This window comes from Ochotona princeps, chromosome 7, assembly GCF_030435755.1.
Source record: "Ochotona princeps isolate mOchPri1 chromosome 7, mOchPri1.hap1, whole genome shotgun sequence".
Lineage (NCBI taxonomy): Eukaryota > Metazoa > Chordata > Mammalia > Lagomorpha > Ochotonidae > Ochotona > Ochotona princeps.
Genome location: NC_080838.1, coordinates 71,855,404 through 71,981,593, shown reverse-complemented (window position 1 = coordinate 71,981,593; position 126,190 = coordinate 71,855,404). Strand labels below are relative to the sequence as shown.

General features: G+C 38.7%; 3 protein-coding genes across 7 annotated transcripts in view; 1 reads left to right on the top strand and 2 right to left on the bottom strand.

The window, feature by feature from the left end:
• Positions 1-4,685: 4,685 nt before the first annotated feature.
• LOC101528508 (UDP-glucuronosyltransferase 2B17) lies at positions 4,686-98,140 on the bottom strand. 5 transcript variants are annotated; one of them, XR_009245859.1, is made up of 7 exons: positions 97,401-98,140; positions 94,700-94,848; positions 81,994-82,125; positions 22,823-22,910; positions 21,636-21,855; positions 16,031-16,462; positions 4,686-4,763 (listed from the first exon to the last, which is right to left on the bottom strand). XR_009245859.1 is itself a non-coding variant. In XM_058667245.1 (6 exons), the coding sequence occupies exons 1-6, from the start codon at positions 98,128-98,130 to the stop codon at positions 16,186-16,188; spliced, it is 1,596 nt and encodes a 531-aa protein (XP_058523228.1). In that variant the 5' UTR covers positions 98,131-98,140; the 3' UTR covers positions 15,995-16,185. The 5 variants fall into 5 exon arrangements, 4 of the variants coding, with proteins under 4 accessions (XP_058523228.1, XP_004596272.2, XP_058523229.1 ...); XM_058667245.1 differs by lacking the exon at positions 4,686-4,763 and having other exon boundaries at positions 15,995-16,462; XM_004596215.4 differs by lacking the exons at positions 4,686-4,763; positions 81,994-82,125; positions 94,700-94,848; positions 97,401-98,140 and adding exons at positions 24,059-24,190; positions 32,729-32,877; positions 35,805-36,543 and having other exon boundaries at positions 15,995-16,462.
• Positions 49,570-60,891, top strand: LOC101528265 (UDP-glucuronosyltransferase 2B16-like). Its single transcript, XM_058667248.1, has 6 exons — positions 49,570-50,293; positions 52,210-52,358; positions 55,476-55,607; positions 56,611-56,698; positions 57,997-58,216; positions 60,546-60,891. Exons 1-6 carry the CDS (start codon positions 49,570-49,572, stop codon positions 60,823-60,825), a joined length of 1,593 nt encoding a protein of 530 aa, XP_058523231.1. The 3' UTR covers positions 60,826-60,891.
• Positions 98,141-111,195: 13,055 nt separating the features above from the next.
• The window catches only part of LOC118759009 (UDP-glucuronosyltransferase 2B31-like), a 17,223-nt gene continuing 2,228 nt past the window's right edge, over positions 111,196-126,190 (bottom strand). Inside the window, exons 2-6 of the mRNA XM_058667247.1 lie at positions 124,983-125,131; positions 119,610-119,741; positions 118,014-118,101; positions 116,756-116,975; positions 111,196-111,472 (exon numbers count right to left, since the gene is read on the bottom strand). Coding sequence (XP_058523230.1) covers positions 111,196-111,472; positions 116,756-116,975; positions 118,014-118,101; positions 119,610-119,741; positions 124,983-125,131 — 866 coding nt within the window. The remainder of the gene's footprint in view (positions 111,473-116,755; positions 116,976-118,013; positions 118,102-119,609; positions 119,742-124,982; positions 125,132-126,190) is intronic.

Genomic DNA, 126,190 nt, shown 5'->3' with positions numbered 1-126,190 from the left:
GATTTTGCCACACCATCACAAATAATGAAATTTCATTCTGCTTTTAAGGCTGAAATATACTTTCACCTGCATTTTATTCAAATCTCAATTCTTGCAAACTGTATGATCTCATTATAATTAATTGACCAAATTCCAAAGCTCATGTTCTCCTAGCTTGAATCTTCCAATAATTATAATCAGTGTATTTGGCCATTGCTAGTCTTATTTCTTTTCCAATCATTCTGAATTCTCATGACTTAGGATTTCGGATTTTCTAAAACCAAGCAAAAAAATCACCCTTTGTAACTCAAGCAAAAAAAAAAAAATTACCCTTTGTAACTCTTCTGCTTCACAAAGTCAGCAGAAAATCTTCACTGGAAAAAAAAAAAAGAAAGAGTACAATATGTGACCTAGAAAACCAGTGGAATATAAATTTAAAAAGATGATCTATCAGATTAATCATTAGAGATTTATAAAATAAACTAATCTATATAAATACTCTTCACCTTAGGTTAAAGTTAAATAAGTTGTACATTAAATACATTTAGCCAAAGACCATCAAAGCTTTGCAAAACCTTGTAGATTCTTGATTGTTTACCTTGCTGCCTGATTGGCTAACTTAAAACTGTGAACCACGGCTGTGCAGCATCAAAAGTATTGGTATGACATATCTTTAGTCCAAAAAAGATTATAATTCAAAGCACACTTTTTGGTCCATATGTATGTATATGTATATATATATATATACATGTATGTATGTACATATATATACACATATAAATATAGGTTTTATAATAAAAGAAAAAGGAAATCATGTCAAAATATTGTAAGTGGAGACCGGATTGAAATAAAATTACATTCACCAAATTAGGCACCAAGTAACTTGTCACTATTGTTAGTTTGACAGATGTGTATTTTTTTTTAAGATTTATTTATTTTTATTGCAAAATCAGATATACAGAGAGGAGAAGAGACAGAGAGGAAGATCGTCCGTCCAATGATTCACTCCCTAAGTGACCGCAATGACTGGCACTGCACCGATCTGAAGCCAGGAGCCAGGAACTTGTTTCAGATCTCCCAAGCCTGTGCAGGGTCCCAAGGCTTTGGGCCATCCTTGACTGCCATCACAGGATGGGATGGGAAGTGGAGCTGCTGGGATTAGAACTGGCACCCATATGGGATCCCGGCACATTCAAGGCGAGGACTTTAGCCACTAGGCCATCGTGCCAGGCCTAGATGTGTATTATTGGTTGAAGCCCATATAGGAGCCCAACAAAGAAGACTTACTCTAGGCAACACTGAACTAGCTAGTTTTGAAGTAAAAATAGAAAAATCCAAGCTTCATAAATGTCAATTCTGAATCTTAGGGTATCTGCCCCAGTTGGACAGCAAACACCATGGGCCTGTCTAAGCTTTCTTTTGTCAGGAACTATTTATACTCCCTCATTTACAGAAAAAAAGACAGACAGAGAGAGAAAGATCTCCTGTCTGCTGGTTCACATCCCAAATGGCCACAAATGGCCAGGGCTGAGCTGATCCCAAGCCAGGAGCCAGGAACATACTCTGGGTTTACCACGTGGGAGCAGGGTCTTAAGGTTGTGGGCCATCTTCTGCTGCTTCCCCAGGCCGTAGCAGGAAGCTTAATTGGAAATGGAGCAGCAGGACATGATTTTGTGCCCATATGGGATGCCAGCATGGCAGATGGAAGCTTTCCCAACTATGTCATGGTGACAGCCCTATCAGTTATGCTTTTATATAACAATTACCCTGCTGCAGCTCAAACAAGTGATTTTTCATTGGATTCCAGAGTGTAAGTTTGTCCCTTTGAAACCCCTTTCTTCATTCATGAGTCATTTGTCTGCAATTAACTAGTGTGTCAAATACCTGAACCATTGCTCTGTAAAAACCTCCACTGAAGTTTCTTAGGGCAGGTTCTGATTGAACCTGAGTATTCTCTGCAGATTCAATTAGAGCAAAGGTGGGGAAAATAGTTGTTTTCTGTTGCCAGGGATGGAAGTCCTAGGGAAACAGCAGCTAGTGAGATTTCAAATTCTGATTGAGAGTTACCTGACGGGCTGGGAATATTACTTACTGGCTCTCTCTGGTGTAGGGAGCATTTTTCCAATCCTGTGCAGGAAAATGTTCTTTTCGTGAGGCAAATCTGTAACCTACTTCTCCCACTGGAACCAGCAGCTAAGATAAAACTCCTTTCTCAAACCTGGACTGAAAATGAGCTCTGCTAAATCTGTTTCCGTCTTCTTTTGATGTGAGTTGGAACTTCCTGACCTCTTTGGGGAATCTAGGATTTCCTAACACTGGCTCCCATGAGTTCTTTTACTTCCGTCATCTTTGCTGCTTTCTTCTACATTTAACACCTTTATTCCCATCTTCAGCTGCTTTGCATACTTTGATGTGCCTCTCTACAAGTCTTATTAAATACCTGCATCTGTGTATTTCTGCTAGAATTACTCCTTAGCCTGCAGTCTTTAGATCAAGGAGAGGACTGTAGCCGCTAGGTTACTATGCCAGGCCCTGAGTCCCATGTTTAAATATCTGGGGTTAATTTCCGTGTATGCCTTTCCATCCAGATACCTGCTAACTCATCTGGGAAGAACAGAAGATGACTCAACTACATGGGTACTTGTCACCTACATAGGAGTCTCAGATGGAGTTCCAGATTGGTGGTTTGAAAACAGCCCAATGTCAATGGTTGAGAGCCTTTGGGGATTGAAACAGAGAATGGAGACTTTATCTCTCTGTCTCTGTCTCAGACTGTGTTTGTCTCTTTCTGTGTCACATTTTCAAAGAAATAAAAATAAATAGAAAAAAAATCTCACAAACAGTGCATTTTTTGAGAGATTTAATAATTTCAGTTGAAAGGCAGATATAAAGAGCCAGAGAGATCATCCATCTGCAGGTTCACACCTTAAAGGGCCAAAGTTGCCAGACCTGAACTGATCAGAAGCTGGGAGCCAGGAGCATCTTTCCACCTGGAACATGGGTGCAAGGTCCCAAGGTTTTGGGTCAACTCCATTGATTTCCCAGTCTACAAGTAAGGAGTTGCATGGGAAGCAGAGCAGCTGGAACACAAACTGGCAAGGATTTAGCCACTGAGCCATTGTGTTGGGTCAATGTGGTGAGAACATTTTTAAAGAACAATTTTATCTGTTATTGTAAAAGATTTTACTGTCAACATTAGTGTCTTAACAGACAATAATGGAATATACCTGGAAATCAAAGAGAAGAATGTTTATAAATTGTACGAATATTGAAAAATTTATAAGATGAATGTGTCAATGAAGAAATCAGTGGATTAGCTAAAAATTATTTCTTGCAAATTGAAAATGGGAGAACAACATACCATAACCCATGTGATGTGCTGCACGAGCACACAAATGTCCTGCTAGAAGCAAGGGTGAAATATAGGATCTGTTTTTCGGGTGGTCTAACTCTATAATTCTAACAGGATATATGTCAACAGTTTAGATGAGCATGTTTAGGAGGGGTGTGCAGAGAAATCTTCCATACCCCAGTGAGGAGTAACTAATCTTTGTGTCCCACCCAGTGAGGTATAAGTGCATCCCCACTGACCGTTTCCTGTCTGGTTCTAAGCTTTCCTTGTTGTTCTCTGTCTATCAATTCTAGTTTTGTTTGTTTGTTTTGAGGGGTTTCTGGAGCGATCCTGATGGTTATTACGAGAGGGGGTTGGGGACCCAAAGTTGGAAGCCGGCAAGGACCAGAGAAAGCTCCTCTCCCTAGTCCCTAAGGAAGTTTACTGTTCTTCTGTTTCTACGGACCACTCTGGGATCCTGGTTGTTGTTCCGATGACCTTGGATCCTGCAAGGCAGGACTTGGGCTTCTTCTATCCCATGTGGTAGATCCAAATGGGGGTGGTCGACCTCAGAGTTCTTGGCCTCCGAAGGCACTCCATTTCCCTGTGGTCTCCTTGGCAGTAGGGATGTAGTCCTCGGTGCTCCAGCGAAATCATGCTTCAATGCTGTAAACTGCTAAAGACTAAAATTAAAATAGGCATGAGACAGCTGAATAGCAATCTAAGCCATTTTAAGGTGTATAGAACACGGTTGAATGTAAACCAAGATTGAAATGTCTATGAAGAAGTCACAGGTTGTGGTTGAGAACCTGCATTTTCCCATTAACATATTGGTTAATCAATACCATGTCAATTAATGCCACAATGTTGTAAATGGTTGGAAACATTATGTTGGGGCTTTTAATTGATTGGGATGATACTCTGCTGGTTCTACCTTCAGACCAGAGATGGTCTCACCAAGAAACCATTGAACTTACCAGGACAATAAGATGCTGGACTTTATGCTTGGTAAATACCTCCAATGAAAGAATGTCAACTGAATTTGAACTATGGAAATGCAACAAGGTGGAGCAATCCACCGTGGTGGTGAGGGGGGAGGGTTTGGGGAGGGGCGGGGGGAATCCCAGTGCATAAAAAAATGTATCACATAATGCAATGTAATTAATTTAAAAAAAGGAAAAAATAAAAGTTAGATTGAAAAGAAAAAAAAAGAAAGATAGGATCTGAAAGATTTAGACATACAAGCTTTAAAACAGCAGAGGAAAGAATGAGAGATCACATAACATTTAAGATAGGATAACAGGGACCAGGGGACCAGAGGCACTCACCAGGGAAATAGGAGAGCACAATTAAGATACAACAGTTTTATTAGATTGAGTCCAATTCATCTCTATAAAGTTATTAGGGTCTTTTCTTTACTTGCAGATTACAACAAAGGTGTCAACAACCACCACTACTAGATATTATAAAGGTCCAATGTTCCTTGATTTAACAAAATGTTCCACAGGTAATTCAAATTTTAATTTTATTATGTATGAGAGGAATTTAATTATTTTATATGGATGACTGACCTCATGGCATAGAAGATTTACCCACTGCCTGAGACACTGGCATGGCATATGGATGCTGGTTCATGTCATGGCTGCTCTACTTCTATTCTAGCTTCCTAATAATGACATGGGCAAAGCAGTAGATGACTTATGTGGCCTCTGCCTTTCAAACAAATAAAAAAAATCATAAAAAATGTTTTTGACTAGGTGGAATGGATAGACAATGTGAATTTTCCATAAAAATTTTGAAATCTTGTGTCTTTATGTGTAGCTCACATTGATTACTTTCAATTTGCGTGTTCCTTAAGTTTTTGTGAGGGAGAAAGGATTGTTTATTTATGTATTTGAAAATAAAAGAGAAATAGAAAAAAAGAGAGAATGATCCTCATTTGTAGGCCCATTCCCTAGATAGCCTAAAAAGCTAAGGATCAGCAGGGTGAAATCAGGGGCCAGGAGCTTCATCAGGGTCTTCTGTGTGTGTATCAGGAGATCAAACACTTGGATCATCTTTCACCACTTTTCTGACGTCACCTGCCGGGAGCCTGATGGGAAGTAGGGTACCTGTTAGAGGACGCCTGCGTCATTGGTGGCCAACCTCAAAATATTTATCTATTCGTTTATGTGTTTATTTGTCTATTTATTTATTATTTTTAAAGGATTTAATTTTATTTAAAAGACATAGTTATAACAGAGAGCAGGAAAGACAGACAGAGATTTTTCATCCACTGCTTCACATGCTAAATGATCCAAACACCAAGGGATGGATTGGTCTGAAGCAAACAGCCAGATTTTCATCTCAATTTCCCACTTCAGTGCAGGTGCCATGCTCTTAGGAAAGCTCCTGCTGGTTTTCCAGGCACTGTCCCAGCTAATGGTGTGAGCTGGATCCTAGGTGCAGCTAATGGTGTGATCTGGATCCTAGGTGTAGCTAATGGTGTGAGCTGGATCCTAGGTGTCCCAGCTAATGGTGTGAGCTGGATCCTAGGTGTAGCTAATGGTGTGAGCTGGATCCTAGGTGTCCCAGCTAATGGTGTGAGCTGGATCCTAGGTGTAGCTAATGGTGTGAGCTGGATCCTAGGTGTCCCAGCTAATGGTGTGAGCTGGATCCTAGGTGTCCCAGCTAATGGTGTGAGCTGGATCCTGGGTGCAGCAGCGGGATTTGAACCAATGTCCATAGGTGGTGCCAGAGTCATAGGTGCTTGGCTTTCTACGTCACAGAGCAGGTCACAGTGCAGTCATTATTTTTAAAACGTTTCCTATTATATAGAGTATATAAAAGATTTATATTTTAACTTTACTTTCATCTATATATTTTATATGTCAACAATCTGTCATTTTGAGGTTTCATAGATAGGTGCATACAAACTGACATTAATATTATTGTAAGATTTTCAAATTAATACCATGAAATGTTGATTTTCAGCACTGATTGTTTTGTCTGCTTCCGATTTTAATATAGCTAAAAAAGCTTATAATGGTAACTAAACTTTTCTTCTCTTTCTACATGCACTCTCTTGCTTGTACTAAAATGTCTTGTAAAAACAGGTATATGGTTAGTAGCTGTCATCCAGTTTGACAACATTTATCTTTGAATGATTATTGTCCTTATATTTGGTGTAAGTTCTAATGTAATTATTGTACATTATACATTGAAGGTTTCTGCTTAAAGCAAATCTCCAGACAGATTATTTCATAAAAAGATACTAAAATATTGGATTACAGTGTTTGGCATTAAGGCTGGAATTAATTTTAATACATAACAGGTATCTTGGTCTGACAAAAAGTAAAAAGTGTTCCATCATAATGTTTTGATAAGAATTTGTTAAAACTATGAATATACTAATTTCATTTGAATTATATACTGTGTCTAATATTTATGCTTTATGGTACAAAATATGTGAAAATAAGTCTCCAAAATCTTTAAAACAACTGAAAATAAAAACCAATATTTGGGCAAAAAGCCATGTACTTTCAGAAAGTTTAGTTGTTTCACTTAATCATATTTCTTCACTGGCATCATTATTTTCTTCTTAAATTTTCATCATGTACAAATTTCATTCTTTCATTTAGTTAAACACATTAAAATATTTGTGTATAACATTGTGTTACCCATTACTAATCAACCTGCAAATCCATAGGTTGATTTGCAGCTTTCAAACAACTGGTTGAAAATAAAGCACATATTACAATAGTTATATTATCTTTATTTGTGAAATCAAATGAAAATAGCAAGTGAAACACACAGAAAGATGAAAATTCATCTATAATAATACCATATTTAAAAATCATTATACTCATGAAGGATTCTTGATGACTGTCTCTAAAACACTGAGCAAGTCTGTACTTGACATTGTGATGAATTCTGGTTTAAAAGCAGCTACTTTGGTCTTCACACAAGCAATACTATCAGACCGATCATCAAAAAAGGAATTCTAACCACAGGGGTGGCATGGGGTTTCGCCTCATAGATGCCATTGGTTCCATCATGAGTTATGAAAGTTTTAGTTTTAGCATGACACGAAGTGAGTGAATTTCAGAAAATGATTTACGTAAGTGTTGAAAATATAATGAGGAGTCACAGGTGTGTTCCCCTCCAAGAGCGTTCCCCAGAAGCCTGCTCCAGCACAATTAAATTCCCACGCACACCTCCTGTCTGCTATGGAAATGCTCACCAGCCCAAAGCTGCTTCCCAGCCGGCCTGCTCCCCAGGAACCTCACTAGCCACTCTGAACACTCGCTGCTCTCACCTAGAGTTTGTATCTTGGTGAGTCGTTGGAATCCACTTGCTTCAAATTCTGGATAATTGGTGTTAACAGCTTCTGTACATTGGAAAACTGAGTATATATTTTGCTGTTCAGAAGTTCTAGGCAAGCTTTTTGATGTTTTCTCCTCTTTGGCCACTGCCGATAATTCAGCACAAGGTAGCACCAAAATCCAAACTGATTTCCTTTCTTTCTTTTTTTTTTTTTTTTTCTCAATCTTAAAAAAAAATGACCTTACCTTTTTTTTAAAAATTTTTTTAATATTCATTTATTCATTAGTTACATTGCATTACATGACACAATTTCATAGGTACTGGGATTCCCCCCCTTCACCCCAAACCCTTCCCCCATCATGAATTCCTTCACCTTGATGCATAACCACAGCTCAAGTTCCGTTGAGGTTCCCTAATTAAAAGTTTACACCATACAGAGTCCATCATCCCACTTGTCCAGTTCAAGTTCAACGGCCTCTTAGGGAGGCCCTCTCAGGTTTGTAGGCAGAGCCAGCAGAGCGTCACCTCGATCAATTAGAAGCTCCAACATATCATCAGCAACAGTCCAGGTATGATGAGGCTGGTGCAGAGTCCACTGATTGACATAGTCCGTCTTAGGGTTTCCCCTTGTCCAATTTTCCGCTGCAAGCATAAAGCTGAGGTGGTTGATTCATCTTCTCCATTTTCCATCTTTTTTTGATTAATGCTTTGATTCCTCCATTTTGTTCAGGGGAATCCCCCTAAAAAAAACTTTGAGGCATTCCCAGTCCAGGCTCCTACATGTACTACTAGTAAGCACAGTGCTTGCCACCGTCCATCACTCCGATCAGCTGATGGTTTTAATCCCTGGGTTGGTTCTCTTCTGAGCCCCGACCTCTATTGGAACCAATGAGTATCGCATCTCTCCCCGGCTCTGCCCATCACACTCTCGTCCCTCACCTAAACCAGTGGGAGGAGTGCTGGTCGGGTGTTGCATTCCCTACTAGCACAGGCCATTTCACCTTGGCACACAGTTTCAGCACTTGGGCTTGCCAGTGGATGACATGAACCGACTCAGCCTGGTCTGCCCCAACCCGAGCCAAGTGTATTCCAGTGGGTCACATTCCAAAGCTTCTTCTGGGTTATTTACCTCCATGCTTCTTGTGTTTATTTGTAGAATCAGTGTCCTGTCAGAGGAACTGTTCAGGTTCCTCCCTCTGACTCCTTCATGGTGTCGGGCTTCACGCATTCCAGCAGGTCCTTCGGCCAGCTCCGCTCTTCAATCCATTCTGGTTCCTGCTGTTGAGAGTTTCAGCCCAGCCACGGCTCGTCCATACCCACGTATATCTCATATATGGCTCAGATGGGGTTGAGGCCTAACCGAGCCCGTCCAACGTCTATCCTGGTCCTCCGGAGCATCAAACTGTGCTGTGGTCTAATCCGGCATGGTGCGTCAAAGCCGAATTGATATTTGTGCCAAGGGATTACAACTGTGACCCGACCAGAACTCAGCCTCCCTCCAGTTCCTGTGCCCCTAAGTGGTAGGCTCCACGCAGCCAAGGCCTCCACCACGCTCTCCAACCAGGCCTGTTGCCAGCCAGTGTTAACTGTGCCAGAGGTTGCTCTGGTCAGCCCAGAGCGTCCTATAGACTGTCATGCCTCCTGCATAGACTCCACCGGCCCTTCTAAACCGTCCAATGGGGTCAGAGTGTCAGGGGATTGGTCCACGCATGCCTCACACATTCTAGCCCCGAGTATGGTCCTTGAATGCCAGTCAGTGTCATAGTCCTGCCTTCTGTGACCCCTCTGCTGATCCCTCATCCTATCAGGTAATGGGGCATCCTGCTGGACAAGCCCGGAATTTTGCCTTTTAAGTGAGCTGATGTTGGCGATCGGCACTATAAAGTGACTACAGGTTCTTCAGAGGAAGACTAAATGCCTTTGAAAAGCTTAAGGACTAATACATATTCTCAGAGTACTGTGGGTTCAGCACGGAGCGTCTCACGCAGCATATCAGAGAAACCAAATTCCAGAACTTCCTGGCCGGGCGGCCAGTAGGCGAAGCCTGGTGCCAAATGGCGCACTGGCCGCCCGAGAGCCTCGCACCCCATGTACCTGCGCAGGTGGTGGAAAGCTTGACTGTGTTAGGCTGGAATCATGGCAGGGACCTTCGCACCTGGGCCGCATGGCGGCCCGGGGCCAAGCTGCTTGGGCCCCCGCCTGGATCTTGCTAGCTCCTCCCCCACTCCAGTCCCTGGCATGGCGGCTCAGAGGCGTTCCCAATCCGCTTCTCAGGGTGGACTGATACTCCTAAAGAAGACCTAGCTTATCACCAATCTGTGTGTGTGTGTGTGTGTGTGTGGTATGTGTGTTTCTCAGGATGGTTTTAGGGAAATTAAAAGAGATTAGTCCATTTCCTCCTGGGCAGTCTACATCTGGGAACTAAACAGCCTCTTGTCTCTGTTCTGTAGTCATTGTCTGGGATTCTAGCTAGCAAGATCTCACTGTGAAGCCTTGGACTCGAGCAGTAACTTGCTCCTTCTTCACTCCTTTTCCTCTGAAAAGATGATGACTATGTGTTGTGCTACTTGGGCTTGAAGTCAGATGAATATGGCTGGGCTGGAATACAAGCCTCGTGCTATAAGTGGGTACAGGGGTTCCATTCACAGACACTGATATAGCTGTTTAAAGTTGAATGCTCCTACAGAGAGCCTCAACACATGCAACACATTTGTAGTATATTACTTGCTCATTCAACTGCTGAATTTAATACGTTTGTTTTTAAAAAGATTTATTTATTTATTTATTCATTTATTTATTTATTTTGGAAAGGAGGACTTAAAGAAAGAAAGATCTTCCAAGTGGCTGCAATAGCAAGAGCTCAGCAAATCTGAAGCCAGGATCCAGGAGCTTCTTCCGAGTCCCCCAAGGCTTTGAGAATCCTCTGCAAAATTTCCAGGCCAAAGCAAAGAGCTGCATGGGAAGTGGAGGAGCGGAGGCACGAACTGGTGCCCACATGGGATCTCAGCACGAGCAAGGCGAGGATTTAATCACTGAAGCACTTACATCACCTTTTAAAATGAAGAATTTTATAGCTTCTTCATAATACATTGCTTATGAGTACCATGTTGTTCAATCTTGGAAATACAATGTTAATCTATTGGAAAATCAGTTCCTGCACAAATATTAAAAGAGCAAATTCAAATAGGCAATAAACATGTGACAAAATACTCAGGCTTCCTAGTTATCAGGGAAATAAAAATGAAAAACATTTTGAGGTTCTGCCTAACTCCAGTTAAATTGGCCTGCATTCAGAGCTCTACTAACAACACCTGCTGGCATTGATGTGGGAAGAGAAGTACCCGCCTTCACTGGGGGTGGGAGTTTAGGCAAATACAACCATTATGGAGGTCAGTATGCAGAGTGCAAAGACAACTGAAAATTGGCCTGCCATATGACCTAGACTCCCACTTGGGAATTTGTTCAAAGGAAATGAAATCTGTATATAAGAAAGGGATCTGTAATCCTGCATTTACAGCAGCACAATCTACAGTAGCAAAGACATAGAAACAACCCAGATGCTTGTCAAAAAAGGAATGGATAAAGAAACTTTTGTACATCTACTCAACAGAATAATGCTTAGCCATTAAAAAGAATGAAATTCTACCATTTGCAACCAAATGGTCCCAAGTAGAGATTGTTATCCTCAGTGAAACAAATCAATCCCCAAACAATAAGAATCACATGTTCTCTCTGATATATAGCAGCTTTCATGTAAAATATGAGATCAACAGCCCTTACAATAATGCTTTTGCTAGATCTCAAGGATTTTATTACTTTATTTTCATTTTTATTGCCAAGTCAGATATATAGAGAGGAGGAAAGACAGAGAGGAAGATCTTCCATTCGATGATTCACTCCCCAGGTGACTGCAACAGTCGGTGCTGCGCTGATCTGAAGCCAGGAGTCAAGAAATTCCTCTAGGTCTCCCACTCAGATGCAGGGTCCCAAGGCTTTGGGCTGTCTTCGACTGCTTTCCCAGGCCACAAGCAGGGAGCTGGATGAGACGCTGAGCAGCTGAAATTAGAACTGACTCCCGCCATGCCAGGCCCCCAATTTTAATATTTTTAAAATTTTCATTTCTGGAAAAAAAACCCTTTTATTCCTTTCTAATTTCTTCACTGACTTATAGGTCATATAGTAGCATCATTTTCTTCAAGAAGCATTTTGATTTTCTTTTTTATTTCTTCAGCTACAACATTGGTAATTTCCTTGCATGTTATTGTACCTTATGTTATTGTAAATTTTCTATTTTCTTCCTGTTGATTTTGTTTCATGCCTTTCATTTGAACAGTTTTATAAGTAGCACTTAATAGAAACTATCATATCCAGATGTGAAGATACAATGAACTATGCATTTCTACTTTCAAGTCAAAGATTGGCGCCTAATGAAACTGTTAACCATAACTTGACAATGGGATGCTAGAATCTCTGCAATTGTCCATCTCTACAATTTCAGGATACACTTAAATAACAGAATGATGGGCTTATGATCATTTATGGAGGACTGCACTACTATAATGATACAGGGGAAATCAATGCAGGGGGCGGAGCTTTGGGGAGGCGAGTAGGGAAATTCCAGAGCCTATGGAACTGTATCATGAAATAATAAATAAACAAAACTTTTCTAGGAAATGTCAGCAAATTAACAGCTTCGGTAATAGTGTTAAAGTAGGAAAAAATAAAATGTCCTATTGGAACACTGGCATGTACCAGAGATATTTAGAATATTTTAAGTGTATTTGTCATAGAACAGATTACAGGATTGTCAGATATCATAACATTAGCCATTGCCATCTCTATAACAATGTTCATGTAGATTTCCATTGTCTGTCACTCTTTCAACCAAATCCTAAGCTCTCCTCCTTTTCAACTTCTCCAACTCTATTTGAAAGCAAAGCATTTTGAATTCTGTTATGAAACACATGTTGATCTTATCATGACTTTCTCCTTGATTCCAGGGATGTTTAGGTATTTCAGGCTCTTTAAGATGGCCTGGCTCCTCATGGCTGCTTCAAATTTGTCTACCTCCTTATTTAGTCTGTTGCTATAGAAACTTGCAGTCCTAGAAACTGCCTTGCTGTTTTGTTATCTTTTACTCATCCCTCATTTCTTCTTCTGTTCCCATACAGGTCTAGATTCCTCTTTGTTTATCTGTGTCCGTGGGACACTTGCTATGTTGCCTTATGAATCATCCTTGGCATGTGGTCTTTCCCTATAGTATTTTCCACACAATTCAACTTACTTGTCTCCAGTCTCTCAATTCAAGTGGGAATTGAAGTGTGTGGCAGATACTGTAGTTAATGTTTATCTGCACTGCCAGCACCTTGCTCTGGGGAATGCTATGGCATTTATAAACATTCTTTGGGAGATAAATGTGAAGACATTCTTTGCAGAAATGATGATTATTCTTAGTATGTTAAATCTCAAGGACCTTAATTTAACGCATTTGACCATATACTCATTATCTGATATGTGCTATTTCCTCCTGTGAGAGTATTATTTTATTCCTGTTTGTTTCAAAGGCTGAGTTACAGAAAGAACAGAAAAATGCATATGTATATGTGTATGTGTCTATGTAGAGAGAGAGAGAGAAAGAGAGAGGAGAGAACTTTGAAATCAATGTTTTTCTCTCCGTTTGGCCACTAGGGCCAGACATGAACTAATCTGAAGGCAGTTACATAGCGCTTCTTCCAGGTCCCCCATGTGGGTCTAGGGGCCCAAGGACTTGTGCCTTCCTCCACTGCTTTCCAAGGTTATCAGCAGGGAGGTGGATCTGGTGGAGCTCCCCAGACTAAAATGGGTACCACAATGGGTTACTCATATCATATAAGGAAACTTAGCTTGTTGACACAGCACCTGCCCTGAGACAACTTTGCACTCAACTCTGAAGGGTGTGGGCACTTTTATGTGATAAAATATTTTTAGCTCTGAATGAATGAGTTGCTCAGGAAGAACCAATTTCCTCAGTACAATCCAGATTGTACTTACACAAACACGAGCAACAATTCTAAGTTCATCAGGTCCTTTTCGTAAAGTTTTACAACTCAGCTTATTTAATGTTAAATTGTATTTTGTTTACAGATTTAGGGACTACTTAAAAAATTAAAAACTTCTCCCACTGATAAATGCTGCAGTAGGTGAAAGAAGCCTGTGGCCTCTCCTGGAACCCCGTTCTAGAGTTGACGATCCCCACAAGGGGAGGGTGATAAGAACTTGGCATTTCATCCGAATACCCAGGAAAGAAAGAAAAAAAAGATAACAACTGACAAGAGCACTTGTTGAGTGGCAGAGTGCAAAGGGGAGTGGCTGCAGTGTGTGTGTACTTTCCCTTCTCTCCAGAGCCTGACCACAGTTAGGAAAGCAGTGAGTCAGGAGTCTGGCAGCCCAATTCCAGAATCCCCAGGCAGCCTCCAGGCGCTCCTCAGGAGGAGTATCCTACCCACCTGGGGCTGAGAGCAGCAGACCCAGGGGAAGTCTTTGACACCAGGAAGTACACCCATGTCCAGAAGGGGAGTACCCTGGAAGCATGAGGTCACTGTAGGGTCACACACAATGGAATAAAGAAAGGTAAAAGGCCATTGGGTGTATCTTGCTTCTCGAAGCAGTAGCCCTCAGTGTGCAAACCCTCCAGGAGCAGCAGTCTGGATTATTTTTTTCTCTCCTAGGGGTGGACAGAAGCTTTGGTGAGGCAAACATTAAATAGCTAATGCTGCCATGGCAGAACATGGATGAAAAGTGGGGATACAGACAGATGAAAGCTCTTCAAAGAAGGGATTTAGAACCATTAGCAATTATTCTACATGGTAAGAATTATTTAATGGCAATGCCAAATATGGAAATTATTTTTTCATCACCATTTCTCAATTCCTGTTTAGTCAGAAAACTGACTCACGATCACACCATTCTCTACCACCATAGGTTTTCAAAATCTGGCCTCCTTTTGACCCAAATGTTGAAAGAAAATGAGGTTAATCTTTCTCTTTTAATTCTACTTGGCCACAATATAAAATCATTACTGAGTTTATAAGAAGAGGATTTGCTTAAGCATGGGACAAATCCATGTTTAATATTTTTAGAACTGTATTTCCCTAGTGAATTCACCATTTTTTCATTTTTATAATGTATTTGATAATTTCTTCATGTTTTTGCTAATTTTTTTGCCTTCTTTCAACTACGCTAGTAATTGTGCTCACCATTGTGATTTTGACTTGATTTGCTCTAATACTATTGAGAAACTTATGTTGAGCACATATTCATATGCTTATTGGACAATCATGCATTTTAATGTCTGTTAAGACTGGTCATTTTTGATTAAATTGTTATTATTTGGTCAGCTGATGTGTATACTTTAATATGAAGTTCAAAATTTGAAATATAATTTTTACTCTTCTCACTTTAAATATTTTACTGCTGCATTTTAATTGTTTATATGGTATAAGATGTGTTAATTATATACATGGGATTCTTGCATATTTATCAAATATGTATGGTTATCATATCCTTCACCTCCTGTAATTATCATTTCTTTGTAGTGAGAATATTTATTTGTCTTAAAGCTTTATTTATTTTTATTAGAATGATAGATTTACAGAGACAAACACAGAAAAAAAGTTCTTCAGTCCACTGATTCACTTCCGAAGTGGCCCCAACAGCCAAAGTTGAGCTGATTCAAAGCCAAAAGCCAGCAGTTTCCTCTGGGTTTTCCATGCTGATACAGGGTCCCAAGACTCTGTGCTACTTCCCACCCCCACATTTACTACTTTCCCAGGCCACAAGCATGGAACTGGATTGGGATGTGGAGCCACAGGGACACAAACAGGCACCCAAATGGGATCGTGGCTTGTGCGAGGCAAGGATTTAGCCACTGAGCCATTGTGCCAGGCCCCTGTGGTAAAAACATTAAAAAAATACTATTTTATGTGTGATTGTAAAACTTTATTGCCAATGTTAGTGCCTTAAGAGACAACAAAAAAATATACCTGATTATCAAACAGAAGAATAAATTTAGGAATTTACAAATACATTAAATTTAACACCATGCTTTTATATGATGAATGTGTCAGTGTAGAAATCAATGGATTAGCTAAAAATTTCCATTGGAAAATTGAAAATGGAAGAATAACATACACTCAAGGGCGAAAGGTCAGATCTGAAAGATTTAGACATACAAGCTTTAAAACAGCAGAGGAAAGAATGAGAGATTACACAGGATTTAAGATAGGATAACAGGGACCAGGGGGCCAGACGCACTCCAGGGAAATAGGAGAGCACAATTAACAGACAACAGTTTTATTAGATTGAATCCAATTCATTTCTATGAAGTTATTAGGGTCTTTACTTGCAGGTTACATTGAAGGTGTCAACAACCATCACTACTAGATAAGTGAGTCTTAGTCTTTGGTTTTCCTACTCCCACACTTGAGGCCTTCTGGCAACCAAACTGACCTACGTTATAGCCTCAGCTTGCTGAATTAAGCCGGGGACAGCTCATCTATCAGGTGTTCCTCCTTCAAGTTAGCATACTTGATCTACTCCCTTTTCCTCTTAACACTTTTAACAAACATCCGGTAACAAAAGAGACAACATTTGATGATGATGAGTGCAGCAGTGGCCACACAGGCCAGCAGGAACCCAATCACATCCAGAGAGTGGTACTGGTACCAGGTGAGGTCGTGAGCTGCAACCCGCAGGTGTTTGGCTCCCTTGTGGCGCATGACATGCTCAATCCAGAAGGCTGCTCGGTCCAGGGGCTTCATGGGGTGATCGTGGTGAATTCTTGATAATGTCATCGCATTCTCTTTATACCTAAAGGGAAAACATAAAGATATTAACATTGCAAGGAAATCTAGTTAAGAATATGATATTGTCTTAAAATAAGTAGTGTACATATAAATGAAGAAAAAGTGAAAATTTTTTTTTTAATACAGAGAGGAGGAGAGACAGAGAGAAAGATCTTCTGTTTGATGATTCACTCCCAAAGTAGCACCAACGGCCGGAACCGTGCTGATCCAAAGCTAGGAGCCCAGAGCTCTTCCAGGTCTTCCCGGTGGGTGCAGGGTCTCGAGGTTTGGGGTGTCTTCCATTGCCTTCCAGGCCCTAAGTAGGAAGCTTTATGGGAAGCAGGGCTGCCAGGACACAAATCATTGTTCATATGTGATCCTGGCACGTGCAAGGCAAGGACTTTACCCACTAGGCTACTGCGCCAGGCCCTGAAATGTAATTTATCAGATGATTTAATAAATTTTTGCTGGACTTTTATCTGGTGACCAGATTTAAACTGTGTCATTAAATAAATAAAAAATGAGAATTGAAATGATAGCTTAAATATTATGTGTTTGAGCAGTATATTGTCTTCTTAATATTTCATGCTGCTGGTTACTAGACTTAGAACAGAATCTTAAACTTTTTTTTTGACTATTGATTTCAAAGCATGACACACTACAAATGTCTTTTTTTATTGCTTGCCCAATACACACACATTTCTAGGCACCTTTGTGATTTTGCTTTGATACCATGAAGCATTCTCCGCATTTAGCTCCCTTAATGTTATTGCTCCATGTTGTCTGCAGGGTGATTTACCCTGCATCTCCCCTGAGCTTGATTTTACCTCTTGATGGATGACATTAATACTTTCTCAGAAGCTCTTCCTGTCAATATATGTTAGTATTTGTAGCCAACTCTCCTGCTGCTTTATGATTGTTTTTGCTTTAATGGGATACTTTTTCTTTTTAAAAAAAACATTTGTTTTGATTTATTTATTTTAATTAGAAAGTCAGTTATACAGAGAGGAGAGACAGCGAGGAAGACCCTCCCTCTGCCAATTCACTCCCGGAGTGGAGTGGCCAGAATGGTCAGAGCTGAGCCAAAATGAAGCCAGAAGCCAGTAGCCTCCTCTGGGTTTCCCACACAGGTGCAGGGTCCCAGTGCTTTGGGCCGTCCTCGACTGCTTTCCCAGGCCACAAGCAGGGAGCTGGATGGAAAGTGGGGCCACCAGGATCAGAATCAATGCCCACATGGGATCCCAGCATGAGCAAGGTGAGAATCGTTGCCACTAGGCTACTGCGCTGGGATTTAATATGATAATTTTACAATATAGTATAGAAATATTTTATACAAATAGATTTATGTTGGACAAATATGAAAATATGCAGATATCCTGAGTGAGTTGCTGGCAGCTTCATAATTGCCTGAAAAACTGTGGTGCAGGGAAGACATCCAGCACCTCCTGTCAGGTGACCACCCTTGCACAGCTGGGGAGAAGCACTGACCACTTTCCCAAAGTAAGTACTTCCTATTTTATGTGTCACACACTAATTCTGCTTGGTAATATACTGGATTCTTACAAAGTGCATTCATTTTTAGAATAAAAATAGTTGCTTAATTGCATTCCTGTATTATATCTCAATGTGTTGTGTTTAATTCCATGATTGTATTTTGATTCAATGACAGAGAGCTTTAGGTTGTTCACAGTTTCTCACTATTATTTCTAATGCAGTTACACACAATTTGTACACATTTTGTGGTTTATTTATCTGCATATTTTTGGCTTGGTAAACACTTACAGGTTGATTTCCTAAGATAAATATCTGTGTGCAATTATGATTTTTAAAAATATTATTTTCGAAGTGTATTATTTCCTTTCCAATAGTTATAGCTGTTTCAGTTTCTTTTTCCAAATTTTTTTACAATGCATTCTGTATATGAATTAGTAATTTTATTAATTTTGTTTGAATGCTGAGAGACAGAGAAAAAGAAACAGATATGAGTGAAGGGCCCTTCCTTCTCCTGGTTCAGTGTACAAGTGCTAGCAATAGCCCACATTGGGCCAGGCAGTGCAGGAGTCTGGATCCCAATCAGTTCTCCATTGTGTTGAAGGGCTAAGTACTTAGTTCATCACCTGTTGTCCCTAAGGGTGTACTTTAGTGAAAGCCTATATTCAAAAGCAAAGAGGGGAGCTGAACTCAGGCACATAGGATGAAGACCTCCTGTAACAAAGGCCTGACCCATATCATTTTGCTCGAAACTTTCCAATCTGTTTTTCCTATGGCTTAGCATATGGTACAGTCAATATTGTTGAAGGATGTGCAATTTCAAATATGATACGTGTGAATATAAATGGGTGCATATATATATATATACAAAAAGTTTGTATATTTATGTTTAACTCAGTATATATGAGGAGGTTACAAAATTATTATGAAAATGGAATTAAATGATATTTTGATGATGGCACATGTTAGCAATGCTTTCATAATTTTTGTATTACGCATTTTCATTATTGTGTATCTTGATTTTTAAAAAGGTCCTAGAAATAATATATTTTAAATTTGGTACGATTGAGAGGAATTAAAAATATTTTGTTTGGATGACTGACATTGTGTTACTTAAGAGTTACACCCTGTGACACTGCCATACCTATGAATTTTGGTTTAAGTCTCAGCTGCTCCATTTTCACTTCAGTTCCCTAATAATGCTGGGGAAAGCAGTAAAATAATGCTTAAGTGTCATATTTGCTATAGATAATAAAAATGTGTTTGGAAAAGTGAATTGAGAGACAATTTTGAAACCTTCTGGTGCCATGTGGATGGCAGTATGTGTTTCTCATATTAGTTACTTACAATAATTGTGGGTTTTTGAAAATGATATATATATATATTTGAAAATCAAAACTACAGAAACAAGAGAGAATTGGAGAGAGAGAGAAAGACAGACACAGAGAAACCCTGTAACTTTTGGTTCAGTCTCTAAGTAGTCTCAACTGTTAGGGATTTACCAGGCCAAAGTCAAGAGACAGGAACATAATCTGGGTCTCCCATGTCCATGTCAGGGGCACAAAGACCTGGCCTCTGTTTTACTACTATTCTGGGTCCATTAGCAGGGTTGTGGGTGTGAAGTGCAGTAGCTGGGAAAAGAATCCATACCCAGGTAAGAGAGCCTACAGCCTGGTGACTTGCCTTCCAATTGTAATTTATTCCCTATTTTTATCATTTAGTTTGTAGGATTTATTCTTATTTTTAAAAGTAGAGTTACAGAGAGAGAAGGACAAATAGCGAAAGCTTCCATCTAGTGATTCCCCCTGCAAGTGGCACAAATGGAACAGCTGGGGTAGTCTGAGGCAAAGAGTCAGTAGTTTTATCCAGGTCTTCTATCTGGGTGCAGGATCACAAGCACTTGATAATAGTTGCGATTTTTATATGTGCTTCCAAAATGAGCATGTCAATATTGGTATAATAATAGATGTTGAATGATATTGACTATTCTAGAGAATACATATTCCACAACCTCATATCTTATGAAGGCTGAAAATTTTGGTTATTTAAGATAATTCTTTAAAATTATGTAGTCCTGTGCTTCAAAAGACAAATTCAAGATAATGGCAAATCAATTGTTTAGTGTTAGGGATATTTAGAAATCATATTTCTGATAAGAGATTTGTATATATCACATAAAAACAATTCTGGGAACTCAAGAACAAACGAGAAGTAACTTACATACAAAGACAAGCGATTGTGATAGCTCTTTGCTCAAAAAAGATAAATTAATAGTCAAAAATGACAAAAAAAATTGTTTACGTCTTCAACCATAAGAGAAATGGAAACCAAGAGCTAAAACGAGACATCGTATTGCACTCAGTAGGCTAGTTACAACAAAACAAAGAAACATTAAAGCATTAGCAGTGATGGGTTTGATGGAAACCTCCCATATCACAGGTAGAAATGTCAACATCACAATTAATTTTGAAAATATTTGGAACATTTTCATTAAGATGCAAATCATAAGTTACTAAAAACTTACGTTTAAGCAAAATAGCATATATATTGCTATGTTAATCACCAAAGTTTCAGGCAAATTATCCCTAACAGATTAGTTAAATGGAAACATAGTGTTTTATATCCAATCTTAAAGAAAATTATATAGATACAAACACAAATTCACCAAACTGGATGAAACTGAGATACATTAGTGAAACTTTTGTAAGCAAAAGATACTAGACGCAAAGCACTGAATATTTTAGGATTGCATTGAAAGCAATCTCCAGATAGCTTGTGTTGAAACACGTAAAATAAAACATGTCTGTACAGGGTTTAGGATTAAAACAACAACAGTCATTTTTAGGGCATGTCATATCGTTTTGCTCTGGTGAAAAAAATCATGAACATTGTATTTTCATAAGATTTGTTAAGCATAAAAGTATATTTAAATCATTTGTTCACACTTTAATTATAGCCATATGTAAATATATTCTATTTTTAAAAAATAATTAGAAAGCAAAATCAATGATTGAGCTAATAGGTAGAGTTCTAGGAAGTTTACATGTTGAATTTAAATGTTCTATCATATTTCTTCAATGTCATTCTTTTCTTCTGAAAATATCATTCTGTGTGAAACTGTGTTCTCTTTAATTTTTTTTCTATTTATTTATTGGAAAGACAGATTTACAGGGAGAAGGAGAGGCAGAGAGAAAAACCTTTCATCCTCTAGCTCACTCCCCAAGTGACTGCAACGACCAGAGCCAGCCAATTCGTAGACAGCAACCAGGGGTTTCTTACAGGTCTCCCATGCAGAGGCTGGGTCACAAGGCTTGGGGCTGTCCTCTACTGCTTTCCTAGGCCATAAGAAGGAAACTACATGGGAAGTGGAGCATCTGAGAAACTCACCAAAGCCTGTATGTAATTCTGGCACATGCAAGGCATAGACACAGCAACTAGGCTACCATGCTGGGTCCAAATCTGTGTGCTTTGAGTTACATACTTTTAAATATTTGCATACAACATCATTCAAATACTTACTAACCAAACCATAAGTTGAAGATACTGATTTGCAGCTTTCAAACAACTTGTTGAAAAGTACATTTTATTTTACAATAACTATATCATTTTATTTTGTGAATATCAAATGAAAAAGAAATGATACACACATTGAATGATGACCATTCATCTTTATAAATGCTACCAAATTTAAAAAATGTTATACTCACGAAGGATCATTAATGACTGTCTTCACTGCACTGAGCAAATCTGCACTTGACATTGTGATAAAGTCCACTTTAACAGCAGCTCCCTTGGCCTTCACATGAGCAATGTTATCAAACTGATCCGCAAACAGAGGAATGCCTACTAAGGGCACACCATGGTGAATCGCCTCGTAGATGCCGTTGGTTCCACCATGAGTGATGAAAGCTCTGGTTTTGGGGTGACCTGCAATTAATAAAATTTCAGTGAAAGATAGAAGTTTTCTGGAAAAGATTTGTTATGGGTATCCAAGGGCATTGAAATCAGAGGAAGTGTCACCTCAGTGCATTTGAGAGGTAAATGAAACCACCTAAAGAAATAGTGTGTGACTTGAGATGTGATTAAAGAATACAGGATGAGCAAGTGGGAAAAAGTGGATCACACCTAACAGAAAATCTTTACAGAAAACAGAAGACACATATTTTCTCATTGAAAAGATGAGGTTGCAAGATCACACATGTGGCATGTTCACACTGAGAGTGCCACGGTGCTACCATTCAAGGAAGGAGAGACTGCGTTTTATGAAACACACTAATATTTCAAGGTAAAGGCTATCAATTGTAGGCTCCTGTGTGGGAAAAGAATAGGGAAAATTGCAGAAATGGGACATAAACAGGATGTTACTGACAAATGCTCAGAGGTAATTATACTAAAATGCATAATTTGATTATAAATAAAAAGGCCATTGTATCTAAGAAAATTTCAATGACCTGTATTTACCTTATTTTGTCACCAAAATCCAAAATGAAATGAAAATAAAATTGAAGAACTTAGGGTATTTCTTAAAATTTTTTTTAATAATATGAATGGTAGGGAGACAGAGTGATCTAAGACACAAGGAAATCACCCACCTGTTAATTCACTACTTCAATCCCTGCAAAACCTCCTTTCAGGGCAAGCCAATTCAGAACTCATGAACTCTATTTGGATCTCCAACAAAGATGGCAGGTGCTCAACAACTTGAATCATATGACTCAGTGCCTCCTTGAATATGCATTTAGCAGTGAGCTGTATTCCAGAGCTAAACTGGGACTCAAATCCAGGTACTCTGTTGTCAGATGAAGGCTTCTTAAACTACCGCATCAAACACTCACTCTGAAATACTTTTTTTGATTATTTCTCATATCTTAAACTTTCTTCTCCACAGGCTTACCGAGAAGGTCATTCTGAGGAACCCAAGTATGAAGCTGAGTGTTGGGTCCTAAGGTGCGTGGTTTCTTGCCACTGTATCTCCATAGAACCTGCTCAAGAAAAGGCAATGTCTTACCTGAATCATAGTCCAAATTGCAACAAGTTAGAGTTCTGAAGAGAATAACAGTTTACATGGTTAAGTGTTTCTCACAGGACAAAGTTAGGAAGTGACAAAATCAGATGGTAAGTAATGGAAAGTATGAAACCTTAAATAGAATATGCTTTGATTCTGTGCTTGTATTTACATTTAGATTAGTGAGGAATAAAGTTTTGATGTGCCAGACTAGTGAGTCAGTGACCAACTTAGGTTTTTAAGAAGTTGATAGCTATGTAAATTTTTGTGTATATTCCATAGCAAATTCCTGATGACCCACACATCCATGTATCTAATAAATGAATGCTTTGTTCTAGCCCTCATGCTAAAGTTTCAATATCAGCCTGGTATCTTTGTGATAACATTGAATTCTTGATTGTTTCAGTAGTTATTTTATAAGAGTGTGAATCATCATGACATGGAAGTTTTGCTGTGCAGACTCTTTATTTTAAAGATTAGATCCCATTTCTTTCATTTGCATGTTCCTCATTTAGATACTGGCAGAGCCGCATGCACTGATGAAGGCTACTGTTTCATATTCTCTCAAATTGGTTAGGTACAGGGCCTTTTGACTCAAGCTTGATTAGACCTGCCCACACTTTCTTGGCTGTCAATGTGAAGATCACAATGAATTTGCATCCCACAGAACATAGGGCTACTAAAATGCTTCGGTTTCTATGTGAAGACTAAATTATGTAATGCACTTCTGTCCTTTTTCATTCAACACTTGCTCATAGTTACTGTACTAGTACAGTTATTCATTGTGAATATATCTATTTTGTGTATATTGCTCTCAGCAATCCTGGATAGAAGAAATGAAACAGAAAAGGAGAATTGGCCAATTATGGTTTGTTATCCTGCTAGACCACTGTGATATTAACCAATGTTGCACCTATAAAGTTAAAATCTTGCTGGTGAAATGCCAGCTACCAATGCTTTTGATGTAATCAGCTCTAATATCTGTGCTCTTAATCATTATTTTTCTTATAAAAATAATTTTGGAAGTAAACTACAAAATACAGCACAAAACAAGGGCAATAAACCAAAATCCTATACAGATTTTAGGTGTTTGCAGTAGTTACAAAGTAAAACACTCTTTCTCACCTTTTGTGGAAGCTGGGCAAGGGCTGTAGCGATCACATTGGCGGTTTCTTCTTTCAGATTACTGACCATTGAGCCCAGAGAAAACAACACAATGCCCTCTTCTCCAGAGCTCTGAATGAAGTCTTCCAACTCCTGTAAAGAAAGTGTTTGTTCCATTACAAAATAAGTACAGCAAAACAGAGACAATGAAAATGAATAAAAGGAGCATTGCCATGGCCTGGGCTGTTGGCAAATGGGCACCGGTTCCGTTCCTGGCTGCCCCTCTTCCAATTGAGCTCCCTGCTAATGTGCCTGAGAAAGCTGCAGAGGACAAGCCAAGTGTTTACATCCCTGCAATAGTGTGGGAGACCTGGAAGAAGTTCCTTAATACTGGCATGGACTAACCCCACTCTGACCACTGCAGCTACTTCGGGAGGAAGTCAGCAGATGGAAGGTTGTCTTGTGTCTGCACTTCTCTCTATAATTTCACCTTTCAAATAAAATTTTTAAAATTAAATGAAGGAGATCCATTCTAATTATGAGAAACATTAAAAATTTTAACATCCTACCTAAAAATATTCAAAACATATTGTATGCATATAAAACTCTTACAATCATTTTATTAAAGGATATTTGCTTATGCCATAAAATTTAGATAGAAATTTGAGAGGCAAAATGATAAATATTCTAAGATACACATTTTCTTATATTAGGATAAAGAACCATATCTCATTTTTTTGAGGTACTTTCAACAGATTTTCTATTTTCTTTGAAGATTTAACAAGTCTATTCAGACAGTTTTTGCAAATTCATTCGCTGTCCCCATGTCTCCAGATTACACCTCATTAAGTGATGGAGAGCGACAGACATTTTTCATTACCATTGTGTGTTGTGGTATGAAATCTGTAATCCTGATCTTGCTTTGTGATTTGAAGAGGATGTGCAGATTACAACTGTACAAGCTAACAAACTCGGTGGGTAAATGTGTACACTTTATTGTTCCACTCATGGGCCTTCCCCTTGCACTGAACTGACCTTCGTCTCTCTCTCTCTCTCTCTCTCTCTCTCTCCTTGACAGAACACAGATTACAAAGAAACCACATCAATTTCAAACAGGAGTATTTTGTATTGAGGCTGATTTGAGCAAATTTTTAAAATCATACTAAGGAATGACAATGATGAGGACCATGTTTTAGGATACTGGAACACATTTAAAGGAAAATATTAGAGAGCTAAGAAAAATTTAGCAACAAATGCGCCTAATAATACTTAACTTTTAAAAACACACAAAGAGCAACGAGACAATAATGATTAAATGAATATTGCTTGAGAGGCAATATCCCTGGAATAATTACCAGTGATTTAACAAATCAGATAAGTTCATGCAGCATTCCTCCTTTTAAAAACACAAACATCTGCTTGCTTTCAATTTATACAAAGGTATACAGTTTTGTAGCTTATTTTCAGATTAACTCCAGCATAGTTTCCTGTGTCATTAAATGTTTCTTTTTAGATTAATATAAATAGTCCACCACACATAGTGCTCAACAAATAAAAAGTAGAAAGAACATTGTTCCACAAACAGCCTCCTTTTGAGAATGTATGTTAATAATTGATCATATGACAAGATTCTGAGCACAAAGTGCTGTGATTGTATCACTGTTTTTTTTTTTAGAGATTTATTTTATTTTTATTGGAAAGTCAGGTATACAGAGAGGAGGAGCGACAGAGAGGAAGATCTTCCATCCAATGATTCACTCCCCAAGTGACCGCAATGGCAGGAGGTATGCCGATCTGAAGTCAGGAGCCAGGAACTTCTTCCAGGTCTCCCATGCAGGTGTAGGGTCGCAAGGCTTTGCACCATCCTGGAATGCTTTTTCAAGCCACAAGCAGAAAGCTGAATAGGAAGTGAGGATTAGAACCTGTGCCCATATGGGATCCTGGTCCTTGCAAGACAACGACTTCAGCTGCTCAGCTACTGCGCTGGGTCCAGTTTCACTGTTTTATTGCTAGGAAAAATTATCTACACATGTTGTCACATGTTGTGTGACCTTGTGTTTGATCCAGCTTTCCTTGTTTAAGATTGCTTTAGCAACTCTTTTGCCCTCATATTGAGGAGTTATTCTCTGGAAGCTCTGGATTGTATTTCAGGCTAAGGAGATATATGTCCTGCAGTCTCTAAATGCTTCTGATGAGCATTTGAATTGATAAAATATAGTCAATCTTACTTATATGGTTTCCTTTTCAATATGGAATGTTTGCTCCTGTGGAATACAGGTCTCTTCAAAGTCCATGACTATTGCAGTAGTAAATGATTAAATGACTGTCGCAAGCTGAGTAGCTGAAGGGGAAGGGCATAAATGTTTCAAGGTGGACATATTTAGGGGGCGGGCTGGGAGTTGAAGGAAGACACAGGGAAAAGTGCACGGATGTCAAAAGGGAAGAATGAAGAGATACAGTGAGGAAGGAGGGGGTGGTGATGGAATAAAGCAGGTCTCAGAATAGTCAGTATGTGGGAGTCAACTGCTCTCCAAAGGAATACACATGATCTGGATTATCTGTACTAAAATCAGAAGCAGAAGCAACAATTTTATTTGCAGAACAGATCCTCAGCAAAATTTCCTAAAGTGAGTGCTGGACTGAGATGCCCCCATAGGAGAAATGAGTTCTCAATGAGCCTCACAAAGAGATAGTTAAAAGGAAACTCCATTACCCATGAGTCAGAGAACAATCCTCACACCTAGAAACACTGAGAGACAGCGAGTAAATACCCTGTCTACAAACAGCTATTGGTCAAAGCCTACAGTTTAACAGCTTCTACACTTACAAAATTAAGAGCCAGATCTCTGTCATCCATCTTATACAAACATCAGCTCTAAAAGAATCAAGAATCTAGACCAATGCCCTGACACTATGAAATTTCTAGTGGAAGATGTGAGGAACACCCTGTATGACACTGCCTAGGCAGATTTCTTAGAAAAGACAAGCTGAATCTTGACACTGTGTAAATAAAGATCATAAGCCCACTTATAGTAACTTTTCAAGGTATTGTGATAGGATTTTTAATTCCATTTTTTGTTATTGATGATGTTTACATATTTGACAATGGAGGGGAGGATCGATGACTAGGCGAGTGTGGGTGAGACCATTATTTCCAAATCTTCCCCCAGTTCCTCCTGCATCTGGCAGAAGTAGAGGAGGAGGAATTAGCAGAGAAGCCACAGCCAACTTCCCTACCACCCCACTACCTGAGAATGGAGAACACCCACCCTATGACATCCCAGCATACTCAATGTGGGACATTTTCCAACGGGTCCACTCCAGAAATTCTTCCAATATCTATCTGCTGGCACAGTCTATCTCAGTCTCCACTAGCCCAGATACTTGCTTTCAACTTGGCTGGAGTAGTTTTCCAATTTGTTCTGCCTTCCTTCCTCTGCATTGGTACCAGATGTCCTATACGGGCCTTAATGGGCTGCCATATCCTCCATGTGCATCTGGGCATGCCATACGTTGTTCCATCTTAGACACTAAAGAGGTACAGTTCTGACACATGCACTCCATGGTCATAGATCCTACAAGTCTCCCTATAGTTGGAGTTCTAACCAGCGTTTCAGTTGGAGGTTCTCCACAGAAACTGCATCTGAAGCAATCCCAGATCAGACTCTTGTGTGTGTCTGCCAGTATGGGATCTGGCTCATTCCATCACCCATATCAGCCTACACTGGATCAGCTCAATTGCAAACTCTGTCTCTTATGTATACCAATGCATGCTTTGGCACAGCCCAGTCCTGCACACCACACGCTTGACTGTCATGTTCACCAACAATAACTGCAGCCTAGTTGCTGTGACTCCTAATAGCCCCGAAAAGGCACACTCCCAGTCCTGGTTCTTATGCTTGCCAGTTTGTGCAGCAGACTGGCTCAGTCTGCCCTGTGTCCTAGTCAGTTCTTGTGCACATCAATGGGCATTGAAGCCTAGCTAAATCCAACTGACCCCACTATCCAGCCTGCTAAAATTTTGGTGGTTGGGCCCGGCGGCGTGGCCTAGCAGCTAAAGTCCTCGCCTTGAACGCCCCGGGATCCTATATGGGCGCCGGTTCTAATCCCAGCAGCTCCACTTCCCATCCAGCTCCTTGCTTGTGGCCTGGGAGAGCAGTTGAGGACAGCGCAAAGCCTTGGGACACTGCACCCGCGTGGGAGACCCGGAAGAAGTTCCAGGTTCCTGGCATCGGATTGGCGCGCGCTGGCCCATTGCGGCTCACTTGGGGAGTGAAGCATCGGATGGAAGATCTTCATCTCTGTCTCTCCTCCTCTCTGTATATCCGGCTTTCCAATAATAATAAATCTTACAAAAAAGTATAATTACAAAAAATAAATAAATAAAATACTGGTGGTTGTCAACAAATGTCTGGCCAGGCCCACCCCCAGCTCTGATTCTCTTGCTCACCAATGGGAATTGCAGGCCATCACAGAGGACGCAATCATTTCCCTACTGTGCCCATTCCCAGCCCTGGATCTTGTACTCTCCAGGGAATTCTGTAGTCTTGTTTGACAGGATATGCCCCCAGGCCCAACACTTGTCAGTTGATGATACAGCCATGCCCCTCCAGCCTGCATTTGCTCTGGCTCATGCCTACCCCAGTGGATACAGCCGATTAGCCCATACTGGTTCTCTCCTTAAGCCAGCACACATGCAGGTCAACAGATGTTACAGCACTGTCTGGTCTGACTCTTTTTCTAGTACTCATGCTCATCAGTAGAAAAGCAGCCCAGCAGTAGAGCCCTCCAAATCTCCCCTACCATTTTGTCACCACACTTTGGGGTCTCATTTGTGCCAGTTGGTGCTGTGACACAGTCTGGCATGGTCCTCCTTGACTTGCCATTAGCTAGCAGGTGTTGTAGCCTGGTAGAGCCCAGTATGCCCACAGTTCTAGCTCATGCTGGGGAGATGCCACTGCCACGTCTCACCCAGCCAACGCCCAATTGCAACCCTAATGTGAACTGTCTGGTTGAAGCCTAACCCAGCCTATCCTATACCCAAACTTGTATCTTGCATATGCCAGTGTTTATTATGAACTAACCCAGCCTGATCTGCACCTAAATCTGACCCACACATGTTCTGCCATTTAAGGCAACCTGGCATGATCTGGGTGGCTTGCAACCTTGATTCTTGCACTCATCTGCAGGGACTATAGGGACTATATCCTGACAAAGTTGTAGCCCAAGCTCCTTTGTCAGGCTTGCTCCTAGTGGTAGATTTCTTATACACTGGTAGGTCCTTGGAAAATGCTGACTTACTCTACCTCCTGTCCTGGCAGGCACAGTGGCCTTTTCCAACTGGCCCATATCCATTCCAGTTTTTACTGTTGGGTGTTATAGTAAGCCACACCTTGTCCACACCCAGATATAGTTCTAAGATGGTTCAGTGGACACCAAGATCTATCCATGTCCATCCTACACCCACCCTGGCTCTCATGAGCACCAGCTGGTGCTGCAGCCTAGCCCAGTCTGGAGCACCCCAGATCCAGCCCACAACCATGCTGAGGGATACTGCAATCCTGCGATCATGTCCAGTCCAGATGGCCATCCCCATTTCAGCTTGTGCTCAACAGTGGGAACCACAACTAACCCAAAATATCTCTTTAGCTATCTAATCATGGCTGTTTACTGCCACAGATATTACATGTGCCAATAGCTGCTCTGATCCAGCTCATTTGGCCTTTGCCACTGGATGTCGCAGCTTGACCTATGCTGGACCACCTTTAGTAGCAACTCTCACTGCTGCTTAGCCCTGCCCAGAATCTCCCAACCTTGGCTCATGCAAACTGGTAGGTGTGATAGCCTAGCCTGGCATGACCTACACTCCAGCATGGCTTCAGCACATGCCAGAGAGTTGAGGGTGGTCTGGCCCTGCCTAGTCTGCCTCTCTTCCCAGAACCAACTCACACACTTGCCAATGAGTGGTGCTACCTAGCCTGGCCCGACCAATACCCAAATCCAAATCACATGCTCACCAGCTAAAGCTATAGCCCATCAGGGAAGTTTCCCAAGTTTCCCTACCAGGGCCAATGCCTAACACGTGCCGGTGGGGGTACTAGGCCCTTTCCTGGCATAGTTCACTTCCTCTGTCATGGCCTTTATATGAGCTGGGGATGTTGTAGCCCAGCCTCCTTACAGCCTATTTTTGTGTACAACTGTGAGTACTGCAGCATGGATTCACCAAGTCTATTCAAATCCCCAGCATCCATGAGTATTGGAAAGTTCCATGGTCATACTTAGTTCAGCCTATCACTACCCCCAACTCTTAAACAAATCAGCTGTTATGGCAGTCCAATGGGGGTGGGCTCATGTATGTCCCAGAATCTTCCCTTTGATATGGTTCTGTTGCGTGTTGCCTAGTGTTTATAACCCAGCCTAACATTACTCGTCCCCTGTTATACTCTCACTGGTGGGTACCTGGATCTTGCCTGCTAGGCAGGCCCATCGCACCAGCTTTAAGTACACTAGCCGAGATCACCCACATGGACTGGCGGGTCTGTCTGACCCATAGAAGTCCCGCGGCTTCAATCCTCCAAAATGCTTGGTCTCAGCCACCTCACTATCCTTGTAAGTACAGTGGCATTGTCGATGGGAGTCCCTCAAATTAATTTCTTGCCTGCTACCTATGACCTCAGTCATCTTCCCTCCCACACATGTCCTTGCTCCCTTCTCTGACCAATCCAAGTGAAAATGTCTGTGGGGAAATTCCCAGACTCACTTTCCAGCCTTGATCAAAGTCCCAGTCTATTTATGGCCTTGCCAGAAGCATTCCCTGAAGCAACCAGAAGCCTGCATCTCCAGGCAGCCATAAGCATGGGGCTGAACCTGCAGCCCATGGGCAGCCAGTCATATGGTGGCTGCTCCATGGAGCAGCTTAGGATCTTGCATGGAGTGAGAGAAATTGAACTCAGCCCAGAATACAAAAATTACAAAGAGGGAAAGACATGCTGTATGTGGTTCTGAAAAGACAGTTAATAAGAGAGAACATCAAGGGTCAATGGGAATTAGGACCGCACTGACACAGCAGGATTATCACTGAAGGCAGCCTTGGAGAGTCACACATCACATAGGGAAGAAAGAGGAGCCATCTGAGAGCAGATTAAAGGTGAGAAGATATCCAGGGTGGTGTATTCTTATTATATTAATTTAACAGGATTCTGAATTAGTAAATTTGTTGTTTGATTGGATAACTGAGAAAAGAACATCTACATATCAGAAGAAATTAAAAGTCTTTGAGAGAAAATGTTCCAAGAACCTGGCCAGAGAAGGCCACTGGCATGTGATGGCTCTTATGTTCGCTACATAAGCACATGAACATTTTCAGACACACATGCAGAATGACATGTGTTCAATTCATGATGTTATTGATCTTCGTTTTTTGAAAAATTACCTGTTCATCTGAATGACCCAGTTATTCAGAGAGAGGGAGACAGAGAGTGGGATTGGCCTTATTCACTACACCGCAGCACTGATCCCCCAACATGCATTTTTTCTGTTGATAAGTAATGTATGTACACATGCATGAATACTATTTTAAATCATACATGAAAAGTGTCTAGGTTTAGATTGTGCCAGTTTTGTTTTGACAGATGTATGTAAAATGCCATGATCAAATCAATCCTAATTATGATGTAAAACAAATCATTTTTCAGACACTTGTTGTATCTTATAAAATAAGTTGCTTTTAAAAAATACATAGAAGTAAAATTATAGTTTGTATTAAGGAAGTAATTTGCGCAACACATAATATTTTAAAATAAATTAAACCAACTTCATATTTATGGAAGCAGATTCATCCTGTCGGCAATTTTAATGACAACAACAACTGCTAACACTACAATTCAACTGTGTCCATTCTTTTCTTCCTCCTCCAAAACCAGCCTTTTTCCTGCCTTGCTGACACTGCCAATTTCTTTTAACACAGAGGAGAAAATCTTTCAAGTAGAAGGTTACATTAATTGGACTTTCCTTAATCATTAAGTTTTTCTTTTCCTTCATGAAGTGAACCATCATAAGTGGCAACATAGTATTTTTGCCGTTCTAATAATGGCAGTCTGATGATGTATCCAGTAACACACTTGCTTTTGGTAGAGCTGCATGGTCTTTGTTGTACCTCAGTGGGTTGCCCCTGTGCTGGTCCTCACAGGCAATTGTGCTGTGGAGATGCATGGTACTCAGGGAATGTGTCCTAAAGCTTCTTGTAGTTTTGCTCTAAGCAGAACACATCTGATAAAACTTATCATCCAATCTATACAGCTTGTTCATGCTTTCATGTAACACTTAACAAGTGTGTTGGGAATCAGAACTTGTCTATATGTAGGCTATTCAGAGCTAGTACTTAAGTTGAGGCATCACAATCATTTAACAGAATTCCTTGATGAAACCCCTGATGCTTTCTTCTTTGTTGACAAGTAAAGACCCAAAATTAAATGACGTTATGTTCAAAAGCCATCAGTTTATTCTCATTGCTTGATAACAAAGTGCAATTATATAGCTACGCAAATAGAAAACTGGAGTTTTTATTGTTAGGATACTGTGTCCCACTGCCCGTAATACACAATTGAGATTCAGTGTGAGTGAAGAATGCAGAAATATTTTTACCTCAGTTGAAAGGTAAACAGAACAAAAACACAACTGGAATAGGTTTACCTTAGGCAGGGGTTTGGCAGGTCTGCAGTGGAGCCCTCCAACAAAATCAACATTTGGTAAGAGTGGGCGAGGAAATTCCAGGTCCCAGTAGGTTCTGATGAGCCACATTTCAGCTTTCCCCATTAACTCAGTCAGTTTAGTGGGTCTTCCTAATGAGAGAAAGAAAGTAACAGTGTCAGGTGAGTATGACTCATATGTGTATGTTAATATGCATACAGATACATATGTGCATACATAAGAGGAACATTGTGAAAACTCACTACAACCATCATCCCCTCAGTAAATTCACTTTCATAAACAGTTTTTAGAGTAAGAGTGTCTGTATTTCCACAGGTAACAATTTTCTCTCTAACACTTGCTAAAGTGACAAATGTATATTAGCCCACAAGTCCAATAGTGGGTACACACATGATATTCATGTACATAGAATATATTTGTGTATTTATATATTTTTCCATGGAAATGAAATCCATCCGTCAATGTTATATCTGCACTCCCATCTTTATTGCAGCACTAAGAATAACCAAGAACTTCAAACAGATTAAAAGTTTATCCAACAATAAATTGCTAAGAAAATTATAACATATTCATAGATTGCAGTGCTATTTACCAAAGAAAGTAGTGAATTCTTTTCTATTGTACTAGCTTGGGGATACTCAGGATTCTTAGATTTAGCACTGTTAACCAGACTGAAAAGACAAGTGTCACAGTATGTCATTCACGGAGAGATACAAAAATATGAGCTCATAGAAAATACAAACATAATGATGTGACCCAGATACTAGGAGAGAACAAGGGAGAATAAAAAATGCTGACTTGTATGTCTTGAATTATTGCTGAGCAAGAGTAGAAGTTTGTGTATTTATTACACATAACAGGTGTATAGGTAAAATTAATGCACATGGTTTCAGGGATTCATCATAAATAAGTGTTAAAGATTTGAAATGATAACTATATTCACCCTTCTTTGTAAGTAGGTAGTGTGTTCATCTACAGAAATATCTCATGGCACCCCATAAATATGTATAAATCTGTATGTCAGCTAAAATTTTAAAGGAATAAAAATTAACAAATCACAATAAAAATACTAATAGTAATTGGAACATATATCGAAATCTGCACCTTATTGATCCTACTATACCCAGGAAAAAACTTTTCCAAAGTGCTCTATTTCCCCGTTTTGTTTAGAAGCTTGATACTGTTTTGTTTAGAAGCTTGATACTGGGGCTGGCACTTGGTGTAGGAGGTCAAGCTATCAGCTGAAATACTGGCATACTATATGGGCACTGGTTTGAGTTCTGATTCCCACACATCCAAACTCTAACGATTTCCCCAAAATTTTGAAACTGAGATTATTTATTTATTTATCTATTTTGTTCTCAGTTTGTGACATGTTTTCCTCTTAAGGGGAATACATTTTTTAAAAGAAACTATATACTAATGCTTTACATGCCAATATTTAGAAATTGTAATTTTAAAGTAAATTTAATTTTATTTTTAAAAGGTAGAAATTATGTGTTTTGCAATACAGATTTAGGAGTAAAGTGATACGTTCTACCCACCTTCCCTCTCAACTCTGCACATGCACGCAGTCACTTTCCTCTTTCCTTGTTTTGTTTTAAAATTTTTAAAATAATATAATCTCAGTTAAACGTCAGTAGATAAACAATTCAACAAATAACAAGTAGTGAAATAAAAGAATCACTGTTTCATAACAGTAGAGGACTATAAATTGTAAATGAATCTCAAATTTTTAATTTTGCCGATACAGAATATAACATAAACTGCTTTCTACATAAAATATTCTGATTTTAGATATCATAATTCAAGAAAAAATATGTTGGTATTTTTGGAACTGAATCATTTTACTAAGCATGAAAGTCTCAAATTGCATCATTTTGTAGCAAAAGACAAGTTTTCATTCAATTTTATGGTTGAGTAGTATTCCAGGTTCTCATTATTAAGTTAGATTAATTGAATGATCTCAGTGAAAAAAAATTCATCATGATTCCCAAGGTCAGATTTTTGGATTTCCTGTGTCTTACTTAATTTGAGATTTAAAAACTACATGTCCCAACTGTGAATACATTCATACGGTAATGTAATAAAATAGTGTAAGTTCTAAATAAGGAAACTAGTTCACGTAGGGGAAGCCAGTTTCTCAGTGCTATTTAGATAGTTACTTTAGCCCTTGAAGCTGCCTATATGAAATGCATGGAATTTGTTCCATAGCACTTTGACTTTGTTAGACACACAACACACACACACACACACACACACACACACACACACACATTTTTATATAATGACAAAAAAAAATTTTAAAAAGAGAAAAAAAGAAATAATATTTCCCAAACTACCTATCTACATTCATCATTGCACTAAGTCTCTCTCTCTGTCTCTCTGTCTTTCTCTGTCTCTCTCTTTCTCTCCAAGATAAAATAAGAGGTATAGAACAGTGGATGCATTATTGCTCAGATAAGTCTTCATTTCTTTGCTGTTGTGTTTATGACTTCTCAGAAGGCTCTCTGTAAATGCGATCAGGTACTAACTGATTGATAATCTCAGTTTTTCTGTAGCATTTTGAGTTGGCCAGGTTGTCTTACATGGTTATCCTCTCACTAAATTTTTAGAAGACAAATTTCTGGGGCTGGCATGGTAGCACAACAGGTTAATCCTCCACCTTCAATCACTACCATCCCATTTGGGTGCCGGTTCATGATCTGGATGCTCCACTTCCATTGAGCTCCCTCCTTCTGGCCTAGAAAAGCAATGGAAGTTGCCCAAGTCTTGGGCAAATTCACCAATGTGAGCGATTTAGATCAAGAGCTCATGGCTCCTAGTTTCAGAATGACTGAGCATTGGGCTTCACCATTGGGGTCTGAAGCACAGTGGATAAAGGTTTTTTTCTGTCTCTCTATAAAACTGCTTTTTAAACAAAATAAAATATATCTGAAAAAAAAAACCCAAAAGAACAGAGAAACAAAGAGTTCACATTTCTATTATTTGATATCATACTAAGTTCCAACCAAAATACAAGAAGGATTTGGTGATATCCAATAAAAACAAGACTTACCAAGCACTTCACTGTAAAATTGATCCCATTTCTTCTCATTGAAAAATTGAAACCAAAAATCAAAATAAAGCACATACAGCATATTTTTCACTCTCTGCATGAATGTCATTTTATCAGTTAATTCTGACATGGTAATAGGCACATAGGAAGGGGGAAGCAAAAATCCTCCACTGTACTTTTCATACGTGTAGCCTGGAAAGAGGCGGTGTGTGTACAGAAAGGGGACTTTCAGTAGCTCAGCCAGCAGCTCACCACAGGGACACAGGGTATCTGCAAAAATAACATCAAACCTCGATTCTTTCAGCTTTGTCACAAGTTCCTTGTTCAAAACTGCATCTCTACATATAATTTGAAAAAAATCAGAAATTTCATATTGTATTTGTTGAAGTTTTGAAAGAAAATTCCAAAATGAATATTTATGTAATTCATAAACATGTTTCATTAGATCATTTGAGAAAGCCTTCTCATACACATCTTTGGGTGTTGATACAGGAAAAGTCTCATACTTAATAGCTGAAGATTCATTGTGATCAAGCAGAACAGAAGCTGAAGATTTGAGAACAGTCACCTCATGTCCCCTCTGCACGAGTTCATCCAGGATGGTCTTCATATTGATCCAGTGACTGAAATCCATCGGCCACACCAACACCTTTCCGCATCCCACAGCGCTGAAGTGGCAGCTGAGCTGTAGCAGCAGCAGAACTGAAATCCACCTGGCAGACATTTCAGCAGAAGGTGAAGCCTGTGTTCCAACTGTTACTGCCTTGGCTTTTGGCTATATAAAAGGGAACTATTCTTGTGGTTAAAATATAACTTCCACAGGTCAAAGTATGAGCAATCAGAGTACCCGGATAACAGAGAAAGGAAACTGAGTTTGATCCCTATTGTAAATGGGTGTGTGAAGTGTGGATATAACAGCTGATTACTTTGCATGTCCATTTCACTTATTTTACATAGAAGTTTCTGGAATAGTGTCAACAGCATTTATACTGCAACTGGATACTGCAAAGTCCTTATGTCTTTTTGTTCTGAAATAGAAATGAAGTGATAATGCCCGTGGACCAGTATATCTTCAATATGCTTTATACCCTCTGTTACTTGTGAAAATATTTTGTTGACATAGTAACCACACACCATAAAATCCACATATTTTAACTATATAATTAAATAACTTACAGTGTAGTTTCAAAAGTTTTAAAGTCAGCACACAGCAATTACTTTTGGAATGCTTTGTGGCTGGCAACATTTCTTAACATTCCAATCTTGCATCTTTTAGTGCCGGCATTCTATATGGGTGTGTTCATATCCAAGTCGTTTCACTTCCACTTTAGTTCTCAGCTTGTAGCCTGGCAAAGCAGCAGAGAATGGCTCAGATTCTTGGAACTCTGAACTCAGGTGAGAGTCCTGAAAGAACCTCTGGGTTCCTGGCCTCAAATCGGTTCTCCTTCGACCGTTATGGCTATTTGTGAGTGAGTCAGCAGATCGCGATTCCTTCCCTTTCTGCGTCTCCTTTCCCATGTGTATGCGTTTTCAATTAAAAATAAGTCTTAAAAATAAAACATTGCAACTCTATATAACCTAGAATATATAGAAATGTATATATAAAATTTTTGAGACTCGGAATCCTCTATTGCACAATGTTAAAATCACTACAATGAATACAACAGCAAGAATGAAAGGGATATTATTATATAATGACTCCAATTCTAAAATGAAAGCATTTCTTAATTTTTGTCTTTTTTGCTAATATTCAATGTAAGTTGTGTGGTAACAGTTAATCTTGTTCTTTATTTACATTTCCTTCTGGGTTAGAGCTACTGAAAATTTTTCATATATTTTTTGGACATTTGTATTGCTTCTTTTGAAAACATCAATTTGTATCATTGGGTCATTTCTTACTCAGATTGTATATTGTATCTCTATTGTATATTGATCAAATATCAGAATGGGCATAACTATGCCTTCATGCATTTGACATATCTATCTGGAGAGAATAAAAAAATGCATTTACCCATTTTCTAATCATGATGGCATACATGATATCTAACTGGTAACTCCAGTCACTCTATAGCTCAGGATTACAGAATTTATTTCTCTGTTGTGCAAACGAACAGAGTTTATTTTGTTTATGTGGTTGTCACTTTGTACACATTGCCCAGTCTGTCCCAGTCCACACACTGTTTTCTCTATCTAGTTCATTTACTGTAACGTTTATTTAATGTAACATCTGCCAGATTTATAAATGTTGCCCTAAAATAACAAATTTTTTCTTTTTTTTCTGTGCTCTATCTTCCCTTCCTTCATTTCTTCCTCTTTTCTCTAAGTCTTTCTCATCTTCCTCTTCCTCTTCATCCTTCCCTTCCGCTACTTCCTCCTTTTCCTCTTCCATCTCCTTTCCATCTCCTCTTCCTAATTAGTATGCCATTGTTTAGGGTCTCTTTTCACTCACTTCTAAACTTTGACTATCTGAACAACTTCACACCAACCATAGAAGTGCACCTATACTTTTGATGTACTGATTTTATTTTCATATGGCATGTATGTATTGGGTGGCCATTCCCAATCCCTGGGTAGTGGGCTGGTGTGACTTCTCCCCTTATCAAGTCCCATCCCTACCCCAGATACAGGAAAAAGAAAAAGAAAAGTCTGGAAACAATAGTCTCACTCACTTTCCCCTAACTCTTCATCCTTCCCACCTTGATTAGCTATGTAAACATCACCAAAAATAAAAATTTAATTAAAAAGAATAAAATAAAAATGACAGCATATAGATATACATAACAGGAACATTGGGGAACAGTGCTACAGCTATAACTCTCCTCAGGGTATCCACTTTCATAAGCATTTCTTAAAGTAAGAGAGTCTACTTTTATATAAGTGTTAATTTTCTCTCAAAAACTACCAAAGTAACTCATTTTTTATTTTATTTTAAATTTGTCACAATTACCAACTTTCAGTAAGTCTGTCTTTGGTAAATAATCTAATAAATAGCAAGTAGACAAAAAAATAAATACTTCTTCACAATAGTGTAACACTAAATTCTAAACAAATTTTAAATATAATTTCCATTCCTAAACAAATTTTAAATGCAATTTTCATTCCTATAGAAGAAAAAATAAATACTCTTCTTGTATAAAATTCTGATTTTAAGTTCAACAGATCAGGAAGTCATATGTTGGTTACTTTGGGATTAGATTATTTTGCTAAGTGTAAAAGTCTACCATTGAATCATTTTGTAAAACACAGTATTTCATTCCTCTTTTTGGCTGACTAGTGTTCCAGATTGTGGTTCTGAGAGCAGATGAATTGATAGATCTTGTTAGAAAAAAAAAAGAATAAATACTTCAAAGCTCAACTTATTGGCTTCTGTTTCTGAGATATAAATACCACATATCTCAATTGTGATAGGATTTTATTAAGTGATGTAATGAAATAAGGTAAGTTCTAAATATAACATAACAAAAAAAACAAACAAAAAGTATAAAAATACATAAGTTAGTTCCCAGACCACCTTCATCATGGTTCTTTGGCTAAAGAGCACTTTTCTTTAAGACGAACTAAGATTAGGCAAAAGGATACGTAATTGCTAAGAAAAATCTTCATTGATTTATTTTGGGGCTTTATAAATTCTTGAAATATTTTATATGAGGGAAAATTATCAGTTGTTAGTTGACCTACAATCTTAGGTTTCTGTAGCATATGGAGCTTGCTGCATTATTTTCTTTTTTTTTTAAAGATTTATTTATTTTTTATTACAAAGTCAGATATACAGAGAGGAGGAGAGACAGAGAGGAAGAGCTTCCATCTGATGATTCACTCTCCAAGTGATTGCAACAGCCAGAGCTGTACCAATCTGAAGCAGGAGCCAGGAGCTTCTTCCGGGTCTCCCACATGGGTGCAGGGTCCAAAGGCTTTGGGCTTTCCTTATCTGCTTTCCTAGGCGACAAGCAGGAGCTGGATGGGAAGCAGGGCTGCCAGGATGAGAACCGGAACTCATATGGGATCCCGGCACAGAGAAGGCGAGGACTTTAGCCACTAGTCCAGCGTGATTTTCTTTTTTAAGATCTATTTATTTTTTGTCTGAGAGGGATATTTGCACATAGAAGACTAGACAAAAACAAACAAACAAACAAAAACTTCAATTCTGCCGCTTCATTCTCAAAAATGGCTTCAACAACTAGGACTGAGCCAATCCAAAGCCAACAGCCAGGAACTTATTTTGAGTCTCCAATGTGGATTCAGGATTCCAAGGCTTGGAATCATCTTCTACTGCTTTTCAAGATCAAAATAAGGAGCTGGAGTGAAACAGGAATAGCTGAGATATGAACTTATGTACATATAGGATACCAACCCTTGAAAGGTGAAAACTTAACAACTAAGACATAGCGCTGGGCACTGCCACATTATTTTATGATTTCATTCACTCATTATTCTTTTAGAAGACAAGTTTCTGGGGTCAACACATTAGACCAACAGTGTAATTCTCCACCTGAAAATGCCATGATTTCATGTGGGCACAGGTGCATGCGCACGCTGCTGCACATCAGATCCAGCTCCCTGCTAATGGCGTGGGAAAGGGGCATAAGCTAGCCAGAGACAAAGGGACTCTGCACTGGCATGGTAAACATGGAAGATCCTGACTTCTAGCTTCAGGTCATCTCAGACCTGCACATTGCAGCCATTTGTGCAGTGAAACAGGTAATGGAAGATATTTCCATCTCTTGTCTTTCCTTCTCTCTGTAAAGCTGCCTTTCAAATAAAAATAAGCATTTTAAAAAAAGACATTTTTTTGCATGATTTGATATGCATACAAGGTCACCTCAAAAGTACAAATAGCCAGCATGTGGCATTATCTAATGAAAACATGACTTACCCAGTACTTCACTGGAAAAATGATCTCATTTCTTCTCATTAAGTTTGGAACCAAAAATCAAAATAAAACACATACAACATATTTTTCACTCTCTCAATGAATGTCATTTTACCAGTTAATTCTGACTTGATATTAGACAGGTAGAAATGAGGGAACAAAAGTCCTCCACTGTATGTTTCATACGTGTAGCCTGGAAAGAGGCGGTGTGTGTACAGAAAGCGGACTTTCAGTAGCTCAGCCAGCAGCTCACCACAGGGACACAGGGCATCTGCAAAAATAACATCAAACCTCGATTCTTTCAGCTTTATCACAATTTCTGGTTCAAAATTGCATCTCTACACATAGTTTGCAAAAATCAGATTCTTCATGTGCCATTTTTTGAAGTTCTGAAAAATATTTTCAAAATGAATAATAGCCATCTCATAAATATGTTTCCTGATTTATTCTTTGAAATACTTCTCATATTCATCTTTGGACATTGATGCAGGGAAATTCCCAAACTTAACAGCAGAACAGAAACTGAAGGTCTGAGAACAGTCACCTCATGTCCCCTCTGCACGAGTTCATCCAGGATGGTCTTCATATTGATCCAGTGACTGAAATCCATCGGCCACACCAACACCTTTCCACATCCCACAGCGCTGAAGTGGCAGCTGAACTGCAGCAGCAGCAGAACTGAAATCTACCTGGCAGACATTTCAGCAGAAGGTGAAGCCTGTGTTCCAACTGTTACTGCCTTGGCTTTTGGTTATATAAAAGGGAACTATTCTTGTGGCTAAAATGTAACTTTTACAAGTCAAAGTATGCACACGAATGAGCAATGAGACTACATGGCTTTAATGGAAAATAAATGCATGTTTCATTCTGTAATAATTTAAATGAAAGAATGATTTAAGGTAATGGGTAGTGTACCATATTCATGCAGCCCGTTTTCCAGAGACACTCATTCTACATTGTATAATCCACCAGGCCAGTCCCTGACTCTCATGTGCCCTGTATATTATATGGGACTAGAGACAAACTTCTAGCAGCTACAATGTGAATTTACTCATTAACCACATAAAATTTTAAATAGCAATTGGAAAACTTCCCGAAATGCTCAAGGTAAGACATATCCTCACCCGCAATTTGGTTCATGTGTTAATTATTGGAAAGATGCAATTTAAAAACAAAATTTGTATAATCTTTTTCAATAGTATTTTATAGCATATTCATATGATTGGTATATATATATATATATATATATATATATACTTATACATATATATATGCCATAGAAAATTCAAATTAAGTTTTCTATATCTGTGATAGAGACATATTTTCTTCTTTTAAAATTTATTTATTCTAATTGGAAGGGTGGATATACAGAGGAGGAGAGACAGAGAGAAAGATCTCCCATCCGATGGTTCACTCCCCAAGTGGCCGCAACGGCTGGAACTGAGCCAATCTGAAGCCAGGAGCCAGGAGCTCTTCTGGGTCTCCCATGTGGGTGCAGGACCCCAAAGCTTTGGGCCATCCTTGACTGCTTTCCCAGGCCACAAGCAGGGAGCTGGATGGGAAGCAGGGCCGCTGGGATTAGAACTGGCGAACATATGGGGTCCTGGCAAACAAGGCGAGGACCTTAACCATTACGCTTTCGCACCGGGCCTGAGACCTATTTTCAATCACTGTGAAGGCTTGTGATTGCAGTACTTAGAGAAAAACTTCTCAGCCCTCACAGAAGGAAATGAATTATAATGAGAAATAGTTTCCTTAGTACGTTTTTTCTTCTGACAGTCATACATTCATAGATAATTATTCCTACATTTCAAGGTCCATCAAGAGTTTTACTGAGGTTTTATATTACTGATGTAGTGTGGATTCAGATTTGCTAAAATAAACATATAACTGTTCTGAAAAGTGTCTTGTGGTTCAGTTGACAGAACTGTGGTATTCCTTGAGTACAGGAACAAGCATTTGATGAGTACACAGGGGCAACTGGCCTTATAAAGTAAACCTCTCAATGTGTTTGTGAGGTTGATAGACTATCTTTACAGTTTCCTGTTATCATTTCACTTATAAAAATGATTTCTCTGACTTTATATTCAATATAAGTTCAGCCCTAATGCCAAGGGTGATTAGGATGTCAAATCACCAATTGAAACTATGACTTGTCTGTAACTTCACTGCAAAGCTGATCCCCTTCTACTTGTTAAATATTGAAAACTAAAATTAATCATCTTCGCCCTGTCTATGAATGCTATTTTATTGAATAGTTATGATGGAAAATGAGACAGAGAGAAATCAGGAAACAGAAGTCCTGCACCCCAATTCTCGAATATATAGCAGGATGTGAAAGAGACACTGTAAAGCAAGAGCAGTAAAGTGACTCAGCCAGGAATTCGCTACAGGGTCCTGTGTCATCCACAAGAACAACATCAAGCTTTGATTCTTTCTTAATTGTGTGATAGGTTTTTACTTTAAAATTACATTTAATAGAATTTTTCATTGCAGTTAGATTAGTCCAAATAATTTTTTTTGTTATTAGTGAAAACTGCCCAAAATATGACCATGGATGACTCTGTTCTCATTGATGGGTCAATCATTTTTGGTTATAAACAATAAACTTCAGGTTTAATACTGAATGTTCATTGGCATTCACAAGGAAACAGCTGAAATGTTAGAGCAATTACTTCATGATCTCTTCGTATAAGCTTATCCAGAATATTTTTTCATGTTTATGTTGCTTCAGGATGATATATTGTGCTGTGTGCCACACCAGCAGAGTTCCACAATTCCCAGTTCTGAAAGAACATCTCGACTGTGCTAGCAAAAGCCCGGTCCACGCAACGGCCTTTCTGGGCCATTGGAGAATGAGCTGACTTAGTGAAGATTCTTTTTGTCTCTTCCCACTCTAACTCTGCATTCGAAATAAATACAAATAAATCTTTAAAAAGTCATGAGATTTTGAGGTTATAACACAGAAATGTTGAGATATTCTAAATATAATTGGAGGTCAGCAGATGAAAAAAAGGAAAAAGAGAGAGAATTTAGGTCAAACAGATCTTTGGGCTAAACCAACAAAGAGAAGACAGATGGAATATTTTCCTTATTACTTTACTGTTTGTAGAAAAACTATTAGGGAAGTTTCCATCATGCATAAAAAATGCCAGAGGAGATTCCCTAAATAAATAAATAAATAAATAAATAAATAAATAAATAAATAAATAAATACAGATAGATAATGCAGCTTTAAATGGAATGAGCAAGGTGTGAATGAACTGGGAGTCTTGGAACAGAAACTTTCTAGGGTATTGACACAAAACAAAATCTGGGGCCCGGTGGCGTGGCCCAGCAGCTAAAGTCCTCACCTTGAAAGCCCCGAGATCCCATATGGGCGCCGGTTCTAAACCCGGCAGCTCCACTTCCCATCCAGCTCCCTGCTTGTGGCCTGGGAAAGCAGTTGAGGACGGCCCAATGCTTTGGGACCATGCACCCGCGTGGGAGACCCGGAAGAGGTTCCAGGTTCCGGGCTTTGGATTGGCGCGCATCGGCCCGTTGCGGCTCACTTGGGGAGTGAATCATCGGATGGAAGATCTTCCTCTCTGTCTCTCCTCCTCTGTGTATATCTGGCTGTAATAAAATGAATAAATCTTTAAAAAAACAAAACAAAACAAAAAAAACCCCAAAAAACAAAATCTGTAGTTAGCAAAGCCAAGCCTAAGGACAAGTTTCAAAGCCAGGCCACAGAGCGGTGGAATATCGCCAGCTAGCAAGCTCAGGAGCTTCTGTATGCAGAAACTTAAACTATCTCCTCCCTTCTGTTCTGCAGTAATATCCCAAGGTGTGCATGATTTGATTTGGCAGATTGAGATAAAGTGTATGCAGTGGTTCAGAAGGTGTAAAAGGAAAGGGAGAGATTGCCTTCTGGAACATTCTCTGGGCTTGTGTTAAGCAGGTTTGGGAGACCTAGCACTGCAGGAGAGAGTCAGGTGAAGGGGGAAAATGGCTGCCTCTCCTGCCTGTGACTCTCATTATTGCAGCTGCTGCTTCAGTTCCTGTGTCTTGGTGTTGTGAGATCAGATTTCAGAGTGTTCTCAGGAAATCTAAGGAGATAATGTTAGAGTCAGGGGAGAGAGCAAAAGAGAGATTTTTCATTCATGCAGTTTCATTAGTGGGGAGAAAGTCTGGGACTGCTCCCTGGTGGGAAATGGTCAGTGCCACATCACGTGAGCAGGTGACCCTGTGAGGGAAATGGCCATCCAGGCATACAGCCCTGGGCTTTTTATAAACTTAGATATGGGGGGAGAGGTGGAAGAAGGCAGCAGCTCCTCACATTGCTCTTGCCAGTGACCTGTAGTAAGGGATCTATAGCTCAGGGAACTCATCTTGGAATGCTGAGACGATGCCTGAGTGGTTCCTAGAGGGCTTTCCAAACTTGCCTGAAGAGATGGGGCCTGGATGATCCCTCAGGGACAAACTCTCACTTAGCCTCAGGCCAGCACCCGGCTGTGCTAAACCTAACACATAGATGCAGAGGATAAATTAGCTCTCCAGTGACTGAGATCTGACCCACAAAATTCTAAGCAAAATCTTAGATGTCACATAGACTTTGATGGGAAATTGCTTAAAATTCTGTGGGAGTGTGTTGCACAGGATGGTGAAAATGCACCCTTCAGAATCCACCTTACAGAGAAAATCTCAGAGGCCTGCCTCATACATGATGCCTGGACAAAGCTGCCTTATGCATGCCTAGATAGAAAAGATTACATACTGTGGAAAAGTGAATGTTATGATCAAAATCACACATCAGACAGAAAAAAAATAGAAATAATCTAGTCAATTTGGCTTTGTAAATACTGGTATTACAAGGATCTCATCTTTCTATGAGAGTTGGGAGATTATTGCAATAGAATTGATCACTGAGAGAGCAGTAGCCACTTCTACTTCAGAACTGCCCTTCTGGGGCCCGGCGGCGTGGCCTAGCAGCTAAAGTCCTCACCTTGAAAGCCCCGGGATCCTATATGGGTGCCAGTTCTAATCCCGGCAGCTCCACTTCCCATCCAGCTCCCTGCTTGTGGCCTGGGAAAGCAGTTGAGGACGGCCCAATGCATTGGGACACTGCACCCACCTGGGAGACCTGGAAGAGGTTCCAGGTTCCGGGCTTCAGATTGGCACTCACTGGCCCGTTGCTGCTCACTTGGGGAGTGAATCATCGGATGGAAGATCTTCCTCTCTGTCTCTCCTCCTCTGTGTATATCTGGCTGTGATAAAATGAATAAATCTTAAAAAAAAAAAAAAAAAAAAAAGAACTGCCCTTCTGTCCCAGGACTTGGCCTGCTCCCTGTTTTATGTGCCTTTTTTAGATGTGTTGTCAGATTTCAAAGTAGCAACTTACATTTGCTTTAACCAAAATTCTCTTTATAGGGTCATGGATTTTTACTGTGTGTCGATGTTTTTTCAATGTTAACTATCCCAAAACAGATGGATTAGGGAACCTATCTCAAAACAAATGACAGGAATTCCTTGTGAACAACAGGAGCCCAAGCACTTGAGGTCTCCTGTGCTGCCACTTGGGAAGCATTAAACAGGTGTTGAAGATTTCCCTGCACACTTCTCTAAAAAAAAAAATGTTCTGCACCTTAGTTGTCGACAAATGTGTTGTTGGAGTTATAAGCCAGTCTAGATTATCCTAAAATCTGCCAAGTTCGGCAAATTAGACTTCAACACAACAAACGGCTAAATACTAAAATGAAAATAGACACGAGACAGCTGAATAGTACCCTATAGCCATTTTAAGGTGTATAGCAGCCGGTCCTGTATATAAACTAAAATTGAAATGTCAATGAGCTAATCATAGGATTGGTTAAGAATTTACATTTTTTTTCTTTTTTTTTTTTTTAACATACTAGTTACTCAAAGCCATGTCAATTCCATAATGTTGTAAATTGCCGTTGATGTTATGTTGGGGCTCTTAATTGATTGGGATGATATTCTGACGGCTCTACCTTCAGACCAGAAATGGTCTCCCCAAGAAACTGTCTAATTCATCTGGACAATAAGTTGCTGGACGCTATGCTTGGTATATGATTGCAATGAAAGAATCTAGACTTAATTTGAACTGTAATACTGCAACTAGGTGGAGGAATCCACCATAGGGGAAGGGCATGGGGAGGGGTGGGGGGATTCCCAGAACCTATGAAACTGTCACATAATGCAAAATAATTAATAATAATAAAAAAAGGATTCTAAACTGAAGTAGAATGGCAGGGTCCCCAACCAACACTCTGGGTTAGGATGTGCTTTCTCAAGTGGATTCTTGATCAAAGGTTCAGCCCTATTTCTCAATAGGAGCCTTATTGACTTTTGTATTTCACGCTAAATGATGTCATGTCTGAAATTAGTGACTCTCACTTCTAAACATTTTAATCATGCTCATTTTAAAATCTGATTCTGATGTTTTCTTGTCTGTGATCTTTGGTCACTGCCTCTTGGTTTTCTAAGAGTTAATCTTGAATATGTAATTCCTTAAGACTTTGGGTAATCCCTATATTGTGAGGACATTCCTTCAGAAGGTTTAATTTATGTCTCAATTCATCTATTTTAACATAGTGTTTGAACTCTGTAGAGACAGAGTCAATTTTTATTTTACTGTTAGAGTTTATTTTTTTGTTCGTGTTCTTACCAAAAGTTACTTTTTATAATCATTGGAAGTATCTATTTTTAAATTCCTCATATGCTGACTCTTGGATGTGTAGGTTGTTTTGTGCTGTTTTATCTTCCTGATGTGTAGGTGTCTGAGGAGAGTAGAAAATCATTGAATCATTTGTGATCAACTCAGCCCACAACAATGAAGGGAATTCTAAAATGCACATATGTGAAGAGTTCTGTGTTCCAATTGAACACATTTTTTTTAAATTTCAAGGAAGTGCTGTCCCAGATGTATTTTTAAACTTTTATTGCAAAGTTAGATTTACAGAGAGGAGAGACAGAAAGATCTTCCATCTGCTGGTTCAATCCCAAAGCAGCCACAAAGACTGGAGCTGAATCAATCCAAAACCAAGATCCAGGAGTTACTTCTGGGTCTCCCATACAAGTGCAGAGTTCTAAGGCTTTGGGCCTTCCTCGACTGCTTTCCCAGGCCAAAGACAGGGAGCTGGAATGGAAATGGAGCAACCAGTATACAAACTGGCACACATACGGGATCACGGCGCATGCAAGGCAAAGATTTATCCACTGAACTATAGTGCCCAGGTTCAGATTTTTCATATCAGTAGGTTTTGTTGATATATCTGTGACCTTACATGAGTTAATTTCTGTGAAATTATTCGTATGTATTTGTTTTAAAGAGTTTAATTATTTATTTTTAAGTCAAATATCAGATTTACAGAGAGAAGAGAGAGAGAGCATGAGAGTGAGACAGAGCTAGAGAGCAAGAGAGTAAGCATCTGCTCCTACTGGTTTGCTCCCCATATGGATGCAGAGCTTAGAGCTGGGCTGATCTGAAGCCTATAGCATAGAGTCATTCCGGTTCTTCCATGTGGTTTCAGGGACCCTAAGTGCTTGGGACATATTTTGCTGCTTTCCTCGGCATATTAGCAGGGAGCTGCTCTGGAAATAAAGCAATTGGGACTCAAGCTGGCACCATATGCAATGCTGGCACAATCCTAATGTTTATAGCTCTTGTCTTAATTCTTATTGAACTACGATCTTTTTACTTTTTACTTTATGGGTTTCTTAAAGTGCATAATTAAGTCTTTGACTATAATGGTGAATAAAATGTTATCTCAAAAACAAAAAAAGACAGAATTAAAGAAAGAAGGCAACAGGAGGGAGGGAAGGAAAGAATGAAGGAGGGAGGGAGGGAACTCAGCAGAAAGGTAAGCACCATTACTTGAGTTTTATCTATGAATTACCTTGAATCTGAATAGCTTTTTGTACTTGTTATATCTTTGTTGTGAAATTTAGATTCTAACAAATTTAACAAAATAAATTATAAATAAAAGGAAAATCAGTGAGTTACTGTGTTATTTAACACGTGATCTGCTCCCTCACAGCTAGTTAGCATAACAAAAATATTATGCACAAAATTAACAGATGCCTTCTACTCATAGTTTCTTGTTGAACATTATGATACCCACCAAACCCCATTATGCAGAGAGAGAACATCAGACATCTGGTCTTTGTTCAAATACAGCTACCTTATTGCTACAGAGGCTGCATAAGAAGATATGCTCAAAAATAGCAAAAAATACACTTATTCCAAGACAGAAAGATGTTTTGTATACAGTCCCTTCCTGAATCTACATATGATTCCATTTACAAGAAATACCCACAACAGGAAGATTTATGGGGACAGAAAGCAAACTAGGACTTAGCTATGATTGGAGGAATAAGAAATCAGAGCATGTTGGGAGAACAAATGGTAAAGGGTACTGGAAATCTCTTTGAGGATTGAAATACTAACAAATGATAGTGTTGTTGGTTGCACATTCATATGAATATATTGTGAAACACTGAATTGTAGTAGTCATTTGGGAATTCTATGCAACATGAATTGAACTTCATCTGAGTTTTCATACAAATAAAAATCTTTCCAACTGCATTATTCATGTAATTGACTGTAATTATCTTTAGGTCTGTGTCAGGGAAATTGCAGATCAAAATCACCTCTCACGTAGTAACTGCTTTTGGTACCTTTCTAGTATCTCTTATGTAACATAGCTAAGTTGCAAATTTTCTAGCTGTTTCTACCTGACTTTCAGGTTTACAAGCTTTGATTGTTTCTACAAGATATTTACTTTGAGTAATGCAGGTTATATTTTAACTTCTTCATAGCTAGCTCCTTAGATATGAGCATGAGCTGCCACTGAGAGGAAAGCAGCTGAAGAGGAAACATTCAGTTGGATCAGGATGTCTATGAAGTGTGCTTCAGTTCTGCTGCTGCTACAACTAAATTGCTGTATCCATTCTGTAAGTTGTGGAAAGGTGCTGGTCTGGCCTATGGAGTACAGTCATTGGCTCAATTTAAGGACAATCCTGGATGAACTTATTCAGCGAGGTCACGAAATAACTGTACTGACATCTTCACCATATATTTTTTTCGATCCCAGTAAAGAATTGGAAATGAAATTTGCAAATTTTCCTACATCTTTTACTAAAGAAGAAATAGATGATTTTTTCAAGTATTGGATCAATGTATTGTTAAATGATATGTCAAGATATAAATATTGGGATTATTTTCCACGATGGCAAAAATTCTTTTTAAAACATTCTGCTATTTTTGACAAACTCTGCAAAGAATTAGTTTTGAACAAGGAAGTCATGAAAAACCTGCTAGCATCGAGGTTCGATGTGATTGTTGCGGATGCTGTTGTCCCCTGTGGGGAGCTGCTGGCCGAGCTCCTGGAAATCCCCCTCGTGTACAGTCTGCGCTTCACTCCTGGCTACAAATATGAGAAGTATTGTGCAGGACTTCATTTTCCACCTTCCTACGTACCTGTTATAATGTCAACATTAAGTGGAAATATGACATTCATGGAGAGGGTAAAAAATATGCTATGGATGCTTTATTTTGATTTTTGGTTCCAAACATTTAATGACAGGGCCTTGGATAAATTTTACAGTGAAGTCCTGGGTAAGTTATGCTTTTTGTTTCTGGTGTGTATTCATAATATTTCTATAATTTTCTATAAGTGAAAAATTGGAGACATTTTTCATAGGCAAATTAATAACTTGAACTACAAAGACTTATGTCCATCTCACAAGTGTTTGGGAATGACTTAGATTCCAGGATGAGCTAGAAGGCAGTGGATCATTGCTACTATAGGGCATTCCTGGTGGTCATTTAATTACACAATTGCATGTCCATCATACTGTACTTTTTTCATATTATGAAATGTCAATTGATAGTTCCCTAATGATGGTGAATGAATACAGGTGAATTGATCTGTTACAGATATTTGTAGTATAGTCTATGTGACCTTGAGGATATAATTTTTCTTACATTTAAAAAAAAAACAAAATAAATTTCTGTATTACCTAAAAGATTTCTTCAGTGTTGGGGAAATAAAAGTTTCACGTAAGACCTTAAAAACTGTATGTTGAGGTTTGGAATTTTGCCATATTCCTTAATTAAATCTTCATAAATGACACTGCACTTGATATTAACCAAATGGTTGAGAAGTGATGATTTTTAACTATAACTGAAACAAACATTGTTTGATAAATAAAAAAAGAAATAGCAGTTAAGTGGAAATGTATCTAAATATATGTGAAATTAACAATAAAAATGAAAATAAAATGAAATGTAAATTCTATTTGACAAAAATATCTTCATAGTTTGTGTAAGATTTAAAATCTTGTTGAAATACATAGACATGTAATTAATACCAATTTTAAAATTATGTTCCTGTTCTTCTTCAAAAATGAAAAATAAGATGAACATAAATATTCTTGTAATTCAAAAAATTCCATTGGCATTTGCAAGCATTTTTATTTTTTATTTTATAATGTTACTTTATTTTGGGTATTTTAAGTTCATAAAAATGCAACTAATGTATTCATTTTCTAATTCTGATACCTACCTAAAACCAAAATAAATTATGTAAAGGAAGTTATTTGGTTTCATTTCTCTATTTTTGGGGGGGTTACTGTTACTTTTTAATAATCTTCCTTAGTTGATTAGGGTACAAAGGGTCAAGGGCTACAGGGTGAAAGTGGGTAATACCATTGTTTCCACACTAATATTATCATTTTTCCCTGTATCTGGGGTCAGGGGAGAAACAAAGGGAAAAGCCCCGCCTAGCCTCCCACCCATCCCAGATTCCCATCGGGAGGCATGCTCCAAGGGTCCTGCTCAAGCATTTCTCATAGTTCAACAGTTCTGGATTGCTGCCAATCTTGCCATTCCAATCACAATGAAACCTATTTGGAGTCCACTGGCTGACACAGTCTCTTCATGGTTGGGGTTCTGAGATCTACAATTCAGTTGGAAGGATCTCCAACGAAACTTCATATGCATTTGCAAGCATTTCTATACAAATATCATGTAAATAAGCATTCATAAGCACCATAACTAAAGCGGAAGCAGTATTAGATGAAATGAATTCAACAAACTAAGAACAAACAGTAAACAACTCACTGAAGAAAATCAAGAATCAGGAATCATGTTAGTTTTTGAAGACGAATAATTGTGGTTATGATCTTGGTAGTATTTCTTGATTCTAAGGTTAAATTGTCATTTTTGGGGATCTACTATTTTTACAAGTTTATAGAGAAAATTAATGTATTAAATAGAACTCTATTTTAACAACAAGCATTGTGACTATATTCTGATGACATTACATACATTTCCTTTATATATAGCATATATGTGAAAAGCTAATAAATTGTGCATGTAATTTTTATTATGTATAAATCTTCGTTACATAAAAACATAGACATTTTGTGCACCATTGGCCACTTATTTTCAACACCTCTCAGAAAATTAAGTGCTGCATTCCACGTAATTCTCTCATTTACCCTTTTTCTTGTTTTTTCTTCTTCGTTCAGGAAGACCTGTCACATTCGCTGAGTTGGTGGGCAAAGCTGATCTGTGGCTCATTCGAAGCTATTGGGATTTGGAGTTTCCCCGTCCACTTTTACCAAATGTTAAATTTGTTGGAGGGCTCCACTGTAAACCTGCCAAACCTCTTCCTAAGGTAAATGTGTCATTGTTTGTTTTCTTTTGTTTGCTTGATTAGGTAGAAATTACTCTGCATTAGTCATTTAGAACATCTGACTCACAATCGAAGATATTGGAAATGTGATACAACACCTGATCAGCCAGAAATTGAAATGAAACATATTTACTAAATGCATTTATTTCTTTAAATTATGTTAAATCATCAAATACAAACACATGTATCCTGATTTAATGATTGTAACATAGTACCCTCATACTTTGATATCAGAACAAGTTAAATTAAGGTCTTTGTTACTCAATACATTACAAAATATCAGCTGTATTTTCATAAAGGTAGGAATGTACAACACGCTACACATTTAGAGGAATAGAAAGAGTTTCTGATCTCTGTAACATCTTACATTCCCTTTGGAAATATAAATAAAAAACCTTTCAAAAATGTTTTAAAGAGGTGGACAATGATCTTTCATGTACCTAGCAGAGACCATAGAAATTGTCTCAATGACTGATAATGAAAGATATATGAATGATATGCATGAACAGACTAGGGATGAAGGAAGAAGACAGATGTAAACACAAGCTTATTTCAATAGTAGAAATTGAATAGAGTCTTTGGTAGAGAGGTTATTTATTATCACATAATGTGAATAAAGCTAAAAATGCACCATAAATGCATTGAGTAAACAACTGGAAAGAAGAGTTGAACTAGTGAAGATGTGATCAGATTCACTTTGACAACAACAATAGCCAAAATTCCCTTGAGATTCAGTTAGTGGATTAGACTGCACAGTGTGACTGTATGAAGAGCAAGAATTAAGGAGATTGTAAAGTACAATTAGCAGAAAATGGAGAGTAAGATCCTAATATTCACAGACATAATTAATCATTAATTTAAAATAATAAATATCACCCTTGTTGTGTGGAAGAGTGTTAACATAATAAAGCACTTAAAATATCCCTGATATCCAAAGCAATCCCAAATAGTTTGTCAAAAGGGTAATTGCATCCACATGTTCATTGCATCATTGTTCACAATAGCCAAGAAATGAAGACAGTGTCATTGACCATCTACTGACAAATGAATAAAGAAAATGCAGCAGTAAACAGAATGGATATTACTCAATTGTAAAAAGGGTAAAATCTTGTGAATCACAACATGGATGGAACCGAAAGTCATGGAGCTAAGTGAAATAAGACTGTACTGACAGACAAGTATTGCATGATGTCATAACATGGCTAGAATGACAAAATTCATCTCATTGATGTGGAGGGAATGGTAGATATCAGAGGCTGGGGAAAGTAGAGGTGTGGAACGATGGGAAACTAAATTATATTTGGATAGGGGTGAAAATTTCTGGTGTTCTATTACATCGCAGGGTAATTATAAACTATGATGTTTTACTATACTTTTTTGAAATTTAAGAAATGATTTTATGTTTTTTTAATAAGTAATACTTTTTGAGGACATCAATATGCTTTCCATAATTTTGACATTATGTAAATAATGTATATACATATAGATATCTGATACCTTGTAAATATGTATAATATTCATGTATAAGCTAAAAAATAAGTGAACACTGACACTTAACTCAATAATCCAGAATTAATGTTTACTGTTTTCTTTCTTTTCTTTTTTCCTTTCCTCCTCTCTCTCTCTCTCTCTTTCTCTATTTCTTTATCTCTCTCTCTCTCTTTGTTTTTTTTTTTTTTTGGTAATTACCAGTATAATTAAACCTAAGATATACCAGATAATTTGGATATAACTGAGTACCCTGACAGTGCCAAACCAAATTTCACTGGGCCAGATGTTCTCTGTCTTCTCAGACAAGTGGTTTCTACCTACACCAAGCCTATAGGACATCTCAGTAAAACTCTCTTAAGGAAGTGAATTTTGGCATCTTAGCTACCTGGAAAAAAATGGGACCAGTTCCAGGGTTCACTGTGCTTGAATGAAGACTTAACAATTTCTACTAGTAGTGCCTGAAAAGGAATTTTATTTAATAACTGAAATAGAATTATGCCAACATTTAGGACAGAGATCTTCAAAGGGAAGATGGAAATTAAATCTAATTTAGAATCATACCACACAATAAAAATATATGTAGAAAACAAGTAAATTGCAGTCCTGCATTATGTGATCTAAGAGATACCTTGTATTTACCATCTTATATATGACTTTATAACTAATATTAAGATGCTAAAATACAATAATTAATTGAGCTAGTAAATGTTAAATTTTAAAGGCAAAGGGTCTCAGGCAATAGTAATGAGCTTTATATGTATTTTTGTATCATTAATCATATCCTAATTTGTATAAACACAAACTATGCTTTTAGAAAAAAGGAAGAAGAGAAGGACAAGGAAAGTGTAAGTGTGAGTTGTACTATAATGATCATTATTAATAATATCTGTTTTATTAAAATTAATCCAGACTATGAAATCTGTTATTTCTCTGTAGAATATAATTTTGCTTCCCAAGCAACTTGACTTCCTTATTTATTAGATACTTGGGTTAACTTTTTTCCTTTTTAAAAAGAGAAATCAGAATTTTGAGATTGTATCAATAATTGAAAATTGTCATCACCTTGGTTTAAGAAGCTACTACTGTGACACAATATACAGAAAAGTAATTAAAATATGAAGAGTTTGTGTGTATAGCAGTAATTTATGAAAATACTCAAACTAAATATCAAAGAATGCTTAAATTGATTTTATATGGCTATATCACATTTCCACAATTCTCTTAATAAATAATACTTAATAACATTAAATGAGTCACAATAGGAAATACAATTATAAATATTTGAGCAAAGAAAATAAATATATGACTTTTTAAAGAAAGCAAAAGGAATATAAGATATAATTCAATACATATACATGGGCATAACATTTTAGTCTGGGAAGAAAACATTTGGGCAACTCAGAGCACAACAATGTAATAGAACATAACAAGATCACCTGTACACTTAGAAATGGGTAGGGTGGAAAATCCTGGCAGCAACACATTGTATCACAGCCACAATTCTAATTTCTGACAGCATGTGACTCTCACCTTGGTGGATTGCCCCAGTCCTTACTAGCGCTTGACGTGCTGCTGTCATTCTGGATGGAGTGAATTCTTTCTTTACAGGAAATGGAAGACTTTGTGCAGAGCTCTGGAGAACATGGAGTGGTGGTGTTTTCTCTGGGCTCAATGGTCACTGACATGACAGAAGAAAGGACCAATGTGATGGCTGCAGCCCTAGCCCAGCTTCCACAAAAGGTTAGAATAAGCATCCTAACAGTGCAGATACTGAATGGGCATGTAAGGTCTGCAAAGGGACAGATTAGAGAATTATTAAACAGTATATCATCATATCAATACTAGAGAAGCTTCTTGTATGGAATCCAAACTGCTATGAATGCTAGCCTTTATTTCTGATGTTAATTTAAGATAACTCTATTAGCAGGGGACCAATATCACAGATGGCGTTTGTAATGGTAAATAACTTTACCATAATCATATAATATTAATTAATTATTATAATCATAAAACATACACAAGGACTCTAGGCTTAGGTCCCTGCTGTTGCGTACATAGAAGCCTAACAAAATGTATTCATTTCAGGCTGGCCTGCAACCCATTCACCCTTTCAAGTAAACAGTAAAATACGTGAATGAATAAATTGCATAACTGTTATTATTTTTTTTCTAGAAACACTGTCAATGATTTATAATCCAAAACAGATTAAGAGTAGATCCTAAGCAGAATTAATGTTCCTTTAGTGTACCTTATTGCATGAATTTGCTTTTCTCTGAATTATGAAATGTTTAATTTAAACAAAATATGGAAAGCGAATAAGGGCATGTCTTCATTTCTGTTTTTAAAAATAAAAAGACATTAAATTTGGAAGGTGAGGTCTAAACATTAATTAATAGAGTTAAAATGTGAATTGCTGGTAATTAGTATAATTGAGCTAGAATTATGACAGCCTCAAAATTTCTTCAGTACTTCAATTTGTCACACTTCATCTCAGTTGACTAAGGCACTAAATATGAAGCATAATTATTATAACTCACACCTGAATATTAAAGCACTATAGGAAATGTTGATAATATGCTCACTTCCGTCATTTACTAGTCCTCAGTACTTAACCCCCTCTTTGGGCCTTTCCTTACCTTTCCCACTAAGGCACTTAAGTAGCTGATCTCTCCATCTGTTTAGAAAACCCGAAGTTTCATTTTGAAATTTAGCTCACAACACCAGTATTTTCTTCCCCTAACAGGTTCTTTGGCGATTTGAAGGCAAGAAACCAGCATCCTTAGGAACCAATACTCGCATCTATAAGTGGCTCCCCCAGAATGACCTTCTAGGTATGAATCTGGAGCACAAGTGCTGGAAACCATGAGTAATAGCCAATCAGGATGACAGTAGATCAACAGAAAAGTGCTTGGCTACTTATTATTGGAAGGCCCAAAAGTGAAATCAAATGCCTTTCTGCTTATTTTCCAGTCACTAGGGAATACTAGGAGGCATACAATGAATAGTTAACATTCAGTATTTATTCAACACAAATTCTGCATGCTCAGTCTCCTTATTTCAGGTGTAGATAACTCTCACAGAATTTCTTTATAAAGCGCTGTGAGAGTGCTTTTCACACAGAGCATTGGGTCATTACCTGGGACATGTTTCATGCCCTGTAGGAACATCTACATTGCAGTGCTGCTTCTACATCTGATCACAATAATATGTTGATACGTACTATGGGAGATGCTAGAGTTTTAGGTTCCTATACCTATACTGCAGACCTCAGTTGAGTTTCTGGCTTCTTGCTGCTCTGCCCCAGCAGTTGCATGTATGAATAATGAAGCAGCAGTTGGGATCACTCTCTCTCATCTGTGTGTGTGTGTGTGTGTGTGTGTGTGTTATAAATATATAGAATAATAATTTCCTGGTTTGTCTGTCTTCTATTGTATTCCTTACCTGTACTATTTCCCCCCAAACAGAGTTTTCAAATGTTACTAAAAATAATACTCATCTGCTATTATGAAGTACTCTGAGTTTTCTGTAGGAAAAACTCATAATCTCTTTTTTCAACATTGTAATCTATTATATTTATTTAAGGTGAACAGATTTCATGTCCTTCACCAGGTGTATCAAGAGCATAGTGATAATCCCCACTCTATCCTCAAGGTTCATGTAGTGATAGCACACTTGCAGAAAAAGTATGGACTCTCTTTTCTCTGATTCTAGCCCTGAGACTCTGCCACTCCCTAGTGTAGGGTGTATCCAACACCACAGTCTTAGTAAGTGCACTAGTTCTCAGAGAAAATGTTCCATCATTTATTTGACCCTGTATTTCTTGGGAAGAGTTGGGCACAATATGTAATGTCTTTTACTTAGAATGTTCACTTGCTTAAGTCTGTCAGCCTTCATCTGTATTCATCTGTTTTTTCAAGTCACTCACCACTCCTACAGACACTTTACTCACTGCACTGATGGGTTTAGATAATTCTTCATTTGAAACTGAAAGCAATTTAAAGACAGCTTCACGCGTGAAGCTTCATGTAGTCTAGAGTTCACCTTCACTTTTAGTGCTAGAGGTTGTACATTGCTCATTTAATTTTTAAAGCTTATCATTAATAATTTTACTTAAAATTCCTAATTTTAGGTCATCCAAAAACCAAGGCCTTTGTAACTCATGGTGGAGCCAATGGAATTTATGAGGCAATCTACCATGGCATCCCCATGGTGACTTTTCCCATGTTGTCTGAGCAATATGATAACTCTGTCTACATGAAGGCCAAGGGAGCGGCTGTTAGGTTGGATTGGAAAACAATATCAAGTTCAGAGTTACTCGATGCTGTGAAGACAGTCATTAATGATCCTTCGTGAGTATTAATCCAAAATAATTGCTGCTTCTGGTTTAACTGAGTCTGAAAATAATACAATTACACAGCTTTGATTATAGCTGAAAAATAATAATTAATAATTCAAAGTAGAAATGGCCAATATATTTGTGGTTTGTTGAAATATTTTCAGCAGCTTAAAGTTAATGCACAAAGTTTGAAAAAGCCACTGTATGGAATTAGGAGCATCACTGAAGCAGGTAACAAGATTACAGGGAAGTCTTAGGAACAGTGCTGAGGCAGGGCGCCATGACTGCTACAACAACATGAACAATGCTCATCGCAATTACGGCTTGCTCTTTCCTTGAGTATTCATCATACAATATTTTAAATAGATTTCATTATATTGGTTTTTAGATATAAAGAATGTATGATAAACACATAGTAAAATAGGGGGTAGATAGGGACAATTTATTCTTTTTTGTCTCACATTGTACTCAGATTTTTGTGCTTTTAAATATTATTCTCATTATATTTTTTAAAGATTATTTTTTATTGGAAAAGTTTCTAGAGAGTTGGAGAGATAAATAGAGATCTTTCATCTGCTGGGTCACACCCCAAAATGGCCACCATGGCTGGAGCTGAGCTGACCCATATCCAGCAGCCAAGAGCCTCTTCTGGGTCTCCTACGTGGCCTTGAGTCATTCCCCACTCCTTTTCCAGACTGTAAAAGAGATGGAAAGGGAGCAGTATGTGCAGGAACCAGCACCCAGATGGGATGTGAGGTCTTACAGAAGAATGAGCCTGTTAAGCCACGGCATTGGCCACATTCCTCATTAGACTTAACAATCATTCTTCTATTAGAACATTTTGTTTTTACATGGTAGATGGTAAACATCCAGCGCCTTCAAATTTTCTCAGTGAAAACTAATTTGAAAATACTGATTATTTGTTTTAAATATCAACATGTTGATATTTACAAATGAGATTTTTATGTTTTTGGATTAATTGTAAAAGGAAGATATAATTTGCATAAGAAAGATGTTGGAATAGGTTGGCTCCATAATAAACATCTTCATAGCCAGAAACATTTTGTCCGTAAGATATCCCATGATGCCAACAAATTTGGTTATGCTGTTATCATTATATTCTTGATATCAATAATGTCTTACAAATATTTTCTTTTTTTGTAATGATTTAAAATGGATATGCAGCATTTTGTTCGGTAGTTTCTTGGTGAGAATAATACAAGTCACTGTTAGGTTTAAAAGTAGTTGGACTTGAAATTTATGACATCAGTTGGTCAACCAACTAAGCATCCTGAAAGCAAGCTTACTTTTGTTTTTCTATCAGGAAGAGATTTAATTCATTAATTTTACAAGAAAACACATCTTCGTAGTGTAAATGTTTTTAAACATTCAAGAATTTGTAATAAAAGTGATACAGAAGAATGAGAGGATTTCTTAACTGTAATGAAGTAGTTACATGTGATGTGGTATGAGTTGTTTCTGGACATGTGGTTATGTATTCTGTGATTGTCTTCTCCGAATGTTTCTCCAGCGCACTAATGAAATAATCAGTGATAGTACACTTCTTTGAAAACTTTTCCCACTGCATTTTTTAAGTAATACCAAAGAAAGCTTTCTCCACTGCAATTGCTACAGTTCCCACCTATTACACTTTGTGATTTAGACTGGGCAAACACATCTGTGCATTCTATCCACCATTCTATCTGGTCCATTAATCCTTCATCCCCATAAGCAGGCTCAAGAGGCTACAATCACAAAGGTATTGGGAAGAATACTAACACTACTATACAACATTTACTGCCACACTCATAAAAATGATTCAAGTGGTTCTTAAAATCAATGTATTTTTATTTACAACAATCAAGTGAAAAAGCACTGTCACCATCTATTCCACTTCACCAGAAAAACCTGGGGTCATGAAATTTAAAAAAGGAAAAGGTAAGTCAGTGTAAGCCTGCAAAGAAAGGCAATTCACTTTCATGCCTTCATAAATTTATTAGCTAACACACTGCTTAAATATTAAACTTAATGGCAGTTTTCTGATGCCAATTCCCTGTCAACTCTGCCTGTTATATCTAAATGTTGATGCTAATCTGAACCTTGTATCCCAAGCCTATAAACCATTATTTAAGGACAAATTAAACACCACACCTCACATAATTTTTAAATTGTTGACAGTATTTTTGGCCTTTGAAACTTAACCTATTCCAATATATTGTAATGTATATTGAAATGTATACATATCTCTTCTAAGTGACTCTCTCATCTTTGCCATTTGTGCAAAAATATCGCATACCTACTTCTCTAGGTCATTTTATAAATGTATATCTATTTTGCTTCAGCTACAAAGAGAATGTGATGACATTATCTAGAATTCACCATGATCAGCCCGTGAAGCCCCTGGACCGAGCTGTCTTCTGGATCGAGCATGTCATGCGCCACAAAGGAGCCAAACACCTGCGGGTTGCAGCTCACGACCTCACCTGGTACCAGTACCACTCTCTGGATGTGATTGGGTTCCTGCTGGCCTGTGCGGCAATCATTACTCACCTTGTCATAAAATTTTGCCTGTTTGCTTGTCAGAAGCTTGTTAAGGCAGAAAAGGGAAAAAAAAGGGATTAGAGCCTTCAGATCCAAGGCAATAATGACTTTGACATCATTCACTTTTGTTCAAGCAGGATGGAGCAAAGCGTACTGATAAATCTGTTTATTCATATAACAATACTAATTGTGGAGTTTTTTTAAAAAAAGAGATTCACTGGATATTTTCCTTAGTTTCAGAAGAGTCCTGTTCTTCTCCTGTACATTTCCAGAAAACTTATTCAGCTAAATACAATGTACTGAAGTTGCAAATATACTTCTTATCAAACAGAGTTAAAGTTTCATACTAGTTATAGGTGGCAAGACATAGTCCGTGCAAACCCCTGTAGAATGGAAGAGTGACTCCAGAATACACTGATCTAAAGATCAACCATAATAAAAAGTGACTGTGATTTTGAGAAGAATGAAAAATGATCATAGAGCAGTAATGCAGGGTCATTCATAATGGAGTACTGAAAATTGTGTCAATGGAAAATTTCAAGAGATCAAGTGAGACATTATTGAAAGTGATTTGGAAAGGTGAGCTAACCAAATGCAGTTTGCAGTTTAGAAGGTTGGAATTTTCTTGAGCATATTAAGCATAACTGTGACATTCCTTTTTCTTACAATGTCTCTCATTTCAGTCTGCATCTGAATTCTGGGCAACCTCACTGAAAGGACTGGAATTACAAATGCTTTAATCATGTCGTAAAATAGCACAAATAATACCTCTTGAGTCACCAGTAGAGGTTACAAGTGTTGTAAAAATAATTAAATATTGACAAATCACAGTAACTGATTTAGAAGGCTTACAATTCTGAAAATTTCAATAGAATATATCCTAACTCAGAGACATGTTAAGTATAATACAGGTATCATGAATAGCATGATTCAGATCACACAGACAATGTAACAGGTTTTCAAAACATTTTATGTTCAATGACAATAAATAATAGGTCTTAAGCAAATTATGAAAATGAGTACTATATTTAAATAATTTTAAACCACATAAAACATGAAAACATTTTTGTGTAGTTTAGCAATGAAGTACATGGATCAAAAATTAACATTCTCATAAATGAAAATTCTATGTATTCTTTCAGATCTTTTTGTGGTTACAGAAATAAAACTTTTATATCCAAAGAAGACTATAAATTTTACTTTTCTTCTGAAGTCTTATGCAATCCAGCAAGGTGAGATGGAGATCATTCAACACTGACAATATCATCAACCATTTTTCTCTAATGCTAAATACCTGCTAACATTTTTTGATGGAAAGAAAATATACCCTGTGTGGCTGATGCTGTGGCTTAGTGAGTTAAACTGTTTCCTGCAGCATCAGTATGTTATCTTCCTGGCCTGAGTCCTAGCTGCTGCACTTCCAATACAGCTCTCTGCTAATGCACCTGGGAAAGCAACATATGATTGTCCAAGTCCTTAAGCCTGTTCAGCTATGAGGGAGACTAAGAGTTCTTATATCCTGGCCCCTGCCTAGTCCATTGCAACCATTTGGGGAGTGAATCAAGATGGAAGATTTCTGTCATTCCCTCTCTATCTGTAGCTCTGCTGTTGAAGAAGAAGAAGAAGAAGAAGAAGAAGAAGAAGAAGAAGAAGAAGAAGAAGAAGAAGAAGAAGAAAGCAAAGTATACCCTGTTGTATAATCTTTCAAGTGCTTGGAGGGATAATCTTTTTCCTGTGCATGGTCATTGCCAGTACTTCTACAGGAAAAATTCTTAGATGCAGACATCTACAGTGAAATGACATGTGTATTGTTGCTTTTAATCTAGAAAAATATTTTAAAATGTTTTCATTAAATATTATATCAAACCAATAATTTAATTTTTAGTCAACATTTAAATGGTTTGAGACACATACAACGTGAAATAGTGTTTTTTTTTTAGATTTATTTATTTTTACTGGCAAGTCAGATATGTATACAGAGAGGAGGAGAGACAGAGAAGAAGATCTTCTGTCTGATGGTTCACTCCCCAAGTGACCACAACGGCCAAAGTGAGCTGATCCGAAGCCAAGAGCCAGGGGCTTCTTCCAGGCCTTCCACATGGGTGCAGAAACCCAAGGCTTTGGGCCATTCTCGACTGCTTTTCCCAGGCCACAAGCAGGGGGCTGGATGGGAAGTGGAGCAGCTGGAACACGAACTGGTGCCCATACAGCTTCTTGGCTCATTCAAGGTAAGAACTTGAGCCATTAGGCCACCATGTCAGGCCCAATGTGAAATAGTGTTATACTTATTAACATATTCATAGCCCTATTGTTTAATATTTTTAGCGTGATATCTTTGAAAGGCACACTCAGGTATTTTGAAAATCACACTGCATTATTGTTGGCTATAGCCATCCTGTCATCCTGCCATTACAAAGATATAAAACTGGGTCCCCCGCATCATGTCTCAATGGCTAAATCCTCACCATGCAAGAACAGGGATCCCATATGGGTACTGGTTGTTGTCTCAATTGTGTCACTTTCCATCCAGTTCCCAGCTTATGGCCTGAGAAGCTAACAGAGGATGGCCCAAACTAATTGATGCCTGCACCTACCTATCTGGGATGTTGGGAGCACTGCACGTGTGCCCTGCCCTAAGATGATGCCTGGACCCTACTTCCTCTTGGAGACAGGTTTCAGGAAGTGCCCTGTGATTGGCCCTTTACTGCTTGCCTCAGGCGTGTAAGCTGATTGGAGGATTGAGAGATAGCCAGGGGCCTTGGGGGAGGGGTGAGGAGGTTCTCTGTGTAACGGAAATAACGGACTTAACTGACTTAACTGAAGGCTTCTGGGTAACGGATTTAACGGACAGGAGGGATATATAAGCCAGAGGCTTCTGCCCCAAAGAAGGAACTGAAGGTTGGAATAAAAGTGCCTCTGAAACGCTCTCCAGTATCAGGTGATTTCTTCCGCGGGACGGGAGACACAGATATGGGAGACCCAGCAGATGTTCCTGGCTTCTGATCTCAGATCAGCTTAGTTCTGGCCACTGTGGCCATTTGAGGAATTAACCAGCAGATTCAAGATCTTTTTCTCTGCTTCTCTTTCTCTCCATAAATCTGATCTGCCTTTCCAATAAAAATAAATATTAAACAACAACCAAAACAAGCAAACAAATTTAAAACTAGCTCAGATTTTGTACCAACTGACCAGAAACTTTCAATTAATTTTCTTCTTCTCACTATCCTAGGCCTTGATAGGAATCATGCAATTCTCCATCTTTAATTTAAAAATTATTTTATATTCCACTTATAGGTGAGATAATACTGTCTTTATCTTTCTGTGCTAGGATAACAGTATTAAATATAATGTTCTCAAGGGTCACACATGTTTCCAAATGACAGACTCGTGTCTTCTTCAAAGCCTGAATAATGTTTCATTCTGTAGACACACTATATTTTTTCCTTCTGTCTAATCTATTCAAGGAAATCCCATATGCCAGCTGTAATGAAGATGTACCAATGCATGTAACCATGCAAATCTTCTCTCTCTTTTTAAAAAGATTTATTTATTTTTATTGGAAAGCCAGATATATATACAGGAGGAGAGACAGAGATGAAGATCTTCCATTCAATAATTCACTCCCCATGCAGCCAAAATGGCTGGAGCTAAGTCAATCCAAAGCCAGAAATCCAGAGCTCCTTCCAGGTCTCCCAAATGGGTGTAGGGTCCCAAGGCTTTGGGTAGTCCTTGACTGTTTTCCCAGGCCACAAGCTGGGACCTGGATGGGAAGCAGGGCCATCAGGATTAGGAACTATGCCCATATGGGATCCTGGTGCATGCAAGGCAAGGACTTTAGCCACTAAGCTATTGCTCCAGGCCGCTGGGCAAATCATCTTATGTGGAATGTTTACTTTGTGAAGAGTCTCCTATTTTCCATAATGGATAGAGCAAGCTCCCCTCCTAAAAACAGTAACCATTTCTCTATGCCCATACCAACTACTTTTTCCATAAGCAGAGAGCTGGATTATAAATGGAGTCGCAAGGACTAAAACTGGTGTCCATATGGGCTCTCAACACTATAGGTGGAGTATTATCCTGATGAGCTACCACACTCTCCCTTGGCATTCACTAGTCCTATCTAGTATACATTAATATGTATATTTTTAGTTATGAATATACTTTTTGAAGTCAGTGGAAAGATTTATGAAAATTCAAAAATGAGCCAGAATCAAGTAGGCCTGGTAGCATTATTGGCACCAGGTCTAGCCTGGCTCTTATGGGCCTGCAAGGACCATTGGCACTGGGCACCCTACGCACCCCCAGACACAGGGTCTGGGGCATAGGGACCAGGGAAAATGACAAGAGGACATGTTGGGGGAGGACAGCTGAAGGACTTTATTGCAGGTGAGGAATGTCTTCTGAGGAACTTTCATAGACAAGACTACTGTACTTGTGAGTGAGGGGACCCAGTGATTTGGAGAGGGGAAGACGGAGGACATTTATGGATATGACAGATACAGAAGCCCACATAGGAGACCTGAGCTGGGCTAGTTAGCATGAGTTACCACTGATTACCACTCACCAGCACACATTAAAGCTCTGGCTGGCAGCTTACCTAGTAGGGCTAGATCACAGCACCAGCCAGTGGCAGTCAGAACAGGGACTGGTAATGTTAGCCATAACTGGGACATGACAATAACCAGTATATGAGGGAATCAGGTCTGGGGACATGGTCTGTGGGGATATATGGGCCAACTCCTGTGGAACTGAACTATCTTCCATTTGCTTAAGAGCTGGTGTGCTGACAGGCAGAGCTAGGCATGACAGTGAAACCCTCCAAAACACATGGGTGCTGGTGTTGGGAACAAGCAAGACTGGTCCAGGCTGTAGCATCCACAGATGTACCCAAGAACAGAGTGTGAAATGGGCAGGTCACAACATTCACTAGCTCATACAAAGGCCAGGACACAGGGGGCAGACCACACTGGGTAAGAGCCTAGCAACACTGGTATATGTGAAATTTGGGTCTTGAAGTGGGCCAGGTAGGGGAACATGGAAAACTCCCCTGGTGGTACATAGTTCCTGTTGGTGAGCATGATTCTGACCTAGGTGTTGGTCAGGCCATGAAAGCCAGGAGGGAGTGCAGGTAAGCTGGGATAGGCTATCACAACTATTGGTATACATGACGCAGGGATGGGAACACACTTGATGGGGTTAGGCTGCAGCATCATCCAGAAAGAGTTAGGTCTGGGGGAAGGCTGGAACAGGTCAGGCTGTAGCTTCTGATGGGCAATGTTGAGCTTTTCAGAGCAATCGCTGGCATGTGCAAGATTTGTGGCAGAGAACAGGCATGATTGGGGTATTAAGCGAGCATCCTGTTTGGGTCATGGTTCCCACTGATGAGCATAGGAGCTGGAATAGGGACAACAATCCAGTCTGGAGATGACTGCAGTTTCCCTCAGCATGGGTGTGCACTAGGTCTGGGGTATTCCAGGCTGGACTAGGCTCCAGCATGCACTGGTACTCATGAGAACCAGGAAGGTTATAGGATGTTTGAACAACCACAGAATTACATGAGACCTGTGTCTGGATGTGGACCAAGTGAGGCTGGGCTCTAACACCCAACAGTAAGAACCAGAATGGATGCAGGCCAATTTCAGCAGGACCACTGTTCCTGCAAGGACAGGAGGTAGATGAAGTCAGTCTGGGCCAAAGACACACTGGTGTGCGCAAAATCTGTCCCTGGGAGGAGACCTGATAGAGAAGCCTAGGGAACTCCTTTGCACGATGCGGTACCTACAGGTGAGCATAAGACCCAAGGCAGGGAACAGCCCAAACAAGACTGCTTTAAAGTGAAATGATTTGCCGAATTATCTTTGAAAACACCTGCTTGAGTTTGAAGTAAGTAAGTTTGTGCAAAAGCTTGTGACAATTTTTGTACAAATAAAGAATACAGCCTGCTGGAGTTGTTCATTCTGACCACTGAGTCATAGTTGTCCATGTCTCCTTTTTTTCCGATTCCACACATCCTTCTCATGCTCTGAACTCAGCTGGATCTAGTCTCCAGCAGCACTGCCCAGACTAAAACAGGCTCCATGATGGGATACCCACATCATAGGTGGAAACTAAGCTTCTGATGTCATGTCACTCACCCTGAGAAACCTTTCCACTCAAGGGTGAAGGTTGTGGGCACCATAATGTGGTAAAATATTTTTAAGCTTATGTGAGCAAAGTGAGTTAGTCAGGAAGAAGTGAATTAATCAGGAAGAAACAATTTCCTTATTGCTTCCTCAGCACATTCCTATTGCAGTCACATGTACATAAGTAATCAGTTTACATTTTTAAGTTCATCAAAACTTTTAAAAGGTTTTAAATTACAATTTTTAATTTTGAAATTAAAATTTGTTTAAAGAGAGATCCTGAAAAATTCTGCAGTAGACGACAGAGGTGCATGACCTCTCCTGACACCCAGTTTTACCGCTGACAATCCCCAGGGGGAGGGTGATACAAATTTGGCGTAGTGTGACCTCATATCCTTTTGCATTTCTGCTGGATACCCAGAAAAATAAAAGTGATAACAACTGAGGGGAGCTGTTGTTGAGTCGGCAGAGTGTGAGGGGAATAGCTTCAGTGTGTGCACTTTCCCTCCCCTCCAGAGCCTGACCACAGTTAGGAAGGCAGTGTCAGGAGTCTGGCAGCATCCCCTATGTACTTTCATCCTTACCCGAACCGTACTCCAGAATCTCCAGGTACCTCTAGATATTCCTGATGAAGGAAGTGTCTCATACTCACCTGAGGATCAGAGTAATAAGCTCATGAGGAGTCTTTGCCCCCAGGAAATACACTCATGTCCTGAAGGAAGTTCCCTGGAAGCCATGTGATCACTTTAGTGTGGCACATAAAGCTTGGAAGAAAGAAAGGTAAAAGGCCAATGGGTGTATCTACCCTCTCAATGCAAGCAGCCACATGCCAGCTTGGATATAAATATATAGACATAGATATAGATAGATATAGATATAAATGACATAGATGCAGATATAGATATAGATATAGATATAGATATAATTATAGATATAGGCATGGAGAGAGAGAGAGAGAGGAACATGAGTATGCAAACCCTACAAGAGCAGCAGGCTAGATTCTTTCCTTCTCTTCTGGGGACCAACAGAATCTTGGGTGAGGCAAACATTAAGTAGCTTATGTTGCCATATCAGATCATAGATCGAAAGTGGATATTCAAAGTCTGGCAAAGTAGTCTAGTGGATAAAGTCTTCAAATTACATGCACTTGGATCCCATATGGACTTTGGTTCATATCCCCACTACTCCACATTGCCGAGTTCAGAACTCGGCAAGAGTGCGTGGAGTTGGCGATAAAGAAAGACACAGACACTGACACTTGGTGCGTTCTCACAACAGCCCAAGAAAAAGCTATCCTTTTTATTTACTCAGACACCTCACAAGCTTCTACACAAACAACTAATTATTCTATTTTTACTTCAAAACTAAGGGGGCATGTACAGACATTTGGTCACTCCGTCTGTACTTCAAGGCTAAGTAGGTGCCCCTAAAGATAATTCTGCAAAATATTGTATTCATATTCTTCAAAGCAAGCCATTATTTATTCTTCAACAGTAGCCATGGAGCAACAGCCAGTACTCCAAGGCCAAGGCACATGTGATTACCTACCACATTTCTATTTCTACGATTTACCCATTATTTAATGGGAAAGCAGGTTACAAGGGAAAAAACCTAAAATCTAAAACAGAAATTTCAAACATAAAATCCCTCTGCAACTATAGACTCTACAACCCCATAAACAATCAGACAATAATCAAAATCATTTTTCTTTAATAAAAGCATCCTTAGTTCCTCCAGCTAAAATTATAAAAGCGGCTAAAACAATTACATTTTCTATATTCCAAAAAATTGCAAAGACAGGCTAGCCTTTGAGATAACAATAACTATATTTACTGCCATAGCAGTTTCAGCCCTCACTCCCATCACTTGCATTAATATTTAGGATATTTTCAAGCCCCTTCCCAGAAGGAGTACTACATATCTGGGCCAAATTCTGAGGCAATGGTTAAGTACCCAATAAGGTGTCCAAAAATGGCATGGACTTCATTGTGCACCTGTGTGTAAATTGTCAAAGGCCCACTACCAAGACATTATCAGTGACATTAACTCTCAAGCTCACATCGGTTGCAAAAACCGTCTCACAGGGGCAAACAACAATGCCTCAATGGATAACAGAATTCTTAGTGGGGTGCTTGAGTGTCCATGCAAACAGGGGGTGAAACAGCATCAAGGTACTCAGAGAGACTTCCGTCGGGCCTTGCCAAACAGCTGGAAGCTCCCCTGGACCCTGCCAAACAGGGGAGCTGTTCTCTTCACACCTTCATGTCATCCACATCTACTGCATGGACCCCAGCACCACATCCCATCTAGCTCCCTGCTTGTGGCCTGGGAAAGCAGCTACAGATACCCAATACCTTGGGACCCTGTACCTCCATGTGAGTCCCAGAAGAAACTCTTGGCTCCTGGCTTTGGATTGGCTCAGCTCTGGCCATTGTCACTACTTGGGGAGTAAAGCAGCGGATGGAATATCTTTTTCTCTGTATCTCATTCTCTCTGTGAATCTGACTTTTCAATAAAAAAATAATATAAATCTTTAAAAAATAAAAGTGGTAGTTCAGCCTGATGGAAATAAAGACTCCCAAAGCAAAACATGTAGCAATTGTGCTACATGAAAAGAATTACCTAATGGAAAAGCCAAAAGATTCTTCATCATTCCCCAATTCAGTTCTTCACCACTTTTCAAATCACTGTTAGTTTAGAAACCTGATTCACCGTATCACACAGTTCTTTACATGTATTTTCAAAATGGACCACAGTCTGAACCAAAATGTATAAGAGGAGGTTAAACTTTTCTTTGAACCTGGCCACAATATAAATTGGGAGACAAGGAAACATGGTCAGATAATGGGAGTGTAAATGGCAATGAAATTTTACAATTAGATCTATTTTGTCATGAACAGAGAAAATGAACAGAAGTGCCTTATGTATATACAGGTCTTGCTAGTGCCAAGAGAAAAGATAATCTATGCAAGAGTTGCAAATAAGGGCTGGATATGCTAGCATTTTTATCTGCAAAGAGCCCCCTGAGAAGAAGAGCAAAAAGGGCTGTCATCACAGAAAAAATATCACTAAAAAAGGAATGATTCCTAATCCTCTCCTTCCTGGTACAAAGACCTCTGTCTCTTACTGAGTAACCTGAGTAATGGTCCACAATGAAGCATTAATGTTACTTGCAGGGGGCAGTACAAGAAGTCTGTCACAATGTAAGTACCCTTACAATACAGTACTTAAACCAAATCAAAGAGATAATGGGGAATTTTATTGATGACCATGGAAAATTTCTAGATAGGTGGTACATGTGATTAATTTGATTGTACGCCATTTAGGCTTGGAATCTTTCCAGTTTTTAAAGAGGATTTGAATCTCAGAAAAACAACTTTGTCTTCTGTGGGTAGACTGAAGTTTTTTGGTCACCGGAAGAAGACAAACTTGCATCAGATCTTCACCTTGCTAAATTAAATTGAAGACGGACCATCTAGCAGGTTTCTCAGCTTCAAGTTAACATGCTGAAGCTATTCCCTTTTTCTCTTAACAGTTTTAACAAACATCCGGTAACAAAAGAGACAACATTTGATGATGATGAGTGCAGCAGTGGCCACACAGGCCAGCAGGAACCCAATCACATCCAGAGAGTGGTACTGGTACCAGGTGAGGTCGTGGGCTGCAACCCGCAGGTGTTTGGCTCCCTTGTGGTGCATGACATGCTCGATCCAGAAGACAGCTCGGTCCAGGGGCTTCATGGGCTGATCGTGGTGAATTCTCGATAATGTCATGGCATTCTCTTTGTATCTAAAAGGGCAACATAAAGACAACAGCATTGCAAGAGAGTTAATTTGACTAGGAATATTGTATTTATGACAGTTTGCTGAAAAGTTGTCTGAAAATGAGTATTTTAAATAATGAAAGAATAGATGTAATTTTGAGTCAGCTCATAAGCTGGCATTTTAAGCTTGACTTTTTTTCTGGGTGACAGATTTTCAAACTACTATGGGAACTATGTTCTTTCTGATAGGAAAAAATAAAGCAGCATTCCAAATGGGAATCAAGTGATCAAAACACCTTTTGAGAATGAGGGCTTTAAAATTTTTACAGGAGAATTGTGCAATCATGAGGAAGCCTTTCTTTAGAAGTCTCTGTGACCTGTCTATCTTATCCCTTAACTGTCAGAAGCTAGAACTATATTTTAAACTTACATGTTGGATCAGGATACTGTTCTACAAGCATTTCCAACTTACTGGTCAGTAGATTTAGAATGAGATCTAAAACTCTCCTTTGATTATTGAGCTCTAAAAGATGACACACTACAAATGTCTTTTTCTGTTGCTTACCAATGCACACACCTATGTCTATGACTTTGCTTTGATGCCATGAAGTGTATTCTGCATTTAGCTCCCTTTAACTTTTGTTTTCATAACGCTACATTTGCATTAATTTCTGGCCACTAATAGCATTCTTTCAGATGATGTTTACATAGTTAATCAGGGTGGGAAGGATCTATGGTTAGGGAGAAGCAGGTGTGATCATTGCTTCCAAACTCTATTTCTTCCTCCTATTTCTTGGTGGGGGGGAGAGATAAAAAGAAAGGCCATATCCAGCCTCCCAACCATCCCAGTATCCAAGGATAGGGAAACGTCACCCATTATCAACCCAGGGTCACAATGTTCACATGCTCCCAGAATTCTGCCCCAGTGGATGTGATAATTCCAAAATGCTGTCAAGCCACCAATCAGTGAATGAGGAATTCCTTCTAATGTCCATTGGCTGATGCAGCCGACGTTATAGTCTCCAATCATTCAGAAATTTGCTGTCATTATTTGTCTGGGTTCCAATAAACATATATATGTCCATATATAGATAATGGAGTGTTGGCCGGCAGACAGTGGTGCACATGAAGGACATGGTAGCCCATTGAGGCCTACAGAAGACATCTGATATCATAGCTGAGAATGGAGAACAGAATATATGGACAGCTAGCTCCCTTAACCTTACTGCTCCATGTCAATTCCTGGATAATTTCTACCTGTTTCTCCCCTAAGTTTGATTTTACCTCTTGATGGATATGCCGACACTGCTTCTCGCAGTCACAGAAGTTCTTTTTGATGACATAATCAGTATTTGTAGGCATCTCCTCAGTGTGTTATGATTATTTTTTATTTTGATATGATATTTTTACAACATAAGCATTTTATACAAATGCAATTTATGTTGGACAAACAAGAAAAAATCCAGTTTTCCTGAGTGAGTTGCTGGTAACTTCATGATTTCCTGAAAGCTATGGTGCAGGGAAAATTCCAGGCACCTCCTCATCAGATGACCAGCATTGCACAGCTGGGGAGAAGCACTGCCTCTTTTGGACTGTTTAGGTACGACTTCCTTCCCCAAAGTAATTACTTCCTGGCTTTGTGCAACACATCATTTCTGCTTGGTGATGTACTTGAATCTTCCAAAACAAATTAATTAGTGTCTTTTTCCAAAAATCAGTTAATTATGTTGTTCTTTAAAATCTTACTGTGGGGAGAATCAAGATAATGCAATAGGGTAACGGCAGGTTTAAACGGATGGAGAAACATTTAATCAGGATGAAGTAGAGAGGACATATTCCAGGAAATAATAGAGGACAGAACAACAGCAGAGGGGTACCTTGACACTGACAGACACAGGAAAGCGGTAGACACAACTATATGATGTTGCAGTGACTCATACTCCAGTGGCATTCAGCTAATGGTGATCTGAACTCCACCAGCAGCTGGAACTCTACAAGCAACCAAGTGGGAAGGGACTTTCACTGGGTGCTGGGGAGGTAAACCCAAACAAAGAATCGTCCGCCCTGCTGGTCCGTTTGATTTGATCAGGAGCAGAGATAGATTGGCAGATCCTAGACGGGAAGTGTGAGAACAGGGTGGATTTCAGAGCACAGTAAGCCCCCTAGAACCAAATTGGGTGCCATTTTGCTTAAAGAGGCAAAGGCAAGGGAAAGGACTAAGCATACACTGATCTGGGAGTGAACTCATTTCTGACTCAGTGAATTGCAGCAACGTGGTATTCTACAGGTTCCACCTAAGACAGGTCTGGGTAGCCATCAGACCTGATGGCCAGCAGAACTCTAGTAATGGTACGTCAGGCACCATTTTGTACACTGTGACAAAAGCTTTCGGGCTGCAGGGGACAACAGTGAACTGCGCCTGTGCTGTGCTCGCGAGAACTCACTGAGTTCTGTGGATTGCACTAGTCCCATAGGAAAATAATAGGTCAAAATAGGTCTGTGTGGCACCAGACTTAACATCCAACAGGTTCAGGCAAGTAGCGTACCAACAATCTAGCTATATAGGACACCTGGTGTCTCTCTAATCCTGGAACCTGCTCCAACCGGAAGTGGGAGAAAGGTTGTACAGACAACGGTGCAGCCTCAGCATGGTAACACAGGAGGTGGAGAATGGAGAGCCAGGAGTTGGGGTTATGGAGTTCTTTGTGGAAATCTAATATAAGAACCCAGACCTGGAACTCGCTGGAGGGAGTGACACAAGTGGCTATAAGCAAAGAGTTGTGTACCAACTACAATAAGTGAAATTGAACTGTAGACCTGGAGGTGACACAGCTTAGAAACCTGGCTCAAGGAGAAGACACTGCTAACCGAAGTGCAATGACCAGAAACAAAAGAAGAGACAAAGGCACAATGAATATTACTGAAAACTCCCCTGCAAAGGAGCAAAACCCTATGCCAACCTCAGAGTTAACATCGAGAAAATGGGGGACACAGAATTCAGAAAACTCATTTTAAAGCTTCTGATCAACAATGAGAATCACATGCAACAGTTCAAAGGATTTAAGGAATATTTTACAAAAGCAACAGCAGCAATAAAGCAAATCAAGGCTGATATATCAGAAATTAAGAACACAGTGGAGCAAATTAAAAGTACAGTGGAGGGTCTCCAAAATAGAATGAAGCAAGCAGAAGAAAGAATCTCAGAATTGGAAGATATTTCCTGTCATCGGGAGAAGCAAACAAAAAGCTGGAAGCGGAGCTGAATCAGGCCAAAAAACAAATTGAAGGACACTATTAAGAGGCCAAATATAAGAGTTATGTGAATCCCAAAAGGTGCAGAAAGAGAAACTGGTTTTATAAATATATTTAATGAAATAATAAAGGAAAAATTTAACTTTCTCAAATATTTTTGTAATGTACATTTACATTTATATTTTAATGATCATATCAATATTTTTAAGATCCAGTGTACCCAGATATTAAAAAATAAACTGGTTCCAAAATTAGCTCATGTTTTAATTTTATTGTGTATGGGATGATTTAAAAATGCTTTGGTGGGATCATCAACATTGTGGCATAGAAGATAAACCACTACCTGTGATACTGGGTACCATATGGATGATGGGTCATGTCTCAGTTACTCCACTTTCATTCCTGTTCCCTAATCACATTCCTGGAAAAGCAACAGGAAGATGGCCTAAGTGTGTGTGGGCCTCTACAACTCATGATGAGAGCCAGAAGAAGCTCTTGGCTGCAACCTGGCTCAGCCAAGACTATTGTTACCATTTGTCTGTGGAACCAGAGGTTGGAAGACCTTTTTTATCTCTTCCTCTCTTTAAGTGCCTTTCAAATAAATAAGCAAATAATTATGAATGTTTTGGGAAAGTGGAATTGATAAACTATATGAACTGTCTATGAACATTTTGAAACCTCCTTGTGTCCTGATATGTGGGATTATGTGATGCTCATACTGGGTACTTACAACAATTGTGTTTTTCAGTTTATTTTTTTCATTACATATTTATCTGACAAAGCTACAGAAACAAAACAGAGAAGGAAGGAAAGAAAGGGAGAGAGAGAGAGAGAGAGATTACAACCATTGGTTTGACCTCCACATAGCCTCAACAGCTCAACAATTAGGACTAAACCAGGTCAAATTCAGGAGATAGGAGTATCATCTGGGTCTCCCATGTGCATGCCAGAGCCCAAACACTGTTTTTCTGGAACTATTAGCAGGGAACTAGACGTTAGCTGGAGCAGCTGGGGAAAAAATAAGTACCTATGTAAAAATGTATAGAACATGGTTGAATATAAACCAAAATTGAAATGTCTATGAGGAAGTCACAGGTTTCGGTCGAGAACCTGCATTTCCCTATTAACATATTGGTTAATCAATACCATGTCAATTAATGCCACAATGTTGTAAATAGTTATAAATATTATGTTGGGTTTTTTACTTGATTGGGATGATACTCTGCTGGTTCTACCTTCAGACCAGAGATGGTATCACCAAGAAGCCATTGAACTAACCAGGACAATAAGATGTTGGACTTTATGATTGGTCAAAACCTCTAATGAAAGAATCTCAACTGAATTTGAACTATGGAAATGCAACAAGGTGGAGCAATCCGCCGTGGGTGGGGAGGGTTTGGGGAGGGGCGGGGGGAATTCCAGTGCATAAAAAAAATGTGTCACATAATGCAATGAAATTAATAAATTAATAAATTAAAAAAAATGCCTACATGCTTGCTGGCATGCCCTCCAAACCATGCATTATATATTCTTTCTTTTTTGGTAGGATTTTTTTTTTGTTTGATTTATTCTTATTTGAAAGGCAGAATTAGACAGAGAGAAGAACAGGAAAAAGCTTCCATCTGCTGGTTCATTCCACAAGTGGCACAAACAGAAAGAGCTGGGACACTCTGAGGCAAGGAGTTGGAAGCTTCATCCGTCTCCTACCTGGATGCAGGGGCCCAGGCACTTAGGGCATTTTCTGATGCTTTCCCTGTAAGGCTAGCAGGGAGCGGCATAGAAAGTGGTGCAGCTGGAAGTTGAGTCAGTACCCTGGGGATCAGCAATGCTGAGGGCAAAATTTAAGTCTACTGTGACACAATGCTGACCATAATGTATTCATTAATGTATCAAGACATTTCTGTTATTGAGAAAGGCATATGAAAATATTCTATTGTAACTATACCACATATCTGTATTTCTCCTTATGGTAATTAATTCCAGTTCTATTAATGCTGTACATTAGTGTATATGAGCTAGAACTTGTGTCGTTTCAACATTTACCAGTTAATATTATGAAAATAATTCTCTGAACTTTTAGCATTGATTTTTTTCATTGCTATTTCTTTTTAGAACAGATAAAATAGCATACAATGCTTATTAATTAAATGCATTTTTTAACCTCTGAAAGCTATCTCTTTATTTCTATTCAAATATCTTGTTAAGTATCTACTTAATAGTTAACATCCAGTTGGTCAATCTGTGTATTTAAGTGATTTTTGTATTTATATCAAATGTTAAATTCTAATATATTTATATTGATATCTCCATTTTAGAGCTTATATTTTGTTAGAATTTTTCCCTGAATTATATTGATTTTCTGTCTTGTACCTTTTCAAACAACTTTATTTACTTATCTGGTTATGTTTCAGAGAGAGATACATATTCCATTTGTCAGTTAACTCTAAATATCCCTGGTGTATGTGGCTGGCTGTGAATTCCATCCAGTTCTCCCATATGGGTGCCAGACTCACATATTTGGCTCATCCCTTGTTGCTTTTCTTGGTGCACCAGCAGAAAGCTAGACTGATCGCAGTGTACCTAGAACTTAATCAGGCATTCTATTAAAGGATACCAGTGCCACAAACACACATTCAACGCACTGTGCCACTGTGCCCGCCTCTCTTGTCTGCTCAGAAGCATTTCTAACAACAAATTTCACTATGGTTTTCTTTTTGGTAACACATTGTTAACTATGAGTGATACAGGTGATACTCTTCATATGTAGTACTGATAGTGGTGATAGTACCAACGTTATTACATGTGCTGCCAAAGTAAACACATACATATTGATCATAGCAATGGATGCTGAATTTACAGTGATTATGCTAGGAAATACATCTTCTGCAATCTCATTTCCTTTGAAAGTGGAAAACATTGATTATAGTTTTATCAAACTTGCATAGTTATATACTTCAAACAACAACTTCAATAAAATGATATGTGAATCATCCATTTTTGAAAGAAATTGTGTCTATCACATAAAAAGTTTTTGAGAACTCAAGAGACAGATGAAAAGAATGTTACATAAAAAGTGACAAGTGATTATAATAGACTTTTAACAGAAAAGAATGAATGGTCCAAAAATATATGAAAAATTATCTACCATCTTCAGCCTTAAGAGAAATGAAGAGCTAAAGTGAAATGTTCTGTCACACCCAAGAGATAGTTATAGCAAAAATCAAAAAACATTTAAAAATTAAATAGAAAAAAATCAATGTATCACTAATCTGGATGAAGTTAAGATATATCAGTCTAGTGAAATGATCCCAAGAGAAAGACACCATTTGTAACGCACTCTATATTGCAGGATTCCATTCAAACAGGGGACCAGATGGATTTTTTCAAAGACACATAAAGTAAAATGGTAGATTGCACAGGATTTCGAGGTAAGGGCAGAGATAATTTTAGGACATGTCACGCATTTTTCGTTTGACAAAAAAATTAACATTATATTTTGATAAGTTTTTGATAACTGTAATAGTTTACTAAATTAATTTTATTTTTACACTTAATATAATAATTGGTGCACATATTGCACTTTCCTAAATCATTGCAAAATAAAAACATACTTCAGAATAGTGCATACAGCATCATTCAACCTGTTCCTAATAAAGCTGTGTAAGTCTGAATTTGGTTTGCAACATTCAAAAACACTGAATCAGAAGTAAAACACATCACACAACAGTTAAATAACTTCACTGTCTCAAAATCAAATGCAAAAGAAAAAAATGATACACACACTGAAGGATGATATTAATACCATTTCTAAAATTGTGACAAACTTAAATGGCATAATGTTGGACTGTGACTGTTGCTGAAGAACTACATTTTTGCAATAATATGGGTAAAACATGAAGAGTATGTTGGAGATTGGGCAGGGAAGAAGAATATGTGGAGGGAGGAATGCCTATACCTGCAAAACCATATCATGAGAAATAGCAATAAGAATAAAAACATGAAAGAAATTGAAAAATTACGATACTTACGAAGGATTATTAATGACTGTCTTCACTGCACTGAGCAAATCTGCACTTGACATTGTGATCAAGTCCACTTTAACAGCAGCTCCCTTGGCCTTCATGCGAGCGATGTTATCAAACTGATCCGCAAACAGAGGAATGCCCACCATAGGGACGCCATGGTGAATCGCCTCGTAAATGCCATTGGTTCCACCATGAGTAATGAACGCTTTGGTTTTTGGGTGACCTGAATTGAGTAAATTTTAGTGAAAAATAGAAATTTTCTGGAAAACAGATTCGTTATTGACATCAAAGGGCATTGAAGTCAGGAAGTGACACCTCAGTGCACTGGAGAGGGGAGTGAATGCCACCTGCAAGAGGTGGTGTATGACTTGAGATGTGATTAAGGAACATAGGGTGGCAAATGGGAAAAAGGAAAGAAAAAGTGGATCTTACATCAAAGAAAACCTTATCAAAGCAAAGGACACATGCTCGCCTAATGAAATAAAAGTAAGTTTTTCTTACTGAAAAGTATGAAGTTGATCATAGGAATGAGAGTCAATACCCATGACTCTTAAAAGATTTTTGTTGTGGAAAAAGTACAGGGAAAAATGTAGAAAGGTGAAACAAACTGGAAACTATTGAAAAATTCTTAGAGATAGTTACATTAAAGCAGATATTTTAATTCTAAAAATGTCACTATGTCTAATAAAATGTCAATGATTAATATTTGCCATATTTAGGCCCAAAATAAAACTTGGTCAATTAGAAGAGTTCTTAAGCTTTTGTTTATTAATTTTGAATGGTGGGGAGACAGGTTGATCTAACACAGAAGGGGATCTCCCACCTGTTGGTTCACTCCCATGATTCTTGCAAAACCTCCTTTCAGGGCAAGCAAAGACTCAAGACGCAAGGACTCTCTCACAGTCCTCAACAAGATGGCAGGTACTCAAAAACCTGAGCCATCTGACCCATTGCCTCCCTAGATATGAATTTAGCAGTGAGCTGGAATCCAGAACCAAGCTGGGACTCAAATTCAGATGCTATGATAAAGAATGAAGGTTTTCCAAACTGCTGCATCAAACACTCATTTTGAAATAATTTTTATGATTATTCCTCATACTTTAAGCTTTCTTTCCCACAGGCTTACCGAGAAGATCATTCTGGGGAATCCAAGTGTAGAGCTGAGTGTTGGATCCTAATGTACGTGGTTTGTTGCCACTATATCTCCATAGAACCTATTTCATAAAAGGAAATGCTTTACATGAATCTCATTCCAAATTTCAGCAAGTTAGACTTCTGAAGAGGACAGCAGTTCACAAAGTTCAGCCCCTCACAGAACAGAGACAGGCAATTACAAAAACAGATTTTAAGTAATGAAATGTATGAAATAATTGAATGATTCATGTATGAAATAATTCCATCATAAATGGAATATGTTTGTATTCCGATTACTTTCACATTTAGATAGAAGAGGGTTGTAGTTTTGATGTGCTAGACAAGAGGCCATTAGTGACAAATTCAGCTTTTTAAGAAATATTGTAATATTTTAAGAATTTTAAGAAAGTTTAAGAATTTTAAGACTTTTAAAGAAATTGTATTGTAATATTATTTAACCTCAAACAGCCTGTATCTAATGCAGTAAGACATTGTGATATATTTAATGAACATAGAATTAATGTGAATCAGACTGCTTATGTACTGCATCAAAGAATTGTAAAACCTAATACACTTTTAAGACCCTAAGCCACTCGGAAATGGAGTAGAAGAACAGGGAAATCTTCCATCTCCTTAGAATGTGTGAGGACGATGTAAAGTATAACCTAACAGAAGCATAACAGATAATTCATAGACAACAGACTCGAATCAGCATTAAACAATAGTTAAATGACAAAGACATACAGGGGGCATCAAGAGCGATCCTGACAACCTGTTAACAGGAGGTTATATGCACAGAGCAGGCGGGGGACCCCAGAGTGGAGCAGGGGGACAGGAGGAAGCTTGTATCCCAACCCTGAAGACTGGGATCCTCACCAAGGACTACATCCCAACAGACAAGGAGAACATGGGGAATTGGAGTGCCTTCCGAGCCTGAGAACTCCAAGGTCACCCAGCCCCGTTTGGATCTACCACATGGAATGGAAGAGGCCCAAATCCTTCCTGACAGGATCCAAGGTCATTGGAACAACAGCCAGGAGCCCTGAGAGATCTGCAGAAACAGAAGAACAGTAAACTTCCTTTAGGACTAGGGAGAGGAGCTTCTTCTGGTCCTTACTTAGTTCCAGCTTTGGATCCCCTCCCTCTCTTGCAATGACCATCAGGATCACCCCGGAGCCCACCCCACCAAAAAAAATAGAATAGATAGTCAGAGAAATACAAGGAAAGCTTAGAACCAAACAGGAAGCGATCAGAGTGTATCCACATATACCTTACTAGATAGGACACAAAGATTAGTTACTCCTCACTAGGGTATGGAAGATTTCTCTGCACACCCCTCCTAAAACTGTTCTGCACCTCAACTGTAGACAAACACCTGGTTAGATTTTTAAGCCAGTTTAAGACTATCCTAAAATCTACCAAGTTCAGCAAAATTATGCGTCAACACAATGAACAGCTAAATACAAAAATGAAAACAGACACGAGACAGCTGAATAGTACCCTATAGCCACTTTAAGGTGTATAGCAGCCGGTTCTGTGTACAAACAAAAATTGAAGGGTCAATGAAGTAATCACAGGAGGTGGTTAAGAATTTGCACTGTTATAATGTATTGATTACTCAATACTATGTCAATTAATTCTATAATGTTGTAAATTGTTGCTGATGTTGTGCTGGGGCTTCTAATTGATCGGGACGATATTCTGCCAGCTCTGCCTTCAGACCAGAGCAGGTCTCCCTAAGAAACTGTTGAATTTATCTGGACAATAAGATGCTGGACTCTATGCTTGGTAGATGATTGCAATGAAAGAATCTAGACTTAATTTGAACTGTAATACTGTAATTAGGTGGAGGAATCCACCAAGGGGGGAGGGCCCGCAGAGAGGTTGAGGGAATCCCAGAGCCTTTGAATCTGTGTCACATAATGAAACATAATTAATAAAAAAAGAAATTGATAGCTATGTAAATTTTTGTGTAATTATATGCCCAATTCTGATGACCTACACATCCATTTTCTTTTATTGATTTATGTTTCATGTTAGTCCTCTTTGTGGGGCTCAGGGGCAAAGAGGTCACTAAGATGGCGACTAACAGTTCAGGTTACTGGCGGGCAAGATGGCAGCCATTGACAGAGCCCTGGGCATGAATCAGGGCAGGAGTCACGTAGCTCCAAGGACATACTGATTAACCAGGGCCATCTCGCTCGCCTACCCCTGGCCTATGGGAGGTGGCTTCCACAGTCATTCTGGTAATTGGCTCCTAGTTTCTCCCCTCCTGGAATTCCCAAAATTCCCGGCCTGAGGCTATCCCTTACCCTATATAAGAAATTGAATTTCCCCAATAAATCGGAACTGCTTAGAGACAGAAACCCTGTCCGTCTGTTTGTCTCTCGCGGGCTGGGAGGCTGGGAGGCTGGGAGGCTGGGTGGCTGGCAGCAGGCCCATCCCCTCCGGCAATGGGGTACTAAAGGAATCTGTGGGGGAGACCACACACTTTTAGTAAAAATTTTGGTATTAATCTGTTTATTGCTTGTTTTAATGGTGAAGGGTTTGCTGGTTTCAAACATTATTTTGTAATTGTATTTGAGCTTCATGGGGCCACCTTTATTTATGCACAAGGTTCATCCTGAGCACTGGATTCCATTGTCACTTTCCTCTTACGTGTTCCTTGCTGGACTTTGGCACAACCATGCATCGTCAAGAAAGACTACCTTTTTGACATACTCTGAGTCATATGGGCTGGGTGCCACATAATTAGGATCAAGGTTGATCAGATGTGCCTTTTCTTGTAATCTGCAGTAATTGTCAGTACTATTTATCATCTAACTTTTTTTTTTTAATTTTAAAAGTGACTTTGGAGATTAATTACAGATATAGTTGCTGGGCACAGATCCATTATCAGTAAATCAACTCCTAATAGAACTGACAGATTTTTCCAGCACAAAGTACCCTTTACCTTTTGGGGAAGCTGGGCAAGGGCTGATGCGATCACATTGGCCCTCTCTTCTGTCATGTTACTGATCATTGAGCCCAGAGAAAACACCACAACTCCCTCCTCTCCAGAGCTCTGCACAAAGTCTTCCATGTCCTGTGAAGAAAGTATTTCATTAGGAAAGTGCTAACACAAAGCAATCATTATGAAGATCGATTATCAGAAGCAATGTCATTGCCTAGTCTGTTGACTGTAGTGTCCATTTCCCAAATGGCTCAGATTCTATTTCAGGCTGCTCCTCTTCCAGTCTAGCTCCCTGCTAAGGTGCTTGAGAAAGCAAAGAACAGCATGCCTGCTCAGGTCTCTGAAATCATGTGGAACCTGGAAGAAATTCCTGAAACTTTGCTTTGGAACAGCTCAGCTCTAAACACTGTAGTCATCTATGGAGTGAATCAGCAGATGGAAGATTCTCTCTACTTCTCTCTGTAATTCAGCCTTTCAAAAAATTAATAAAAATTTTAAAATAAAATAAATTCATGCTAATTATTATTAGAAACAATAAAAATTTTAACATCCTAGCTAAGGGATGATTCAAAACCTACTGTTTGCATGCAAATCTACTAAAATCATTTTACTAATAGATATATCTCTGCCATTAAGATTAGGTAGGAATTGAGAGGCAAAATTATAAATATAATAAAATTTATATTTCTTGTATTAGGATAAATAGTCATATTTAATTGGTTTCATTTTACTTTTTTTTAAAATTCATTCAGTAGATAATTTTGAAACTTAAGATTTGTGAAAATTCTGTTATTTGTACTTCTTTTATTATTATTATTATTTTATTGTACAGTTGCATATATCCTGGGATTTCCCTTAACCCCTACCTTATTCCCTCCCCACTCACTGAGTTCCCCTATATTATAACTATAGTTCTTCATACACAGTCATATGTGCATCATTGCAGGCATGAACAATGGTATGTCAAGATACAGTAAACAATTTCATTGGGAGTTCATCTTTGTCTGGAAGTGGAGATGTATACTGCAGTGTATCCTCATGTCTGGATATGATAGTCTCCATTACACAGTTACTATACATCCCCTTAACTGAAAACCCACAATAAAAAAATCAACACTAGGAAGAAAAATAGAAATTTACAATGCCATGAAGTTAAATAACATGCTACTATATATGATAGTCTCTATTACACAGTTACTATACATCCCCTTAAACGAAAAGGCACAAAACAAAATCAACAACAGGAAGAAGAAAGAAATTAACACCATGAAGTTAAATAAAATGCTACTGAATGACTAATGTGTTGGCGAAAAAATTAAAAGAAAACCAAGAACCTTTTTCAAGAAAATGATGTTACTGCATGATCTATGAGTCATTAAAAAATTTAATCAGAAAAAAGTGTTTTGAAGAGATGAGACTAACAAAAAAAGATCAAAATCCATGAGATATTGTTTCCACTGATCTTTGTTGGTGAAATGTGTCTCCTGTAGGCAACAAATAGATGGGTTTTGTTTTTTAATCCAGTCTACTAATCTATGACCTTTTATTGAGCTTAAGCCATTTACATTCAGGGTTAATATGAATGGGTGGTACTTTGGTCCTGTCATTTTAGCAATAGGTTGTTTATTGATTTAGCCTTCTGTTTTTATTTTACTGGGATGTTCTTCACATTTGCCTTTGGTTTTGTTTGGTGCTATTGCTCTTCTCTGTCAAGAGAACTTCTTGAAGTATCTTTTGTAGGGCAGATTTGGAAGAGGCATGTTCTTTTAACTTTTCTTTACAATTCAGATCACCACTCACTGAACACTTCTGGGGTATCAGACACTGCAACATCGCACCGTCTTGTCGTCTGATTTCCTGTGTCTGTAAGTCTCCAGATACCCCTCTGCTGTTGTTCCGATCTCTCCTATTTCATGGAATACTCTCTCTGATTCACACAGGCTAATGTTTCTCTGCCTATTTAAAGTTGTCTGTACCCTATTCTGCCATCTTGATTCTCAAATTCTGTTTTTAACAAGTCTGTTTAGCTAATGCATTCAGTGTCCTTATATCTCCAGATTGTACTCGGTCATTGACGAAGGATGACAGACTTTTCCATTGTTATAGTCTGTTTTGTAATCTGAGACCTTTAAAATTAATCTTCCTTTGTAATTTGCAGGGAAACAACAGATCTCAACTGTATCAGCTGGCAAATTTCTTGGATAAATGTGTGCACTTGGAGTGTTTCACCCTTTTTCCCTTGCTCTTGTTCCCCCTCCATGACAGAAAACAGATAAGAAAGAAAACACATAACTTTCAAACAGGAATATATGTATGCTATTACTTCTTTCTTTGCTTCTTTTGAAAAAAATTTAATTTGAGTTAATTGTTTTGTGTCTTTTCAAGGTATAAGAATAACCGGTTGAGTTAGTCATTGATTTGTACAGAGGGATTGCATTACTATAACAAAGTAGGAAAGCATAGTTCATTGTGTGGATAAAAGACAATGGTTAATATTTAAGACAAAGCAATGAATAAAATTATTTCAAATGTTGCTGCTGGTCATTGAATTGTGAATATCTGAATGCTCCATGCAAATTATAGGGATAGTACTTCCTTATTGAAACTGATGCCGGAGGAGACTCGCAAGATGGCCGACATAGGAGGAAGACTGTGAGAGAGCTCACAGACAGAGAGGGCTAGAACGCGACAAAAGCGTAAGTGGAGCAGCATAGAACTACAGGGAGAAGAACGTGAAGTTCCCTGGACAGTGTGGAGCCAAAAAAATCCACACAACTCGGAAGAGCAACCAGGGAAAAACAAAACAAAGGACAGGGAAGACGACTTTCCGCTCCTGACCTGCTGAATCACCTCTGAGTGCAGACGCTGAAAGCCGCCGAACCCACCCAAAGACCGACCTGAAGACGCTGTGGCCGTGAGGACCGGAGGTGATTGGGACCCGCTGGCATCTGCTCACCCTGGTCACCAGGACTCGCCAGGACCTGCCCCGCTGCGGACACCAGGACCCTGAATCACCGGGACCCGCCGGCATCTGCCCACCCTGGTCGCCAACCCCCGGGACCTGCACCAGCCGCAGCCTCCAGGCTCCATCGCGACCCGCGCGGAGACCAGCAACGGACGCAGCAGTCGGGAGACGCACTGGCGGCCAGGATTCCCACCAGAGGAAGAGGCAGACTGCAAGAACCTGAGGTTTGAGTGAGTTGGGTGGGGACAGTGGTGGGTTGGAGGCTTCGGGAGTTGGCCCCCCAGGGGCACGGACAGAGCCTGAACACAATTGGCCTCCCCGCCCCTCCCCCCCCCCAGGCTCCAGCCTCTAGAGACACAGGGCGAGTGCCTTGAGACCGCCAAAACTGTGTCTGGGAGAAAGGCAAAAGGCACACTGGATACTCCCCTGTGCCTTTGCGGTGTGGCACTCAGCTGGGCGGTGCTATCCCACAGGAACCCAAGCACGCCTCTGGGCTGGGCAGTTCCCTGCTAGCGCAGGGGCGGTCGGTCCCCTGCAAGTGCTGAGGTGGGCGGACCTGCGCAGGAGGCGTTTCCAGAGAGCACCTGGAACACGCCCTATAGTCCCTTGCTCCGAGCCCTGTGATCCAGTACACAGGGTGCGCGCACAGAGAGTGCCTTCACTCCCCCACGCCCTGTGGTAGCATACCTGTAGGGGACGAGCTGAGAGTGCGCTTTGAATCCTCTGGGCGCTGGAAGAGGCGCCCTGAGGTCCAGTGTTCTGGAGACGCACCAAAAGTGCCTTGAAAATTCCCACACCCTGCTACTCCACGCCTGCAGACTCCGATCTCTACAGGATAGTGCTTGGAGACCCCTCAGCACACTGGTGCCTAGGTCTCTCAAAAAAGAAACACTAACACAATGGGAAGAAATACCAGAAAAGGTAATGATCCAGATGAGAGTGCCAACACCCTACCAATAAAGGATCGAAAGCCAATGTCTATTTCGGAGATGCGAGATGAAGACATAGAAGATCTACCAGACAAGGAATTCAAAAAAATAATGTTAAAATATGTCAGAGACAATGAGAAGAATTGGGAGGACTTCAAGGAATTCAAGAACCACATAGCCTCAGAAATACAACAAATGAAAAGTAAAATCCTTGACTTAGAGCACAAAATTGAGAGCCTAACCAACAGAACAAATACAGCAGAAGAGAGGATCTCTGAAACGGAAGACACACAAAACGAACACACCCAGTTCATGAAACAGCTGGAGACAAGTCTGAACAAAGCCAATAAGACCATACAAGAAATGAAAGACAACCTCAGAAAATCAAATATTAGGATTATTGGCCTTCCTGAAGGAGCGGAAAAAGAATCAGGAATGCAAATGGTGCTCGACGAAATTATACAGGAAAACTTTCAAAACACTTGGAACATGAATCCAGCTCAAATCCAGGACGGTCAGAGGACTCCCAGCAGATATGACCCAAAGCGATCTTCACCCAGACATATGGTGCTCAAGTTCCACTCCAACGAAGACAAAGAAAGAATCCTGAGACAAGTACGAAGCAGAGAAAAGATCACATACCGGGGAAAACCAATCAGGATCACGGCTGACTTTTCTGAAGAGACCTTACAAGCAAGAAGAGAATGGACAAAGATCTTCCAAATCCTGAATCAGAACAACTGTCAACCAAGAATATTGTACCCAGCAAAGATCTCATTCGTATTTGAGAACGAAATCAAATACTTTCACAGCAAAGAGAAATTAGAAGAATATGCCAGCACAAAACCAGCTCTACAAAATCTCCTTAGAAATGCACTAATTCCAGAAAAAAAGGAGGTGAATCATAAGCAAAGATGGCAAACAGGAAGGTCTCCCCACTAAAGTCCACACAAGGAAGGGCAATAACACAGATATCAACACCCACAAAAACAAGTATGGCAGGGCAAAATCACAACCTCTCAATTTTAACTCTCAACACAAATGGCCTGAACTCACCAATCAAAAGGCATAGATTAACAGAATGGATTATCAAACAGCACCCAACTATCTGTTGCCTACAAGAGACACATCTAACCAGAAGAGATTCAAAGAAGCTGAAAGTGAAAGGTTGGAAACAGATATTTCATGCCAATGGACGAGAAAAAAAGGCTGGGGTAGCTGTCTTAATTTCAGATGATGTGGACTTCAATCTGACACACATCAAAAAGGACAGGGAAGGACATTATATATTGGTGAAGGGACTGATCCATCAGGAAGTAATTACCATTGTGAACATATATGCACCAAATTCAAACGCACCTAGCTACGTGAAGCAATTACTCATGGACTTAAGGGGAGACATAGATATGCACACAATAATAGTGGGTGATCTTAACACCCCACTAACAACTATAGACAGATCAACAAAACAAAAACTCAACAAAGAAACAACAGAACTCATACAAACAATAGAACAACTGGACTTGGTTGACATTTATAGAATTTTTTACCCTAAGGCCACAGATTATACATTTTTTTCAGCAGTACATGGCACCTTCTCCAGGATCGACCACATGATAGGACACAAAGCAAATCTAAATAACTTCAAAAAGATAGGAATCATACCATGTACCCTCTCAGACCACCACGGAATGAAGCTGGAAATCAGCAATTCAAAATGCCCCAGGAAATACAGAAACTCTTGGAGGCTGAACAATATGCTACTAAACGAACAATGGATCAGAGAAGAAATTAAAGATGAGATCAAAAAATTTATGGAAACCAATGAAAACTCTGACACAACATTCCAAAATTTGTGGGACACTGCCAAAGCAGTGCTACGGGGTAAACTCATCGCAATTGGAGCTCATGTCAAGGCCCAAGAGAGGCGCCAAATACAGGAACTAAACACACACCTCCAGGAACTGGAAAAACAACAGCAGAAGAGCCCCACACACAATAGGAAACAAGAAATCATCAAAACAAGGGAGGAAATCAACCAGATAGAAATAAAAAAAACCATACACAAAATCAATGAATCAAAAAGCTGGTTTTTTGAGAAGATAAACAAGATAGACACCCCACTGGCCCGACTGACAAAGAAAAAACAAGAGAAGGCAAGAATTAACAGCATCAAAGATGAAAAAGGCAACATAACAACAGACACCGCATCCATTAAGGCCATAATCAGAAATTACTACAAAGCACTGTACTCCAACAAATCAGAAGATCACCAAGAAATGGAAAAGTTCTTAGACTTCTACCACTTGCCAAAACTTAGCCCAGAGGCAACAAACGACCTGAACAAACCCATAACTGAAGTAGAGATTGAATCAGTGATTAAAGACCTCCCAACAAGGAAAAGCCCAGGCCCAGACGGCTTCACTCCAGAATTCTACAAAACATTCCGAACAGAGCTGACCCCAATCCTCTACAAACTCTTCAAAACAATAGAAAAAGAGGCAACCCTTCCAAACTCATTCTATGAAGCCAACATTACCTTAATCCCAAAACCAGACAGAGAACTAACAGAGAAGGAAAACTACAGACCTATCTCTTTGATGAACATTGATGCTAAGATTCTCAACAAAATCCTAGCCAACAGAATTCAAAAACACATCAGACAGATCATTCATCCAGATCAAGTAGGATTCATCCCTGGAATGCAGGGATGGTTCAACATTCGAAAATCTATAAATGTGATACACCACATCCAAAAACTGAAAAACAAGAATCACATGATAGTATCAATAGATGCGGAAAAAGCTTTCGACAAAATCCAACATCACTTCCTACTAAAAACCCTAACCAAGGTAGGCATAGATGGAAAAATCCACAACATAATTAAAGCAATATACGAAAAACCCAACGCCAGCATCATACTGAATGGAGAAAAGCTGGAACCCTTCCCACTGAGATCTGGAACAAGACAGGGATGTCCACTTTCTCCACTACTATTCAACATAGTCCTAGAGGTACTCGCTGAGGCCATAAGACAAGAAAAAAAATCAGAGGAATCCAAATGGGAAACGAAGAAGTCAAGCTCTCACTATACGCAGATGATATGATTCTTTATGTAGAAGAGCCAAGAGACTCAATACAGAGACTGCTAGAACTTGTACGAGAGTTTGGTAGAGTGGCAGGGTACAAAATTAATGAACAAAAATCAACAGCCATAGTGTATGCGAACAGCCCCAAGATGGAAAAAGACTTAACCAGCAAGATACCATTCAAAATAACAGAGAAAAGTATGAAATATCTGGGAATAAATCTAACCAAAAATGTAGAAGACTTATTTGAAGAAAACTACAATCTGCTTAAAAAAGAAATTGAACAAGACCTCAAAAGATGGAGTAACATCCCATGCTCCTGGATAGGTAAAATCAATATCATTAAAATGTCTATACTGCCAAAAGCAATATATACATTCAACGCAATCCCAATCAAATTGCCCAAAATATTCTTCATGGAACTGGAAACAATGATCCAAAGGTTCATCTGGAAGCACAAAAAACCACGGATAGCTAGAACTATCCTGAAGAACAGGAAGTTAGCAGGGGGAATCACAGTTCCGGACCTCTGGACATACTATAGGGCAGTGGTTATCAAAACAGCCTGGTACTGGCACAAAGATAGAGAGGAAGATCAATGGAGCAGAATAGAAACGCCAGAAGGAAACCCACACAGATACAGCCAAATAATCTTTGACAAAAAGACAAACGACAACCCAGGCAAATGGGAAGGTCTGTTCAATAAATGCTGCTGGGACAACTGGTTGATAGCCTGCAGAAACAAAAAAATAGATCCACATCTCTCACCATACACTAAGATCAGATCTAAATGGATAACAGATCTAAACCTACATCCAGAAACCTTCAAACTTTTGGAAGAAAAAGTTGGAAACACACTGGAACACTTAGGGGTAGGCCCTCACTTCCTAAAAAAGACTCCAGATGCAGTAGAAATCAAGACCAAAATAAACAATTGGGACCTCATCAAACTAAGAAGCTTCTGTACAGCTAGAGAAACAATCAACAAAGTAAAAAGGCAACCCACAGAATGGGAGAAGATCTTCGCACACGACATAGGTGATAGAGGGCTAATATCCAGAATATACAAAGAGCTACAAAACAACCAAAATGTCAAAACAAACAAGCCACTCAAGAAATGGGCACGGGAAATGGGCAGACACTTCACAAAGGAACAAACCCAAATGGCAAATAAACATATGAAAAAATGCTCAAGTTCCCTGGCAATAAGGGAAATCCAAATTAAAACATCAATGAGGTACCACCTAACGCCAGTAAGACTGGCCCACATGAATAAAAGCACCAACGACACTTGTTGGCGAGGTTGCGGGGAAAAGGGAACCCTACTCCACTGCTGGTGGGGCTGCAGGCTGGTACAGCCTCTATGGAAATCAGTATGGAGAATATTCAAACAACTCAAATTCAACATACCGTATGATCCAGCAATAGCACTCCTAGGAATATATCCAGAACACTTGTTCTATGAGAAACCAACATGTACTCCTATGTTCATAGCAGCACAATCAGTAATTGCAAAAACATGGAAACAACCAAAATGCCCATCAACAGAGGATTGGATAAGAAAGCTATGGTTCATCTACTCCATGGAATACTACTCAGCTATTAAAAAAAACAAAATGCAGTTCTTTGTGGCCAAATGGGCCAAACTGGAAACCATAATGCTAAGGGAAATGAGCCAATCCCAAAAGGTTAAATACCACATGTTTGCCTTAATTTAAGATGATATGATGTTATGTATAACATGTTATGTTTTGAATGTTATATGTTGTGTATAAACTAAAATTGAAGTATAGGTGAGGTGGTCACAGAAGGTGGCTGGGAACCCGCATTTACTTTTAACATATTGGTTACTCATTACTATGTCAATTAATTCCATAATGATGTAAATTTTTGCTGATGGTATGTTGGAGCTTTCAATTGACTGGGATGATACTCTGCTGGCTCTGTCATCAGACCAGAGAGGGTATACCTAAGAAACCGTTGAACTTGACGGGACAATAAGATGCTGGACTCTATGTTTGGTATACGCTTGCAATGGGGAAATCTCAACTGAACTTGAGCTGTGGTTATGCAATAAGGTGGAGGAATCCACCATGGTGGGAGGGTTTGGGGAGGGGTGGGGAGAACCCAAGTATCTATGTAACTGTGTCACATAATACAATGTAATTACTGAAGTTAAATAATAAACAATTAAAAAAAAAAAAAAAAAAAAAAAAAAAAAAAAAAGAAACTGATGCCATCAAGTTAAAATGCTTTTTAAGAATGCAAAGGACAACTCATAGTCTACATAATCAAATCTGAAACATTTGCTTCTTTCTGAAAAATAACATTTTGAAAAGAAGCTTCAACAAGTAATTAGCAAAAGAAAATACTGTTGTTAAAACTTGCAAAAGCTAAGTATTATTTTAATAATAGAAAATAATAATTATTTACTTGAATATAGATGATCCACAAAAGGATGTATCATTATGCTTTTAACAATTCAGAAAGCTTCATTGTATTTTTTGGATGAGAGAGGTTTTGGAACAATGTGCAACTTCTGATGTATGGATTGCATTAGGCAAAAATCAAAAATTGTATTAAAAAAAATTCTCAGTAAGTCCAGACAAACAAGTCTTCAGCAGGAGCTGTAAATAGCATCAGTAGTTATAGGACACATTGTGGGGTCTCCACTGAAGAAAGGCCTCATGGTCTCTCTGAAACGGGTAATTCCTGTTACAAAGAGTTAAATGATGAGGCAAGCACTATTCGTCAGATACGGGCAGCACATTTCATTGTTGTATCAATTTTAAAATATGACTTTGAAGAAAAAATGTTACACATACATAAGACCAAAAGCATGATTACTTAAACAAATAACTATCCATAAATTAGTAAAGTATAAATAGGACTTTTAGGATTATTTTACTGGAATTTTATATCACAGTAACAGATTTCTGTATTTTAGTGGTAATTATTCTGTTTTAGGATATTTAAAAGCACTTAAAGCAAAAAATTAGAGAACTGAGAAAAGGATAGTTGTAAATTCATTCTAATATATTCAATTTTGTAAATGCACATAGAGAAATAAAACAATGACTAAATGAAAATTGATTGCCAGAACCAATTTCCCCATAATAATTACAAGTGATTTAGCAAATCATATAAGATCTAATAATGAGTCTCCTTTTAAATAATGCATGATAGATTATTTAAATTTCTACTATAAGTATGCCATTATGTAGCTGATTTTTCAAAGAAAAAATAATAATCAAATAAAGCATAATCAAGTGCTTATTTTTAAATTAATACAAGAACAGATTTCTTTTATTTCAAAGATTAAATTATAAGTCTGTAGTACACTAATATCTCTCCAACTTTCATTCTTTCATTCTTTTTTATTTTGTTTGTGATGATGCATTTCAATTTCCTGAATGATCACATATGTAATAATCCATTAAATGTAGTAAATAGCAGAAAGAAAATTCTCCAACAAAAACCTCCTTATGAGAATGTGTATTAATAATTGACCCTATGAGAACACACACTTTCAAAGCAACCGGAATGTGTCCTTAGAAGATTCTCTGTAGGTTTCCAGAGAGCAATGGTTTTAGATTTTGACTAACGCACTGATCCAAGATCCATGCATCAACACAGTTTCCAGAGATTCACCACTGCATGCTGGAGAAAACGTCTAGGTCTCCAAAATGAATCTGACCTTGATCTCTAAGATGTAGCCAGGTAACAATTCAAAAATCAACCCAGAGAGAAAAGATACTCTTTTTTACAAACTGTTCTTGGAAAATCGGCTAGGTAGGTTTAGAAGAACAAGACACTTAGCTTTCTTCCTATACAAAAATCAACTCTAAGTGAACCAAGCGATTAACCTATGTGCAGACACCATCAAATTACTAGAGCAAGACATGGGGAACAATCTGCAAGGCACATGCATTAGCAAAGACTTCTTAGAAAGGAAAATCAGAATTCCTGACACTGGGTATAGAGCAAAGCTAACTTTATTCATAATCTCTGTGTTACACAGTAATGTTGTAGGGTATTGCAATAGGATTTTGCAGAAAGAAGGCAAAGTGAGCTCAGCTTAGAACCCAGTAATTACAAATGAGGAAAGAGGTGCTGTGTAGTATTGGGTATTCACACATTACAAGGGGAAGAAAGAGGAGCCATCTGAGCAGATTGAAGGTAACAAGAAATTCAGGGAAGTATATTCTTATCATGTTAATTTAACAGGATTATAAATTAGCAATGTTGCACTGTGAATGGACAACCTTGAAAAGAATGCCCAGATACCCAAATGCATTATATGCATCTTTCAGAAACTTGATGCATTTTACAGATAGGATATTCTTCCCAAACTTCTTGTTTCTGAAAGTGGATAGAAATATTGTTTTTGCAACTTTTTATGATATCAACAATTGCAATCAGACAATTGAATTCACAATTATACAATATTCAACTTTCTCATCCTCCTGCAAAATCAGCTTTTTTTGTATCTGTGGGATGCTGTTATTTTCCCTTAACACAGACAGAGGACTATTCCAGATAGAGAGTTACATTAACTGAACTTTCCTTAAGTTGACTGCAACTTTTTGCTTGTGAAGGTAATTCCTAACTCCAAAAATTAACATTGGATTTTAAGTTTTTAAAACTTCATGGTTTTGTTTCTACCAATAGTAAATAGGAGACCTGATAAAGCTGTTGCAAATACTTCTTACTTTCTAGTTGTATCATAAAAATGTACAGAGTGCCAACAATGTATTAAATATGACCAAATTGGTCATGTTGAGATTTTATTATTGTTTATAGACTTAGTCTACACTCTTGAGAAGCAGTTTTTTTTTCTCTGCTTGTTATTGATTGAATTCTTTACCTAATGGAGAGTTAAGGCTGGGATTGTTAAGAAACCTGAAAATATGTCATTGTACAAATTAAAAACACATAAAGGAGAAAGGAAGAGAGAAGGTGGGAACATGAGTGAAAAGTGTAGTGTGACAAGTGTCGCTCTGCCCCCACATCCAGACTGTGAATGAAATACATGAAAAACTTTATAAAGATAGAATTACAATGTATAATTAAAATCATTTTTTGCCATCATGAAAAATACCAACATAAATGCTAAAAATATTTTTGCAATTCCAATAACAGCAGATTTCTGATACATCCGGAAGAAACATCTGCCTTTTTGTATAGATAGACTTCATGGTTTTTGTAGAGCCTCAAGCAGGTTGCCTCTGTGCTGGTCCTCACAGACATGTGCTATGGAGATGCATGCTACTCAGGGAAATTTTCCTGAAGTATCTTAGAGTCTAACTCTAGGCAGAACACATCCGATACTGCTTTTCTCATGCTGAATAGTACTTCCTCATCTGCAAGAAGGTAAAATATTTTCTATGTTCTCTCTATCTGTATCTAGCACTTAAGTCAGATGTATCATACACACTTATCAAAATTCCTTGAAAGAATAATTAATGCAGTCTTTTTTGTTTACAAATAAAGACCCAATTTTAACTGACTTTATACTGAAATTTTTCAAGTTTGGCCTCATTGCTTTATAGCACAATGAAATTAATATAGCTGCTATGGGTACAGAATTAGTTTGTCTTGCTAAGATCCTGTGTTCCACTGCCCATAACACCCTGAGACACAAACACTTGAGTGAAGAATGCAGAAAGATTGCAACCTCGTTCAGCAAACAAGCAGAACCAAACTGCCTGGAATAGGTTTACCTTAGGCAGGGGTTTGGCAGGTCTGCAGTGGAGCCCTCCAACAAAATCAACATTTGGTAAGAGTGGGCGAGGAAATTCCACATCCCAGTAGGTCCTGATAAGCCATATTTCAGCTTTCCCCATTAACTCAGTCAGTTTAGTGGGTCTGCCTAAGGAGAGAAGAAAATAAAAGGGTTAGGTGAGTATGACTGCTTTATTCCTTTATTAAAATGATTTACTTGAGGGCCTGGCACAGTACACCATTGGCTAAAGACTTTGCCTTACATGTGCTGGGGTCCCGTATGGATGCCAGTTCATGTCCTGGCTGCTATACTTCCCATCTAGCTCCCTGCTTGTGGCCAGCCAAAGCACTTGAGGATGGCCCCATGCCTTGGGAAGCTCATGGTTCCTATCTTTGGATCAGATTAGCCCCAGCCATTGCAAAGTAAATGTGTGGACAAAAGATTTTTCTCTTGGTTTCTCCTTCTCTCTGTAAATCCAACTTTGCAAAAACATAAATCAATGTTTTGTTGTTGTTGTTTTATGTAAGATTTACTTAAAATCAGGCTTATGGGATGAGAGAGAAAGAGAAAAGATGTGAAAAAGAGAGAGTGTGATATCCCTTGAGCTGGCTCAGTTACCAAATAGCTGCAGCTAAAGATAGGCTAGGACACTGAAGATGCATCCAGGTTTCTGGAAGTACAAGTACTTGAGCCATTCTCCACTGCTTTCCAAGGGAGCCATTTCAGAAGCAGAGATACTTGGATTCATATGGATTCCAGTATGGTAAGTAATGGTGACGTCACCTGCAGGGCCCACAATACTGGACCTTGTCAGGTAATATTTGAAAGAGATTTGCAAGTCTCCAAAGATATTTTCAAAAGTTCTTCTATTGATAAGAATGATTTGCCGGAGGTTTGTGTATGCAAGTATGTTTTTTAATGTATTTTTAATTTTTAATTCATTAATTCCATTTTATCATGTGACACAGTTTCATAGGTACTTGGATTCTCCCCACCCCTCCCCAAACCCTCCCACCATGGTGGATTCCTCCACCTTGTGTGTATGCAAGTATGTTAAAAAGAGAGTATACAGCTGTATATAACAGGAACATTGCGGAAAGACACTGCAGCTGTAACTCACCTCATTCCTTTTAATGACTGAGTAGTATTCTAGATTGTGGTTCTGAAAGTAGATGAATTGATAGCTCACTTTTAAAAATTATAATTACTCCAAAGCTAAACATTAGTTTCTGTTTTTCAGTGTGTGAGATATAAATACTGCATATCCCAACTGTGGTGGAAATTTATTAGGTAATAAAATAGTGTAACTTTTAAATATATATGTATGTGTGTGTTTATATTTATATATAAAACAAATTTTTATAAAATATGTGAGTTATTTCCCAAAATATATGGAGTATGGCAAAGGGGGTGCATAATAGCTTAGAGAAATCAACATTGGTTTACTTTGGGGCTTCTTAGAATTACTTCTTTGGTGGAAGATAAGCAATTTTTTTTAAGATCTCATTTATTTTTATTGGAAAGGCAGATATACAGAGAGGAGGAGAGACAGAGAGGAAGATCTTCCTTCTATTGCTTCTCTTCCCAAGCGCTGACAATGGTTGGAGCTGAGCCAAACTGAAGCCAGGAATCAGGAGCCAAGAGCTTCTTCTGAATCTCCCACATTGGTACAGCGTTCCAAGACTTTGGGCCATCCTTGACTATTTTCCCAGGCCACAGGCAGGGAGCTGGATGGGAAGCAAGGCCGCCAGAAACAGAACCGGTGCGCATATGGGATCACAGCACGTTCAGTGAGGACTTTAGCCGCTACGCAATCATGCCAAGCCCGAAAATTATCTATCGTTAACTGATATATAATCTCAGCTCCTCTGCATTTCAAATTTGTCTCATTTTTTAAAGATTTATTTATTTTGTTGAAAAGTTAGATTTACAAATGGAAGGAGAGACAAACATCTTCAATCTTCTGATACCCTCTGCAAATGGTGGCAACAGCTGGAATTGAGCCAGTATGAAGCCAAGAGCCAGAATCTTAAGCTAGTTCTCCCATATGAATGCAGACTCCCAATGCGTTGGGCCATTAGCTACTGCTTTTCCAGACCAAAGAAGGAAGCAGGATGGAAAGTGGAGCAACCAAGACACAAACTTACACCATTATAGGACCCCATTGCTTTCAGTGTGAGGTTTAAGACATTGAGCCATTGTGCAAAGCTCTGAAATATTATTTTATGTTTTCATTCCCTCATTATACTATTAGAAGACAAGTTTTGGGGTCAGTGCAGTACACCGACAGGCTAATTCTCTACCTGCTTGTGCCAGCATTTCATACAGGTGCTGGTTCATTTCCCAGCTGCTTCTTCTGAGATCCAGCACCCTGCTTACAGCCTGGGAAGGAAGCAGATGTTAACCCAAAACTTGAGACCCTGCATCACTATGGGAGACCTGAAAGAAGATCCTGATTTCTGGCTTCAGATCAGCTTAACATTAGCCATCGTGGGAACTTGAGGAATGAATCATCAAATGGAAGATCTTTCTCTCTCTCTGTCTCTCCTTCTCTCTGTAAAGCTGCCTTTCAAATAAAAATGAAAATAAACATTTTAAAACAAAGAAGGCAATTTTCTATTATTTGATATGCATACAAGGTCACCTGCAAAGCACAAAGTAGTCAGGATGTGACAGCATCTAAAGAAAACAAGACTTACCAAGCACTTCACTGTAAAATTGATCCCATTTCTTCTCATTGAAAGTTTGGAACCAAAAGTCAAAATAAAGCACGTACAACATATTTTTTACTCTCTGCATGAATGTCATTTTATCAGTTAATTCTGACAAGGTATTAGGCACATAGGAAGGGGGAAGCAAAAGTCCTCCACTGTACTTTTCATACGTGTAGCCTGGAAAGAGGCGGTGTGTGTACAGAAAGGGGACTTTCAGTAGCTCAGCCAGCAGCTCACCACAGGGACACAGGGCATCTGCAAAAATAACATCAAACCTCGACTCTTTCAGCTTTGTCATAAGTTCCTTATTCAAAACTGCATCTCTACATATGTTTTCAGAAAAATCAGATTCAATATATGCCAGTTTTTGAAGTTCTGAAAAATATTTCCAAACTGAATATTTAGCCAGTTCATAAACATATTTCATTAGGTCTTCTGTGAAAATCATCTCATACTCATCTTTGGATATTGATACAGGAAAAGTTTCAAACTTAATAGCTGAAGAATTGTTCTGATCAAGCAGAACAGAAGCTGAAGATTTGAGAACAGTCACCTCATGTCCCCTCTGCACGAGTTCATCCAGGATGGTCTTCATATTGATCCAGTGACTGAAATCCATCGGCCACACCAATACTTTTCCACATCCCACAGCACTGAAGTGGCAGCTGAACTGTAGCAGCAGCAGCAGAAGAACTGAAATCCACCTGGTAGACATCTCAATAAAAGGAGAAATTTCATTTAAAACTGTAGCTTCCTTCTATGGTGGCTACATACAAGGAGACTAATTTCATAGTTAAAATGTAACTTGTACAGGTCAATGTACGGGTACTTATGAGCAAACAGAGTACCTGGATGACTCATGGAAAAAAATGAATTTGACTTCATATTTTAATGGACATATGCAATAGCATTTCTATTATAATTTCATGGATTCACGAGCCCACGGCTTTGAGTGTACATTTCACCTATTTTACAAAAAGTTTTTGGAACATCGTAATTAACAATCATGCATTATGACTGTTGGTTCAGAGCAAAAATAAAGTAATAATACATCTGGATCATCATGTCTTGGGTTGAATAAATAAATGTTTAAATATTTTGTTGGACTGTATCTGTATACCACACATTTCATTCATTTTTCTCTTTGCTTATTTATTATTTATATTATTTTTCATAGTATGTTTTTTATATAATTCTGTAGTTTAGCATACATTGTCTAAGTGTCATAGAATTGTAATTTGACATCAATCACTATTTTTAAGACTTTTTTTTTTATTGTAAAGGCAGATTTGCTGAGAAGGAAAGACAGAGTGAATGATCTTTTGTTCATTCCCCAAGTAGCTCCAAAGGCCAGTGCAAAGCTGATCTAAAGCCAGGATTCTGGAGCTTCTTCAAGTTCTTTCAGGTAGGTGGAGGGTAGGGGTGGTCCCAAGGCTTTTAGTCATTCTCTGCTGCTTTCGCAGGCCACAAGCAGGGAGCTGGATGGAAATTAGAGTAGCCTGGGTATGAAATGATGCCCATATGATATCCTGGAGCCTTCAAGGCAAGGGTTAGCCACTGAGCCATCGTGTCAATGTCCATGAATTCTAGAACATTTTCTAAACCCCCAAATAATTCCTTAGCCAATTGCCTTTAGCAGCACTAGCAACTCCTGACCTATTTCCTACCTATATAGATTTTCTTATTTAGAGAATTTCAAACAAATTGAACCATGTAATATGTACACTGCAGGCCCCAGTCTCCCAAGGATTAACTCCACAGCTTAGCTTGTTTCTCAGAGGGTAACAGGATGAGCAATTTTGGCCTGATACATCTAGCCACTGGCTTAACCATAAGTTCCTGCTTCCTATTTGTCAAGTTATCTGCCAAGGGATTGGATAAACACTGGGAGGAACTCAAGGGATTTAGGGTGGCCACTACTGGGAGGAACTCGAAGGATTTAAGGTGGCCATTTGAGGACTGGATAAACACTGGGAGGAGCTAGGCAGAGTATAAAAGAAAGCCTGGAGTTGCAATAAAGATCAATCTATCAATCTATCATCGATCGGCATTCTGTGTACTGCGTGTTGTCTTGTGTTGTCTCACTGCGTGTTTTCTTGTAACCCTAGTCCCTCCGCTCAGCTCGGGGCGTTGCCAACAGTACACACTATATAATACATTAGAGACTTACTCATCTTGTAGCATATATGTATACTTCATCCTATTCTATAGTTGGACAACATTTCAGATTAGAGATATAAGCTACTATGTTATTCATTCTAAGTTGATGGACATTTGTCTCCCCTGCACAGGGGTCTTTTGGCTCTATTTAATCATATCTTCATTAGTACTATGAATCAATTTGTTGTGGACATATTCTCAGTTTTCTTGGTTGTGTGGCAAGAAAATTTCTGAATCAAATGATAAATATAATTATATGTTTCATACATTCCATGTGTAAAATTCACTTTGATTAGTGCCAATTAGCATGGATTAGTATGAATTAGTGTAAATTGGCATGGAGTGTATCACATTATTCTCCATCTAGTGAATATTTTTAAATGCTTTTTAACATTCCATATATTGAATTAGTATGCTAAATTATAGCCAAGTGTGCCATATTTTGCTCCATATATTGAGTATTTTTTCATGTTTTCAATATATATTAATCCTTTCTAGAGAAATATTTTTTAACCTGTGGCAATGTCATTATTGTGGTTTTGTAATACTGAAATTTTAGCTTTATATAATCTTTCGTTCTAATATCTCATCATGTAGTTTTGATGCAAATATCTTATGTATTTTTGATTCAACTATCTTATCATATATGTAATTTGCAAACATATTGTTCAATGTTGAAGTTTATTCACTTTCATTCTTTTATTCTCCATATTTAATACCTAAGATCTTTACCTATTGTGGGTATAGTTTGTTACTTAGATGCATATTGTAAATCTGGGTAATTAGTATATCCATTCCCTAATGCATTTGGTATTGCTTTGTGTTGAGACTATTAAAATGTACATTTACCCATTTTCTAACTATGATCATTTATACTACATATTATTGATAACTCTGGCCATTCTATTACTCAGCAGAGTTATTTCTCTGTTGTGCAAGAAAACAGAGATTATTTTTCTTATCTTGTTGTCAATTTGTACTCATTGCCTAATCTGTCCTGATCCTCCCCTCTTCTGTTCTCTAGTCAGACTGTGGCAGTCACTTTTCTACCCTAACTTCAGTAAAATAAAATGTTTTTTTTTAGATTTCTCATCAATTTAGGCTATTAATGCTTTATCTGTCTGGTTCATTTTATTTAATGTTTCATCCTTAAAGTTTGTATATGCTTTCCTAAAATGACAGGAATTCTTCTATTTCTATTCTTCCTTCTTTCCTTCCCTCTATTCTTCCTTCTTCTCTCCCTTGCTGAATCTTCCAGATCTTTTCCTTTTTCTTCCTCTCTTCCCCTTCTTCTCCTCCTTCTCATACTCCTTCAAGTGTGATTTTTCTGCAAGTGAATATGACATCTTCTGAGAACTATTTCCTAAAGACCATACCTTTTCTCCATTCTTTTTCATTAGTAATTAATTGTTTGAATGTTTCAATTTTATCTGGATTTTTATTCTGTCATATTGATGTACTTTTTCATGAAAGTACTGTGATGCTAAATTGTATAAGAACTCCAAATCCAACATACATTTCTAATTATCTATTTATTTTATTATTTCATTATACTGTTCTATAGTCTCTGGAAATCCCATTCCCACATTCTCAAATCCCAACCCCTGTGATTTTCCTCATGTCATTACATTAGTAGTCCTTCACAATTAGTCATATGTCCATCAATCTGCTATTTAAGTGTATTCTGATATTGTAGGCATACAACAATGTTAGAGAGTCCATCATCCTATTGTCCACAGACATTCAAATATGTCCTGTCCAGCAGGACAGTCAACGGGGTCGCAGCCACCTAGGAGAGAATGAAGGGACAAGAGACACAAAGAATGGACAGCAAGACAGTAGGTCTGATCAAGCTGTCAGTTTATTGATTTCAACTGAGGGTTTTTATATTCTTCAGTAACTAAGGCTCAGGGAAAGAGAAGCTGGGATGCAAGCCATGGTTTCAAGACCGATTGTTCTTGAGCAGCCACCATATCAACAATAGTAACCAACATATCGACAATAGCGTAGGTAATCAGTAACAAGATGTTGGTAAGTACAGCATCAATCAGATTCTGAAACAGTTGCTAGGAACAATTGAAGCTAAGCTTGTGATTAGTTTCATAACTTCTTTCCCAAGCATCTAGCCAACCGGGGGTTTCCACTGTCCCATAGGTCTATATTCAAAATGGCTTCAGTGTGGCTATACTGCATGGCTCCTGACATCTCCCCCTTTTTTCTATATATCAGTGAAAGCGGCGAAAAGAGAAAGGTTCGTGAAGCAAGATAAGCACTGCCTGTCTTAGGTTCATTCTGAGGGACCCTCAGCTCTTACCCGTCTCTGGGCAGCCCTGTCAGTCATCCAGGGCTCCCTGTCTTAGGTTGGCAGGGTATCAGAAAGGTGCCCGTCATTGGCTAAATGCTTATCTGGCAAAGGCTGTGCCCCATTATATTAGACAAGCCTCTTTGAAGACTGGAGACGCATGGCATGATGTGGGGGGTTATCACTTGGAGAGTCCCGTCAGATCTTATCTGTCTCTGATCACCTATTAACACATCATGCTCAGCCAAACTTGAGCGCTAGGATTTTCCACAGCCAGTGCCATCATGGCTTGTCCAATGACAACTTGCTCCCAGGCCTGCTGTTTGTGCATGCAGTACAGGAAGAGCATGGCAACTACTAGTGCAGCAACCATCAAGGTTTCTAAGGCCATCATCCTGCTCCATTCCTTGAACATGCAAGCTGCCAGTTTAATGCCATTTAGAATAACTTCTGAGATGGGTGGAACTCGGGTCTCATTTACTTTAATTATACTGGTAGCTAACTGGTGAAATTTAGGAAGGTGCTAGACCATTGTCCCTGGAGGTATTGGTTGATTTTTATCACTCTGGCCAAAACATTGTGGACTTTTACTGGAGTGACACATATATGATGGTATATTGGGGAGTAGCTGGCTGGTGAGATTCAAAAGGACATACTTAACAATATATAAGTATTGTTGAAAATACTAACATTCAAGAATCTCATAACACTAACATTGTTACATGTACACAAGACAGTTTTACCAGGAACCAGAGGCCCTAACTGCCCATTATCCCATCTAGCTCCTACATTTCCAAACAGAGAAATGGACCCAGCTGCTTTTAGGGAAAAGGGACACCGTTATCTGTTCTTAACTACTTCCTGCTGAGAGGGGGGCGCCGTTGGGTAACAGCAGCTGTAGGGGATCCATCTAGTGGTTCCTGATAGAAGGCAGAAGTCATTAGGTGTTCGATGTACATTCTGGCACTTGAAAGGTTTCTCTTTCTTGAAGTCTAAATAACAAGTCATAACATAGTTAACTTTCCCAGCCTAGCAGGTTGTGAGTTCGGTTAGCAGTTTGAATACTTGAGCTTCAGAACTTAGATGTAAAAGAATTGTTAGCTTTCAATCTTTGTCAGAGTAAACTTTAATTTAAGACTGTGGACTAGATTTACATCTGTCTAAATTAACTCCTTGAAGTCTCAAATTTTGGAACATATTCAATGAGCTCAATGGAACACATGAAATTTCTTTGGAGCTGCATGAAATTGCTAACCTAGATCAATCAGAAGGCACAGTAACAATGCAAGGGTTAGCATACAGCATCAGGATATAAGCCCATCACAGGACAGGTAAATGCAAACTGACTTCTTAGAGCAAAAGAGTTAAATATTCAGACATAATAAAAAACTGAGATGATAAATCTTTATACTAACATACAGCAAGGTGTACTATTAATTTTACTATGACTCTGAATATACAGTCCTGCATGGGAAGCCAGTGTACACAGTGACTCTAGTGGATTTAACAAATTAGCACTCTTATATGTGACGTCAGTTATCACCTGAGGCTCCAGACATGCAATGTTTAGGCTGTGGAAGCCTCTTGAATCAACAACAACCCCATTAGACCTGGCAACACACAAAGTGGAAGTTCTCTCCTCCATTGAGAGAAGAGCACAACCATCCTCGGTGGTTGCTTCTTTGCACTGGGGCGTGGACCACTGAGCTCCTTCACGGAGGGACACGCTTAGCAGCAGTGTCCTGGCATTCCACACCTGATATGCTTGCTCTCTTGCTGGCTCTCCTGTCAGATCAGAATGCCTTTTGGGCTGATTCTGAGGCCACTGAGTGCTTCTTAAAATTGACAGTCTATGAGTCTGCTGTAAGAGCTGTTTCCCATGTTGGAGCATTTTAACATTCTCTGACATCTGAGTTATCATTAAACACTTGCATACATATACCCATATATTTTCCATCTAGCTTATGAGGATTTGGGCTCCCATGGCCAATCTTGAAACTGTACGCTAGCAGTAAGTCCATTTAAAATCGTGTAGAACTATTGAGCTGAACAGATCTTGTAGGTCCTAAGAAAACAGTAACAGACATGACTCTCTAAGAGCTTAATTATGCATCTATACATAATTTTTAAAAAGGATTTAGCTTAGCAATTTTCATTCATAAACATGTACATGCATATCAGATAACACACATAAAACAAAACAGCTTTTGTAACAGCTACTTGAGAATTCTGTTAAGTATGTTCAAGTTACCAATTGTTTAGAATTACATTTTGCTCTTAGTAATCTGAATAAACCATACCTATAGTTTACAATTAAACTTTAGCTTTAATGGATGCAATAGACTTGCTGGAATCCTAGAAAGCAAAATATCTATGTTTAGCTCTGATACCACCTGTAGGATTTTACACACTCTTGTACTTTTTTAGACTTAGCCGTCCTGGCTTCCCACTGGCAAGGTTTCCCAATGTCTTTTCTGCAATCCCCTCTCACCCCCAATTTAATTTTTTTTAGATTTAATTAATTATTTGTCTCACAATTAACTTCATTAGCAGAAAGATACAACCTTTGAAACACATTCTTCTGAGTTTGAGACTGTCAGGGGCCTATTTAGAAATTCCAGAACCAGAAGAGTTAAACCTATTAAATATGCCAAGAGTTCTTAAAGTATCTGATCAAAGATTCCTCATTATAATATCCATTCACTTAGTCAGACTGATTCAAACAGCAACACATCAAAAAAAAATTTTTTTATCACTTATAAATGATCACCCAAACATTTTAAAGTAAGTACATACCAGAAAATACCCTTAAACACAGTTCTTTTAAATCATGAGAATTTAACAAAGACAATATACAGAACACAAGGGATTATCTAACTGAAAGGCAAAATGTATATTTCCTTAGTCAGTCACCAAAAGGGAGATATAAACTTAAACATGGGAATTAGTGCATAAAATCATCTCTTAACTGTTTAAGAACTGTAACAAACTCAAAGGTTGGAACAAGAATAGAGCTTACTGAAGCTGGATAGACAATTGACAAAGCTACCCATTAAACAGAGACTACCTAAAGTTCAATGTTTCAATTTTTTTTTCAATGCTTCAATTTCTTAACAGCTTTCAAAATTGGAGATATTTTTATTTTTAGGTATTTACTAGCATTGCTATGTATACACACTTCAAAAACTTTTTTTGAATACAGATATCAATTCTAACATCAGCATGTATTAGGTATTAATGTTAAAGAGTTACACAATGTTGTAATAGTATCTTTAAAATTATAGCCAATTATATGTAAAGCTTACAAGATTCATTCCTCAACTTTTCTTAAGACATTTTCTTAATAAAAGGATACCAACTTTAAATACAATGGCTTTAAGCAATTTTCAATCATTTCTCATAATTCATGGAAACACATTTTAGCACAAATCCTCCTCAAAACTGGGAAAGAGAAGTTTTTTCAGTCTTCTTCTAGCTGATTTGGAAATTTTTCCCTTTTAAAATGAAGGCAGATAAGAATCACCACAACAGGGACAAAGTCAAAGTCCCAAATTCTTCAAAGGGCAGACTCCAAGCATGTCCCTTCCTTGTTTTATGGCTGATAGGCCTGGAGCTTCCCCTAAACTTCTGTTTTATTGAAGTCAAGAGAGCTGAAAAAACTTAAATTTAGCTGTTGTCTTGAGAGACTACCTTGGAATTTACTGAAGTTAGTTAACAGGTTTGGTTATCAATAAAATGAAAATTACTTAAAAGAAGATGTTAAAACACTGTTTTCCACAAAGACTCAGACTTCAACTCCATTGTTTTAAAGGCAAACATTCAGAAAATATACACATTATGACCAATTTTACTATACATCTTTAAAGAATTCGTTGTTCTCCTGCAAAGGCAAAATCTCACATATTTCCTTGTAAGTAAGAACACAAGTAATTTACAATCTGGATCGATTTCATGAGTAGGAAACATTTTGACCAATGAACATAAATGCTCTTCTATTTTAATAGCATATATGATGCAATAAATTTAGCATAATTTTGTAATATTGTGAGATTATAATCCAAATTATTTTAAATCACAAGTACATTATTTAAATTTTGTCTCAGCCTTTGAGAGTTCCAGGGAGTAAAGATGGCTAATTGAGGAAGGAAAGTGTATCCGAGAGTGTAAAAAGAGCCACAAGACAAAGTCGGATGGAGCACAGATCTAGAAAAAGAAAACCACCAAACACGGTCACTGGAGCTCCCTGGAGGCCATCAGAGAGAAGTTGAACTTTACAAAGAACAGCTGTTGAAAATGCAAGATGTTGTAGTCAGCAGCCCAGAAGTAAGGTGAGTCCAAGTGAGCTACAGGAGGGCACCCTTACCCACAAATAAAGGATTGGGAATTTGGAACCAGAACAAAAGGGAACTCCCAAAGGGAACCCTGCCTCCTACTTCTTGCCCTTGGCTTTTGTACTTCACACACATGTTTTGGAGTATAATTGATATGCTACATGTATATTTAATTTTCTTGTCTCTTAATTATTGATACATGTATTTCTTAGTTTCCAAATCATAGAGAACTTTCACTTAACTTTTTTTTTTAATTCCAACACTTAACTCTAGAGTGTCTGAAGAAAACTGCTAAGCGCTTTTTGTGTTAAACTAGTTTCCTCATGATCAAAGGTCTGAGTGAGAATGGACATTTCCTAATCTTTGATTAAACATTATGTCAAATGACTGTGTCACTAACTAACCTGTAAAGCACATAATTCATGGAAATCATCTGCCAAAGACCAACACTAAGGAAGTACAAGGATCAAACATTGTTTTGCCCTTTAATTAAGTGTATGCTTCTAGTCTGTTTTCTGTGTCTGTAATTGCACATGCATGCTTTATTTGTTCCAAAGAATTTTCACAGATTTCTGGATTTTATTTCTATTCAAGTCTGGTACTCGATAGTTTCCCTGTAATGTACCAATCTTTTATAATGAGTTTTTACCTTATAGCATTCAATTGAACTGTGTCCACTTGTGCATAGCTATTTAAATTCTAGAAGGAATATTCCTTACATAAATATCCATGTATGCAAACATTTCTACATGACTGACTCTCTTAAGTAAAATGCATGATAAGATACTATATTTCAAATTTATTATAAGCTATCATTCCAAATCATATTCTTTGAGAAATGAAACACCAATTTGGCATAATTATTTGTTGAATATTGTCATTCTTTTTTTACGCATCAGCGATTTTTCAATAGTTTATATTGTAGACTGGCCATTGTGGCATAGCAAGTTAAGTCATTTCCTGTATTCCCTATGGAAATGCCTGTGTTTGATTCTCCTGTATGCTTTTCTACGCAGATTCCTGCTAACACATCCAGAAGGCTGTAGAAAATTGCTCAGACCATGGATTCCTTCTAGCTACAAAGGAGACAGGTGTAGCTGCAGGCTTTGACCAGGTCCAGTGCCAGTGCTTCCTTTCAAAGTAATAAGAAATAGACTAAAAAACAAAAAATAATATTCTCAGTAAAATATTTTTATAATAACTGGCAATGAGACTGAAAGTGTTTCAAAAGCCACATGTATTCCATCAGAAAATGAGCTTATTGGATGGGAAAACATTCTGTAATCTTTTGAATTGAAGACACGTGGAGGCTGGATGTACATTGAAAGTCATCCTGGTGGGCCCCAGGAAGGGGTGTCCTGCTCAGATCCCAACTCCAGAGACCATGTGCACGTGACCTGTCCCCGGGCATGCCTGGAATCGGGGGCTGCTTCCTTTCGGGGTGAGTACACTGAGGGGGGAAGTCTCCGTGACTGGGTAGGTCTGGGGCCTACCCACCACCCTCATTGGGCGGTGAATGGGATTGGGGAGGGGGCGCAACCTTGGGCCTGGGGATTTAAACTTCCAGCAGCTGGGAGGCTGTTGGTGGGCCCCAGGAAGGGGTGTTGTGCTCGGATCCCAACTCCAGCCACCATGTGCATGTGGTGAGCTGTCCCCGGGTGGCCAGTGCGCCATTTGGTGCCAGGCTCTGCTTGCTGGTCACCCTGCCAGGGAGCTCTGGGGTAGTGGTTGTCTGAATTGCTGCTTAGGTAGCTCCAGGTTGATCCCATTGTGCTTCTGGGATCTGAGTCAATCCTAAACATTCCCATGGCAGTAACTCTTCCTTTGAAGAACTTGTAAACCCATAACAATGCTGAGCGGTGAACACCAGTTCATGCAAAAGCTAAGGCTTGGGGCTTGTCCAGCAGGATATCCTTTTACCTGACATGATGATGACTCGGAGACTGGTCACCTTAGCCAGGGCCATAAGCTAGGTGTGACCAAGGAGCCTGCCATCAATCACAGGTAAAGAAACCTGCAGCAGTCTGGACTGGTCAAGGCAGCAGCACCCGAAAGTGCATCCAGAATAGGGTGTGCGGTGGGCCGGGCTGAAACATTCACCAGCTCACATAAGGCCAAATGGAAGGCCAGACTGAGCCGGGCACTGGCCTAAAACCCATTGGCATGTATGAGAACTAGGTCTGGGAGTAGATCAAGTGGAGGATCTTGGAAAACTCTCCTGGGGAGTCATAGCTCCTGCTGGTGAACATGTGGTCCAGACCTGGGTGTCAGACAAGCTGGGCAAAGTAGCTCCAACAGTTGGGTAATGTGTAAATTGGTAATGGAATGGCATGTACTGGGCAGGACTGAGCAAACCTTAGCCTACAAGCAAAACTGGAAGCCAGGATGGAGCACAGGTCATGCTGAACTAGGCTCTTGTACCTAATGGTCTACATGAGTCAAGTACGCTAAGCCACAGTGTCTAAGGCGGAGGCCAGGACAAGTGAGGGACTGAGCCAAGCTGAGTCAGAGCAACCACTGGCATGCACGTGATCTATGGCTGGGAACAGGCCCAGTCGGAGAGCTAAGGGGACACCCTAAAAGGGTTGAGGTTCCCACCAAGGTGCGTGTGCTGGAATGGGGGGCTGCGTTCTAACTAGGAAACAGTCGTAATCTCCCGTGGCACAAGTGTGGACTGGGATTGGATGCACCAGGCCGGGTCAGACCCCAATACCATCTGGTGTCCTGGAGAACCAGGATGGATGTGGGACTGACTAGGCTGGGTCTCAACCCTCTACTGAGCCATGTGTGAGCTGTATGTGGGTATGGATGAGTCATGGCTGGGCTGAAATATCCAACAACAAGAACCAGATTGGGTTGAAAGCCAGTCAAGAAAAACCACTGTTCCTGCTAGGACAGGAGGTGGACTGAGTAGGTCTGGCTCATGGACCCCCGGTATGCACAAAATCTGGCATTGGGAGGGGTTCTGATGGAGGAGCCTGGGCAACTTCTCTGGCAGGACACAGTCCCTGCAGGTAAGTGCAAGAAGCATGATAGGAAACAGCCCAGAATAGGCCATGGAAAGTTTCCCACTGGCATACATTTGGCATGGGTCAGGGGCAGACCAGGCTGAATCAGTACATATCATCCATCCACTGGCAAGTCCGAACACCAAAACAGAGTGTGGGTCGAGCCAGATTTGATCGCAACAAAACCCAGTGCACAATATGGAATGTCAGGGTGAGATTGCCTGTACTGGATGTGACTGCAGCACCCAACCAGCACGTGGGAGAACCAGGAAGGGAGGGGGCAGAGCCGGCAGGGGGATTAAGGAGCTGGTCCCCTCGCCAGACAGCTACTCCCACTGGAGAGCGTGGGCTGGGATGGGGACAGACCAGACTAAGCAGGGCTACAACACCTGTGTGCCGCATGTGGACTAGATCAGGGAAAAGCCAGGCTGGGCTGATTATTCCTACTGGTGCAAGCATAAATCAGAGTGGGTGAGGGATGTTTTGGGGGCTTAGCCACAGCATCAGCTGGCAGAAGCTGGCGCTGGGGACTAATTCTGTCAAGTCAAACCACAGAACCACCTAAAGAGTGCAATTTCCGGGATTGAGAGAGATCTGGGAGGGAAATAGTGGGTTCCCCCCTCTTGGGTTACTACTCCCACGGAAGAGCATGAAAACTAGGACAAGGAGCTGGGGTGGCTAGATAGAGAGGCACTCAACAACCGCCATGAGGACTGGAATGTTGAGCTGGTTAGATGGAACTAGACTTTAATACCCATTGACATGTATGAGAGCCGAATGGGGTGTGGGACAGACTGGACTAATGTGCTACACATACTGGCAAACCAGGGTAGGGGGCGGGCCTGGTGGGTGTTATTGTGGGTCACTCCGATTAGGCTGCAGCTCCCACTGGTTTATGTGAGGGTAAAGTACTTGGTGGGCAGAAGCAGGCTGGACTGCAACACCCGTTGGTTCCACTGCAACTCGGGACTGAAACCAGAACCAACCCAGCAATTGCAACCACCAGCTGATCGTGGTGATGGACTGTGCCGGGCCCTGTGCTTGCTAGAACATACAAGAATCTGGTCTGGGAATACCTCAGTGTTTCTGTGGGGATCTCCCCCATCGAAATGCTGGACTCAGAACCCTAGCCAAGAAAAGACAGAAGAAAGAACAGATCAATCAACCACCTCAGCTAAATGTTGGCAGCGAAATACTGGGCAAATGAAGGCTAATAATCAGTGGATTCTTCAACAACCTCACCGAGCTGGGACTGGCGAAAATGGCAGCGATTCATAACTGGTGAACTATTAAAACCACTTGAGCAAGTATCTCAGAGCATGCCCCATATCGGGGACTTGGGGCAGGTGGGAAACTGGGTGGGGCTTCTCCCTCAATATCCCTCTTTACCTCAGATACAAGAAGGAAACAATACGGACATAATAGGCTTACCCACTTCCCTATAGCCCCTGAACCTTTTTACCGTAACTAACTATATAAAGATTGTCAACAATATAAATAAAAAATTAAAAAAAAAAAGAAAGTCATCCTACATTACAGGCCTGCAAATGGATGAATTGAGATTTTTCACACAATTCTAATTATTTAAAAGATTGTTCAGAAAAAGGAGATCTACAAATTATGCACTGAGTAAAGTTAAGGGTTCTGAAACCTTGATAAGCGGAATTGTCAGAAAAAGTTTGGATTTCAAATACTTCATAATTTTTGTAGAACTTGTGGGACACACACAATGATTTTTTAAAGCACACAAATATTAATTAAATTTTCAGAATTCACATACACATTTTATTTTCTTTTTTAAAGTTTATAAATTTTTCTCCCATTTAGGCTTGGAATCTCCAGTTTTTAAAGAGGATTTGAATCTTGAAAACAACTTTGTCTTCTGTGGGTAGACTGAAGAGTGTTATTTTGTCACAGGAAGAAGATAAACTTGCATCAGATCTTCACTTTGCTAAATTAATCAGAAGACGGCCCATAAACTACTCCCTTTTGCTCTTAACAGTTTTAGGAAACATCCGGTAACAAAAGAGAAAACATTTTATAATGATGAGTGCAGCAGTGGCCACACAGGCCAGCAGGAACCCAATCACATCCAGAGAGTGGTACTGGTACCAGGTGAGGTCATGGGCTGCAACCCGCAGGTGTTTGGCTCCCTTGTGGCGCATGACATGCTCGATCCAGAAGACAGCTCGGTCCAGGGGCTTCACAGGCTGATCGTGGTGAATTCTTGATAATGTCATGGCATTCTCTTTATACCTAAAGGGCAACATAAAGATAACAACATTGCAAGAGAGTAAAGACTAGGATAATCTATGACAGTTTGCTTTGTTTTCTGTGAGTATTGTAAGTAACTGAGGAAGAGATGTGCTTAATTAAGTCATCTCAGAAACTGGCATTTTAAACTGGACTTTTCCTGGTTGAAATATTTTTCGAAGGCAAATTTCAAAATACCATGGAATATGTTTTTCCCAATAGACAAAAGGTAAAGAAGCATTCCAAATAGGAACGAAATGATCAAAATGCATTTTGAGAATGAGTGTTTTAAGATTTTTAAAAAAGACTTGTGTCATGCTGTGGAAACACTTCTTAAGCAGTCTCGTGCCTTGTCTATCATATCCCTTAACTCTCTGAAGTACTGTCAGAAGCTGAAATGATATTGTAAATACTATGTGTTGCATTAGGATACCATCCTACTAATCCTTCCATTGGTCATTAGATTTATAATAAAATCTAGAACTCTTCGATGATTGAGCTCTAAAAGATGATACAGTACAAATGTCTTTTCCTATTGCTTGCCCAATGTGTGTACTTTTCCAGGCACTTTTGTGTGTGATTTTGCTTTGATGCCATGAGGTTTGTTTCTGCGTTTTGCTCCCTCACCCATATCCTCCCCGGATGATTTCACCCTGCTTCTCCCTAGTTGGGTTTTGCCTTTTGATGAACATGCTGACATTAATACTTTTAGAAGCTCTTCCTTTCAATGTATGCAAGTATTTATAGCCACTGCTCCTGTTGTTTTATGATTATTTTTGTCTTTGATGTGAGAATTTTACAACATACTATACAAGTATTATGCAAATTAAATCATGTTTGACAAACATCCAGTTATCCTGAGTGAGTTCTTGGCAACTTAATAATTGTCTGAAAAATTATGGTGCAGGGTGCACCTCCTCATCAGGTGACCACCCTTGTGCAGCTGGCAAGAAGCTGGGCAGAATGTGTAAGTCTGACTTCTTTGCCCAGAGTAATCGCTTCCTGACTCTTGTATCACGGATTCTGCTTAGTAATTCACTAGAATATTATAAAATGAATTTTTTCTATCTTTCATAAAAATATTTGGTTAATATTATTTCTATGTTAAGTCTCACTGTGTTGTGTTTAGTGCCATGATCATATTGTGAGTCAATGACTGAGTGATGTTCGGGTTATTACTAATTTTACATTATTTTTAGTATAATTAGACACATTTCATATATACCTGTGGTTTACATAGTCATATATTCCTTTTGCTAAATACCTAAATGTGGATTTCCTGAGATAAAGAGTCATGTTAAATTATGATTTTTAACTAAATACTTAGTTATTTTAAGCATATTTTTTTCATTTCCAAAATTTATATTTGTTTCTTTTTTCCATTTTTTCCACATTACATCCTTCCTTTAAATAATCAATTGATTTTAATTTCATTTCAATGTGGAGAGAGAGAGAGAGAGAGAGAAAGACAGGCAGACATATTTGAGGGAGGAAGACTTCGCGTCTGCTGTTGACTTCTCAGCTGGTAATTGAAACAGCTCAGGATGGGCAGGGCAGCAGCCAGGAGTCTGTACTGATCAGGTCTCCTCCATTGTCATTACTGACTCAGCATTTAGGTCACCACCTGTTGTCTCTGCTGATAATTTCATTATCTGTCTTATGTACAATGAAAGATAAATTTTTCTATTCTGATACATGTATCCATAGATACAGATATATAAGCATACATGTATTTATGTGTTTAAATAAATGTATGAGAGGAGGTTTCAGAATGATCATAGAAATGGAATTAAAAGAAATTTTGCTGAAAAAGTATGACATTCTCAAAATAATTTTTAAATCATATTCTCATTTTTCATTGAAAGACTCCATTAATATTTTAAAGATTCAGTTTACCTCTATTTAAAAATATATATTCTGGGCCCAGTGCGATAGTGTAGTGATTAAAGTCCTTGCCTTACACGTGCCAGGATCCCATTTGGGCGCTGGTTTTAATCCCAGTAGCCCCGCTTCTCATCCAGCTCCCTGCCTGTGGCCTGGGAAAGCAGTTGAGGGTAGCCCAAAGCCTTGGGACCCTGCACCTATGTGGGAGATCTGGAAGAGCTCCTGGCTCCTGGCTTGGATTGGCTCAGCTCGAGCCATTGCAGCTGCTTGGGGAGTGAACCATCAGACGAAATATCTTCCTCTTTGTCTCTCCTCTTCTCTGTATATCTGTCTTTCCAATAAAAATAAATAAATCTTAAAAAAATATATATATACACACATATATATATTCCAAAATTGGCTAATGTTTTCATTTTATTGTGTAAAATGTTGTGGTGGGATAACTTACAATGTGTCATGGAAAATTGACCCATTGCCTGAAACTGAAATTGAAAGAGTGTGAATTTCTGTGAACATTTGAAATCTCATTGTGTCTTTGGGGAATTATATATTGCTCATATTGATTACTTACAGCAATTGTGTTCTTCTTAAGGCTTTTTTTTTTAAATTACATATTAAGTCAAAGCTACAGAATGAGAGAGGAAAGAGAGAACGAGATATCTTACAATTGCTGGTTCGCCTTCTAGATAGCTTTAGCAGCTGAACCAGGCAATGTTAGGAGACAGGAGCATCACCTGGGTCTCCCATGTGCATGCCAGGGCCCAAACAATGCTTTTCTGGAGCCATTAGTATGAACCTGGGTGTTAAGTCGAGTAGCTGGGAAAAGAATCAGTACCCTGTAAAAATGCCTGCACTCCTCTAGGTATGACTACCAATTGTAAATTACTCAGTAATTTTGATAGTTTACTTTTGTAGGATTTATAATTATATGAAAGGCAGAGGGAGAGACAGAGAAAGTCATGCATCCATTGATTCACTCCCTAAGTGGCACAAACTGAAACAGCTGGGCCAACGTGTGGCAGGCAGCCAGAAGCTTCATCTGGGTCTCCTATCTGGGTGCAGGGGCCAAGCACTTAGGACACCTTCTGATGCTATCCCAGGCAGGCTAGCACGTGGCTGGGAAGAGAAAGGTGCAGCTGCAACTTGAACCAGTACCCTGGGGTGCTGCAGTGCTGCAGGCGAAATTTCAGTCTACTGTGACACAGTGCTGGCCACAATGTATTCATTATTTTTTAAGACATTTTCTGTTATTGGGAGAGGAATACAAAAGCTTTGCACTGTTACTATACACATACATCTATATTTCTCTTTATGGCAATTTACTCTTTTTTATTGACAAATAAATGTCTAAAACTGGAACTTGTATTATTTAAACATTTATGCTTTAGCATTATAAAAATGATTACTTTTGACATTGATTTTTGTGTTTTTTTAAAGATTTATTTATTTTTATTGGAAAAGCAGATATACAGTGAGGGGGAGAAACAAAGAGGAAGATTTTCCATCCGATGGTTCACTCCCCAAGCGGCTGAAATGGCTCGAGCTGAGCCAATCCAAGCTAGGAGCCTCTTCTAGGTCTCCCACATAGGTGCAGGGTCCCAAAACTTTGGGCTGCCCTCAACTGCTTTCCCAGGCCACAAGCAGGGAGCTGGATGAGAAGCGGGGCTGCTGGGATTAAAACTGGCGCCCATATGGGATCCCGGCGTGTGTAAGGGAAGGACTTTAACAACTACGCTATTGCACTGAGCCCGACCTTGATTTTTGTATGCTATTTCTGTTTAGAACAGCTATAATGGTTTTTAGTTAAATGTTTTTTTTAATTTCTGGAAGCTTCCCATTCCTTATTTCAATTTGAATGTCTTGTTATTAGTTAATATCTACTTGGACAATCTTTGTATTAAAGTGATTACATTAAATGTTAAATTCTAATATATTGATATCTATATCTCCATTTTAGAGTTTTTATTTTGTTAGAATTTTTCCCTGAATTATATTGATTTTCTGTCTTGTACCTTTTCAAACAACTTTATTTACTTATCTGGTTATGTTTCAGAGAGAGAGAGGGATCTTCCATTTGCCAGTTAACTCCTTAAATATCCCTGATGTCTTTGGCTGTGAATTCCATCCAGTTCTGCCATATGGGTGCCAGACTCACACACTTGACTCATTCTTTGTTGCTTTTCTTGGTGCACCAGCAGAAAGCTAGACTGATCGCAGTGTACCTAGAACTTAATCAGGCATTCTATTAAAGGATACCAGTGCCACAAACACACATTCAACGCACTGTGCCACTGTGCCCGCCTCTCTTGTCTGCTCAGAAGCATTTCTAACAACAAATTTCACTACAGTTTTCTTTTTGGTAATACACTGTTAACTGTGAGTGATATAGGCGATACTGTACATAGGTACTACCAATATTGATGATAGTACCATCGTTATTATATGTGCTGCCAAAGTGAACACATCAAAATTTAGAATAGAAACAGAAGCTGAATTGACAGTGATTATGCTAGGGATCCATATTCCACAAGTTGATTTCCTTCAAAAGCTGAAAAATTGATTATTCAGGACAATTTTATCAAAATTATGTAGTTCTGTATCTTAGAAAATAGCTGCAAGAAAGTGATCTATCAATCATTTGGCGTGAGAGTTATTTACAAGTTACAATTCTGAGAGGGATTGCAACTATTTTATAAAAAGAATTCTTAGAACTCAAGAGAATAATTAGTAGTAACCTACAAAAAAGTGACAAGTGATTGCAAGAGCCATTACCCAAGATGATAAATGAATATTCAAAATGTACATGAAATATTATTTACCATCTTCAGCCATAAGAGAAAAGAAAGAGCCTAAATCAGAACATTATATTTTGATCACAATTAATGACCTTAAGCATGGACTAAATTTAAATTTATACTTTAATAGTATATAAATATACCTCATTTTCAAAAGAAATTTGGAAATAAAAGTGTCTAATTTAGTTACATACTTTAAAATATTGATATGCAATATCATTCAATCTGTTACTAATCAATGCATAAACCTGTGAGTTTGGTTTGCAGCTTTCAAAAAACTGATTGAGAAGTGAAATATATTTCACAACAGTTAAATAATTTCACTGACTCAAAATCAAATGCAGAAGGACAAATATACATACACACTGAACGATGTCCATTTATCCATCATTATTGCCACTTCTAAAATTGCGATGCTCTTAAACAACAGAATATTGGACGTGTACTATTGTTGAAGGACTACACTATTGTAACAGTATGAAGAAAGTGGTTTTGGGATAGATAATGGACAGGGAAGAAGGGAAGATGGAGGGGGAAATCTCTATTCCTACAAAATTGCATTATAGAAAATAATAACAATAAACATACAAAACGTTATTATACTCACGAAGGATCATTAATGACTGTCTTCACTGCACTGAGCAAATCTGCACTTGACATTGTGATAAAGTCCAATTTAACAGCAGCTCCCTTGGCCTGCACATGAGCAATGTTATCAAACTGATCCCCAAACAAAGGAATGCCCACCAAGGGCACACCATGGTGAATTGCCTCGTAGATGCCGTTGGTTCCACCATGAGTAATGAAAGCTTTGGTGTTTGGATGACCTGGAGTTGAGTGAATTTCAACAAAAGATGATTAATCATATATCTTAGAAGTATAATGAAAAATCAAATTACTGTAATTTGAAGATAAAGTTCTAGAAAGCAGTTTTGTTACAGCCAAGAAATGGCACTGAAGTCAGTGAAATGCCTCCTTAGTGCATTGGAGATGCAGATATTACATAAAAGAAAATCATATGAAAAAAAAGAGGGCACATAAGATAATATTCTCAATGAAATCATTAGGTCACAAAATCTGACATGTGGTATGCACAGACTGAGAGAATGCCATGGTGCTGGCATTAAAGTAAGGAGAGACTGCATTTCATGAAACACATGACTATTTCAAGATAAAGATTTTTTTCTCACAGAAAAAAAACCAAGTCAGTAATAGGAACGAAAGTCAAATCAAATGGCGCTTAAAATATTCCTGTGGTAGGAAAATAGGAAAATTGGAAAAACAGAAAACAGGCATATGGGGAAGTTACTGAAAATTTCTGTTAGAGCTATTATAGTTAAAATAAATATTTTAAATTTAAGTACAAAAATATGAACATATATAAAACATTCCAATGATTGTTTAATATTATTTTATACCAAGAAACCAAAAGTAACTAAAATGAATTTGAGAAGTTAGGGTAGTTTTTAAACTTTTGCTTATTAATTTGAATAGTGGGGAAACAGTGTGACCCAGACACATAAAATGATCTCCCATCTGTTGCTTTGTCCCCTAATCCCTACAAAACCTCCCTGTGAGGCCGGGGTGACCCAGGACTCAGGGTTTCTCTCTGAGTCTCCAACATGATGGCAGGTACTCAACAGCTTGAACCCTCTGACCCAGTGCCTCCCTGGATCTGCATTTAGCAGTGGACTGGAATCCAGAGCCAAGCTGGGACTCAAATTCAGGTACTCTGATATGGAATGAAGGCTTCCCAAACACTCACTTTCCAAACATTTCCCAAATACTCACTTTCCAAACACTCACTCTGAAATAATTTTTATGATTATTTCTCGTATTTTAGGCTTCCTTCCCCACAGGCTTACCGAGAAGGTCATTCTGGGGAATCCAAGTATAGAGCTGAGTGTTGGGTCCTAATGTACGTGGTTTCTTGCCACTGTATCTCCATAGAACCTAATCAGAAAAAGACAATGTCTTATATGAGACTTATTCCAAATTACAGCAAGTTAGACTTCTGAACAGAGTAACAATTCACATGTTTAAATGTCTTTCACCTGACAAATGTACCAAATGAGGAAAAAGGATGTTGGATAATGAAAAGTATGAAACAGTGGTTTAAATAGAGTATGTTTGGATTCTATGCTTATTTTTACACTTAAATAGGTAAGGGTTGTAGTTTTGATGTGCTACAAATGAGGCCATTACTGACAAATTCAAGCTAGTAAGAAATTGACAGCTATGTAAATTTTTGTGCAAATTATATAGCAAATTTCTGATGGCCTATACATCCATTTCATTTTATACATCTTTGCTTTCTTTTAGCTTTCTTCTTACAAGTTTGGTATCAGTCTATTTATTATTTTGTTTAATAGTAAGGAGCTTGGGCCCGGCGGCGTGGCCTAGAGGCTAAAGTCCTCGCCTTGAACGCCCCGGGATCCCATATGGGCGCCGGTTCTAATCCCGGCAGCTCCACTTCCCATCCAGCTCCCTGCTTGTGGCCTGGGAAAGCAGTCGAGGACGGCCCAATGCATTGGGACACTGCACCCACGTGGGAGACCTGGAAGAGGTTCCTGGTTCCCGGCTTCGGATCGGCGTGCACCAGCCCGTTGCGGCTCACTTGGGGAGTGAAACATCGGATGGAAGATCTTCCTCTCTGTCTCTCCTCCTCTCTGTATATCCAGCTTTCCAATAATAATAAAATCTTTAAAAAAATATATATAGTAAGGAGCTTGTCACTTTCCAAAGTTATTTTATAATTGTTCGACCTTTGTGGGTCCACTTTTAATTATTCAAGGGTTCAGCCTGAACACTACATTCTGTTGCCATCTTTCACTTACATGTTCCTCATTTAGACACTGACAGAGGATGCTAAGCCACAGAAGGCTACATTTTCACATCTCTGAGTGAAATTGTTTGGGTAACAAGTTTGATTAGACCCACCTTTCTTTTTTTCTGTATTATCTCAGTAAATAGCAAAATGAACAGGAATATTAAAAAGTATAGAAAATATATTTGAAATCCACGTGAAGACCAAATTTTGTGATATACTCCTGTATTTTCTTTTTCAATACTTATTAATAGTTACTGTGTTAGTACAGTTATTGACATTTTACTCCATTGTGAACATATCTGTATTGTGTACAATGTTCTCAGTAATATTATAATAGAACATCAAAATGACAGAGCAGAGTTTGCTGATATACCAGCTTGCAATATCACTGTAATATTAATTTTATTGCAACTATAAAGCATATTTCTTACAGATAAAATGTCAGGTACAAATGTTTTTGTATAATCAGCAGCAATGTCAGTACTATTTATCATTTGACAAGTGCATTTTTCCTTTAAATTTGACTTTGGAGTTGAATTGCAGATGCAGTAGCTGGGCACAGAACAGTCAGTAAATCAACTCCTCCTGAGAAAGTCTACAGTAGTTGCTGCCATAAAGCACACTGTCTGACCTTTTGTGGAAGCTGGGCAAGGGCTGATGCGATCACATTGGTCCTCTCTTCTGTCAGGTTACTGATCATTGAGCCCAGAGAAAACACCACGACTCCCTCTTCTCCTGAGCTCTGCACAAACTCTTCCATGTCCTGTGAAGAAAGTGTTTGTTTCATTATGAAATAACCACAGCAAAACAAACACTAAGTAGAAGATCGATTATCAGAGGAATTGTCATGGCTTAGGCTGTTGTCTGTGGTGTTCATTTCACAAATGATACAGGTTCCATTCCTGGCTGTTCCTCTTCCAGTCCAACTCCTGCTAATATCCCTGGAAAGCAGCAGAAATAGCCCAAGTATCTGGGCCCTTCTACTCAGTGGGAGACCTGGAAGATGTTCCTGAATCCTGGCTTTGAACCAGCTTTGTTCTGACCATTGCAACAATTTGAGCAGCAATTCAGCAGATAGGAGATTCTCTTTGTCTCTCCGGTTTTTTGCTTTTCAATAATTTTATAAGTATTGTCTCTTATATTCATATCTTTCAAATAAATTTACAAAAAACTTAAACTAAATAAAATAAAACCGTGCTAATTATTATGAGAAACAACAAAAATTTCCACATCCCACCAAAGGAATGATTCAAAACATATTGTTTGCATACAAAGTTTTACAGTAGTTTTAATAAAGGCATTTATCTGTATTCTGAAGATTAGGAAGAACTTGAGAGGCAAAATGATAAACATCATAAATTATATATTTTCTTGTATTAGGATAAACAGGCATTTTTTTATTCACTCAATAGATTGTCTATTTTTAAACTGGAGATCTGTGAAAATCCTGTTTTTAACAAGCCTGTTAATTTTTTTTTTTCAGGACCAGGCCTGGTAGCCTAGTAGCTAAAGTCCTTGCCTTGCAAACACCAGGATTCCATACGGGCTCTGTTTCTAATCCTGGAAGCTTTGCTTCTCATACAGCTCCCTGTTGTGGCCTGGAAAAGCAATCAGGATGGCACAAAGCCTTGGAATCCTGCATCCACATGGGAGACCCAGAAGAGACCCCAGGTTCCTGGCTTCAAATGTGGCTCTAGCTATTGCATCTGCTTGGGGAGTGAATCAAGGGGCATAAGGTCTTCCTCTCTGTCTCTTCTCTTCTCTGTATATCTGACTTTCCAATAAAAAATAAAATAAATCTTTAATTTTTTTTCAAATGCAATTGCTCTCCTTTTATCTCCAGATTGTACCTGGTAATTGATGGAGGATGACAGACTTTTTCATTGTCATTGTGTGTGTTCTAGTCTAAGATCAGTGATTTGATCTTCCTTTGTAATTTGGAGGAGAAGTATAGATGTCAACTGTATCAGCTGGCAAACTTAATGAATAAATGTGTACACGTGTACACTTGGAGTGTTTTGGCCATTAATCATTTCCCCATTCTCTCTCTCTCTCTCTCTCTGTCTCTTTTTTTCTTGACAGAAAACAGATCACAAAGAAAGCACACAGGGATGTGTTTGTAGATTTTAAGGATATTAGTTCTTTACACTTTTCACACACACACACACTATATATATGTGTATATATATAAGTATATGTATATATAAGTATACATATATATGAGGAATAAGAATGATCAGACTGAGATAGTTCTTAAATTATAAAATAGGTTGCATTATACTAATAAAAGGAAAAATATTTCTTTGGTGTGGATGAAACAGGGTGATTAGTATTTGAGATAAAGCAATGAATACAAATTATGTCAAATGTTGCGACTTGTCAGTGGAGTTTGGCTGTCTGAATGCACCATGTAAATCATATGGATAGTATGTTGTGATTGAAACCTACATCATCAAGTTAAAATAATTTTCAGAATTCAATGGGTAATTAATAATCACATATTAATAGTCTTATATATTTTTCTTTCTGAGAAATACTTGTGAAAAGAACCTTCAGCCAATGATTAGTAAGAGAACTATTCTCAAAATTTGCAAAGATTTTGGTATTACTGTTGTGACAGCAAAAAATAATTAATAAAAACAAATGGATCTACAAAAGGATGAGGCTTTATCATTTTGACAATTCAGAAAGCTTTTAATTCTCCATTGTATTTTTTGATAAAAGTGTTTTTGCAACAACGTGTAGCTTGTCATGTCTGGATTACATTAAGCAAAAATCAAAGATTGCATATAAAATTCTCAGTACGTCCAAACAAATACATCTTCACCAGGAGCTGTAAATGGCATCAGTAGTTATAGGACACATTGAGAGATTCCCATTGGAGAAAGACCTCATGGATTTTTCTGAAATGGGCAATTCCTGTTGTAGATAATAAAGCGATGAGATATGGACAGCACATTTCCCTGCTACATCAAGTTTCAAATATGATTTTGGAGTGAAAGGTGTCACTGAAACAGAAAACTATCCATGATAAGTCAAATATAAACAGAACTTTTGGGATTATTTTACTGGAATTTTAAATCATGGTAACAGATTCCTGTATTTTAGTGGTAGTTATTCTTACATATTATTAAATGACACAGAGCTACATTTTGTGATATTGGAACACATTTAAAGCAAAGGATTAGAAAGCTGAGTGAAGCATAGTTGGGAATGCATCCTAATGATATTCAATCTTTTAGTACACAGAGAAAAACAAAACAATAATGACTAAATGAAAATTGATTGGCAGATAATTTCACTGTATTAATTAAAAGTAATTTAGCAAGTTAGATAAGTTCCCGTAGCAAGATTCCTTCTAAAAATGGAAATTTTAATTTATTTAAATTTCCTCTAAGGTATATTATTTTTTATTTTTCAATGAAACCAGGCATAGTTTCCTATGTCACTTAAATGCCTATTTCTGAGTTAATATAAAGGGACCAGACTTCCCATGTTTCAAAGGGTTTAACTATACCAGCATCTCTAGCTTCCTTTCTTTCATTCCTTTTTCCTTTGTTTATGATGATACATTCCAATTTCCTGGAGATCACAGATGTAACAGTACACAAAATGTAGTACTCAATGAGTAACTAATAGAACATAGTCCCACGAAAACCTGCTTTTGTGAGAATTTGTATTAATAAGTGATGATATGAGAAATGAAGATTTTCTGCACAAAGTTTTGTAACAGCATCATTGTTTTATTGCGAGGGAAAATCATCCAGGTTCTTTGATATGGTACGAGATTGTGTTGGCTCTGGCTTTGCTTGTTTGCTTGTTTAACACTGCTTTAGCTACTCTTTTTTCCTCATATGGAGGGTTTATTTTCTGAAAGCTTTGGATTATATTTTAGGCTAAGGAGATGCATGTCCTGTAGTCTCTAGATGTTTCTGATGAGCGTTCAAGTTGATAAAATACTGTCAGTTTTACTTTTTTTTTCAACAAATATTTGCTTCAAGGGGATATGGAATCCCTTGGAATAGGGGATTCCTTGTTTGAGGCAGATGTAAATGATTAAATGAATGTGGCATACTGAGGAGCTGAAGGAGAAAGGCATAAATGTATCCAGGTGGACAGATCTAGGAGTGGGCTGGGACTTGAAGGAACACAGAGGGAAAGGTGGAAGGATGGCAAGGGGGAAGGAGAGACAGTGCTGGAAGAAGCAGGTCTCAGAAAGCAGTCAGTGTAGGGGATTCATGTATCTCCAAATAAATGCTGAAATTTCTCACTGCAAAATTCAAAACCAGAAGCTAAGATATTTGACAGAACAGACTTTTGGTAAAATTCTGAAAAATGAGTGCTGGTCTGAGACCTTACCCATGGGAGAAATAAATTCTCGATCAGCTTCCAAAGAGACAATCTAAAGGAAACTTCCTTGCCCAGGAGTCAGAGAGTAATTCCCACCAGAAACTCTGAGACAGTGAGTAGTATGTCCAATCTACAGACAGCTTTTGGTCAAAGATATGAGTTTTTCAGACATTTCATGCATTTGGTAAATTGGTTATTAAAATAGTCAAATGTATCTATAATTATATTTGGTAAAAGAAAATATTTTGCTCTATAAAGAATTTTAATGATGAGTTAAACTTTTTGGTTATGGAAGTGGATTCAAATCTCACTTTTGTAACTTTAATGACAGTAACAATTGCAAATGATCACAATTAGGCTGTGTTTATTTTTCTCATCCCTCCAAAAATCAGCTTTTATCCTGTGCTTTCAGTATGGCCACTGTACCTTAAAACAGACAAAAGAAATCTTTGAAGTACAGAGAGCTATATTAATTGAACTTTCCTTAAGTTGAATACACTTTTTACTTGTGAAAGCTTGATTTTTAAACTTAACAATTAACACTGGATTTTAACCTTTGAATGAATTCATGGTTCTCTGTTTCTGTCAATGAAAATATAGAAAAACCCCATAAGACACTATTTGAAAGTGCAGTAACACTGTTTACCACTCTTAACAATACAAAGATGCACAGAGTACCAATGACGTATTCTATATGAGTAAATTGGTCATGTTGAGATCTTACATTGTTGTTTACAAGTCTGTTTATGTGCTTTTTTTCCTGCTTTACCTCATGGAGGGTTAACTGGAATTGTTGAGAGAAATTAAAATTGTAAAAATTATGAAAACAGCCTGGTACAGTTGCCTAGTGGATAAAGTCCTCACCTTGCATGCACCAGGATTCCATGTGGGTGATGGTTCATATCCTAACTGCTCAACTTCCCTTCAAGCTCCCTGCTTGTGGCCCAGGAAAGCAGTACAGGAAGCTCAAAGCCTTGGGGTCCTGCACCCACCTGAGAGACCCAGAAGAAGCTCTTGGCTCCTGGCTTTGAATCAGCTCATCCTCGATAATAAAGTATTTTTGCAGTGCCAATAACACCAGGGTTCTCATATATCCAGTAGAAACATTTGCCTTTGTGTACAGGTAGATTACGTGGTCTTTGTTGTGCCCCATGCAGGTTTTCCTGTGCTGGTCCTCACAGGCGATTTTACTATCGAAATGCATGTTACTTAGGAAACTTTTCCTGAAGTTTCTTAGCAGAATACATCTGAAAACACTTTTGACTCAAATGATACAACTTGCAAATCCTTTCATGTAACACTTAAAATCTGTGTTGGGTCGTAGAACATTTTTATGTTCTATCTGTAACAAGTACTTAAGTCTGGAGTATCATACACACTTATCAGAATTCCTTGAAAGAATAATTATTGAATTCCTCCTTGTTGACAAATCTTAACTAACTTCATGTTCAAAATCTCCCAGCTTGCCCCCCTTCCTTTATAGAACAAATAAAATTCATATAGCCATTGCAAGTAAAAATACATTTTCTCTTGCTAGCATCCTGTGTTTCACTGACCACAGCACCCTAAAATTCAAGCACTGAATGGAGAATGCAGAAACATCTCTGCCTAAATAGCCAAACAAGTAGAACCAAACTGCCTGGAATAGGTTTACCTTAGGCAGGGGTTTGGCAGGTCTGCAGTGGAGCCCTCCAACAAAATCAACATTTGGTAAAAGTGGATGAGGAAATTCCAGGTCCCAGTAGGTTCTGATGAGCCACATTTCAGCTTTCCGCATTAACTCAGTCAGTTTAGTGGGTCTTCCTAAAGGAGAGAGTGGAAACAGAAGGATCAGGTGAGTATGACTTATGCTATTTCTTTATGAAAAAGATTTCCTTGAAATCAGGCCTATAGAATGAGAAAGACATTGTGAGAAACAAACTAACAAAAAGAGTATGGTATCCATTAGCTGGCTCAGTTCCCAAATGGCTACAGCTAGAGATTGACTAGGAACCCGGAGCTCCACGACGGTCTCTCACCTGGGTGGCAGAAATACAAGTAGTTGGACCAGTTCCCGCTGCTTTCCCAGACATCTTAGCTGGGAGCTCTGTCAGAAGCAGAGAAGCTTGGGTTTAACCTGTTGTTCATATGGGATTCTAATATTGTAGGTGATGGTGACTTAACCTGTGGGGCCACAGCAGTAGACTTTACCTTGCAGGTGATTTCTGAAAGAGATTTGAGAAAGTCTCCAAAGATACTTTCCAAAGTCTTTATATTGATAAAACTGATGTGCCACGTATTTGTGGATATCAATATATTAAAGATAGCATGCAAGTATGCATACCAGAAACACTGTGGAAAGACACTACAGCTGTAACTCACCTCAGTATATTTACATACAAAATAGTTTCTAGGTATGGCGTGATAGTGTAATGATTAAGGTCCTCACCTTGAACGTGCCAGGATCCCATATGGTCATTGGTTCTAATCCCGGAGGCTCCACTTCCCATCCAGCTCCCTGCCTGTGGCCTGGGAAAGCAGTCGAGGACCGCCCAAAGCCTTGGGACCCCGCATCCATGTGAGAGACCCGGAAAAGCTCCTGGATCCTGACTCCTGGCATAGGATCAGCTCAGCTCCAGCTGTTGCGGCCTCTTGGGGAATGAACCATCAGACGGAAGATCTTCCGCTCTGTCTCTCCTCTTCTCTGTATATCTGCCTTTTCAATAAAAATAAATAAATCTTTTTTAAAAAGCTTTCAAAGTGAGTCTTTTGTACAAATATTATTTTTTTTCTCTAATATTACCAAAGAAACCCCTTTTTTATTTAAAAATTTATACAATGACCTATTTTTAGTAAATCTCCATTAGGTAAATAATTCAACAA

Bases quoted from the DNA above. Each gene is read 5' to 3' on its own strand.
- LOC101528508 (XM_058667245.1), bottom strand. From the start codon at position 98,130: ATGTCTACCAGGTGGATTTCAGTTCTTCTGCTGCTGCTGCTACAGTTC. The intron at 94,849-97,400 runs GTAAGTCTTGTT...TTCTCTCCTTAG, and splicing joins ATTTTACAGTGAAGTGCTTG to GCAGACCCACTAAACTGACT. The intron at 16,463-21,635 runs GTGAGTATAACA...TTTTCCCTTTAG, and splicing joins ACAGTCATTAATGATCCTTC to GTATAAAGAGAATGCGATGA.
- LOC101528265 (XM_058667248.1), top strand. From the start codon at position 49,570: ATGTCTATGAAGTGTGCTTCAGTTCTGCTGCTGCTACAACTAAATTGC. The intron at 50,294-52,209 runs GTAAGTTATGCT...TTCTTCGTTCAG, and splicing joins ATTTTACAGTGAAGTCCTGG to GAAGACCTGTCACATTCGCT. The intron at 55,608-56,610 runs GTTAGAATAAGC...TTCCCCTAACAG, and splicing joins TAGCCCAGCTTCCACAAAAG to GTTCTTTGGCGATTTGAAGG.